The sequence below is a fragment of the Pyrus communis genome, chromosome 12, assembly GCF_041283825.1.
Source record: "Pyrus communis isolate YQ-2024b chromosome 12, ASM4128382v1, whole genome shotgun sequence".
Lineage (NCBI taxonomy): Eukaryota > Viridiplantae > Streptophyta > Magnoliopsida > Rosales > Rosaceae > Pyrus > Pyrus communis.
The window spans coordinates 2,557,996-2,673,736 of NC_142576.1; the positions used below are offsets into that span (position 1 = coordinate 2,557,996).

General features: G+C 37.7%; 15 protein-coding genes, 1 long non-coding RNA gene and 3 pseudogenes across 34 annotated transcripts; 15 read left to right on the forward strand and 4 right to left on the reverse strand.

The window, feature by feature from the left end:
* Positions 1 to 2,351: 2,351 nt before the first annotated feature.
* LOC137746008 (nuclear transcription factor Y subunit C-3) lies at positions 2,352 to 4,762 on the forward strand. Of its 3 annotated transcripts, none has more exons than XM_088682132.1 (3): positions 2,352 to 2,492; positions 2,736 to 2,793; positions 3,213 to 4,762. In XM_088682132.1, the coding sequence occupies exon 3, from the start codon at positions 3,722 to 3,724 to the stop codon at positions 4,523 to 4,525; it is 804 nt and encodes a 267-aa protein (XP_088538258.1). In that variant the 5' UTR covers positions 2,352 to 2,492; positions 2,736 to 2,793; positions 3,213 to 3,721; the 3' UTR covers positions 4,526 to 4,762. The 3 variants fall into 3 exon arrangements, with proteins under 3 accessions (XP_088538258.1, XP_088538259.1, XP_068342152.2); XM_088682133.1 differs by having other exon boundaries at positions 3,680 to 4,762; XM_068486051.2 differs by having other exon boundaries at positions 3,697 to 4,762.
* Positions 4,763 to 6,991: 2,229 nt separating this feature from the next.
* On the forward strand, positions 6,992 to 14,340 carry LOC137746130 (alpha-crystallin domain-containing protein 22.3). Of its 11 annotated transcripts, none has more exons than XM_088681897.1 (6): positions 6,992 to 7,129; positions 9,754 to 10,130; positions 10,929 to 11,481; positions 12,197 to 12,255; positions 12,625 to 12,691; positions 14,085 to 14,340. In XM_088681897.1, the coding sequence occupies exons 1-3, from the start codon at positions 7,107 to 7,109 to the stop codon at positions 11,165 to 11,167; spliced, it is 639 nt and encodes a 212-aa protein (XP_088538023.1). In that variant the 5' UTR covers positions 6,992 to 7,106; the 3' UTR covers positions 11,168 to 11,481; positions 12,197 to 12,255; positions 12,625 to 12,691; positions 14,085 to 14,340. The 11 variants fall into 11 exon arrangements, with proteins under 11 accessions (XP_088538023.1, XP_088538024.1, XP_088538022.1 ...); XM_068486205.2 differs by lacking the exon at positions 6,992 to 7,129 and adding an exon at positions 8,774 to 8,878; XM_088681895.1 differs by lacking the exon at positions 6,992 to 7,129 and adding an exon at positions 8,774 to 8,878 and having other exon boundaries at positions 12,197 to 12,242.
* Positions 14,341 to 15,697: 1,357 nt separating this feature from the next.
* On the reverse strand, positions 15,698 to 17,928 carry MEF19 (mitochondrial editing factor 19). The gene is made up of 2 exons (XM_088680842.1): positions 17,814 to 17,928; positions 15,698 to 17,668 (listed from the first exon to the last, which is right to left on the reverse strand). Exon 2 carries the CDS (start codon positions 17,539 to 17,541, stop codon positions 15,844 to 15,846), a length of 1,698 nt encoding a protein of 565 aa, XP_088536968.1. The 5' UTR covers positions 17,542 to 17,668; positions 17,814 to 17,928; the 3' UTR covers positions 15,698 to 15,843.
* On the reverse strand, positions 17,706 to 18,654 carry LOC137745468 (uncharacterized). Its single transcript, XM_068485427.2, has one exon. The coding sequence runs from the start codon at positions 18,535 to 18,537 to the stop codon at positions 17,833 to 17,835; it is 705 nt and encodes a 234-aa protein (XP_068341528.2). The 5' UTR covers positions 18,538 to 18,654; the 3' UTR covers positions 17,706 to 17,832.
* A 2,356-nt stretch (positions 18,655 to 21,010) lies between these two features.
* LOC137746145 (amidase 1) lies at positions 21,011 to 24,378 on the forward strand. The gene is made up of 9 exons (XM_068486226.2): positions 21,011 to 21,363; positions 21,661 to 21,813; positions 22,007 to 22,131; positions 22,206 to 22,331; positions 22,674 to 22,856; positions 23,093 to 23,240; positions 23,361 to 23,529; positions 23,755 to 23,889; positions 24,003 to 24,378. Exons 1-9 carry the CDS (start codon positions 21,254 to 21,256, stop codon positions 24,138 to 24,140), a joined length of 1,287 nt encoding a protein of 428 aa, XP_068342327.2. The 5' UTR covers positions 21,011 to 21,253; the 3' UTR covers positions 24,141 to 24,378.
* Positions 24,379 to 27,857: 3,479 nt separating this feature from the next.
* On the forward strand, positions 27,858 to 31,108 carry LOC148692157 (amidase 1-like). Its single transcript, XM_088681324.1, has 9 exons — positions 27,858 to 28,056; positions 28,569 to 28,721; positions 28,913 to 29,037; positions 29,112 to 29,237; positions 29,574 to 29,756; positions 29,995 to 30,142; positions 30,261 to 30,429; positions 30,627 to 30,761; positions 30,898 to 31,108. The coding sequence occupies exons 1-9, from the start codon at positions 27,947 to 27,949 to the stop codon at positions 31,033 to 31,035; spliced, it is 1,287 nt and encodes a 428-aa protein (XP_088537450.1). The 5' UTR covers positions 27,858 to 27,946; the 3' UTR covers positions 31,036 to 31,108.
* A 14,347-nt stretch (positions 31,109 to 45,455) lies between these two features.
* LOC137745267 (amidase 1-like) lies at positions 45,456 to 79,143 on the forward strand. 2 transcript variants are annotated; one of them, XM_088681322.1, is made up of 10 exons: positions 45,459 to 45,504; positions 75,663 to 75,913; positions 76,465 to 76,617; positions 76,790 to 76,914; positions 76,989 to 77,114; positions 77,426 to 77,608; positions 77,847 to 77,994; positions 78,114 to 78,282; positions 78,520 to 78,654; positions 78,791 to 79,143. In XM_088681322.1, exons 2-10 carry the CDS (start codon positions 75,804 to 75,806, stop codon positions 78,926 to 78,928), a joined length of 1,287 nt encoding a protein of 428 aa, XP_088537448.1. In that variant the 5' UTR covers positions 45,459 to 45,504; positions 75,663 to 75,803; the 3' UTR covers positions 78,929 to 79,143. The 2 variants fall into 2 exon arrangements, with proteins under 2 accessions (XP_088537449.1, XP_088537448.1); XM_088681323.1 differs by lacking the exon at positions 76,465 to 76,617 and having other exon boundaries at positions 45,456 to 45,504.
* On the forward strand, positions 46,118 to 49,560 carry LOC137746148 (amidase 1). 3 transcript variants are annotated; one of them, XM_088681320.1, is made up of 9 exons: positions 46,118 to 46,396; positions 46,879 to 47,031; positions 47,223 to 47,347; positions 47,422 to 47,547; positions 47,885 to 48,067; positions 48,313 to 48,460; positions 48,581 to 48,749; positions 48,926 to 49,060; positions 49,197 to 49,560. In XM_088681320.1, the coding sequence occupies exons 1-9, from the start codon at positions 46,287 to 46,289 to the stop codon at positions 49,332 to 49,334; spliced, it is 1,287 nt and encodes a 428-aa protein (XP_088537446.1). In that variant the 5' UTR covers positions 46,118 to 46,286; the 3' UTR covers positions 49,335 to 49,560. The 3 variants fall into 3 exon arrangements, with proteins under 3 accessions (XP_088537446.1, XP_088537447.1, XP_068342330.2); XM_088681321.1 differs by lacking the exon at positions 47,422 to 47,547 and having other exon boundaries at positions 46,168 to 46,396; XM_068486229.2 differs by lacking the exon at positions 46,879 to 47,031 and having other exon boundaries at positions 46,173 to 46,396.
* Positions 55,721 to 61,421, reverse strand: LOC148692158 (uncharacterized). Its single transcript, XR_015954151.1, has 2 exons — positions 60,888 to 61,421; positions 55,721 to 55,920 (listed from the first exon to the last, which is right to left on the reverse strand). It is a non-coding gene; the product is annotated as an uncharacterized LOC148692158 (long non-coding RNA).
* Positions 55,782 to 64,120, forward strand: LOC137745378 (amidase 1). Its single transcript, XM_068485326.2, has 10 exons — positions 55,782 to 55,920; positions 60,888 to 60,905; positions 61,415 to 61,567; positions 61,759 to 61,883; positions 61,958 to 62,083; positions 62,421 to 62,603; positions 62,844 to 62,991; positions 63,112 to 63,280; positions 63,511 to 63,645; positions 63,747 to 64,120. The coding sequence occupies exons 1-10, from the start codon at positions 55,829 to 55,831 to the stop codon at positions 63,882 to 63,884; spliced, it is 1,287 nt and encodes a 428-aa protein (XP_068341427.2). The 5' UTR covers positions 55,782 to 55,828; the 3' UTR covers positions 63,885 to 64,120.
* On the forward strand, positions 66,221 to 67,108 carry LOC137745471 (uncharacterized; annotated as a pseudogene).
* Positions 67,478 to 72,915, forward strand: LOC137746146 (amidase 1-like; annotated as a pseudogene). Its single transcript, XR_015954150.1, has 9 exons — positions 67,478 to 67,772; positions 68,280 to 68,417; positions 68,609 to 68,733; positions 68,808 to 68,932; positions 69,264 to 69,446; positions 69,685 to 69,830; positions 69,951 to 70,120; positions 70,289 to 70,423; positions 72,613 to 72,915. The product of XR_015954150.1 is annotated as an amidase 1-like (transcript).
* Positions 79,144 to 80,847: 1,704 nt separating the features above from the next.
* On the forward strand, positions 80,848 to 84,830 carry LOC137745268 (mevalonate kinase). Its single transcript, XM_068485186.2, has 5 exons — positions 80,848 to 81,404; positions 82,218 to 82,461; positions 82,560 to 82,813; positions 83,550 to 83,963; positions 84,461 to 84,830. Exons 1-5 carry the CDS (start codon positions 81,272 to 81,274, stop codon positions 84,577 to 84,579), a joined length of 1,164 nt encoding a protein of 387 aa, XP_068341287.2. The 5' UTR covers positions 80,848 to 81,271; the 3' UTR covers positions 84,580 to 84,830.
* A 379-nt stretch (positions 84,831 to 85,209) lies between these two features.
* LOC137744653 (NADPH-dependent aldehyde reductase 1, chloroplastic-like) lies at positions 85,210 to 86,978 on the reverse strand. The gene is made up of 4 exons (XM_068484424.2): positions 86,698 to 86,978; positions 86,028 to 86,404; positions 85,522 to 85,880; positions 85,210 to 85,418 (listed from the first exon to the last, which is right to left on the reverse strand). The coding sequence occupies exons 1-4, from the start codon at positions 86,821 to 86,823 to the stop codon at positions 85,396 to 85,398; spliced, it is 885 nt and encodes a 294-aa protein (XP_068340525.1). The 5' UTR covers positions 86,824 to 86,978; the 3' UTR covers positions 85,210 to 85,395.
* A 1,336-nt stretch (positions 86,979 to 88,314) lies between these two features.
* On the forward strand, positions 88,315 to 89,846 carry LOC137744682 (putative GPI-anchored protein At5g19250). Its single transcript, XM_068484452.2, has 2 exons — positions 88,315 to 88,588; positions 89,162 to 89,846. Exons 1-2 carry the CDS (start codon positions 88,501 to 88,503, stop codon positions 89,674 to 89,676), a joined length of 603 nt encoding a protein of 200 aa, XP_068340553.2. The 5' UTR covers positions 88,315 to 88,500; the 3' UTR covers positions 89,677 to 89,846.
* Positions 89,847 to 90,505: 659 nt separating this feature from the next.
* LOC137744054 (putative GPI-anchored protein At3g06035) lies at positions 90,506 to 91,358 on the forward strand. Its single transcript, XM_068483915.2, has 2 exons — positions 90,506 to 90,643; positions 90,746 to 91,358. Exons 1-2 carry the CDS (start codon positions 90,562 to 90,564, stop codon positions 91,243 to 91,245), a joined length of 582 nt encoding a protein of 193 aa, XP_068340016.1. The 5' UTR covers positions 90,506 to 90,561; the 3' UTR covers positions 91,246 to 91,358.
* A 1,379-nt stretch (positions 91,359 to 92,737) lies between these two features.
* Positions 92,738 to 98,795, forward strand: LOC137745721 (uncharacterized). Its single transcript, XM_068485724.2, has 11 exons — positions 92,738 to 93,864; positions 94,149 to 94,217; positions 94,479 to 94,700; positions 94,808 to 95,083; positions 95,190 to 95,258; positions 95,618 to 96,103; positions 96,181 to 96,249; positions 96,629 to 96,793; positions 96,883 to 97,099; positions 97,198 to 97,545; positions 98,174 to 98,795. The coding sequence occupies exons 1-11, from the start codon at positions 92,884 to 92,886 to the stop codon at positions 98,284 to 98,286; spliced, it is 3,015 nt and encodes a 1,004-aa protein (XP_068341825.2). The 5' UTR covers positions 92,738 to 92,883; the 3' UTR covers positions 98,287 to 98,795.
* Positions 98,796 to 101,900: 3,105 nt separating this feature from the next.
* On the forward strand, positions 101,901 to 103,225 carry LOC137745472 (serine--tRNA ligase-like; annotated as a pseudogene). The gene is made up of 4 exons (XR_015954360.1): positions 101,901 to 101,982; positions 102,129 to 102,231; positions 102,316 to 102,780; positions 102,889 to 103,225. The product of XR_015954360.1 is annotated as a serine--tRNA ligase-like (transcript).
* A 2,985-nt stretch (positions 103,226 to 106,210) lies between these two features.
* Positions 106,211 to 110,448, forward strand: LOC137744893 (serine--tRNA ligase). 2 transcript variants are annotated; one of them, XM_088681264.1, is made up of 10 exons: positions 106,211 to 106,641; positions 106,772 to 106,842; positions 107,490 to 107,651; positions 107,735 to 107,840; positions 107,997 to 108,190; positions 108,475 to 108,578; positions 108,662 to 108,845; positions 109,182 to 109,361; positions 109,626 to 109,820; positions 110,191 to 110,448. In XM_088681264.1, the coding sequence occupies exons 1-10, from the start codon at positions 106,509 to 106,511 to the stop codon at positions 110,317 to 110,319; spliced, it is 1,458 nt and encodes a 485-aa protein (XP_088537390.1). In that variant the 5' UTR covers positions 106,211 to 106,508; the 3' UTR covers positions 110,320 to 110,448. The 2 variants fall into 2 exon arrangements, with proteins under 2 accessions (XP_088537390.1, XP_068340807.2); XM_068484706.2 differs by lacking the exon at positions 110,191 to 110,448 and having other exon boundaries at positions 109,626 to 109,993.
* Positions 110,449 to 115,741: the final 5,293 nt, after the last annotated feature.

Here is a 115,741-nt window from a genome sequence, read left to right on the forward strand (position 1 = left end):
ACAATCAACATACATTCAAGTTTTAGGGAACATAAACTTATGCTAATTGGGTTTGATTTACCCTTAATAGGTCTTAATAATTAAATTATTAATGTCCAACACTTGCTAATCCCATTATTTGGGATTTTTGGTTTATGAAAACCAATGTCGATATATGTTTACTATTTCATAGAATTTTACTTTATAAAAAAAAAAAAACATAGGAACCTCGTGACTTTTAAAGGAAATATCCCATAAAAGATATGAGAGTAAACTCTAGTATTGGTTCCTGAACTTTCATCTTTGTTTAGATTTAGTTTCTAAACTAAATTTCCGTTAATTTATAGAGTTAGGATGGAGGGACTAATTCTCCACATTGACAAAATTCAATGATGTAAATTAACCGAAATTTAATTCATGGATCAAATCTAAACTAAGGTGTAAGTTCAGGGACCGATTCTATAGTCAAGCCGAAAGATACAAAGTACTTTTTCCCTTTCTTTTTCTTTTTTGTACTACAACAACTTTTTCTTTTTATCCTCCATGTTTTATGAAAAATAAAAGAAAAACTAATGAAAAGAGATTGAAAACTTTGAGTTTTAATGATAATGACAAAATAAAGGGTAAAGTGAATAATATCATGATTGACTTTTTAGTATAAAAATATGGTTTTTCATTAAAGTGAACAGTACCGAGAGCTTTTCGTTAAAGTTCTCAAAAATAAAAGCATATTACAGTTGTTATCTGAGAAAAAATAAAAGAAAACCCATCAAATATAAAAGTTGTAAAGCATGTTTTTGCAAGGCCATGAATAAAAATTGAAATACGTTTTCGAAAAATAGCTAGTTTCAAACCAACATTCCTCACTTGTTTGGGACGTCAAACTCAATTAAATTATGTTAATTTTTGTTAGATAGATGATAAATTGCTAATCAGCAACTTTGAAGTTTGTGTACACTAAAAAAAGGAAAATAAGATTCGGTCACACGAATCGACTCCACAACTTATGCAATGAATAAATCAAAAATTGCAAAGCTAATGAGAGTGAGACGACCAACTGATATTTAAGTTTATAACTCATCCCACGATAACAAACTCCATTTAGTGCCCATAGCCGATTGGAGTCAGCAGGAGTCGAATCTAGTTCACCAAGATTCCATCCCAATTAACCCCATCAGAGTTGTAATTAAATAAAGGGGTATGATATCCACACACCCTTTTTTACTTTTCACATACTCTTATTAATTTCTGTCCGTTGATATTCTTTAATTCATCTAATCCGACAGTCAAAAACTAAAAAAGTGTAGGAGAAGTAAAAAATGGTGTGTGTATATTACACCCTTTAAATAAATTGAATGATCGTAATAAGATTTCACATTAATGGTTAAAAAATTGAATTTTTAAGTGATTCTTCGGTTTGCAAAATGGGTTGACAACGAAATTCTACATGCTCGTCCTCGACACACGAGAATGGAAGACTGTTGTTCCTGTGTTTAGAAATACTGGAGAGTAAGAACTCGGAGAACTCAAACAATTATTCAAGTAGTAAGAGAGAGGAAATTTAAGTTTAACTTATGCAAATTCTTGTACTAAAAAAATCAAAATGACAACTAATATAATACAAGACTAATCCAAATTCTTTCCCTTCTTTCCAAATTGTTAAGATAACATTCCAATTTAATTATTTCCTACCCTAAATTAATATTTCCTAAAAATAAATTAAGAATCCATGGATCTGGTGACAATCACAATTCTAAATAAGTGAGTTGAGATTTTATCCGAATCTTTGTGTCTGACAACCAAGAATTCGAAGATCCAAGCCGTTGAAGAGAGAGAAAGAGAGATTCAGATCCTTGGTTTTGTGAGGTAGGGTAGTGAAATGGGCTAATGAGGATTGCATAATTAAAAAAGAAAACTAAAGAAAAAGGCTTGAAAATTTTGAGTTTTAACCAAAATGACAAAAATATGTTGTAAGTGAATAGTACCAGAAGTGACTTTTTAGAGTAAAAATGTGTTTAACGTTAAAAGTGAACAGTACCATAAGTGTTTTGTTAAGACTCCATAATTAAAATGAGTGGTTTGACTCTCCCGGTCCGTCGACTTTTGACACAGAGATCAGAGAAGAATTCCAAGAAATCAAATCTTCTGCATCCAAAATGAGCATCTGTGTTGCCTCAATTATTAAATAACAGTATTTATAAACTTAATTTTTCTTAATTTTATTACTATAAATTTAATACGCGTGAATTAATAAAAAACGTCACATCCATTTTAAGTGCCAATGATTTGATTTCAGAATTCCAAATAAGTAGAAAGAACATCGCCACGTATCCAACGGGAAGTCGGAAGGCTCGGAACCATAAGGCCATTTACCCCTAAGGGTAAAATGTCAACTTCCACCAAGGGCAAAACCGTCAAACAGAAAACCAAACTCCCATAAAAGTTCAATGTTCTCTGACAAATTTAAGTCAGAATCCAACACTCCCTCGCAGCTTTTGTTCTTCCTTTTTTAGGTTTGTCTTCTAAAACATCATTAATCATAACGAAAAAATTACTAAAAAAAAAAACTATAATCCAATGTGGTTGCAAACCCAAGAACTTCCCAGAAATCCTGGATATTTCTTCGCACGATTAATTTCCCAAAACGGAAAAAAAAAAAAAATATAAAAAATTCAGACTTTCTTCTCATTGCCCAGATGGATGTTTCCGAATCGCTTTTTCTGAAGATTTTTTATTTTATTTTTTGTTTTTTCCAGGTGCTCAATAGTTTCGAATCCTGCGTAGTAGCAGCGCCCACCACCTGTTTGATAAAAGGTACCAGAGAAACGCTCACACGCCCACACACACGGTTTTCTGGGTTTTTTATTTTTTATTTTTATGTTTCTGCGTTTATGAGTGTAAGCGTGTGGGTGGTGGGTTTGATCTTAGATTGCCAAATGGGCGATCTTTGCTCTTTTCCCATGTAACATTTTTGTTTTTCGGATGTGAGTTTTGAATTTTCAGGTGTCTTTGGTATCTGTCAGAGATCGAATTTTGGATTTTGTTGTCGGGTTTGATTCTGTTTTGCATGATTTTTGTTGGTGGAAACTGTTTTTGGCTTAATTGTATGATCGTATCTCAAGCGTTTCGACCTCGAATTATTGTTTTCATGGGATTTTATTCGCATTTTTCTAGTTTTTTTTTATACTCTTTTTTTCTCTAAAACATAATTTTAATTAAGCTGGTGGTGGTAGAATGATTTCTGCAGGGTAGAGAATCAAATCATCAAAAATGGTCCTTTGTGAGGCGGATACTATTTCAGGTGGCAACCAGGTGGCGGGATGCGAATCTCGTTGATTTTCTGTAGATGTTTAGTTGTAAGATAGCATTTAGAGACCCTTCATGCAGTGAATTGATAAGTTTTTCGGCCGGAAGGCTATGCCTGCTTAGTGTAATCGAGTGCAGTGACATTTTAGGATTCATACGGCCAACCACACATTGTGGATAAGGCTTTTTTGTTGTTGTAGTATTCTTAATCTTTTATTTCTAAAGAGGAAAATCCAAAAACGAGAGAACAAACTGTTTAGATTTATCTGCAACGTATCACAAGATGGATCGGTTGGAATTACCCATTCATTGTGTGTGAAAAGGAGATTCTTTGGTGTTTTAGGAGTGCATATAGTGAGTAACTAGTAGGTTTCTAAAGCAGACATCTTTTCAGTTCTTTGTTTCAATCAGGGCCGAGTTGCAAAATTCAACCAGGATGGATCCGCAGGGGCATAACCAACCCCAATCTATGGGGATGGTAGGTAGTGGAGCTCAGTTGACATACGGTTCTAACCCGTATCAGCATAATCAAATGGTTGGGAGCCCAAATCCGGGGTCAGTTTCCGCAACAGTGGGAGCTATGCAATCCGCTAGTCAATCACCTGGAGCTCAGCTTGCGCAGCACCAGCTTGCACAGCACCAGCTTGCTTATCAGCATATACACCAGCAGCAGCAGCAGCAACTTCAGCAGCAGCTGCAAACTTTCTGGGCAAACCAGTATCAAGAAATCGACAAGGTCACCGATTTCAAGAACCATAGCCTTCCCTTGGCAAGGATCAAGAAGATTATGAAGGCTGATGAGGATGTGAGAATGATATCAGCCGAGGCACCTGTGATATTTGCCAGGGCATGTGAAATGTTCATATTGGAATTAACATTGCGGTCTTGGAATCACACGGAAGAGAACAAGCGGAGGACACTCCAGAAGAATGACATTGCAGCTGCAATCACAAGGACTGATATCTTTGATTTCTTGGTAGACATTGTCCCAAGGGAGGATCTGAAAGATGAAGTCCTTGGGTCGATTCCGAGGGGTACAGTTTCTGTTGGGGGGCCTGCCGATGCACTTCCATACTGCTATATGCCGCCTCAGCACGCACCTCAGGTGGGGGCTCCCGGAATGATGATGGGTAAGCCTATGATGGATCCGTCTATGTATGCTCAACAGTCTAACCCCTACATGAGTCAGCCAATGTGGCAGCAGGCTCCAGACCAGCAACAGTCGCCATCAGATCATTAGTGGGCGCAACATGGAAGCGGAAACCAGTCAGTTCCTTTGTTTTTGTTCTCCAGACTTGTGACTGAAAGCTGAGAAAAAAGCAAAGTGGTGATCTTAATGTGTTCAAACTCTGGGAGTTTTTGTAATTATAATGCAATTTCTTACCTTTATGCTTAACATCTGATATCTGTCTCGTAGACTCTTCGCTGTAAAACAATATCGTTGACGATGATGCAGTTGTGAACTGATTTTTCTTTACCCTTTAGAATGACCATGACTAGCATATATGCCATTTTCAACGATTTAGCTAGTATTTGTTGACATCCCCCCTCTCCCGATCCTTGCAAAGCGGGGTGCCTTGAAGTCGTCTTTTATCATTTATCATACATTTCTTGTGATGTGATAAGATCCTGAAGGGTGTAATGGAACTTCTGGTTTCATTTGTTGACTATTTTTGCGTACTTGGGCAGTTGAATTTACCCTTTTGTTCATAAATTTGAATCCCCTTTTGCCAAAAATATGTTTCAATTGATTCAGCTGCAGTTCAGATAGAGGTACTCCACATGGTTTTGATTAAAATGACTCTGGGAAACCTCCTGTGGAGGAGGAAAACTTAGCTATATCAGTTTCCCTCCCTTTCTCCGGGGAGAGAGAGGGAGAGAGAGAGAGAGAGAAACGGAGTAGGTATGAAACCTGCGACATGAAAGTTTTTCTTGTAAAGAAGACAATTTAAATATCCCCGTGCTGTAAATAAATGGTTATTTTTGTTCAGGTAGGGATAGTAGGCAGCAATAGCAATTCAAGAAAAGCAATGAAGGTGTAATTTTTATGTCTACTCGAAACACAGGCGCATGGTGTTATGATTTCACTTATATTGTAACTCTAACTCACATTCGAGTCACGTAATGTTTGATTTTATTCATATTATAACTCGGATAATGATCATCACGTGACGGTGTAAAGGTACACAAAAAATTATGCAAGTGAAACCTTTTCAACTTTAAGGTTGTAATAAGAAGAGTAGATGAGTAAGAAGTATTCAATGACATCCATGGTTTGTGAAAACATATATATGTACCACTAAACCAATAAATTTGTAGAATTATTCAACAACAAAGAAGTAACTAACCTTGTCATCGAAGGTTAGTTGAGCTCATAAGGATCGTTCTCTATGTTGGACCAATGGTTTCAAGTCCTGCAACTGGTAATCTTTTTTTATTTGTCGATTTGTAAAAATAAAAAAATGGGCTAAGACCCCTCTGTAAATCTTAAAAAAAAGGCTTTTATAGATAATTTGCATTGGAGTGTGAATTCAGATAGAATGTTTGGTTTAAACTTTGATTGATAACAACAAAAGATATTAATGAGAGTTTTTCAACGCATGAGTGATACTAACATTGTCACATCCCGGCCCGGGACGGATCACTTCCCAGGCCCGCTCCACCACCGTAGCACGATATTGTCCGCTTTGGGTTTATCATTCCCTTACGGTTTTGTTTTTGGGAACTCACGAGCAACTTCCCAGTGGGTCACCCATCATGGGATTGCTCTAGCCCCCTTCTCGCTTAACTTCAGAGTTCCTACAGAACCCGAAGCCAGTGAGCTCCCAAAAGGCCTCGTGCTAGGTAGGGATGAGAATATACATTTAAGGATCACTCCCCTGGGCGATGTGGGATGTCACAATCCACCCCCCTTAGGGGCCCGACGTCCTCGTCGGCACATTTCCGGTCAGGGATTGGCTCTGATACCAATTGTCACATCCCGGCCCGGGGCAGATCACTTCCCGGGCCCGCTCCACCACCGTGGCACGATATTGTCCGCTTTGGGCTTACCATTCCCTCACGGTTTTGTTTTTGGGAACTCACGAGCAACTTCCTAGTGGGTCACCCATCATGGGATTGCTCTAGCCCCCTTCTCGCTTAACTTTGGAGTTCCTACGGAACCCGAAGCCAGTGAGCTCCCAAAAGGCCTCGTGCTAGGTAGGGATGAGAATATACATTTAAGGATCACTCCCCTGGACGATGTGGGATGTCACAAACATGATACAAACTCGATGAATGATTTGTATGGTATTAAGAAAGATTATTGTTACTAAGCACACTTAAATGCAAGTCAAAATATTATAAATTAATCAAAACATTTGGAAATAGTCTTGTTGCAACGGAAAAGTTGCTCTTTGTAATCAAGGATTCGAGTTGTGGAAATAATATTTTTGTAAAGCAAAGAAAAAATTGCGTAAGATAAACGTTTCTTATAACGATCCTCACAAAGCGAGTAGCCTTGTTGACTTGGTGTCGTTCTATCAATACACTTGGAAATATTTATGGTTGTACCATGCTTGTTATTAAAAAAAAAATATCATTTAATATAATATTAAATGATATTTTAATTATGATGTCTGTAATTTACACGTACCCCCTAAAAAACAACAGGTTTTTGTTTACGGTGCACCTCTTTGCACCCGATTACCCTAGCCTATATAAAGCACCTCATTTTCTTTAGTCCGAAAAGTACCTCACTCTCAGCTAAGCGCAGGAAGCGGCAGAGACCCGAAGAACCTCCCCGTTGCGACGCCGTGTCGCAAATCTCCTACCTATCTCCGATGGCTGCCCCTCCGCCGTCTTGGTATACTAACACACATCTCCTTTCACACATACATAAAGTCTATGTATTTATATCTCTGGACATATCAATTTTACACATTTAAAGTCGAATTTTTGCACAGCAATTTTCAGTTAATTTTGTACCTTTTTTTGGGGCTCAGATCGGTAATTTCATGTATAATTTTTCATGCACACATATACATATGTAAGTGTATCTATATGTCTCTGTGTGTGTGTGTGTGTGTGTGTATCTACAGAAATGCTTGTTATATATTTGCATGTTGGTGATGAATTTCTTGTAGTCTTTGCATAAAAAGCTTTTATGTACTTGAAATCGATAACGGTCTGTGTTTTGAATTGTTCCTGTTTCTGTATGTGCAAAGGATTTTTTTTCTTCAGGAAATTATTTGGTATGAGTGTGACTTTATTGAAAAGGAATAAGAAAAGATAAATACTTTGGTAGTTTGTGGATTAAATTGATGATGAGGAGTAAGGAATGGTTTGGCGGGTAGATTTCTTAAACTGTTCCTTCGATAAGCATGTGTATTAGGCTAGAACAGCATGTTTTTGAGGAATGCTAGGGATCGTCGCAGTGCAAATGTGATTTTAATGGGAGATCATGTTTCCGGTACTGAAAATGAAAATTATGAGATATTGGTTTTAGGTCATGGTCGTCAGTTAGGGAAACGTGTTTCTTCCTAAAAATGTTCAACATGTCATGCAATACGAAGTGGCACCCTGTATGCAATATGCATTTCCCGTGCTATTTCAAAATCTTCCCATTTTCGGAAAGAAAAAAACCGTTTTGCCCAAATGGGATCACGGAAGTTTGATTAGTTCTTTATATTTTTCTGAAGTGTTTGTTGTAGAGTATGATTGATATGGAAACAAAGCTTTCCAATAGATTTGTGTCATTTAGGAAATTAGGAGAATTGAACAAATAGATTAGCCTATTTATTATCATTTGCGTTCCAATAGATTTGTGTCATTTAGGAAATTAGGAACCCTATGATATTTGGAAATTTCCAATTAGGTTATGTCGAGTGAATCATAAAACATTCGGCAAGGTTAGATCCCCGGTAAAGTTTAACATAAAGGAGAAAAAGGGATGAATCATGCTAGTTGTGATACTGAGAAAACAAGTATTTTGGGAAAAAAAAAAATATCCCACAAAGAACTTGTAATAGGAAAAACACAAAAAAGGGATAACAAAATATAACAAGAATTTTAGAAAATGAAGAAAGGAACAAACCACGGGAAGACAATACTAAGTTTAGCAAGGGCATCTGTGTTTGCTTCTTTAGGCAATGGTGGTACTTGATGTATATACATATACACAGATACATATCCTCAGGATTTAATGGTAATGTGTTCTTTATGCATCTTACTTCACTAAAGTATGGTTTCAACTTAAGTGTAAAAGAGTGCTAATTACTTATACATATAATATCTAAGTGTATGTGTTGAATTTCTTTTCCAAGGGTAGGAATAGTCCAAGAAAAATTGCGTTATGTTTGTCGGTTTGAGTCAGCACGAGCCCAGTAAGGCAACTGGACAAAGTCTGTTACTTTAAATAGGGCCCAAAATTAGATCCAAGTTACATATATACTATGGAAGGATTTTTTTTAAGTGTTGTACTAAAAGATCCAGCCCAATCCTCATATGCCCTTGTTTATTTAAGAGAAAACGGCAAACCTAATTGCCTAAGTTTCTTCCTCTCTTCTTCTAGTTTGCTCTGGTTCTCCCTTGTTTTTGCCAAAATGCCATTTAGGTTTGTTCTTTCTTCGATTTACTCTTGATCTTCCCTGTTCTTATTGTGTTTTGATTTCTGCCCATTTCTTTGACTGATGTTTCTCTTCTGTTTGTTTTTTCAGTTGTTTTTTTTTTTTTTAATTTACTTTTACTGATGATAGATTCTATGTCTCAGTCAGCTGTATTTTAAGGGAAATGTTTTTATTTTATGTTAGTTAATTCTTTCAAGAGAATTGCGTGTATAGGATGAGTCTATTGTTTCTTGTTTCTGTTTTTCTTTTTTGGATGATGGGTACTGTAAGTGCCGCCTCTGGAACACAGGAAATGATTGGGGGGGGTTTTGTCATGGATTTTAGGGTATTTCATGTTTATGGTGTTCCTATATTTTGAAGTATGTAGCTTCCAATATCCCGATGATTTTTTTGCACTCCCACCTATTGTGGTTGAATGAAAAAAAAATCAACTCGCCAAATTATGTGTGTTTTTTTTTTATTTTAAATTTTTAAGTCTGAATGCTTGCAACTAAACAATATTGATTGCACCTTATTACTTGGTGATAAAAGGTTTAGTTTTTTTATTTTTTATTTTTTATTCCAATGTAATATGAGGACCACATTTCATTCTTTGCCTCAGGACCCTAAATGCCAGTGGCCTACCCTGGTTTGAGTGCTTTTTGTGATTACACCTGATAATATATAATAGTTAAATATAAAACTCACTTTTTGAAAGCTGCAATTAGAAAATAATCATTTATCACATTCCTTTGGAAAGTGAGTAGAAATATATGTATTTCTGTTTTTATGGAGGTGCTTAATGCCCGAAAATGCAACTCGTCTAATAGACTTTATTGCATCCTATTTGCCTGCTGAGATAAACTTTGAGGTATTCTTGTAGGTTCGCGGGAACAAGTAAGACTAATGAACCAGATCAATCAGATCCTCAACAACCAAAGTTTGATCCTACACAACCCATATTATTACATCCAACACCTCTCAGAAGTGAGCCTTATATTCCGCCTACAATGGATTTATCAGAAACCACAGACTTTGATGCAGAAGAACAGATGCAGCAAGTTAAGATAGTTCTACCAACTCAGTCAACAATAGAAGAGAAGAATAAGATTTTGGAAACCAATGAGTCAACAATTATTTTGACTGGAGCTGCTGCTGCATTGGCACAAGGGGGACCAACAGTAGGATCAGTTGATATTGGTGAGAACGAAGACTCATACTTATTCCGTGTCTCTATACCGGGGGCTTTGAAGGAAGACAGTGAGTATGATCACCTTGCGTCATTTTGTTAAATACTTGATTGTTATTGTTGTACGTTCTTATAACTTATTATTCCTTTTTGTTAATTGGATGCACCATGAACGGATACTCTTGTTCGTTGCTTAGCATTCTTTATCTTATATAATAATGGTTGATTGTTTGAATGCTTGTAGCATATTAGACTAAGTATATACATCTTTGACAAGGGCGTGATTATCAGTCAAAAGTTAATTTGTTCAACATTAGTCATGCATGTGTAACTAAGCAGGGCATATCTCCAAGATTTTTTTTAGTGAAAAAGAGAATAGATTCTCCATTTTTATACTGCATAACCTATTATTTTGAATTTTTATTTTGACACCAAGCATCTACAATTGCATCTTAGTCTTCGACCCATCTTCTAGCTTTATTTTCCGTGTGTCTTCTATGACTATTTTTAGCAACAGTGTGAAAGAAGTTAGTGTTCTTATCACCTTCCTGGATTAAAGTGATTGATCGGTGATAGAGTAGAGGTCAAGTGAGGCATGGTGTTTGAAATCAGTTCACCACCATATGGTGTTGTTAGGTCACCTTAAGAATGCCCTAAGCTATTCAGGTTAGTAGGGCACAACATACACACAACAAAAACATTAGTCATGCATGTTGACTTTTTTGTATGTTTCTATAATGTGTTCCTATTAGACTTTGAATAACTGGGTTATCTGTTTATCATGAAGCTGGGTTATCTATTTGTCTCAACATGTCTTGATACTTATTATCATGCTTAATGAACCACATCTCTTGTCTTTGCCAATGCAGAATTTAGTTGTAATGTTGATCCTGATGGGAAAGTATTAATACAAGGAGTAACTACGACAGGAGGGAAAATTGTATGCAGGGATTTCCATGTCTTTAAGATGAAGACGCAAAATCTGTGCCCACCAGGTCACTTCTCTGTCTCGATCCAGCTTCCTGGTCCAGTTGAAAGCGAGCAAAAAATTGTCTCTCTCGAGAATGAGGGGATTTTGGAGGGCATTGTGAAGAAAAAATTACCATAAATATTCTGCTTTGAGGAGCTTGTATGCGTTCTTATGACGAAGAGGTCTGAATTGAATGGAGAAGACTCCATATGTTAGGACTTAAGATGTAGACAATAAATAATTGCCTCTGTTAAGCGGAGGATGAGGCCTTGGATACGAGCTAGAGGTGATATACAGTACGCTTGCTCGAGCCCAACTAATAGTGAACTGGGGCTTTGCTAAGCTGTTTGTATTCACTCATTTTAAGACTGGAAGCTGTGTTCATGAGTGGACTATGTTTTATTTTCGTTGAAAGTTCTCTCTACTGAGACCAGTTCATGGTGAAACAGCTGGTAGTTATCTTGAAACTTACAAGATACTTAGCTTTGTTTATTTTGTGGAAAATGGTCTCTTATGGATTTATATTTTTATGAAGAGTACTTTTGGAGAAAATTATATATCGTTTGAGTTTACTAAAAGCGCTTTTGATGAAATTGCTTTTGGAATGCAAGAAGCACATAACTGGTGTTTCTTCCAATTGCACTCCAAGTGCTTTTGGAACCCAAAAACACTTTCACCAAAAGCGTTTCCAGTTATTTTAAAAGCACTTCCAAATGTGTGTGTATGTTTTGGGTGGGTGGGTGGGGTTGACCGTAAGGGGCTGACATTAGTAGTGGTGCTTAGGTTGTGATTAACAGCTTGCTGGTTGGAACACCAAACTGCAGTTTTGAACTTTGAAACCCAATTCAGGCCGTTCATAAGTTTGTTTTCTTTTCTTTACCTGTCTCTTGGATATCTGAATGAGTGGGCAAGTGTTTTGGTTGTATTGACCAAAAGATTTTTTGAAACCTCCTCATGCATCTGTGTCCTGTGAAGTTTAAGACCATCCAACCTTAATTAAGCATCTTCACAAATTTTGGGGTTCATTCCCAGTTCATATTTTTTTAGATTCTCTGATGAGAATTTGTGTCATCTCTTACTGAGAGTCCTGCTTTCACTGCTGTACTTCCCCTGACCTGCTACTGTTCTGCATTTCTGCATCCCTAATTCGTGTTTATTATGTTGCAGATTATAGAGATGCCCACAGCTGTTATGGTTAGATGAAGGCTTTCTGGCAAGTTAGGAAGGTTGCTTTAGTTTAGTTGGTGCATCTTCAAGTCCTTAGGTTTTTTAGTTGTTATCAAGTGCCTCACTCCCTAATATTAACTCTTCATGTTGTCTTGGGGCAGCAATGTTGTGTGCAATTTCTTATCTGAATTTTAATGAATGCCAGTATTTGAATTACTTATGGTTTTGTTTTTGGGAGCATACATGTATAGCTTTTTAATTTTGTGAGTTACATGAATTTTAAAACACCATGTTCAGTATTTGGCTCTACAGGTTCCTGCATTCTTAATTTTTTATTTTTAGAGGTTACTCTGCCAAACTTCTGCCAGCAAATTCTTGGTTTGTCTCACACAAGATAAACTGACACGCAAACTTTTCGATATTCTCAGTTAATGGTTGAAGCAATTTTGGCATCATAAAGTTTGCTTGCCTTCTGGAATCGCATAATTTGTAGAGGTATTACTTTCCTGACTCTTGTCTTTTATTGTATGCAGTTATTTTCTTCCCAAGTTAGTAGATTGTGAATTGATTAGAATCTATATAGATATAGTAAGCCAGTTTTCTTCCTCTGTTAAGGTTTTAATTATTGCTTAGTACTTGGAAAATCATCTAATGGTTGTCTTACTATTTCATCCTTTACCATATCTTACAAAATACAATAATGTTATTTGTACTGCATTTATTGACTCCGTTACTGACCACCCTTCTAATAGAGGTGGGCCCACAAACATGTTTGGCCACCCTCTGTTAGAAGGTTGGTCAGCAACGGGGTCAATAAATGTGGTGTAAATAGCAGCACTCTACGAGATATTTAATAGAAGTCTAAAATTTTCCGTCACTGTTATGGTATAGACATAGAAGTTAAAAGGTAATTGGTGAAATATGGGCTTACTGCAACTAGAAAAGGTTTTTTTTTTTTTTTTTTTTTTTTTTTTTAATTTATAATTATATACAGGTATAAATATATGTAGAATGTTTAGCATTTCGTTTTTGGGGTCTTCAATTTTTGCCCAATTTTCATAGTTTCTATAATTGGCAGAGTTGAATGATACGATTCAATGTTTATTTTGGTTGGAGCCAATAGATGATTGCTCCTTTGTCATACCAATTATTCATATAAGCTGACAGTGCATCTTTATGTTCGAACAATAACACATATATCATTGGAAGTCATTTTTTAAGTCTCAAATTGTCTTCTTGCCTAAAAAGAGCATCCTCTTAATATGTAAATATGCCTACCTGTAGAGATGTTTTTCTTTACAAGTAAAAGAGTTTTTTGTTGTAGCTGTGTTAGACGGTGTTGGATTTGGTCACTCCGTCTTTCAACGGGGAATATAGTGAAGCCAAACCTATTTGTATGTTGGTTCTTTTGTACATGAATGCAAAGAACAGGTACAAAGTGCATCTCGTTCATGTTAGGAAGATAGACGAGTCCAGATTTGTGTTGCTTGAGGATTTTTAAAGGCCTTGTTTGGTGGGCCGGATTAGGGCATGAATCCTGTTCGTTGTTGAGTTAAGTGTAGCACGGATCGGATGTGAATCTTGGATTCATATTCAAAATAAGTGGGATTCTGAAACCCAACCTTAGACATGGGTTTCCACGCCGGTACCCAAACCCCAATCCAAGCTAGCCCACCGAACATGCTACTAAATGGGTAGGTAGGGGTAGGTAACGCTCTTCCCATGTGTACACTGCATGTTTTCCGCGTGTGCGCTGCTGCGTGGTCTGATTAAGTCTATAAGCACTGCCAGTAGTTGCATCCCTAAGACATATCTGTTAGTCATTTGTAGGTAGAAATCAAAATTATCCAAGGTCCGTTGTAGCAATCTCTGTTTTTGTGTCTTGCAGTCATGATTTCGGGAGAAGGTGCCAGTGAAGGCGATGTTGAAGATGAGGACGATGGACATGAAGCGAATCCATGATGGATTACTGTAAAATTTTTCGAACATCTCAAAACGCAGATGTTTGAAAGTCGGATCCATGAGCAAAATTACCAGAATGTATTAATTTCCCTTTGTATTGGTGTAAACACCGAATTATGATGTGAAAAATGAAGAAAAGAAGTGTAAACTTTCTTCTTCGATTGGTTTGAGTTTCTTGAGCATTGTGTTGGAAAACTCTTATTTGCTTTTGTGGAAGTGATTTTGTTACATGGAGGTTGGATGTGTTAAATGACTTAAAACATTTCTCAAAATCCCCCAGAATTCATAACTTTTTAAATCCTTGAAAATTAAATCTTTGATTGAATACATTTGGATTTTCATGAACATTATAAACTTCTTTAAAGTCCTGATTGTATATCCTCGCCCTTGGACTTCATAACCGCATTTAAAATCCTGATTAAAATACTCTTGAACACTCTTCCTAGACAAATCACAAATTGACACGTGTGCAAACAAATTACAATTTGATGTGTACGAGGACTAATTACACAGCATTTCTTCTATCAGGCATTCTACTTTGTAGACAAATTATAGTTTGACGTTTTTCCTTTTTACCCATAACATAGCTCTATAAGGTATGGGTCGCCACAAATTGAAGGACGCAAGCAACATGTGCATTGTTTAGTTGGGACGGAATTTATTATAAATAGTCGATTCAAATAGTTGGGACTTTGAACTTCTCCTTTCAATCTCTGTTTACGAAATTCTATTATGCTTCAGGAACTGTTCTAAAAATCTCTGTTTAGCGCCATCTAGGCCCTGCTGAAGCGCTAGGTAGGACACTCTAGACACTTGAAAATTAAGAAAGGGCGCCTAGGCCGGACCCTCTAGGCACCTGCCTAGGCCGCACCCTCATTTTGACAGAAAATATATAATTTTCATTTTACATTTTATTTTTTCAACAAGTTGTAGACTTAAATACTAGAATGAATATTCATTATATGCTTATTGCTCATGTTTTCAATATACTCTAATATTTTATAATCTATACGTTTATTCTATTTTGCAATTTATTTGTATAAGTAAACATTTATTTATATGTTATATAATAAATTTAATTAAGATTAAAAAACCGCATAGGCCCTGGCCTAGACGCTTAGGCGCTAGGCCCTTACCTGCCATCTGACTAGCGCCTTTAGAACCTTGGCTCCAGGTATCCTATACTTTGAGGTTTTTTGTTGTTGGAGTCATTTTTTATCCTCAACCACAAATCTAACAGCTAAAAACTCCGAAGTATAGGATACCTCAAAGAATACAAGAAAATCCTGAGACCTTCAGCTTTTCTTCGACCACTTGCTCTGATGTTTAAGTTGGTTACAATTGTGAACATTCTTCAAGGCTTTTGCTGGCAGTGGTCTCATTCTTCCATTGCAAACTTCAGGTTGCCACAGTTTTGGGAATGGAAGGTCTTCCCATTCGCACAACCGTGGCAACCTGCAGTTTGCACTGCAAGTAACTTCGATCTGATCCTCTTCGGTACAGCTTACTCCCGATAATTTTTCTCAATTATTATCGAGATTTTCCGGAGGATTTGGAAGTATTGGGATTGAAATATCTGTTTCAGTTGAACACTAATGACCAAGGCCTTGGACATACCTGCTCTTTTGAGATTATGACAGGCAGAACATACACAATATATCTCATCTGGGAATGTTTTAGTACACTTATGAACTTAACAACTCCATTTCGACCGAACTATGCCCTAGATTTTTGGCAATATTCCTGTTTTTCATCAGTTCTCTAACCCGATTTACTTCCTGCCATCGACCAGCCCTAGCGTATATATTGGACAGCAGAACATAAACTCCACTGCCATGAGGTTCCATCTCTGTTATATATCTTCTCACTTTGTCAGCTAGATCAACATTTTCATGTATCTCGCAGCCGTTCAAGAGAGCTCCCCAGACAGCAACATTGCGTTGGATCGGCATCTCTTCCAGCAGTCTCATCGCCTCATCAAAGAGGCCTGCTCGACTCAGAAGATCAACCATGCAGCAATAATGATCCACAGTCGGCTTTATGCCGTAAAGATTTACCATTGAGGCAAAATGTCTCTGACCCTCCTCTACAAGACCGATATGGCTACATGCCGATAAAACCCCAATGTAAGTGATCTGGTCTGGAATAACACTAGCATCCTCTTGCATGTTTCTAAATGCATGTAGCGCTTCCATACCGTGTCCATGCGTAGCTAAACAGATAATCATGCTAGTCCATGCCATCACATCTTTCTTCTGCAAGTTCTCAAAAATTCTTCGAGCGCTTCCTGCATCTCCAATTTTAGCATACATGTCAACTAAGGCAGTCCCGATTGTAGTATCTTTGCCCATGCTAGTTTTCGATACATATGAATGAAGACTTCGTCCGAATGCCAAAGCCCCCAACTGCGCACAAGCACCTATTACACCTAGAAAGGTAGTTTGGTCTGGAACAAAACCAGCAATCCGCATATCAGAAAAGAGATTGATTGCCTCCTCAGCCCGGCCATACTGATTATAAGCACTAATCATTGAATTCCAGGTAACCAAGTTTTTTTGAGCCATTTTGTTGAACAGATCCTTTGCAGTTCTCAAGCTGCCACATTTTGCGTACATATCTAGTAAGGCAGTTGCAAGAACTACATTAAAGTTAAAACTTGAACCAAATGGATCAAACCCTAGTTGGCGAATACGACTGTGAACCAACTTTCCTGTATCAATATCCCTACTTCGTGCACAAGCGACTACAACATGCACCATGGTGATCTCATTAGGCTGTACATTGTGAAGTTCCATATCCTTGAACACCTTTATAGCCTCGATAGCCCGACTGTTATTAACAAACCCGAAAATCAAACTAGTCCAAGCAACTACATTCCACTTGGGAATAATATCAAACACCTTGAGTGCAGATTCCATATCTGCACATGAAGCATACATTCTAAGCAAACAAGTAGAGCCATAGACCTCCAACCCATACCCAGTTTTCACAATGCAGTTATGAACACATTTTCCATAACAGTAATCAGCGATCACAGAACACGATTTAAGCACGAACGGGAAAGTAAAATTGTCGGGCAAGTAACCCCTTTGCAGCATTTCCCTGTACATAATCAAAGACTCAACCGGGTTCTCACTATTGGAGTAGCCTCTGATCATTGAGTTCCAGATGTAGACACTAGGCTGACTGATCTGCCGGAAAACTTTCTTCGCGTAGCCAAGGTCTCTGGCCTCGGAATTGGTACAAAAATCAATAAGCCTACTTAACTGGATTACATTGTTAACAACTGAGGTGGTGATCATCAGCCCATGTATTTGTTTCAATTCACTCATGCTTCTGCATTTTTCCAAGAGTGAGAGAATGGTTTTCTGGTGTTTCTTCATGAATCATGAGCTTTTTCATTGACATGGAAGAACTTGATGGACTGATCAAAAGAAGATCTTTGAACTTTGAAGCTCGAGACTAAAAATGAATTAGTAACACCACGTGACTGTGTAACGGTACATGATGCTACAAAGGCGACATAAAAGAAGTAAACATCACTTCATTTGTAAAATTGAAGAATCAAAATTCATTGCAAAATTGGTAACATCTCATATTTCGTAGTGTTTGAGGAAAAAAATTACAAGATTCCATAAAAAAATTTAAAAAAAACCTGCTCTCTCTCTTGTCTCTCAGAATGCTCTTCTTCCACTTCTTCTTCTTCTTGTTCTCCGAGTAACAGTTTCCATTGCGGGACAAAAAGCCCTAATCTTCAAACCCAATTTCTGCAATTCCTCTCTCTGAAACCCTAGACCCACCAAAACACCCCCAAAAAAGATTGCAAAAATACCGATCTTGTCCCACCACTGAACCATAGCAACCCCAGAGAGCCCAAATCCCAATCCGCAGAAAAGCACATTGCTTTCAACATCTCCTCCAAACAACAATCCCAACCCACAAATCACCAGAACCCCATATAACAGAAACAGCAACAAAGACTTCCTCTTTCGTTTTCTTCCGAACCCATCGCCGCCGCCTCCGAAGCCCTTCCAGATCCCCAGACCCCCTCCACTGCCGTCTCCACTGCAGAATTCTTCAACAACCAGATCCAGCGGCTGAGGCAGTATCTTGAAGTTCGATACGATGGCCGGCATCAATTGGAGCAGCAATCTTGTTAATATTTGAGACCCATTGCGGCGTTTGTTCTTCCTCGCACATAGAATTGGATTGTGGGTCTGGATTTGATGATAGAGTGAGAGTGGAATGGTAAAAATTGGAGATTTTGGAGCAAAGAGATTGCTTGGAAGCGGAGTTTTGGTTTTAACAAAAGGGTGGGAGAAGCAAAGAGATTGCTTGGCGAGGACCGGTTGAGATTGGAAGTGAAGGATCAGCTGCATTTCTACTCCCTGCTCTCTGATCTCAAAGATGGAGAGGAAGAAGAAGAAAAGATGACCGTTTGAACTTGAAGAACATTCTCCTGTGGCATTTTCGTCACCAAATATAAAATAAAAATACAAGTGGGATTTATATATTTTATTTTCATCTCTTTGTGAGTCATCTTGTGTCATATGAAATTTCAATTTTATTTTAGGAAAATTAATAAAAAGGGTTTGAAAATTTTAAGTTTTAATCAAAATGACAAAAAAGTGTTGTAAGTGAATAGTATCAAAAGTGATTTTTTTAAAGTAAAAATATTTTTTTTCGTTAAAGTAAATAATACCAAAAGTGTTTCGTTAAAACTTCCTTTTGTGTTTAGGGTTGAGAATACCATATTTCCTAATTATAGGGAAAACAAAAAATGTATTAACTCTCTTAAAAAAAAGTACTGTATTAAGACTTTTGGGTTGCATAATTACGACAATTCTCATACTAAATGAGGCTAGCGTGAGTTTAAGTAAGACTAAAAATACATCAAAATCTTAAGTATAACGCAGTAAGATATACAAAAAAAGCTATACTACAAAAAATCTCATACTTCAGTAAAAAATGTTCGGCTAATGAACGGCACCTCCCTCCACAAGTTTTTTTTTCTCCCTCCAACCAAGTTCAAATTCTTTTGACTTTGCCGTCCAAAGTTTACAAACTACAATAGGGTAGACAATTTGATTTATGAAATTGAGTGAATGCTCCAAAAATTCAGTCTGCTTTGGGTGGAAATTGCACTTAATGATTGATTCAAACTAGTAATGGTGATGGAGAAAAAAGCATTATGTTTCTTATTTTTTAGGGAACTTTAATGAATAGTTTCTGATACTATTTATTTTAACGAAAAACCACATTTTTACACTAAAAAGTCAATGATGGTATTATTCACTTTACCCTTTATTTTGTCTTTATTGTTAAAACTCAAAGTTTTCAAGTCATTTTCATTAATTTTTCTTATTTTTTATTAGCTATAAAGTCGAAAAAATGGGTCTTTGTTAATGTTGTGTACGAGTGAAACTTCGAAACAAACTGCATTCTGTCTATTGAGCCGAAATCCACTGGTTCTGTGTTTCAGATAAGTTCTGTTACAAGTACATTTTGCGTTGGACGGAAGTTGTTGCTCGCAAGCAGTCTTGCCCGCCGGATTATATAAAGTGTCCTCTTTGCAAGGTCAGTTTGTTCATACCGCATTCTATTCGATCAAATTTTGTTTCTTTTTGTCGTAGTGCTGAATTTTAGTGGCTTGACGCAGACGGAAAATGTTTGCATAATATATGATTATGATGGATGGTTTTTTTCTCTGCTTTGTTATCATACCGGTGTTGAAAATATGGTTTACTTCGTGTTCTTTTCGTCAATGGTATCTGCAGCTTTATCTTATCATAGGAGCACAAGTATAGATTGCAGTGTTATTACAGTGAACCAGGTTTTGTGCTTCTTGTCATTTTATTGGTTGTGTTGTTTCTCATTTTATATCCCTGAGAAACGCCGTCGCTGTTTACATGCCTTCCAGTTGGTTAACTTTGTTTCTTAAGTGACATATTTGACGTACCACGGTGTTGGAAGTCCCGCAAGTATCTTCAGCCAAACCGCTGGCCCCAAAGTTGGTTGAGAAGGGAGATCCAAGCTCTGATGCAGGTCTTGACTTCTTCTGCGTAAATTTTTTCTCGTGGTGACACAAGGACATTTCAACATCCTACAGAGTTTCATTTTTTTTTTTTTTTTCTTTGGCTTGGCAATGAACTGGATCGCCTAGTCCAATTAGCTAAATCATAAAATTGTGCGTATGGTCTTTCTTTATCTATGACGACCACAGCAGAACATGCGTGTTATAGTTATTCGGGTGACTCTTTATAGCTAACTTTCTTCTGTTGCTGCTTGTAGGAGGAAGATGTTGACATCGTCATGCACCACATACAGAGCCAGCAGAGGTCGAACTCGCCGTGCACAGACCTGTGATCCTTTATTTGTACATATTTTTTTATTCCGACGGCAGCGAATGAAAGTTTGTCTTTTTTTTATTCCGACGGCAGCGAATGAAAGTTTGTCTTTTTTTTATTCCGACGGCAACGAATGAAATTTTGTCTTTTTTTTATTCCGACGGCAGCGAATGAAAGTTTGTCTGCATATGTATGGAACTGCCACTTGAAATTTTGTTTCCAGTGATAATACATTGTCAACTTACGTTGGATCCATAAGCTAAGAAATTCACAATATGCTCATAGAATTTGTTTTTTTCTTTTAGGATTTTGACTAAAATAGTCCCAAGTTCGGCAAAACTCCTTATTTTGGTCCTGACAATGAAAATCAATAGAAATGGTCTTTGAATTGTCTTTCATTTTAAGGGTATTTTGTCAAATCAACTCCTCTACTTAACGAGGATATTGACAAATTTTTTATGGAATGAGCAAAATAATTTATAGTGGACAAATTCAATAACCACTTGTATCGATTCTTAATATATGAGGACCGTAGTGAGGACTTAAGCAACCTCCAGAATTTCCACTTTGTCCTCACTGACTGAAGTGACCACCTTATCAACAACAGATTTTTTTATGGAATAATTCTGTCCTTGCATTTAAATAGGATCATCGTATGATTGATGAGTGGAGAGCTATTCACTTCTGTCGTCAAATGTGGAGCTGCTGCTGAGGCTGAGATTGTCTGAGACAGCAGTGGCAGAGAGAGATGGCGATAGACTCAGATCATGGAGCTTTCATGGAGAAATTCCTTCTTCGACTGCCGTCCTCGTCACCTGACCTTCCTCTGAGCGGTCTCACCTTTGCAGTCAAAGACATGTGAGAGCTACTCTCTTAAACTTTCCTCAATTATATCATTCTTCTATTTGGTGGATGCTTCAAATTTTGTAGTGTTATACTTAAAATTCATATGCTTTTGTGCTTATTTACGTATTATGGATTTGGGTTCAATATGTTTTCTCCAAGAACCCAATTTTGTGTGTTGTTTCTGTGATTGGGAGTTTCTTCATTTGAGAATGAATAAAAGCACTTCAGGGTGTTGAATTGTGCAATTTTTTTCATGTGTGTAAAAGCCAAAACATTTTTGTGTTCACTGAAATTTGAACTTGGAGGCAGATTTGATGTGGCTGGACGTGTGACTGGGTTTGGGAATCCTGATTGGGCGAGGACTCACCCGGCTGCTGAATCAACAGCTCCGGTTGTATCGGCAATTTTGAGTGGAGGTGCCACAAGTATTGGTATAACTGTCACGGAGGAAATGGCATACAGGTTAGTACAAAGAGGCCTTGTCTTACTTCACACGCTTAAACTTGCATTACTGTTTTGCTTGCAAAAATTTTGACAACTGATTTATCTCTCTAAAAGTTTCTTTTCGTGGTAAAAGTATTTAAATAATGATTTTGTGAATTCGAAAATCACTCGACAGAAAACGCCCTTGAATTTCGCATTGTGTTGTTGGCAGTTTAAATGGAGAGAACAAGCATTATGGCACACCCAAAAATCCGTGCGCACCAGATAGGGTGCCTGGAGGCTCTTCTAGCGGTTCTGCTGTTGCCGTAGCTGCAGGCCTCGCAGATTTTTCCTTAGGTAAGTTATTCCTTGTGTGCTTTTGTTGTTTTCTTGCTTCTTTATGTTGAAGCACAAGACCCTCACTTTTTCAGGAACCGACACTGGAGGAAGTGTAAGAGCTCCTGCTTCGTATTGTGGAATTTTTGGTTTTCGGCCATCTCATGGTGTCATTTCTACTTCCGGAGTAACTCCTCTGGCACAAAGTTTGGATACAGTGGGTGAGAAATCAATGACATTTTATACTGCAGACTGGCTTAGGAAATAGATTTCTGGTTGTGACAAAAAAAAGGTCATGTTTTGGTTTTTTCCCTCGATTTTATGTAACAGGAAATATGTCTCTCTATTTCTAGAAAGTAGCTAACTTCTTCCGCTTCAATGATTCATATGCCATCCATGCATTCTGCATCTTTGTTGATTATTACTCGTGCCACTTATGTGTTTTAGATTTTCTGCAATTGGAAATATAGTACTTCGAAAGCTTGACCTATGCGAATGATCTATCTAGCACTCTAAGCAATTGGAAACCATCCTTTTGACACTAACACTAACTTCTGATATAGGATGGTTTGCAAGGAATCCTGCGATTTTGAATAGAGTTGGGCGAGTGTTACTCCAATTGCCTGATATGGGTCCTGTCGTACCCACTCAGTTAATCATCGCAGAAGACTGTTTCCAGATTTCAAGTGTTCCAAGCAGTCGAGTGAAACAAGTACTTGTTGACTCAGTTGAGAAGTTATTTGGGGGTAAGTGATTTGACCGTATTCATCGTATTCATCTCTCGCTATAAGTATTTTGATTGACATGAATCGAGTCCAATTTATAATTCCCCCGCGTTTTAAGGCACAAATGGGCCATTAAGTTCAACAGACAGATTATTACCTGGAAATCATTCACTTAATTAAATTAGGTCTCCTGCTGAGATGGGGACAAGCTCATAACATGAAAAGAAGAAGCTCACTCGTTATATCTGCAAATGCAGGTCATGTTATAAAACATGCTAACCTCGGGGACGTTGTCAAGGACAAAGTTCCAAGCTTGAACTCTTTCTTGGATGAAGGAAATCCAAGTGAAGAGTACATTATACCGTCATTGGCAGCCCTATCAACCGCCTTTCATCTTCTCGTAAGGTGCTGATTTGGTGAACTTGAATATGAGAGTTATAATTTCTGCATCTTCATCTTGATTAACAAAAATTAAACTTGTCATTCATAATGAATTCCAAATTTATTATTTGGTTGATTGAATAGGTATGAATTCAAGAGCAACCATGGTGAATGGGTTAGTACAGTCAGACCTGACTTAGGTCCCGGGATAGCAGAACGTGTATGGGCAGCTGTTCGGTCAACAGATGAAAATGTCGATGTTTGTCACTCCGTGATGACTGAATCGCGCGCTGCTCTTACTGACCTTCTCGGGGTACTCTCTCCTTCTCTCATCTTTGCACACGCCATAGTTCATTTTCGGAATCCGTCGCTTCATATCAAATGAGTTCATTTTGTTAGAGTAGAGAGACTGACAAACTGTTATTTGTTAGCATCCTCCTTCCTTTTGCTCTTAAAACGAAACTTTTAGCAGAAGAAATGGATGATACATACTGTCTCTAATGAATACGTAACACAATCTCTTTGATTTACTCATCAGGATTTCGGAGTCCTCGCAATGCCTACAATTCCAGGGGATCCACCAAAGCTGCAAACAGATCCTACTACACTGGACGGTGTTCATGCCAGGGCTTTCAGCTTCCTATCCATTGCCGTAGTTTCCGGATTCTGCCAGGTTTTTAAGTCCTTATCTATCTCTACCTCTCCGTCCCCCTCTCCATGTTTGTATACGACATGTTACGATCTTTTTCTTGCAAAAGTTTGTAACTTAATTCTACGTGTTTGCAGGTGAGTATACCACTAGGGATGTGCGATAACCTGCCTGTTTCAGTTTCCTTGCTGGCAAAGCATGGTTCGGATGGGTTCCTGCTCAATCTTGTGGAGACTCTTTACGACACTCTCAAAGAACACGTCGGGAAGTTGTGAATGTTGACTACAAGATTTTGAGTTGCAGATTCTGATAATCTTTTCCTAATATATGTGCTTGTAAGTTTTGCTAGTTTAGTGTTATGTTTTAAAAAAAAAAAAAACGTTTCTGCTGTGTTTTGAGAATAAACAGTTGTAAAATAAAGTTGTTGACCATTTGATAAACCTTTATTGTAAAAGTACTTGTAATAAAAAAAATAAAAATAAAAAAAAAAGTATCTGATTGTTTTATATAAAATTGTCGTGAATATGTTAAATACTAAAAATGATATGACATTTAATGTGATATAATAATTATCAAAAGGAATACTGTGTGCATGCAACACAGAGTAACTACAGAGCCAACAGAGGTGGAATTCGCCGAGCACATATTTTTTGATTCCGACTGCAGGGAATGAACGTTCGTCTGCGTAACTATGGAACTGCCACTTGAAATTTTATTTCCAGTGATAATACATCGTGTACTTGCATTGAATCCATAAGCTAAGAAATTCACAATATTCTCATACAATGTGCTTTTGTTTTTTTTTTTTTTTTTTTAGGATTTTGACTAAAATAGTCCCTGAGTTCAGCAAGATTCCTCATTTTGGTTCTGACAATGAAAATCAATAGAAGTTGTTATTGAATTGTCCTTCTTTTTAAGGGTATTTTGTCAAATCAACCTCTCTACTTAACAAAGATATTGATAGATTTTTTACAAAATGAGCAAAATAATTTACGTTGGACAAATTCAATGACCACTTGTGTGGATCCTCAATGTCTAAGACCACAGTGAGGACTTAAGCAACCTCCAGATTTTCCACTTTGCCCTCACTGACTGAAGTGACCACCTTATCAACAACAGATTTTTTTAAGGAATAATATATGTCCTTGCATTTGAATAGGATCATCGTATGATTGATGAGTGGAGAGCTATTCACTTCTGTCTTCAAATGTGGAGCCGCTGACGCGTCCCAACCCAATTATCCTAATGACACGTGGATGACACATGAGTACCTACATTCAGGAGTGATGAAAATCTTAAGTGTAGGAATAAACCCGAATAGCAAGGAACAAATAGAAATATGTAAGAATCTGCAAATTCAAATTTGAATAACAAACGGAAATAATATGAAAATATGAATGCTAAATGACAAGGTGATGATGCAAAACTCCCATGAATGAAATAGGAAAATCAATGAATACAAGTCCGAAGTAAAGATACAATACGTCCAGAGCATACCACTAAGTAGAGTACAAAGGAAAGGTGAGCGTCAAATTACAAGAGTCAAGAAGAGCCATACATAGATGAAAGCAAATAGAGTCATTGGTATGGAAAAGCCTCGAAGCTCAGGTCGTACTCTTCTTCACTATGTTCTGAGGGGGTGCAAAAACAGAAAAGGTGATTGGACCATAATTTACAATAATACTAATAGTACGAAAACCAGTTTATTTTAGAACATAATAGCCCCTTGTTTTGAAAACATATATATAATACTACATAGTAGGTTTTATGAAAAACCCTAGCATGTAGTGTAAAACATTTGTGAAACATAGTAAATCATATCTGTGTTGTACTCAACTAGGGGTATCATAGTCGCTCGAAGGCAATACCTGTCCATCACCCGAAGGTGAAGTTGTATAACCTATCCATCATCCAAGGTGAAGCTGAATAACTTGTCCATCACCCGTAGGTGAAGCTGTATAAAATAGCATACATCCACACCGACACTAGCCGTGGCTAGTGAAGCTGTCCGACACCGTTTTCGGCGGTGAAGCTGGGGGTATATATAATATATCATATCTCGCTCCTCCATCATCTGTGTCCTATGGCCATAGACAATACCCGTGGTGTGCAGATGTGCCGTATGATAATCCACTAGATAAGTATCGAAAACATATCTCAAAATCTCAAGCCAAATCATCGAAACTCAAGGGTTCGAAATCTCATTTCATAAATCGTATATAAAACATATTCGTAAATTCAAGGGGTTTCATATATGCAATTCCAATAATTCATATCCGCTAGTAAAAACATAATTTCAATAAATCATAATATTTCGTAAAGCAACTTAATAAAATCATGAATTCTATATAAACCAAAATTATAGAAATCCGGAAAACATAATATAAGACGCATTAAATGCATGCTAGGCTAATATTTTATAAAAATATATAGGTTAAGAAGGGGTCCATTCACTGTATTCTACTACCGAAGGGCTGCTCATACTAGGATGGGTTTGATCACCTTTAACCGATGCACCTAAACATAAAGAGATTACATTACATTTAATAAAACTCTACTAAAAAGTTGGAATTTGGGAAAACGGAGCGTGGGGTTGAAATCAGGACGTCGGAAATAGTCTAGGAGTGGTCTCGTCCGAAATCCGAGAAGTCAACCCGAGTCAAAATCAACTGTTAAAGTTGACTCGTCAACGATCAACGGTCCAGGTTGACCAAAAAATCAACGGGTCAGGTCTGATGAGTCGGATCCGGGTTGAGCTTCGGGTTTGGTTCGGTTAGGGTTTTGGGTTAATGAGTTAGTAAGTTGAGTTTTAGTTAAATAGGTTGGGCCAATTTAATGGGTTTTATATGTTTGGGTTTAATTAATTAGTTTTACAGATGGGGTTGGTTCAATAGGGTAGTGGGTTGGGCCTGCCAACCTATTGGATTTAGACCTGGGCCCGGGTTTAGAATGCCTATTAGAATGGGCTCCCAATTGGGTTAGGGCCAAATTGGCCCAACTCTTTCACATGCCGTCCGGAAAACAAGAAAAAGAACACCGGATTTGGGGCTTTCGCCGGGAAACCTTCCCCGGCTCCGATCCGGGCTCAAGCCTTAACCAAAAACCTTCATTAAAAATCCAAAATGAAGATCAAAGAGTAAGGGTTCGAGTCTTACCAACAGGGAGCGACGTTGACGTCGGGATTGGCCGAAAAATGGCCTGAAACTCACGGTCACTCGCTGGAAAAACTGGGAAATGTATTTCCCCAACAGTTCTGCGTCCAAACCACTCCAAAATGTCTCAAAACACCTAATCTACTCTAACATAATTTATAGGGGTCTAGGGGGTGCTTACCTCGTAAAAAATAACTCGTGCACAGCAACTGTGCAGTGCCGAGAAAGGGAGGGTGGGAGCTTGTGAAGGTGAGAGGGATAAAAGGGAGTCCAGGGGGTGATGGTGGTATCCTCGTGATGGTTGTGCGTATGTACGTATGAGTGTGTGTGTGATCTCGCCGGAGAGGTGAGCACCGAGAGAGATAAAAAAGGTTGGTTTCACGTAAAACCAATTGGATATGAGAAGTAATTTAATTCAAATACAAGCTCATGCAAAGTCCTTCTCCCATAAACGTGAAACTCATTCTTAACATGTCATTTCACATCTAACAAATTTTTAAACTTAACATGTGAACAACACAACAGAATAACGTGGAATATATGTAATCATTATACTTCATATTTAAAACAATTTATTTTGATATCATGAAAAAAATTTAAATTTTACTATAAAACCAATTCACAATATAATAAATAACCTAACAACTTATAATCTCATACAAGAACCATCATTCCATTAACGTGGAACTCATTCGCAAGATGTAAGAGGGAGAGATGTTTCTAGAGTGAGAGAGCACGGGAGGACAGAAAGGAAAGAGGCACCAAATAGAGGTGCCACATGTCATCCATGAAGTGGTTCAAAAGTGGTAAAATATCCCCCACCTGTGAAATTACCAGAATGTCCTTTCTTTTAGGAATAAAAAAACGTTACGGGTCGTCACAGCCGGTACTGAGGCTGAGATTGTCTAAGACGGCAGTGGCAGAGAGAGATGGCGATAGACTCAGATCATGGAGCTTTCGTGGAGAAATTCCTTCTTCGACCGCCGTCTTCGTCACATGACCTTCCTCTGAGCGGCCTCACCTTTGCTGTTAAAGACATGTGAGAGCTACTCTCTTAAATTTTCCTCAATTATATCACTCTTCTATTTGGTGGATGCTTCAAAGTTTGTAGTATTATATTTGAAATTCATATGCTTTTGTGGTTATTTGCGAATTTCGGATTTGGGTTCAATCAGTTTTCTCCAAGAACCCAATTTTGTGTGTTGTTTCTGTGATTGGGGCGTTTCTTCATTTGAGAATGACTAAAAGCACTTTCAGAAAAAAAGTTCAAATGTTTTTTTCTTCTTTTCTGAAGTACTTGAATTTTTAATGAAACTTTGTGGTGGATTTGTTTCTACTAAAGTTAAAATACTTCCAACAAAAGCACTTATGATGAGAAGTGCTATTTCAGAGAAGCGTTTTAATAAATCTTCCTGCTTTGTGTGGTTTTTTGCGTGCTTGTGGAACCATGATGATGCAATTCAGGGTGTTAAATTGTGCATTTTTTTTCATGTGTGTGTGTGTAAAAGCCAAAACATTTTTTTGTTCACTGAAATTTGAACTTGGAGGCAGATTTGATGTGGCTGGACGTGTGACTGGGTTTGGGAATCCTGATTGGGCGAGGACTCACCCGGCTGCTGAATCAACAGCTCCGGCTGTTTCGGCAATATTGAATGGAGGTGCCACAAGTATTGGTATAACTGTCATGGATGAAATGGCATACTGGTTAGTGCAAAGAGGCCTTATCTTACTTCACATGCTTAAACTTGCATTATTGTTTTGTTTGCAAAAATTTTGACAACTGATTGATCGCTACAAGTCTCTTTTCGTGGTAAAAGTATTTAAACAATGATTTTGTGCATTCGAAAATCACTCGACAGAAAAGGCCCTTGAATTTCGCATTGTGTTGTTGGCAGTATAAGTGGAGAGAACAAGCATTATGGCACACCCAGAAATCCGTGCACACCAGATAGGGTGCCTGGAGGCTCTTCTAGCGGTTCTGCTGTTGTCGTAGCTGCAGGCCTCGCAGATTTTTCCTTAGGCAAGTTATTCCTAGTGTGCTTTTGTTGTTTTCTTACTTCTTTATGTTGAAGCACAAGACCCTCACTTTTTCAGGAACTGACACTGGAGGAAGTGTAAGAATTCCTGCTTCGTATTGTGGAATTTTTGGGTTTCGGCCATCTCATGGTGTCATTTCTACTTCTGGAGTTACTCCTCTGGCACAAAGTTTCGATACAGTGGGTAAGAAATCAATGACATTTTATATTGCAGACTGGCTTAGGAAATGGATTTCTGGTTGTGACAAAAAAAAGGTCATGTTTCGGTTTTTTTCCCTCGATTTTATGTAACAGGAAATATCTCTCTCTTTATTTCTAGAAAGTAGCTAACTTCTTCCGCTTCAATGATTCATGTGCCATCCATGCATTCTGCATCTTTGTTGATTACTCGTGACACTTATGTGTTTAAGTTTTTCTGCAATTGGAAATATAGTACTTCGAAAGCTTTACCTATTCGAATGATCTATCTAGCACTCTAAGCAATCGGAAACCATCCCTTTGACACTAACTTCTGATATAGGATGGTTTGCAAGGAATCCTACGATTTTGAATAGAGTTGGACGAGTGTTACTCCAATTGCCTGATACGGGTCCTGTCGTACCCACTCAGTTAATCATCGCAGATGACTGTTTCCAGATTTCAAGTGTTCCAAGCAGTCGAGTGAAACAAGTACTTGTTGACTCAGTTGAGAAGTTATTTGGGGGTAAGTGATTTGACCGTATTCATCTGTTTCATCTCTCCCTGTAAGTATTTTGATTGACATGAATCGAGTCTAATTTATAATTCCCCGCTTTTTAAGACACAAATAGGCCATTAAATTCAGTAGAGAGATAATTACCTGAAAATCATCATTCTCTTTATTAAATTAGGTCTCCTGCTGAGATAGGGACAAGCTCATAACATGGAAAGAAGAAGCTCACTTGTTATATCTGCAAATACAGGTCATGTTATAAAACATGCTAACCTCGGGGACGTTGTCAAGGACAAAGTTCCAAGCTTGAACTCTTTCTTGGATAAAGGAAATCCAAGTGAAGAGTACATTATACCATCATTGGCAGCCCTATCAACTGCCAATCGTCTTCTCGTAAGGTGCTGATTTGGTGGACTTGAATATGAGTGATAATTTCTGCATCTTCATCTTGATTAACAAAAATTAAATTTGTTGTTCATAATGAATTCCAAATTTATTATTTGGTTGATAGAACAGGTATGAATTAAAGAGCAACCATGGTGAATGGGTTAGGACAGTCAAACCTGACTTAGGTCCCGGGATAGCAGAACGTATATGGGCAGTTGTTCGGTCAACAGATGAAAATGTCGATGTTATTCACTCCGTGATGACTGAATTGCGTGCTGCTCTTACTGACCTTCTCGGGGTACTCTCTCTCTCTTTCTCTCTCTCTCTCTCTCTCTCTTTGCACATGCCAAAGTTCGTTTTAGGAATCCGTCACTTCATATCAAATGAGTTCAGCATCTTCCTTCCTTTTGCTCTGAAAACTTTTAGCAGAAGAAATGGATGATACATTCTGTCTCTTATGAATACGTAACATAATCTCTTTGATTTACTCATCAGGATTTCGGTGTCCTCGCAATGCCTACAGTTCCAGGGGATCCACCAAAGCTGCAAACAGATCCTACTACACTGGGAGCTTTTCGTGCCAGGGCTTTCAGCTTCCTATCCATTGCCGTAGTTTCTGGATTCTGCCAGGTTTTTAAGCCCTCTATCTATCTCTACCTCTTCCTCCCCCTCTCCATGTTTGTATACAACACATTACGATCTTTTTCTTTGTCATTGACTGCAAGTATCTTGCGAAAGTTTGAAACTTATTTCTACGTATTTGCAGGTGAGTATACCACTAGGGATGTGCGATAACCTACCTGTTTCAGTTTCCTTGCTGGCAAAGCATGGTTCGGATGGGTTCCTGCTCAATCTTGTGGAGACTCTTTACGACACTCTCAAAGAACACGTTGGGAAGTTGTGAATGTTGACTACAAGATTTTGAGCTGCAGATTCTGATAATCTTTTCCTAATACATGTGCAAATAAGTTCTGCTAGTTTGTTATTGTTCTGTTTTAAAAATTAAAAAAAAAAAAAAAAAAAACGAAAGAAAAAAAAAGAAGGTATCTGAGTGTTTTGTAAAATTTTATATAAAATTGATGTGAATATGTTAAATACTAAAAAAAATATGACATTTAATGTGATATAGTAATTGTCAAAGAGAATACTCCACAGGCAACATTCTTATTTTGTAAAATATGCAGGGGTATATTTGTCATTTAAAAATTTAAATGCCCACTGTTCACTATGCTTAGAAATTTTTGAAGGCATGGTAGACCTTGCTTTTGCCTTTCTTTGCTTTTGTGTTGTCATTGACATTAGTTTTCTAAGCAAGCACTTTTTTTCTTTACCAAACACATTTAATGTTCTAGATTTTTTTATAAGATGTTTTTTTATAAAAGCACGAAAACCTTAAATCTGTAACAACCCGACCCGATTTTATAGGAACGAAAGGGGTATATTCGTGAAATTTCCTTTTGGGCTAGATCTTTTTATTTTGAAATTGCTTTTTGGATCTTTATTGGTGAGCCCAAGGAGCCCAGCTCCTGATTTGTCCCCGATTCCCTTCCTCTTTTCTTTCTTTTTCTGATTTTTATAACTCTTTCTTTCTTTCCTTCACTTCCCTCTCTTCTCTCCCCACTCACTCCCAGTTCTCTCTCCTTCTCTTGATGTTCTCCTCTCCAGCGAGATACCACACATACACATTGTTAAGAGTTATCCCGTATCGGTAAGGGACAAAGTTTGCTCTTAAAACAAAACTTTTAGCCGAAGAAATGGATGATACATACTGTCTTTAATGAATACGTAACACAATCTCTTTGATTTACTCATCAAGATTTCGGTGTCCTCGCAATGCCTACAGTTCCAGGGGATCCACCAAAGCTGCAAACAGATCCTACTACATTGGACGGTTTTCGTGCCAGGGCTTTCACCTTCCTATCCATTGTCGTAGTTTCCAGATTCTGCCAGGTTTTTAAGCCCTTATCTATCTCTACCTCTCCGTCCCCCTCTCCATGTTTGTATACGACATGTTACGATCTTTTTCTTGCGAAAGTTTGTAACTTATTTCTACATATTTGCAAGTGAGTATACCATTAGGGATGTGCGATAACCTACCTGTTTCAGTTTCCTTGCTGGCAAAGCATGGCTCAGATGGGTTCCTGCTCAATCTTGTCGAGACTCTTCACGACACTCTCAAAGAACACGTCGGGAAGTTGTGAATGTTGACTACAAGATTTTGAGTTGCAGATTCTGATAATCCTTTCCTAATATATTTGCTTGTAAGCTCTGCTAATTTGGTATTGTTATGTTAAAAAAAAAAACGGTTTCTGCTGTGTTTTGAGAATAAACAGTTGTAAAATAAAGTTTTTGAGCGTTTGATAAACTTTTATTGTAAAAGTGCTTGTAAAAATAAAAAAAAATAAAAAAACAGCATCTGAGTGTTTTGTAAACCTTTATATAAATTTGACGTGAATATGTTAAATACTAAAAATGATATGACATTTAATGTGATATAATAATTATCAAAAGGAATACTGCACGGGTAACGATTGTTATTTTGTAAAATATGCAGGTGTATACTTCGTAATTTGAAAATTTCATTAAATGTCCACTATTCACTATGCTTAGAAATTTTTAGAAGCATAGTAGACCTTGCTTTTCTTTGCTTTTTTGTTGTCATTGACAACAATTTTTTAAATAAACTTTTTTTTTTTTCCTTTACCAAACACATTTGATGTTCCAGATTTTTTTTCATAAGCTGTTTTTTATAAAAGCACCACAACCGCCAAATCACTCATAAGGTTTTAAATAGACAGGAATTTTCCTGCTTTTATCCTTGTGTATGGTCCATGAGCAAGCTATCAAGCTTATATATTAGCTTTCATTGTGGAGGAAATTGCAGAAATGATTTCTCAACTTTAACCTACTTGGATCAATGGTCCCTCAACTAAAAGTTCATTACCATTGGTCTCTAAACTCATCAAAACGTGCAGATATGGTCTTTTTTGTCAACTCCGTTAGAACTTCATTAAAAATGAGTCACATGTCATGCACGTGAGGTTAAATTAAGGGGCAAATATAAAAAATCAAATAAGAAAAATTGTATTAATGGTCCTTCAACTTTAATCCAACTAAGGAAATGGTCCCTTAACTTTAATTCAATTAGAGCAATGGTCCCTCAACTTTAACCCATTGTACAATGCTTCTTCAACTTTAACCCATTGTAGCAATGGTCCTTCCAACATAACTTATTTTGACAGAGTTCTGATAGAAGTTGACGAAAAGGACCATAGCTACACGTTTTGATGAGTTGAGAGACCAATGTGAATGGATTTTTGGTTGAAGGAACATTGCTCTAATTTGGTTAAAGTTGAGAGACCATTGCTATAATTTATTCTTCATTGTCGCATTTTAATAGAAAAGTGGTTTCCATACTCTCCTTTTCACCTCCTGTATTTTCTTTCTTGATTTTGTCCTTAAATTATCAATACAATGGCTGGAAAGTAAAGAGATTGCATATGTCCAAATGAGAGTAGAAACCACTCCACCGCTTTTCGTATACTGTCTATCTTATGAGGAGAAAATACCCACTCCATATACTTGGATAGTATTAAGTTGACTTTGGATGCGGTTCCTATTTATTAACGTTCTTTGATTGAAACCTGTTGATTTTCAGTTTTTTTATTGAAGTCCCTGAAATTAATACAATAATTCATTTCTATGTAGGTTATTACAATTACTTATATTAATGAGATTTTAAATAAAATCCATGATTTGTGGGATTAAAAATTAAAAAAAAAATTATACTTATATAAAAATAATGACATGATTTGTCATTAAGATAAACTATATTTAAATAAAACCCATGATTTGTCATTACTTATATTAATGACATTTTACATACAAAAAATTGGTAGATTTTATATGGTACCTTTTTGACACACCCCGACCTAGAATATCCACGCAGACACCCGAATTGTGATGTGCTGACCAACACTTAGAAGATGACTAAGATATAATGTGTAATGATATGGAAAATGTGAATAAATTAAAACATAAAAGTGATCAATTTAGATTGCGTAGTGAGTGGGATTGAACTCATATCAAGTGATGTCAAAGCATAGATAAATTGCAATAAAAGAAGAGTAATGACATTTATACCAAAAGGAGAAGCCTCCAACATAACAGCTTTTACCAACAATTCTCTGTAAAACTTAAGAAAGCTGAGAGTTCCACTTCAATTGCATACCCATCAAAACTGAGATGCACGTATTTGTAATCATCTCAAGGTTACAGCATGGGTTTGAAACCCCTAGATACAAGGAAGTTTTGAAAGTTTAAAAATACAAACAGAAAGCTATAAGGATTACATGCGCAGCTTAGATTACATCAGATATTTGAAAACAAATCCTATAAACTAGGAATGGCTGAAAGGATAAGAGTTTGAAGTAAATCAAACTCCTGAAGAAGCGGTGATAGCAGCTTAACGTTGACTTTGTCTAACATCATCGTCATCACGAAATCTCTGCCACTGAAATTCCTGGAGGGTGGAAAAACAAGGGTGGATGGGCCTGAAAAATAAAATTTTGTAAATCGTTTTCGAAAATGTGTAACCCCTCCCTGTAAATCGTTTTTCGTTAATGGTATCTGCAGTTTTTCTTATCAAGGGAGCACAAGTATAGATTGCAGTGTTATTACACTGAACCAGGTTTTGTGCTTCTGGTCATTTTATTGGTTGTGTTGTTTCTCATTTTATATCCCTGAGGAACGCCGTCACTGTTTTCATGCCTTCCAGTTGGTTAACTTTGTTTCTTAATTAGGTTTCTTAAGTGACATATTTGACGTACCAAGGTTTTGGAAGTCCCGCAAGTACCTTCAGCCAAACCGTTGGCTCCAAAGTTGGTTGAGAAGGGAAATCCAAGCTCTGATGCAGGTCTTGACTTCTTCTGCATAAATTTTCTCTCGTGGTGACACGAGGACATTTCAACATCCTATAGAGTTTCATTTTTTTTTTCCTTGGCTTGGCAATGAACTTGATCACCTAGTCCAATTAGCTAAATCATAAAATTGTGCATGTGGTCTTTCTTTATCTATGACGACCACAGCAGAACATGCGTGTTATAGTTATTCGGGTGACTCTTTATAGCTAACTTTCTTCTTTTGCTGCTTGTAGAAGGTAGTGTAGACATCGAAATTTCAGTAAAACAAATGTTCACCAATGCATTAAAGTTTTGACGTGTCAAGGCATACATGGCATACGCCACGTGTTGTACAAATTGTACACATGGCGTGTGACTCAACAAAATAGGAAGAAATACCCTTGAAGAATTAAACAAGTTTTTCTTCTCATTTTGGGCAATGACAAGGCAAGTACATTTCAATCCATTGAGGATCAAAACAAGTTTTTCTTCTCATGTTGGGCAATGACAAGGCAAGCACACTTCAATCCATTACGGATCAAAGCAAGTTTTTCTCATTTGGGCAATGACAAAGCATACACATTTCAAGTTTAAAATGGTGTTAAGTGGGAAATTAGGCCATAAGTTAGACCACTTCAAGTTTAAAATGGTATTAAGTGGGAAATTAGGCCATAAGTTACACCACTTCAATTTCAATATTGCATTAAGTGGGAAATTAGGCCATAAGTTAGACCACTTCAAGTTTAAAATGGTATTAAGTGGGAAATTAGGCCATAAGTTACACCACTTCAATTTCAATATTGCATTAAGTGGGAAAATTAGGCAATGGTGCTTGGAAAGGAAAAAAATATTTTGTGGTGGTGATTCATTCTCAAAGCCTATAAATAGGCTTCTCCATCAAGGTATCAAGCATCAAGGAATTCACAAATACATTTATCTACTCCAAAATTAGAAGAAAATTCCCCAAATCCTTGAAGCTTTGAAACTCCAAAGCTTCCAACCATCCAAATTCCCAAGAATTCCGAAGAATCAAGAAAGCTCTCTTCGTTCTTCGTTAAATCAACCTTCAAGATCAAGCCCAAAAGCCCCTTGAAGAAATCCATACACCCATTCTTCAAGATTAAGCCCAAAAGCCCTTGAAGATCCGCTCATCCATCAACCTTCAAGATCAAGCCCAAAAGCCCTTGAAGAAATCCACACAACCATTATTCAAGATCAAGCCCCGACGGCCCTTGAAGAAAGTGTTCATCGTTCATCTTAAGATCAAGCCCCAACGGCCCCTTGGATCAACAACACAAACAAATCCACACATCCAATCGTTCTTCAAGACTAAGCCCAAAAGCCCTTGAAGATCTGCTCATCCATCAACCTTCAAGATCAAGCCCAAAAGCCCCTTGAAGAAATCCGTACACCCATTCTTCAAGATCAAGCCCAACGCCCCTTGAAGATCCATTCATCAACTGTTCATCCTTAGATCAAGCCCCGACGGCCCTTTGGATCAACAACTCATCCACAAACCTACACCCTACGAAGATAGAATCAGAGGACCAAATTTGAGAGAGATCGTAACCCCAAAATCATAAACACAAAAATATTATTTTGTACACGTTATTCTGGTTTCTTGTTTCAAAGGAAACTTTCGTGTTCACAAATTTGGCACGCCCGGTGGGACAATCTCTACCTCTCATCTCTGTCTCCGTTCAAGATATTCAAGCACACTCCATGGCTTCAAACAAAGAACAAGTCATGACCATCGACACTACCTCCATTGAAAAACAGCTGGTTCAGATGAAGGAAACAATTGCAAAGCTGATAAAGACTGCAGATGAGAAAAACTTGCAAACTGCCAGACTCATCAACCGTCTGGAGGCGCAACATGGTGTCATAGTGAAACCAAGCTCTCTTCCAACTAAGAGGACCGAAGAAGGCTTCAACCCAAATGCCTACGAACTCATGTCAAAGGCTAGGCATGACTTTGCTTCCTCTTCAAATCTTGGAAAAAAGGTTTCAAACACCGTCAACGACAAAGATCGTGACCTCACCAAAACTCAAAAGAAGTTGAAGGAGCATGGTTACGGAGTTGACAACAACAAAGCTGGACTTGGCTTCACACCAAATGCACCTGTGATGATTTCAAACAAAGCGAAAAACAATAGCGCTCAATACGTCAGCGTGAGCATTGAACAAGACCAAGAAGAACCTAAACCCGCCCCTCGGACGTCGGTCTTCGATAGGATGAGCCATTCAAGCTCCAGAATTTCAGTGCTTAATCGCATTGGTAGTCAAGGCCGAACCTCTGTCTTCAAGAGGCTTAACGCGCCAACATCCCAAAGCTCTGTTTTTGAAAGGTTGTTAAAGCCTAAGAAACAAAGCAACACAGCTATCTCTCCTCTGCGACGATCAGCTTCGAAAAGATTTGAAGATAATGAGAAGCCTTTTGGAAAGAGGAAGACAACACCAAAGGAAGAAAAGTTCGATGGGTTAGCAGAAAAAGGCGACGTTCGAAGCTTGATTCCTTCAAGGATGAAGCGCCAAGCAATCCTAGAGGTCGACACAAAAGGACCACTGAAAGTAAGGAGGCGCATCATCGTCCACACTGGCAAATCTTCATGCCAACAAACCCAAGAGGACGACACTGAAGATGAAATCCCTAAGAAAGATGTCACTTCTGGCTCTTTCGACTCAAAGTCTTCACCTCAACTGTTGGGGGCATGCTCCAAGTCAAGTGAAATTGAAGGATGGACTCATGTCACTCCGAAGAAACTGCACGAGAAACATATGTCTTCTCCACAAGTGCACCAATCAGAAATGAGGGAAAACAGCTTTCACCAACCTCCAAAGCAATGTGAAAATGTTGAAGATAAGAAAATTTCAACACAAAGATCGTTCATGCGCGATCTCTTCTTCATCGAAGACTTATTCAATTTCTCGATCAAGGCTCCTTGCCATGAAGATTGTAAGGAATGCCTTTCGAAGATCGCTTCGAAGAAATTGGACAAGCAGCAACCATCTTGTCCACAAGCTCCTCATTCGCACGAGCCTAAAAGGTGACAACAAAAGCTCCTTGCCTGCACGAGCTGAAACTGCAAACGGCACCAAAATGCTCCTTGCTTGCACGAGCTGAAACTGTAAACGGCACCAAAACGCTCCTTGCCTGCACGAGCTGAAACTGCAAACGGCACCAAAACGCTCATTGCCTGCACGAGCTGAAACTGCAAACGGCACCAAACGCTCATTGTCTGCACGAGCTGAAACTGCAAACAGCACCAAACGCTCATTGCCTGCCCGAGCCAAGAAACCTGCACGAGCTGAAAAGTCTACAAGGACGGCTAGCCTTCATCAGACGCTTCATCTCCAACCTCGCAGGGCGTTGTTAACCGTTTAGTCGCCTTATGAAGAAAGATGTTCCATTCGTATGGGACAAAGCATGCCATAATGCTTTTGAAAGCATAAAGAAATATTTGTCAAGTCCACCTGTCCTGGGGGCACCTGTGCCCGGGAAACCACTCATATTGTATATTGCTGCTCAGGAAAGTTCAATCGGAGCACTCTTGGCACAAGAGAATGAATCCCAAAAAGAAGGAGCACTTTACTACCTCAGTCGAACTCTCACCGGCGCTGAGTTGAACTATTCCCCAATAGAAAAGATGTGCCTCGCTTTGGTGTTTGCCATTCAGAAACTCAGACATTACATGCATGCTTACACCATCCACTTGGTTGCTAAAGCCGACCCTGTCAAATACGTTATGACTAAGCCAGTCTTGACAGGGCGACTCGCTAAATGGGCTTTGCTTCTTAATCAATATGAGATCATCTACGTCCCAGCTAAAGCCGTCAAGGGACAAGCGCAAGCAGACTTCCTTGCCGATCATCCAATCCCGGCTGATTGGAAAATCTCAGACGACTTGCCTGACGAAGAGGTGTTCTACATCGACATCTTCCCAACATAGACGATGTTCTTCGACGGATCTGCACGAGCAGACGGAGCGGGGGCAGGAATAGTATTCATGTCGCCACAAAGGCAAATACTACCTTACTCCTTCCAACTGAATGAGCTATGCTCCAACAATGTTGCTGAGTACCAAGCATTGATCATCGGGCTCCAAATGGCGATCAACATGGAAATCACAGCTCTTGAGGTATATGGCGATTCCAAGCTCATAATCAATCAACTCTTAACTGAATATGAGGTGAGGAAAGATGATCTCGTCCCATACTTCCGGTTAGCGACCCAACTGCTACAAAAGTTCAAAGTTGTGACACTAGAACATGTGCCGAGAAAGGAAAATCAAATGGCAGATGCTCTCGCCAATCTAGCCTTGAGTATGACACTAGGAAAAGATGAAGTTGCAGACGTGCCAGTTTGCAAAGGTGGGTGATTCTGCTCGTTAATGAAATGTCATTAGATGATACAAATGTCATCTCAGTACTTCCAATCGATGCTGAAGAGTGGAGACAGCCGCTGATCGACTACTTAGAGCACGGAAAGCTTCCAGATGATCTCAGACACCGTTCCGAAATACGTCGACGAGCACCTCGCTTCCTTTACTACAAAGGAACACTCTATCGACGCTCTTTTGAAGGAGTGCTCCTGAGATGCCTAGGTGAGGAAGAAGTTAATCTAGCCATGGAAAAAGCACATTCAGGTGTGTGTGGGGCACATCAGTCTGGACCAAAGCTACATTTCCGGCTTAAAAGAATGGGTTACTACTGGCCGAGCATGGTGAATGACTGCCTGGAACACGCCAAAAGGTGCCAAGCCTGCCAATTCCACGCCAACTTCATACATCAACCGCCTGAACCATTACACCCTACAGTTGCTTCATGGCCGTTCGACGCATGGGGATTGGACGTTGTATGACCAATTACGCCAAAGTCATCTGCACGGGAAGCTTACATCCTAGCTGCAACAGATTACTTCTCCAAATGGGCTGAAGCCATCCCTTTAAGGGAAGTAAAAAAAGAAACTGTTGTTCGTTTCATCAAGGAGCATATCATCCACCGATATGGGGTGCCTCGCTACATTATCACTGACAACGGAAAGCAGTTCTCCAACCGACTCGTGGACGAGCTTTGCGACAAATACAAGTTCAAGCAGCACAAGTCTTCCATGTATCATGCTCCGGCTAACGGCCTCGCGGAAGCATTCAACAAGACGTTGTGCAACCTCTTGAAAAAGGTAATCGGCCGAACAAAGAGAGATTAGCATGAAAGAATAAGTGAAGCACTTTGGGCGTATAGGACTACACATAGGACTCCTACCCAAGCTACACCTTATTCTCTCGTATATGGCGTAGAAGCTGTTCTACCGCTCGAAAGTCAAATTCCCTCACTAAGGATGGCTATACAAGAATGCTTGACTGATGAAGAAAATGCAAAGTTGCGCCTTCAGGAGTTGGAAACGCTGGATGAGAGAAGGCTCGAAGCTCAACAACATTTGGAATGCTACCAAGCACGGTTATCCAAGGCATTCAACAAGAAAGTCCGCCCAAGGTCTTTCCAAGCCGGAGATCTCGTGCTGGCATTGCGTAGGCCTATCATTACAACTCATAAGACAAAAAGCAAGTTCACATCAAAGTGGGATGGACCCTACGTAATACAAGAGATCTACACCAATGGCGCCTACTTAATCATGGCAGAAGACGGGTTGAAGATCGGCCCTATCAACGACAGATTTTTGAAGCGCTACTACCCCTAAAACAAACGCACCACGCTCCTGGCCCGCAAGAGCATAAACTGTGTACGGCAAAATCATCAAAAAAAAAAAAAACCATCACTCATTTGAACTACGTCATGACTTGATCCCTCCTCAACCAAGGGTACGTAGGTAACTTGAAACTTCAAAACTTCAAGTACAGTCACATCATCAAAAAAAAAAAAAAAAAAAAAAAAAAAAGGGAAATAACATATCTTGGTGATGTATATGTTTTATCTGTGTTTAGCACAATACACTAAATAAAATAAAGCATGTTCATTGATCTCCGAGAAATTACAAGTGCGTACAAAAAAAAAAAAAAAAAAAAAAAAAAAAAGAGAGATGGAGCTTTCATAAAGGTTGTTCACGTGAAGCCTCACTACTTGGGAAAACTACAGAAGCGGGAGACATCAAAGAAGAGGCCTCAATACTTGGTGGAACGCTAGATGAGCCAGGAAAAAGGTGCCTCTGGAAGAAAGCAGCAAGCCTTTGACGGTCACTTTGAATTCGACCACTGGATTCTTGCAGCTCATCAAGCTTCCTCTTCATGCCCGTCGAATAGTTATTTGCAAGCACATGCAAACTTCTATTCTCGTGCTTAAGCTGTTTGATCTCTTGCTTAAGAGTTTCCACCTCCACCATCAATGATTCCACTTGGCGGGATCGAGCAAGTAGGCGTTGGCCCATGTTGGACACAGAGCCTGCACACTGAACACTGAGAGTTAGGGACTCTTGAACGGCCAACTCATCGGACCGTTCTGAAAGCAGCCTACTATCTTTTGGAGTGAGGAAGTTCCTAGCTACTATCGTAGCTGTTGTTGCGTCCTTCATCACATAATCTTCACCTGTCAAAGGGCCATTAGAAGATAAGAAAGAAGGGCACCATACATTTACCTGACGCGGCGCACTCGGATCACTGCTGAGACTCAAATCTAAGCAAATGTTAGACGGGTTAGCCATTGTCAAAAGGTTAAAAGAGAAAGGTGGATGGAGTAAAATCAGAAAGGGCCGAAGATGATTTTCACAAACGGGCGATCTTCAAAGTGTGCATGTTGGAGGTGATCGATACCTCTATAAAAAGCCAAGGCGACACGACCACCGATTCAAAAAAACCGGATTTTCCTGCGTGAAGTTCGGCGACGCTTTCGCGGCTTTTCAGATAACGCGTTCAACTTTCTCAAAAGATCTCTGACAAAGTTGAAAACACGTGAAGGTTATCATCCCAACTACGCGCCTTTGCCAACAAGCGTGGTGATAGAGCCGCACCCGTGACTACTTTTTCGAAGAGGCGTTCGCTCAGAAATCGAAGAGACGCTTGTTAAAAAATCGAAGAGACGTTTGTCGACAAGGGTAAAAGAACAGTACCACCACTTGCTATTGGGAAATCCCTATATATGTCGACCTTCATCTTTTATGGCAAGGCAGACCTGCAAAAAAAAAAAAATGCCCAACTCTTCCTCACTTCTGAGGGCGCACTGCCAGCAAAGCCTCTCGAAATACTCAATTTTTTTCTTCTTCCCCAAAGAAGATACCAGATGCCTGGAGTACAGATGAGGCAGGAGGAAACGGTAAATCGAAGCATGTGGAGACAAGCACAACAAATATATGTGCTGATTCATTCGCTGCTTCTTCAAAAGCAAAAGTATCTCATATCATCAAGGGCGAAAGCAAAGGTATCTCATATCATGCTTTTTCCCTGTCTTTTCCTTTGCCCTTGTTCTCACCTGCCAAGACAATGACAGAGAAAGCAATATGTCGGAACCTCCACTCAAACTTGCTCTGCCACCAAGAAGTGAGGGTCCATTCAAATGCAAGGTTTGCATTCAACTCCTGCATCAGAGGACAAATACTACAAGAGAAGATGCTAAACCTGCATAAGGAAATACCACTTCTGCAAAGGGGAGCAAGTAAGGCAAGTGAAAATGATACATTAAAGCATGTGGAGACAAGCAACAACTGCATATGCTGAGCTATCCTCTAACCCTCTTCAATACGAATTGGAGAGATTGAACAAAGAAACAGAAAAAAGGAGTAAAGCTCAGACCTTCGGGGGAGACCAAAAGAATCCTGCTGCCCAGTTCAAGAGTAGCACAAAGGAAAATCAACGATTGGAGGAAACCAGAAAATCTTCCAGTCGAACTCAAGATCAAGCCTCGATGGCCCTTGAAGAAATTTCCAGCCCAGTTCAAGACTAAGCCTGTGGAAAATCAACGATTGGAGGAAACCAGAAAATCTTCCAGTCGAACTCAAGATCAAGCCTCAATGGCCCTTGAAGAAATTTCCAGCCCAATTCAAGATCAAGCCTCGACGGCCCTTGGGTTGACATCTACATTAAGGGACTTCAAAACGCATCTTCTACACGTGACAAGCACATGTCTACGACGCGCCTTGAAGTGGGGGCATTTGTAGACATCGAAATTTCAGTAAAACAAATGTTCACCAATGCATTAAAGTTTTGACGTGTCAAGGCATACATGACATACGCCACGTGTTGTACAAATTGTACACATGGCGTGTGACTCAACAAAATAGGAAGAAATACCCTTGAAGGATTAAACAAGTTTTTCTTCTCATTTTGGGCAATGACAAGGCAAGTACATTTCAATTCATTGAGGATCAAAACAAGTTTTTCTTCTCATGTTGGGCAATGACAAGGCAAGCACACTTCAATCCATTACGGATCAAAGCAAGTTTTTCTCATTTGGGCAATGACAAAGCATACACATTTCAAGTTTAAAATGGTGTTAAGTGGGAAATTAGGCCATAAGTTAGACCACTTCAAGTTTAAAATGGTATTAAGTGGGAAATTAGGCCATAAGTTACACCACTTCAATTTCAATATTGCATTAAGTGGGAAATTAGGCCATAAGTTAGACCACTTCAAGTTTAAAATGGTATTAAGTGGGAAATTAGGCCATAAGTTACACCACTTCAATTTCAATATTGCATTAAGTGGGAAAATTAGGCAATGGTGCTTGGAAAGGAAAAAAATATTTTGTGGTGGTGATTCATTCTCAAAGCCTATAAATAGGCTTCTCCATCAAGGTATCAAGCATCAAGGAATTCACAAATACATTTCTCTACTCCAAAATTAGAAGAGAATTCCCCAAATCCTTGAAGCTTTGAAACTCCAAAGCTTCCAACCATCCAAATTCCCAAGAATTCCGAAGAATCAAGAAAGCTCTCTTCGTTCTTCGTTAAATCAACCTTCAAGATCAAGCCCAAAAGCCCCTTGAAGAAATCCATACACCCATTCTTCAAGATTAAGCACAAAAGCCCTTGAAGATCCGCTCATCCATCAACCTTCAAGATCAAGCCCAAAAGCCCTTGAAGAAATCCACACAACCATTATTCAAGATCAAGCCCCGACGGCCCTTGAAGAAAGTGTTCATCGTTCATCCTAAGATCAAGCCCCAATGGCCCCTTGGATCAACAGCACAAACAAATCCACACATCCAATCGTTCTTCAAGACTAAGCCCAAAAGCCCTTGAAGATCTGCTCATCCATCAACCTTCAAGATCAAGCCCAAAAGCCCCTTGAAGAAATCCATACACCCATTCTTCAAGATCAAGCTCAACGCCCCTTGAAGATCTGTTCATCAACTGTTCATCCTTAGATCAAGCCCCGACGGCCCTTTGGATCAACAACTCATCCACAAACCTACACCCTACGAAGATAGAATCAGAGGACCAAATTTGAGAGAGATCGTAACCCCAAAATCATAAACACAAAAATATTATTTTGTACACGTTATTCTGGTTTCTTGTTTCAAAGGAAACTTTCGTGTTCACAGGTAGATGTTGACATCGTCATGCACCACATACATGGCTTGATTAATTCATCCCTGACGAGGTGATATGTGTTACTCCCTAGATCTTCAATTGAAAAATCGAATAAAGTTCCAAAGTTTAGTTCCCATCTTTTGAGTTCTTTAGGACAAGATATGAGAAAGAACAACATTGAAGTGCTTAACGTGCAAAATTTCAATGAACTCTTTGTCTGAACTTTTACCTGAACCATTCATTTTCAAGGGATGAACAAAAAGGTCGAACGACAGCACCTGAAGAAAAACAAAGAGAATTTCAAGAATCAACCTCTGATGCAGCAGGGCCTTTCCTGGCAGCAAGAACCAATCGGTTTGTAAACGAGGTGGAACAATTTCTTGCTTCAGGTTTGAACATTGAAGCATACGATGCTTTGTGCATGCAACGCTTAGGTTGGAGTGCTCCGGGAGTAACTACAGAGCCAGCAGAGGGGGAACTCGCCGAGCACAGACCTGTGGTCCCTTATTTGTACATATTTTATGATTCCGACTGCACGGAATGAAAGTTCGTCTGCATATGTATGGAACTGCCACTTGAAATTTTGTTTCCAGTGATAATACATTGTGCACTTGCGTTGAATCCATAAGCTAAGAAATTCACAATATTCTCATAGAATTTTTTTTTTTTTTCCAAGGCTTTTAGTCAAAATAGTCCCTGCAGAAATCCTCACTTTGGTCCTGACAATGAAAATTGATGGAAATGGTCCTTGAATTGTATTTTTTTTAAGGGAATTTTGTCAAATCAACCCCTCCACTTAACGAGGATATTGATGGATTTTTTTACAAAATAAGCAAAATAATTTACGTTAGACAAATTCAATGACTACTTGTATCGATCCTCAATGTCTAAGGACCACAGTGAGGACTTAAGCAACCTCCAGAATTTCCACTTTGCCCTCACTGACTGAAGTGACCACCTTATCAACAACAGATATTTTTAAGGAATAATATCTGTCCTTGCATTTGAATAGGATCATTGTATGATTGATGGAACTACTTCTTGCTTCGGGTTTGAACATTGAAGCATACGATGCTGTGTGCATGCAACGCTTAGGTTGGAGTGCTCCGGGAGTAACTACAGAGCCAGCAGAGGTCGAACTCGCCGTGCACAGACCTGTGATCCCTTTTTTGTACATATTTTTTTATTCTGACAGCAGCGAATGAAAGTTCGTCTGCATATGTATGGAACTGCCATTGTTTCCAGTGATAATACATTGTCTACTTGCGTTGGATCCATAAGCTGACAAATTCACAATATTCTCTTAGAATATGTTTTTTTTTCTTTTGTTTTTTAGGATTTTGACTAAAATAGTCTCCAAGTTCGGCAAAACTCCTGACTTTGATCCTGACAATGAAAATCGATAGAAGTGATCTTTGAATTGTTCTTCTTTTTACGGGTATCTTGTCAAATCAACTTCTCTACTTAACGAGGATATTGACAAATTTTTTATGAAATGAGCAAAATAATTTATAGTAGACAAATTCAAGGACTACTTGTATCGATTCTCTACGAGGACCATTGTGAGGACTTAAGCAACCTCAAAATTTCCACTTTGCCCTCACTGACTGAAGTGACCACCTTATCACAAACAGATATTTTTAAGGAATAGTATCTGTCCTTGCATTTGAATAGGATCGTCGTATGACTGATGAGTGGAGAGCTATTCACTTCTGTCGTCAAATGTGGAGCTGCTGCTGAGGCTGAGATTGTCTGTGACAGCAGTGGCAGAGGGAGATGGCGATAGACTCAGATCATGGAGCTTTCGTGGAGAAATTCCTTCTCCGACCGCCGTCTTCATCACATGACCTTCCTCTGAGCGGCCTCACCTTTGCTGTTAAAGACATGTGAGAGCTACTCTCTTAAATTTTCCTCAATTATATCACTCTTCTATTTGGTGGATGCTTTAATTTTTGCAGTGTTATACTTAAAATGCATATGCTTTTGTGCTTATTTACGGATTTCGGATTTGGGTTGAATCAGTTTTCTCCAAGAACCCAATTTTGTGTGTTGTTTCTGTGATTGGGCGTTTCTTCATTTGAGAATATTTTTATTTTATTTTATGAAGCACTTGAATTTTTAATGAAACTTTGTGGTGGATTTACTTCTACTAAAGTAAAAATACTTCCAGCAAGCAAAAGCACTTATGATGAGAAGTGCTTTTTCAGAGAAGCGTTTAAATATATCTTCCTGCTTTGTGTGGTTTTATGTGTGCTTGTGGAACCATGATGATGAACTTCAGGGTGTTGAACTGTGCAATTTTTTTCATATGTGTGTGTGTAAAAGCCAAAACATTTTTGTGTTCACTGAAATTTGAACTTGGAGGCAGATTTGATGTGGCTGGACGTGTGACTGGGTTTGGGAATCCTGATTGGGCGAGGACTCACCCGGCTGCTGAATCAACAGCTCCGGCTGTTTCGGCAATATTGAATGGAGGTGCCACGAGTATTGGTATAACTGTCATGGATGAAATGGCATACTGGTTAGTGCAAAGAGGCCTTATCTTACTTCACATGCTTAAACTTGCATTATTGTTTTGTTTGCAAAAATTTTGACAACTGATTGATCGCTACAAGTCTCTTTTCGTGGTAAAAGTATTTAAACAATGATTTTGTGCATTCGAAAATCACTCGACAGAAAAGGCCCTTGAATTTCGCATTGTGTTGTTGGCAGTATAAATGGAGAGAACAAGCATTATGGCACACCCAGAAATCCGTGCGCACCAGATAGGGTGCCTGGAGGCTCTTCTAGCGGTTCTGCTGTTGCCGTAGCTGTAGGCCAAGCAGATTTTTCCTTAGGTAAGTTATTCCTTGTGTGCTTTTGTTGTTTTATTGCTTCTTTATGTTGGAGCACAAGACCCTCACTTTTTCAGGAACCGACACTGGAGGAAGTGTAAGAGTTCCTGCTTCATATTGTGGAATTTTTGGTTTTCGGCCATCTCATGGTGTCATTTCTACTTCTGGAGTTACTCCTCTGGCACAAAGTTTCGATACAGTGGGTGAGAAATCAATGACATTTAATATTGCAGACCGGCTTAGGAAATTGATTTCTGGTTGTGACAAAAAAAAAAAAGTCATGTTTTGGTTTTCCCTCGATTTTATATAACAGGAACTCTCTATTTCTGTTTCTAGAAGGTAGCTAACTTCTTCTGCTTTAATGATTCATATGCCATCCATGCATTCTGCATTTTTGTTGATTATTACTCATGACACTACTGTGTTTAAGTTTTTCTGCAATTGGAAATATAGTACTTCGAAAGCTTTACCTATGCGAATGATCTATCTAGCACTCTAAGCAATCGGAAACCATCCTTTTGACACTAATTTCGGATATAGGATGGTTTGCAAGGGATCCTGCGATTTTGAATAGAGTTGGACGAGTGCTACTCCAATTGCCTGATACGGGTCCTGTTGTACCCACTCAGTTAATCATCGCAGAAGACTGTTTCCGGTTTTCAAGTGTTCCAAGCAGTCGAGTGAAACAAGTACTTGTTGGCTCAGTTGAGAAGGTATTTGGGGGTAAGTGATTTGACTGTATTCATCTGTTTCATCTCTCGCTGTAAGTATTTTGATTGACATGAATCGAGACCAATTTATAATTCCCCTCGCGTTTTAAGACACAAATAGACCATTAAATTCAGTAGACAGATTATTACCTGAAAATCATCATTCACTTAATTAAATTAGGTCTCCTGCTGAGAAAGGGACAAGCTCATAACATGGAAAGAAGAAGCTCAGCTCACTCGTTATATCTGCAAATGCAGGTCATGTTATAAAACATGCTAACCTCGGGGACGTTGTCAAGGACAAAGTTCCAAGCTTGAACTCTTTCTTGGATAAAGGAAATCCAAGTGAAGAGTACATTATACCGTCATTGGCAGCCCTATCAACCGCCGATCGTCTACTTGAAAGGTGCTGATTTGGTGGACTTGAATATGAGTGTGATAATTTTTGCATCTTCATCTTGATTAACAAAAATTAAATTTGTCGTTCATAATGAATTCCAAATTTATTATTTGGTTGATAGAATAGGTATGAATTCAAGAGAAACCATGGTGAATGGGTTAGTACGGTCAGGCCTGACTTAGGTCCCGGGATAGGAGAACGTATATGGGCAGCTGTTCGGTCAACAGATGAAAATGTCGATGTTTGTCACTCTGTGATGACTGAATTGCGTGCTGCCCTTACTGACCTTCTCGGGGTACTCTTTCTCTCTCACTGTCTCTCTCTCTCTCTCTCTCTCATCTTTGACTAACTGTTATTTGTTAGCATCTTCCTTCCTTTTGCTCTTAAAAACGAAACTTTTAGCAGAAGAAATGGATGATACATACTGTCTCTAATGAATACGTAACACAATCTCTTTGATTTACTCATCAGGATTTCGGTGTCCTCGCAATGCCTACAGTTCCAGGGGATCCACCAAAGCTGCAAACAGATCCTTCTACTCTGCACAATTTTCGTGCCAGGGCTTTCAGCTTCCTATCCATTGCCGTAGTTTCCGGATTCTGCCAGGTTTTTAAGCCCTCTATCTATCTCTACCTCTTCCTCCCCCTCTCCATGTTTGTATACGATACATTGTGATCTTTTTCTTCGTCAATGACTGCAAGTATCTTGCGAAAGTTTGTAACGTATTTCTACGTATTTACAGGTGACTATACCACTAGGGATGTACGATAACCTACCTGTTTCAGTTTCCTTGCTGGCAAAGCATGATTCGGATGGGTTCCTGCTCAATCTTGTCGAGACTCTTTACGACACTCTCAAAGAACACGTAGGGAAGTTGTGAATGTTGACTACAAGATTTTGAGTTGCAGATCTGATAATGTCTTCCTGATATATATGTCCTTGTAAGTTCTGCTAGTTTGGTATTGTTATGTTTTTAAAAAAAACTGCTTCTTCTGTATTTTGAGAATAAGCAACTGTAAAATAAAGTTGTTGAACGTTTGCTAAACTTTTATTGTAAAAGTGCTTGTAAAAAAAAATAGTATATGAGTGTTTTGTAAACTTTTATATAGATGTGAATATGTTAAATGACTAAAAACGATATAACATTTAATGTGATATAATAATTGCCAAAAAGAATATTGCACAGGCAATGATTGTCATTTTGTAAAATATGCGGGGATGTATTGGCCATTTGAAAATTTCATTAAATGGTCACTGTTCATTATGGTTGGAAAAAAAAAACATTTTTTATAGAAGCATAGTAGACCTTGTTTGTACTTTTATATGATTTTCTGCTGTCATTGACAATAGTTTTTTAAATAAGCACTTTTTTTTTAATTTTATTTTACGAAACACATGTGATGTTCCAAATTTTTTTATAAGCTATTTTTTTATAAAAGCACCACAACTCCAAATTAGCCATAATGTCTAAAATAGACAGGAATTTTCCTGCTTTTATCCTTCTGTACGGTTCATGAGCAAGCTATCAAGCTTATATATTAGCTCTCATTGGCTCATTTTATCAGGAAAGTGGTTTCGGTACTCTTCTTTTCACTTCTGCAGTTTCTTTCTTAATTTTGTCCTTAAATTATCGATACAACAGCTAGAAAGTAAGAGACTGCATACATTCAAAGTAGTGTGTAGAAATCAACCCACCGCTTTTTCGTATGCTATCTATCTTGGGAGGAGAAAATATTCACTCAATAGGATTTGGATCCCATCGGGATTGGGATCCAAATTGTAGAGATTCTAGAGATCCTCACATCTTAGTCATTCATCGTACATCATGTGATTAGAAATTATTTGATTTTTTAATTTAAAATTAAACACAAATAGTACATAACAAAAACTGACCGTACAATGTACAATGAATGGTTAAAATGTAAGAATTCCTAGGATCTCTACAAAAAGGCTTCGAAAAGGATCCTCATCCCACTCCATATACTTGGATAGTATAATTAGTAATTTAGTTATGTAATATTGAGACGTGTTGACTAATCCACAATCTAAATTACAATACAAGTAAACCAAAATTTAAGAGTTTTAAAGAAAAACTCACGGTACTGTTTTCTTTAAAGAAAAATCATATTTTAACATTAAAAAGTCGATCATGGTACTATTCACTTTACCCTTTATTTTGTCTTGATCATTAAAACTCAAAGTTTTCAAATTCTTTTCATTAGTTTTCCTCCCAAATTATAAGTGAAAAGGAAGTGGTCTGAGTAGAAATGCGAGTTGTGTGGTGGACTTTTTGGGTGTCTTGCTTCGAAAGTATCGAAGAATGTACATGTGATGTTGAGTGGAGAAGGATTTTCATGCAATAAAGATTAACTATACGGATATTTTATTTCAATCACTCACTCTTTTATAGAAAAGTTAACATCTAAAGCAATGAGTGATTAATTTATAAGTCTGCATTTCCGTTATATGTTAGTAATTTGATTTGTCGGACGAGAAATGTTAAGGAGATTATGATAAAAGTGAATTAGGACCCTAGTTGGACGAGAAATACTCAACAAAATTGAGTGATTCAAAAACAGAAATCATAGTTCTCGAAGAGAAGAAGAGAATGATACCTTGCAGGATGGCTAACTCGCCGTGGTTTGGCTGGAAAACACCTCGAAAGCCGCGGAGGTCGTCGGAAACTGGGTAAGATTCAAATAGATATAACTTCTTCAATACTCAACGAAATTGGGTGAAACAAAAAGGAAAGTTGTAGTAATCAGCGAGACGAAGAGATTGATGCCTTGCACGCCGGCCAACTCGTCGTGGTTTGGCCGGAAATTTCTTCGAAAAGGGCGGTGCTTGCTGGAAAAATTTGGAAAAGCAACTCCGAGCTATTTTCTGTGATTCACATGTATACATAACTTAAAAAAACCTTCGATCTAACCCTAAAACACAACTCAAGGATTTTGAGAAGCTTACCAACGTCGGAAAAACACGAAACACGTCGAAGAAAACGATGAACAGTGACACCATCACTGTTGGGGTTCCATGAAGGTTTGCTTGAGTTTTCCCGAGGTTCCTACGTCCAGTGATGTTGGTTTGGGGTTGCTGTTGCCTGTGTGACAAAATCGAGAAGAGAGGGAGAGATCAAAGAGGGAATACATAGGGAGGGAAAGGTCCAGGGGTGAGGGAAGAGAGTGGGGGAAATGAGAGAGAATAGAGAGATCAGGGGACAAAATCAGGGGATGGGCCCCTTGGGCACACTATTTAAGACCCAAAAATCATTATTTTAAACAAAAGAAACCCAACTAAAGTGAAAATACGAAAATACCATTTTGTTCCGTAAATCCCGGGCGGGTTGTTACACATACTGTCTTTAATGAATACGTAACACAATCTCTTTGATTTACTCATAAGGATTTCGGTGTCGTCACAATGCCTACAGTTCCAGGGGATCCACCAAAGCTGTAAACAGATCCTACTACTCTGCACAATTTTCGTGCCAAGGCTTTCAGCTTCCTATCCATTGCCGTAGTTTCCGGATTCTACCTGGTTTTTAAGCCCTCTATCTATCTCTACCTCTTCCTCCCCATCTCCATGTTTGTATACGACACATTACAATCTTCTTCTTCGTCATTGATTGCAAGTATCTTGCGAAAGTTTGTAACGTATTTCTACGTATTTGCAGGTGACTATACCATTAGGGATGTACGATAACCTACCTGTTTCAGTTTCCTTGCTGGCAAAGCATGGTTCGAATGGGTTCCTGCTCAATTTTTTCGAGACTCTTTACGACACTCTCAAAGAACACGTCGGGAAATTGTGAATGTTGACTACATGATTTTGAGTTGCAGATCTGATAATCTCTTCCTGATATATATGCCCTTGTAAGTTCTGCTAGTTTGGTATCTTGTGCTGTATTTTGAGAATAAACAACTGTAAAATAAAGTTGTTGGGCTTTTAGTAAAATTTTGTAAAAGTGCTTGTAAAAAAAAAAAAAATGGTATCTAAGTGTTTTGTAAAGTTTTAGATAAAATTGATGTGAATATGTTAAATGACTAAAAATGATATAACATTTAATGTGATATAATAATTGCCAAAGAGAATATTGCACGGGCAACTATTGTCATTTTGTAGAATATGCGGGGATATATTTGTCGTTTGAAAAATTCATTAAATAGTCACTATTCACTATGGTTAGAAAAAAAAAAAAAAAAAAAAATTTTAAGAAGCATAGTAGACCTTGTTTCTGCTTTTCTATGATTTTCTGTTGTCATTGACAATAGTTTTTAAAATAAGCACTTTTTTTTTATTTTACGAACCACACTTGATGTTCCAAATTTTTTTATAAGCTATTTTTCTATAAAAGCACCACAACTCCAAACTAGCCATAAGGTCTAAAATAGACAGGAATTTTCCTACTTTTATCCTTCTGTATGGTTCATGAGCAAGCTATCAAGCTTTATATTAGCTCTCATTCTCTCATTTTAACAGGAAAGTGGTTTCGGTACTCTCATTTTCACTTTTGTATTTTCTTTCTTAATTTTGTCCTTAAATTATCAATACAATGGCTAGAAAGTAGAGAGACTACATACATTCAACGAAGTGTGTAGAAATCAGCCCATCGCTTTTTCGTATGCTATCTATCTTGTGAGGAGAAGATATTCACTCCATAGGATTTGGATCCCATCCGGATTCAAATTTAAAGATTCTAGGGATCCTCATATCTTAGTCATTCATCGTACATCGTGAGGTCAGAAATTATTTGATTTTTTTTATTTAAAATTAAACACAAATAGTACATAACAAAAACTGACCACACAATATACGATGAACAGCTAAAATGTGAGAATTTCTAGGATCTCTACAAAAAGCTTCGAAAAGGATCCTTATCCCACTCCATATGCTTAGATAGTATAATTAGTAATTTAGTTACGTAATATTGAGACGTGTTTGTTGAGAGTTGTCCCACATCGGTGAGGGACGAGATTTGCTATGTGCTTATATGGTCTTGGGCTACTTCCCATATTACCAATTGGTTTTATGGTGGAACCTTAATTTAATCATGGTATCAGAGCAGACTCCACGTTACCCAGTTGTTATCCACGTGTAGGCTTGAAAATCCGCCACATGTGCGGGGACGTGTTGAGAGTTGTTCCACATCGGTGAGGGACAAGGTTTGCTATGTGCTTATATGGTCTTGGGTTACTTCCCATATTGCCAATTGGTTGTATGATGAAACCTCAATTTCATTAGTGTTGACTAATCCACAATCTAAATTACAACACAAATAAAACAATAAACCAAAATTTGCGAGTTTTAAAAAAAAACCTACAGTATTGTTTATTTTAACAAAAAACCACATGTTAAAACTAAAAAGTCAATTATGGTACTATTCACTTTACTTTTTATTTTATCATTATCGTTAAAACTCAAAGTTTTCAAGTCATTTTCATTAGTTTTCCTCCAAAATTATAAGTGGAAAGGAAGTGGTCTGAGTAGAAATGCGAGTTATGTGGTGGACCTTGTCGGTGTTTTGCTTCAAAAGTATTGAAAAATGTATATGTGATGTTGAGTGGAGAAGGATTTTTAAGCAATAAGGATTAACTATACGGATATTTTATTTCAATCACACATTATTTTATAGGAAAACTAATGAAAATGGCTTCAAAACTTTGAGTTTAACGATAAGAACAAAATAAAGGGTAACGTGAATAGTTCCATGATTGACTTTTTAGTGTAAAAATATGGTTTTTCGTTAAAGTGAACAATACCGCGGGCTTTTCATTAAAACTCCTTTTTTTTTTTTTGTTATTATAGAAAAGTTAACATGTAAAGCAATGAGTGATTAATTTATAAGTCTGCATTACCGTTATATGTTAGTAATTTGATTTTTCGGATGAGAAATATTAAGGAGACTCTGTTAAAAGTGAATTAGGATCCTAACTAGATCCTCTTTCTAGGGAATCGGATGATCAATTAATTGTGTCCGTTCATCGTATATCGTGCGATCATAAATCATTTTAAATTTTTTATATAAAATTATATGAACAATACCCAATAAAAACTGACTGCACAATATACACTGAACAGACATGATATATTGATCCTCTAGATCCCTACAAAGAGGATCTAGAGAGGATCCTTATCCTTCAAAAGTGGGACTCTCCACCACCTCATTTCTTTGACACAATTTCTATGCCAATATTATAAAATATTATACTAAAAATTGGTTGAGAGTTCACAAACGAAATAGGATCCTCTTCGGATTCTCTTTGTTGGGATCCGGATGATCAATTAATTGCATCCATTTATCGTACATAGTACGGTTAGAAATTATTTAAAATTAAATATAAATAATACTTAATAAAAACTGACCGCACAATATATAATAAACGAACATAATTAATTGATCTCTAGATTCTCACAAGAAGATCCAGATACGATCCTCATCCTTCACGAACTATCTCACTTTTATCTGAAAGCTATAGTCAACGATGAAGGTCGGTGAGGTAAAGAAGAGTGGGCCTGCTTCCCCATAGCGGTCTCTACTGACAACTGTGTTGTCGTGTGGGCGGCGTAGTTTCCAACCAAAACCCAATCGCCCTACTGATACTCGTGCAAAGCACGCGGTCCAGTCTCATAAGCTGGCTCCTGTACTCGTCGATCAATCCATCTACGGCTGGTTTAATATTTATGTTTGGGGCACAAAAATGGATATGGATTGAAATATATAAGTTAACCCTGCTCTAGTCTCATTAGTTACATTGTTGTCATATACTAATCTTGATAGATGGTAAACTAAGAGATTTATTCCGAACTCAGGATCCGAGACTCCTTATTTGGCCTTCAAGATTAAATTGGAATGGATAATATTCAAAGTATGTTGGAGAAAAAGATGAGAAAATTGTTTATTTTAATTTAAGACTCCCCATTCTTTAAAATTTTGCAGTAAAAATTTAACATTGAAGGATTGTCGCAAAAAAATTATTTTTGGGTTAAAAATTTTAGGTTTTAACCTAAGTGTTGGAGCTTAGAAAACATTGCAACTTCATTTTTCAACCTAAAGCGTTTTTGGGCAAATTCAATGAGATTTGCTACAAAATAAGCAAAATAATTTACGTTAGACAAATTCAATGACCATTTGTATCGATCCTCAATGTCTAAGGACCACAGTGAGGACTTAAGCAACCTCCAAAATTTCCACTTTGCCCTCACTGACTGAAGTGACACCTTATCAACAACAGATTTTTTTAAGGAATAATATATGTCCTTGCATTTGAATAGGATCATCGTATGATTGATGAGTGGAGAGCTATTCACTTCTGTCGTCAAGTGTGGAGCTGCTGCTGAGGCTGAGATTGTCTGAGACAGCAGTGGCAGAGAGAGATGGCGATTGACTCAGATCATGGAGCTTTCGTGGAGAAATTTCTTCTTCAACCGCCGTCTTCGTCACATGACCTTCCTCTGAGCAGCCTCACCTTGTTGGAAATTCAAATCAAAACAGGTTGCTATTGTTGAAAATCAATGTCAAAGTTAGGCATGGAAAGTTAGGCAATGTTAGGTATGGTTGAATAAAAATTATTAGGTGCAATTAATGTGTTTTGTGTGGTAATAAATAATCTTAGTTTAATCATTTGGTTTGCTATAAATACCTAAGTTCTCAAGCATTGTAAATCATCCCATCCTAATCCCACTTCCAATTGTGAAGAAGCTTGTAAGCTTTCTTATTCCAACAGTTTGTAAACCTTTTTCATATATCAAAGTCCAAGTGTTTTGCCAAAACTTGTTGCTTCCCTCCTTTCTCTATTTCTTTCTTTGTCCAATTTTATTTGAGAGTGCAAAGTGAAAGAGGTGTGATAGAGTTTGTAAACTTATCACCCACATATTTGGTATTGAGTTAGTAAACTGTCAAATACCAACAATTGGTATCAGAGCCAGAATACCATTCTGGCAGGTGCAGCCGTTATGGCGTCCAACTTAGTGCAACTCCAAGTTCCCACATTGAAGAAAGAAAATTATGAAGGATGGTGCATCCAATTCAAAGCATTGTTTGGATCACAGGAGCTATGGGAAGTTGTCAGTAGTGGGTATGTTGTACCCACTGCCGAGCAAGAAGCCGTATATACTGCGGATCAAAGGAACACTCTCAAGGACTTACGAAAGAAGGACCAAAAGGCGCTGTATCTTCTATACCAGGGTTTGGAAGATTCAACGTTCGAGAAGGTTGCAGAAGCAACAACGAGCAAGCAAGTATGGGATACACTCAGTACAATCTACAAAGGAGTAGATCGAGTCAAGAAAGTGAGGTTACAATCACTTCGAGCAGATTTTGAAACTGCTCATATGAATGAAGGGGAGAGCATCTCCGACTATCACTCAAGGCTCATTGTGATAGTAAATCAGATGAGGAGAAATGGCGAGAGACTCGATGAAGTACGAGTTGTGGAGAAGATACTCCGGTCACTCACATCTAAGTTTGAGCATGTGGTGACTGCCATTGAGGAATCCAAGGATTTGGAGGTGATGAGCGCAGAAGAGCTACTAGGATCCCTCCTAGTTCACGAGCAACGCATTCAGAAGAATGCAAGCCCCACAACGCTAGAGCAAGCTTTGGAGTCAAAGTTGAATATTGACAAACCAAATAAAGGTCGTGGGCAGTGGAACACACGTCGTGGGAGCTCATCCAACCGTAGCCGAGGACGAGCCCGAGGAAGAGGTCGAGGCTATGCATAAAATCAAGGTCAGTCTCAGGAGTGGAGATCTACTCGAGGAAAGGCGCATATCCAGTGTCACAACTGTAAGCAATATGGACATTATGCCAATGAATGTTCACATAAAAATGGTGAGCATGTCAACATGGCAGAATCAAGTGGAAATACTGATGAAGAACTTACAGTCTTACTAGCACACCATGATTCCAGAAGCCAACAAGATGTTTGGTATTTGGACTCTGGTGCAAGCAATCACATGTGTGGAAAGAAGGAGTTTTTTGCCGAACTCAAAGAAGGGGCCTATGGATCTGTAAGTCTTGGTGACTCCTCAAAGTTGCCAGTTGAAGGCAAAGGGAAGATCAAGATCATCCAGAAGGATGGAAGAGAAGAATACATCTCCGATACCTACTACATACCAGGTATGAAGAGCAACATTCTGAGCATTGGTCAACTGCTCCAGAAAGGGTACATTATACATATGGAGAACATGCTTCTCACTCTCAGGAATGCAAGGAGAAAGCTTATTGCACGTGTTCGAATGTCAAAGAACCGGATGTTTCCGTTGAATTTGAACACAAAGATTGGAAGCTGCAACATCGGTGTAATGGAAGATGAGTCATGGAAATGGCATCTTCGATTTGGCCATCTTAATTTCAATGGCCTAAAGTTGCTGTCAAGTGGAGGAATGGTTCGTGGTCTACCCCAGATTGAAGCCACACGCCAAGTATGTGAAGGTTGTGTGCTTGGCAAGCAAGCACGACTATCGTTCCCTGTTGGTGATACATGGAGAGCAAAGGCACCACTGCAGTTGGTGCACACAGATATATGTGGTCCATTGGATCCCATGTCTTATGGAGGTAATAGGTATTTTATTACCTTCATTGATGATTTCAGTAGAAAGACTTGGGTCTATTTTCTCAAGGAGAAGTCAGCTGCCCTAAAAATTTTCAAGGAGTTCAAGGCACTCATAGAGGCAGAAAGTAACCACAAGCTTGTGGCTGTGAGATCAGATAGAGGTGGAGAGTACACCTCCAATGCTTTCCAAGCATACTGCAAGGAGCAAGGAATTAGGCATCAACTTACTGCTGCCTATACCCCACAGCAAAATGGGATAGCCGAAAGAAAGAATCGAACCATCCTTGACATGACAAGGTTCATGCTTAAGGAGAAGAATTTGCCAAAAGAGTTATGGGCAGAAGCTGTAGCTTGTTCGATTTATTTGTTGAATCGATGTCCAACAAAGAGTGTCAAGAGGATGACACCACAAGAGGCTTGGAGTGGATACAAGCCGAATGTTACACACCTAAGAATTTTTGGGTGTGTTGCATATGCTCAAGTTCCAGAAGCCAAGAGGAGGAAACTTGATGATAGAGGTGAGAAGTGCGTGTTTGTGGGCTATAGTGAAGAGTCCAAGGCATACAAGCTCTACAACCCACTAACTGGCAAACTAGTGGTTAGTAGAGATGTCATCTTCAGTGAGGAAGAGACATGGACGTGGAACAACAAAGAAGTCAGTAAAGAGAAGATCGTCTCCACTGATTTTGAAGAACCAAAAGTTGTACCACCGATTGAGCAACAGCCTGCTCAAACAATCACAACAACTCCAGTGCACAGAATTGCAAGGAGTGGTCCTACATCTAGTGAGGAAAGCAGCTCCTCAACTCCAGTGAGGTTAAGGAGTCTCACAGAGATTTATGGACAAGAAGAAGAAGAAGAAACCAACCTTTTCTGCTTGTATGCAGACCACGAGCCTTTCTCATTCAATGAAGCTGTGGAAGAAGATTGTTGGAAGAAAGCCATGGAAGAAGAGATCCATGCCATCGAGCAGAATGACACTTGGGAGCTGACAAAGCTCCCACCAAATCAGAAGGCTATTGGTGTCAAGTGGGTTTACAAGATCAAACGCACTGCAGATGGGAGTGTGGATCGATACAAATCAAGGCTTGTAGCAAAGGGCTACAAACAGAAGTATGGAGTGGACTATGATGAAGTCTATGCTCCAGTTGCGAGACTTGACACGGTAAGATTGCTAATCTCTCTTGCCGCACATCATAAATGGAAAATTTATCAACTAGATGTCAAGTCAGCCTTCCTTAATGGAGTACTTGAGGAAGAAGTGTACGTGGAACAACCGGAAGGCTTCCAAGTACAAGGAGAAGAAGATAAGGTGTATCGTTTGAAGAAGGCTTTGTACGGCCTCAAGCAAGCACCACGAGCTTGGAACTCAAGGATCGACAACTACCTTCACCAAAATGGATTTCAGAAATGTCCATACGAGCATTCAGTTTACATGAAGAATGGTGAAAAAGGGGAGTTCTTAATTATTTGTCTCTATGTAGATGATTTATTGTTTACAGGAAACAATGAGGCAATGTTCCATGAGTTCAAGCAATCCATGTTCAGTGAATTCGAGATGACTGACAATGAATTAATGTCATACTTTCTTGGCATAGAAGTAAAGCAAGAAAGTGATGGTATCTACATCTCTCAACAAAGGTACATGAGAGACATATTGAAGAAGTTCAATATGGACAAGTGCAACACTGTCAATACCCCAGTCGCAACTGGATTGAAGCTGTCCAAAGGAGGAGAGGGTGAGTTTGTAAACTCAACAGTGTACAAAAGCCTCGTTGGAAGCCTAAGGTACCTTACAATCACAAGACCTGATATAGTTTATGGTGTTGGACTCGTGAGTCGATACATGGAAACACCAAGGGAGTCTCATTGGCTGGCCGCCAAGAGAATTTTGAGGTACATAAGAGGTACTCTAAACTATGGTCTATTTTATAATTTTGGTGAAGATGCAAAATTATTTGGTTATTCAGATAGTGATTGGGGAGGTGACCAAGATGAAAGGAAAAGCACAACTGGCTATGTGTTTTTTCTAGGATCAACAGCTTTCTCATGGACTTCAAAGAAGCAATCAATTGTTGCTTTGTCATCATGTGAAGCCGAGTATGTTGTTGTAGCCTCAACCGTGTGTGAGGCAATTTGGTTAAGAAATCTGTTGAAGTCAGTGTGTCATCCACAAGTGGAATCGACTGTGATTCACGTAGATAACGTGTCTGCAATCAAACTTGCAAAGAATCCTGTTCAACATGGAAGGAGCAAGCACATTGATACCAGGTTCCATTTTCTAAGGGACCATGTGAAGCAAAAGACAATTGAACTTGTCTACTGTCACACCAAGGAACAAGTGGCAGACATCTTCACAAAGCCATTGCCAATTGAAACATTTCGGCTACTGCGTGAAATGCTAGGAATGAAGGCGTTTTGATTTGAGGAGGTGTGTTGGAAATTCAAATCAAAACAGGTTGCTATTGTTGAAAATCAATGTCAAAGTTAGGCATGAAAAGTTAGGCAATGTTAGGTATGGTTGAATAAAAATTATTAGGTGCAATTAATGTGTTTTGTGTGGTAATAAATAATCTTAGTTTAATCATTTGGTTTGCTATAAATACCTAAGTTCTCAAGCATTGTAAATCATCCCATCCTAATCCCACTTCCAATTGTGAAGAAGCTTGTAAGCTTTCTTATTCCAACAGTTTGTAAACCTTTTTCATATATCAAAGTCCAAGTGTTTTGCCAAAGCTTGTTGCTTCCCTCCTTTCTCTATTTCTTTCTTTGTCCAATTTTATTTGAGAGTGCAAAGTGAAAGAGGTGTGATAGAGTTTGTAAACTTATCACCCACATATTTTGGTATTGAGTTAGTAAACTGTCAAATACCAACACACCTTTGCTGTTAAAGACATGTGGGAGCTACTCTCTTAAATTTTCCTCAATTATATCACTCTTCTATTTGGTGGATGCTTTAAATTTTGTAGTGTTATACTTAAAGTTCATATACTTCTGTGCTTGTTTACGGATTTCGGATTTGGGTTGAATAAGTTGTCTTCAAGAACCCAATTTTGTGTGTTGTTTCTGTGATTGGGCGTTTCTTCATTTGAGAATGACTAAAAGCACTTTCAGCGAAAAAAAGTTCATTTTTTTTTTTTTTTGGGTTCTGAAGCACTTGAATTTTTAATGAAACTTTGTCGTGGATTTGCTTCTACTAAAATACTTCCTACAAAAGCACTTATGATGAGAAGTGCTTTTCAGAGAAGCGTTTAAATAAATCTTCCTGCCTTATCTGGTTTTATGCGTGCTTGTGGAACCATGATGATCAACTTCAGGGTGTTGAAATGTGCAGTTTTTTTCATGTGTGTGTGTGTGTAAAAGCCAAAACATTTTTGTGCTCACTGAAATTTGAACTTGGAGGCAGATTTGATGTGGCTGGACGTGTGACTGGGTTTGGGAATCCTGATTGGGCGAGGACTCACCCGGCTGCTGAATCAACAGCTCCGGCTGTTTCGGCAATATTGAATGGAGGTGCCACAAGTATTGGTATAACTGTCATGGATGAAATGGCATGCTGGTTAGTGCAAAGAGGCCTTGTCTTACTTCACATGCTTAAACTTGCATTACTGTTTTGTTTGCAAAAATTTTGACAACTGATTGATCGCTACAAGTCTCTTTTCATGGTAAAAGTATTTATATAATGATTTTGTACATTCGAAAATCACTCGACAGAAAACGAACTTGAATTTTGCATTGTGTTGTTGGCAGTATGAATGGAGAGAACAAGCATTACGGCACACCCAGAAATCCGTGCGCACCAGATAGGGTGCCTGGAGGCTCTTCTAGCGGTTCTGCTGTTGTCGTAGCTGCAGGCCTCGCAGATTTTTCCTTAGGTAAGTTATTCCTTGCGTGCTTTTGTTGCTTTGTTGCTTCTTTATGTTGAAGCAGAAGACCCTCACTTTTTCAGGAACCGATACTGGAGGAAGTGTAAGAGTACCTGCTTCGCATTGTGGAATTTTTGGGTTTCGGCCATCTCATGGTGTCATTTCTACTTCTGGAGTTACTCCTCTGGCACAAAGTTTCGATACAGTGGGTGAGAAATCAATGACATTTTATATTGCAGACTGGCTTTGGAAATAGATTTCTGGTTGTGACAAAAAAAAGGTCATGTTTCGGCTTTTTTCCCTTGATTTTATGTAACAGGAAACATCTCTCTTTACTTCTGGAAAGTAGCTAACTTCTTCCGCTTCAATGATTCATATGCCATCCATGCATTCTGCATCTTTGTTGATTATTACTCGTGGCACTTCTGTGTTTAAGTTTTTCTGCATTTGGACATATAGTACTTCGAAAGATTTCCCTATGCGAATGATCTATCTAGCACTCTAAGCAATCGGAAACCATCCTTTTGACACTAACTTCTGATATAGGATGGTTTGCAAGGAATCCTGCGATTTTGAATAGAGTTGGACGAGTGCTACTCCAATTACCTGATACGGGTCCTGTCGTACCCACTCAGTTAATCATCGCAGAAGACTGTTTCCAGATTTCAAGTGTTCCAAGCAGTCGAGTGAAACAAGCACTTGTTGACTCAGTTGAGAAGTTATTTGGGGGTAAGTGATTTGACCGTACTCATCTGTTTCATCTATCGCTGTAAGTATTTTGATTGACATGAATCAAGTCCAATTTATAAGTCCCCCGCGTTTTAAGACACAAATGGGCCATTAAGTTCAATAGACAGATTAATTATTACCTGAAAATCATTCACTTAATTAAATTAGGTCTCCTGCTGAGATGGGGACAAGCTCATAACATGAAAAGAAGAAACTCACTCGTTATATCTGCAAATGCAGGTCATGTTATAAAACATGCTAACCTCGGGGACGTTGTCAAGGACAAAGTTCCAAGCTTGAACTCTTTCTTGGATAAAGGAAATCCAAGTGAAGAGTACATTATACCGTCATTGGCAGCCCTATCAACCGCCTTTCATCTTCTTGCAAGGTGCTGATTTGGTGAACTTGAATATGAGTGTAATAATTTCTGCATCTTCATCTTGATTAACAAAAATTAAATTTGTCGTTCATAATGAATTCCAAATTTATTATTTGGTTGATTGAATAGGTATGAATTCAAGAGCAACCATGGTGAATGGGTTAGTACAGTCAGACCTGACTTAGGTCCCGGGATAGCAGAACGTGTATGGGCAATTGTTCGGTCAACAGATGAAAATGTCGATGTTTGTCACTCTGTGATGACTGAACTGCGTGTTGCTCTTACTAACCTTCTTGGGGTACTCTCTCTCTCTCTCCCTCTCATCTTTGCACACGCCAAAGTACATTTTAGGAATCCGTCACTTCATATGAAATGAGTTCATTTTGTTAGAGTAGAGAGACTGACAAACTGTTATTTGTTAGCATCTTCCTTCCTTTGCTCTTAAAACGAAACTTTTAGCAGAGGAAATGGATGATACATACTGTCTCTAATGAATACGTAACACAATCTCTTTGATTTACTCATCAGGATTTCGGTGTCCTCGCAATGCCTACAGTTCCAGAGGATCCACCAAAGCTGCAAACAGATCCTACTACATTGGACGGTTTTCGTGCCAGGGCTTTCAGCTTCCTATCCATTGCTGTAGTTTCCGGATTCTGCCAGGTTTTTAAGCCCTCATCTATCTCTACCTCTCCATGTTTGTATACGACATGTTACGATCTTTTTCTTGTGAAAGTTTGTAACTTAATTCTACGTATTTGCAGGTGAGTATACCACTAGGGATGTGCGATAACCTACCTGTTTCAGTTTCCTTGCTGGCAAAGCATGGTTCAGATGGGTTCCTGCTCAATCTTGTCGAGACTCTTTACGACACTCTCAAAGAACATGTCGGGAAGCTGTGAATGTTGACTACAAGATTTTGAGTTGCAGATTCTGATAATCTTTTTCCTAATATATGTGCTTGTAAGTTCTGCTAGTTTGGTATTGTTATGTTTTAAAAAAAAAAAAACGGTTTCTGCTTGAGAATAAACAGCTGTAAAATAAAGTTGTTGAACGTTTGATAAGTTTTTATTGTAAAAGTGCTTGTAAAAAAAAAAAAAAAACTGTATATGAGTGTTTTGTAAACTTTTATATAAAATTGATGTGAATATGTTAAATACTAGATAAGACATTTAATGTGATACAATAATTATCAAAAGGAATACTGCACGGGCAACGATTGTTATTTTGTAAAATATGCAGGGGTATACTTCGTAATTTGAAAATTTTATTAAATGTCCACTGTTCACTATGCTTAGAAATTTTTAGAAGCATAGTAGACCTTGCTTTTCTTTGCATTTTTGTTGTCATTGACAACAGTTTTCAAATTTTTTTTTTTTTTCTTTTTTTAACCAAACACATTTGATGTTCCAAATTTTTTTCATAAGCTCATTTTTATAAAGGCACCACAACTGCCAAATCACTCATAAGGTTTAAAATAGACAGGAATTTTCGTGCTTTTATCCTTGTGTATGGTCCATGGGCAAGCTATCAAGCTTATATATTAGCTTTCATTGTGGAGGAAATTGCAGCAATGGTCCCTCAACTAAAAATTCATTACCATTGATCCCTAAACTCATCAAAACGTGCATATATGGTCTTTTTTGTCAACTCCGTTAGAACTTTAGTCAAAATGAGTCATGTGTCATGCACGTGAGGCTAAATTAAGGAGTAAATATAAAAATCAAATAAGAAAAGTTGTATCAATGGTCCCTCAACTTTAATCCAACTACGGAAACGGTCCCTTAGCTTTAATTCAATTAGAGCAATGATTCCTCAATTTTAACGCAATGGTTCTAACATAACTCATTTTGACAGAGTTCTGATAGAAGTTGATGAAAATGACCATAGCTACACGTTTTGATGAGTTGAGAGACCAATGTGAATAGATTTTTGGTTGAAGGAATATTGCTCTAATTTGGTTAAGGTTGAAAGACCATTGCTACAATTTATTCTTCATTGTCGCATTCTAACAAAAATGTGGTTTCCGTACTCTCCTTTTCACCTCCTATATTTTCTTAAATTATCGATACAACGGCTAGAAAGTAAAGAGATTGCATATGTCCAAATGAGAGTAGAAATCACTCCACCGCTTTTCGTATACTATCTATCTTATGAGGAGAAAATACCCACTCCATATACTTGGATAGTATAAGGGTGACTTTGAATGTGGTCCCTATTTATTAACGTTCTTTAATTGAAACCTGTTGGTTTTTAGTTTTTGATTGAAGTCCCTGAAATTAATACAATAATTCATTTCTATGTAGGTTATTATAATTACTTATATTAATGAGATTTTAAATAAAATCCATGATTTGTGGGATTGAAAATTTAAAAAAAAAAATTATACTTAAATAAAAAAGTATAATTTATCTTAATGACATGATTTTTCATTAAGATAAACTATATTTAAATAAAACCCACGATTTGTCATTACTTATATTAATGACATTTTACATACAAAAATTTGGTAGCCTTTATATGGTACCTTTTTGACACATTCCGACTCAGAATATCCACGTAGACACCCGAATCGCGATGTGCTAGCCAACACTCAGAAGGTGACAAAGATATAATGTGTAATAATATGGAAAATATGAATAAATTAAAACCTAAAAGTGATCAATTTAGACTGCGCAGTGAGCGGGATTGAACTCATATCAAGTGATGTTAAAGCATAGATAAATTGCAGTAAAAGAAGAGTAATGATGACATTTATACCAAAAGAAGAAGTCTCCTTCATAACAACTTTTACCAACAATCCTCTGTAAAACTTAAGAAGGCTGAGAGTTTCACTTCAATTGCATACCCATCAAAACTGGGATGCATGTATTTATAATCATCTAAAGGTTACAGCATGGGTTTGAAAACCCTAGATACAAGGAAGTTTTGAAAGTTTAAAAATACAAAAAGAAAGCTATAAGGATTACATGCGCAGGTTAGATTACATCAGATATTTGAAAACAAATCCTATAAACTAGGAATGGCTGAAAGGATAAGAGTTTGAATCAAATTCTTGAAGATGCGGTGCTAATAGCTTAACGTTGACTTCGTCTAACATCCTCGTCATCAGGAAATTTCTGCCACTAAAATTCCTGAAGGGAGGAAAAACAAGAGTAAGTGGGCCTGAAAAATAAAGTTTTGTAAATCATTTTCGAAAATGTGTAACCCCTCGCTATAAATCGTTTTTCGTTAATGGTATCTGCGGCTTTTCTTATCAAAGGAGCACAAATATAGATTGCAGTGTTATTACACTGAACCAGGTTTTGGTGCTTCTGGTCATTTTATTGGTTGTGTTGTTTCTCAGTTTATATCCCTCAGAAACGCCGTCACTGTTTTCATGCCTTCCAGTTGGTTAACTTTGTTTCTTAATTAGGTTTCTTAAGTGACATATTTGACGTGCCAAGGTTTTGGAAGTCCCACAAGTATCTTCAGCCAAACCGTTGGCTCCAAAGTTGGTTGACAAGGGAAATCCAAGCTCTGATGCAGGTCCAATTAGCTAAATCATAAAATTGTGCATGTGGTCTTTCTTTATAGTTAACCGGGTGAATCTTTATAGCTAACTTTCTTCTTTTGCCGCTTGTAGGAGGTAGATGTTGACATCGTCATGCACATACATGGCATGATTAATTCATCCCTGACGAGGTGATATGTGTTACTCCCTAGATCTTCAATTGAAAAATCGAATAACGTTCCAAAGTTTAGTTCCCATCTTTTGAGTTCTTTAGGACAATAAATGAGAAAGAACAACATTGAAGTGCTTGCAAACGTGCCAAATTTCAATGAACTCTTTGTCTGAACTTTTACCTGAACCATGCATTTTGAAGGGATGAACACAAAGGTTGAACGACAGCACCTGAAGAAAAACAAAGAGAATTTCAAGAATCAACCCCTGATGCAGCAGGGCCTTTCCTGGCAGCAAGAACCAATCGGTTTGAACATTGAAGCATACGATGCTGTGTGCATGCAACGCTTAGGTTGGAGTGCTCCGCGAGTGACTGCAGAGCCAGCAGAGGGGGAACTCGCCGAGCACAGACCTGTGATCCCTTATATGTACATATTTTATGATTCCGACTGCAGCGAATGAAAGTTCGTCTACATGTGTATGGAACTGCCACTTGAAATTTTGTTCCCAGTGATAATACATCGTGTACTTGCGTTGAATCCATAAGCTAAGAAATTCACAATATTCTCATAGAATATGTTTTTTTTTTTAGGATTTTGACTAAAATAGTCTCTGAGTTCGGCAAAACTCCTCACTTTGATTCTGACAATGAAAATCGATAAAAATGGTCCTTGAATTGTCCTTCTTTTTAAGAGTATTTTGTCAAATCAATCCTTCTACTTAACGAAGATATTGACATATTTTTTAAGGAATAAGTAAAATAATTAATAGTGAACGTGTATAGATTCTCAAAGTCTCCATGGTGAGGACTTAAGTAACCTCCAGAATTTCCACTTTGCCCTCACTGACTGAAGTGACCACCTTATCAACAACAGATTTTTTTATGGAATAATTCTGTCCTTGCATTTTAATAGGATCATCGTATGATTGATGAGTGGAGAGCTATTCACTTCTGTCGTCAAAAGTGGAGCTGCTGCTGAGGCTTATATTGTCTGAGACAGCAGTGGCAGAGAGAGATGGCGACAGACTCAGATCATGGAGCTTTCGTGGAGAAATTCCTTCTCCGACCGCCGTCTTCATCACATGACCTTCCTCTGAGCGGCCTCACCTTTGCTGTTAAAGACATGTGAGAGCTACTCTCTTAAATTTTCCTCAATTATATCACTCTTCTATTTGGTGGATGCTTTAAATTTTTTAGTGTTATACTTAAAATTCATATGCTTTTGTGCTTATTTGCGGATTTCGGATTTGGGTTCAATCAGTTCTCTCCAAGAACCCAATTTTGTGTGATGTTTCTGTGATTGGGCGTTTCTTCATTTGAGAATGACAAAAGGCACTTTCAGCAAAAAAAGTTCAAATGTTTTTTTTTTCTGAAGCACTTGAATTTTTAATAAAACTTTGTGGTAGATTTACTTCTACTAAAGTAAAAATACTCCCAGCAAAAGCACTTATGATGAGAAGTGCTTTTTCAGAGAAGCGTTTTAATAAATATTCCTGCTTTGTGTGGTTTTATGTGTGCTTGTGGAACCATTATGATGAACTTCAGGGTGTTGAATTGTGCAATTTTTTTCATGTGTGCGTGTGTAAAAGCCAAAACATTTTTGAGTTCACTGAAATTTGAACTTGGAGGCAGATTTGATGTGGCTGGACGTGTGACTGGGTTTGGGAATCCTGATTGGGCGAGGACTCACCCGGCTGCTGAATCAACAGCTCCGGCTGTTTCGGCAATATTGAGTGGAGGTGCGACTAGTATTGGTAAAATGGCATACTGGTTAGTGCAAAGAGGCCTTGTCTTACTTCACATGCTTAAACTTGCATTACTGTTTTGTTTGCAAAAATTTTGACAACTGATTGATCACTACAAGTTTCTTTTCACGGTAAAAGTATTTAAACAATGATTTTGTGCATTCGAAAATAACTAGACAGAAAAAGCCCTTGAATTCCGCATTGTGTTGTTGGCAGTATAAATGGAGAGAACAAGCATTATGGCACACCCAGAAATCCGTGCGCACCAGATAGGGTGCCTGGAGGCTCTTCTAGCGGTTCTGCTGTTGCGGTAGCTGTAGGCCTCGCAGATTTTTCCTTAGGTAAGTTATTCCTTGTGTGCTTTTGTTGTTTTCTTGCTTCTTTATGTTGAAGAACAAGACCCTCACTTTTTCAGGAACCGATACTGGAGGAAGTGTAAGAGTTCCTGCTTCGTATTGTGGAATTTTTGGGTTTCGGCCATCTCATGTGTCATTTCTACTTCTGGAGTTACTCCTCTGGCACAAAGTTTCGATACAGTGGGTGAGAAATCAATGACATTTTATATTGCAGACTGGCTTAGGAATTTGATTTCTGGTTGTGCCAAAAAAGTCATGTTTCGGTTTTCCCTCAATTTTATATAACAGGAAATCTCTATTTCTGTTTCTAGAAAGTAGCTAACTTCTTCCGCTTTAATGATTCATATGCCATCCATGCATTCTGCATTTTTATTGATTATTACTTGTGATACTTCTGTGTTTAAGTTTTTCTGCAATTGGAAATATAGTACTTCGAAAGCTTTACCTATGTGAATGATCTATCTAGCGCTCTAAGCAATCGGAAACTATCCTTTTGACACTAACTTCTGATATAGGATGGCTTGCAAGGGATCCTGCGATTTTGAATAGAGTTGGACGAGTGTTACTCCAATTGCCTGATACGGGTCCTGTCGTACCCACTCGGTTAATCATCGCAGAAGACTGTTTCCATCTTTCAAGCGTTCCACGCAGTCGAGTGAAACAAGTACTTGTTGACTCAGTTGAGAAGTTATTTGGGGGTACGTGATTGACTGTATTCATCTGTTTCATCTCTCGCTGTAAATATTTTGATTGACATGAATCGAGTCCAATTTATAATTCCCTCTCATTTTAAGACACAAATAAGCCATTAAATTCAGTAGACAAATTATTACCTGAAAATCATCATTCACTTAATTAAACTAGGTCTCCTGCTGAGATGGGGACAAGCTCATAACATGGAAAGATGAAGCTCACTCGTTATATCTGCAAATGCAGGTCATGTTATAAAACATGCTAACCTCGGGGACGTTGTCAAGGACAAAGTTCCAAGCTTGAACTCTTTCTTGGATAAAGAAAATCCAAGTGGAGCACATTATACCGTCATTGGCAGCCCTATCAACCGCCGATCGTCTACCTGAAAGGTGCTGATTTGGTGGACTTGAATATGAGTGTGATAAATTCTGCATCTTCATCGTGATTAACAAAAATTAAATTTGTCTTTCATAATGAATTCCAAATTTATTATTTGGTCGATAGAATAGGTATGAATTCAAGAGCAACCATGGGTGAATGGGTTAGGACAGTCAGACCTGAGTTAGGTCCCGGGATAGGAGAACGTATATGGGCAGTTGTTCGGTCAACAGATGAAAATGTCGATGTTTGTCACTCTGTGATGACTGAATTGCGTGCTGCTCTTACTGACATTCTCGGGGTACTCTCTCTCTCTCTCTCTCTCTCTCATTCTCATCTTTGACTAACTGTTATTTGTTAGCATCTTCCTTCCTTTTTCTCTTAATAACGAAACTTCTAGCAGAAGAAATGGATGATAAATACTGTCTCTAATGAATACGTAACACAATCTCTTTGATTTACTCATCAGGATTTCGGTGTCCTCGCAATGCCTACAGTTCCAGAGGATCCACCAAAGCTACAAACAGATCCTACTACTCTGCACAATTTTCGTGCCAGGGTTTTCAGCTTCCTATCCATTGCCGTAGTTTCCGGATTCTGCCAGGTTTTTAAGCCCTCTATCTATCTCTACCTCTCCCTCCCCCTCTCTATGTTTGTATACGACACATTACGATCTTTTTCTTCGTCAATTGTAATAACCCGTCCCGGGATTTACGTAAGAAAATGGGTATTTTTGTATTTTCACTAAGTTTGGGGGATACTTTCCTTTTTAAAATTGTTTTTGAGCCTTAATTGGTGAGCCCAAGGGCACCCCCTGTTTTTGTTCCCCGTTCCCTTTCCCTTTCCCTCTCTTTTCTTCTTTTTCTGAAAAGTCTTCTCTTCTCTCTTCTCTCTTTCTTCCTCCGTGTTCTCTCTTTTTCCCCCTCTGAGTGCTCTTTCCTCCGACAAGAACACACACACACACACCCATGCCCACACCTATAACTCTTTTCTAACCCCGTGGTTGTGTTTTGGACGTCAAACAACGAAGAAACCACCTCGGAGACATTTCTCTAGTTTTCCGGCGAGCACCGCACCTTTCGAGGAAATTTCCGGCCAAACCACTGCGAGTTGGCCGGCGTGCGAGGTATCAATCTCTTCGCCTCGCTGAGTACTACAACTTTCCTTTTTGTTTCACCTAATTTTATTGAGTATTGAAGAAGTTATACTCATTTGAATCTTACCCAGTTTCCGGCGGACACCCGTGGCTTCCAGGCTGTTTTCCGGCCAACTCCGACCACGATGACGAGAACCAAGGGTATATTTCGATTCCTTACCTTCGGGGCTTCAATTTGGTATATTGAATGACATGTTTTGGTTGAGTTTTGAGCTCCAACGGAGCTTGGGAATTCTCCGGCCGAAGTCCGGCCTTCCCTCTCCTTGGAATCCGGCGACCACCAAACCCAAAGGCCTTAGGGCCTTGGTTGCAGCCCAAACCCATTTACCCTTTTAATTGGGCCATTGGGCCGTGAGGTTTAAGCCTAAATCCAACCCACCTAAAACCTAAACCCATTTTCTGTTTTTACCCAAACCCAACCCATTTAAAACCCTAGCCCAAAACCCTAACCCAAAACCCATTTTCCGTTTTCCCAAATTCAATCGTTTGAGTAGAGTTTGACTAAATGTACCCTTTATGTGCTTAGGGGCGTTTAATTGTGGCGTTTCCGTCTTCGCTAGTGGCGTGGCTTTTCGATAGCGAAGTACTGTGAGTGGACCCCTTCTGAAAATGCATATTTTAATGGTAGAATTGCATACACAGAAAAGCATGACTTTACGATTATGTTTTATGAAACGTTTTGAGATAACATGCTTACTGAGGCTAGTTTGAATTATTACTATTTTTCCTATAACCCATGTTCTTATAGCATATCTGATGGATGACGATATGATATTTAGAACATGTTTAGAACACCTCTTTATAGTATAGATGATGGATGACTTTATACTATGAAGTTGATTTTCAATATATGTATGTTCACTGGTTTTGTACATTACCTAGTGGTCCTTTCCGCTACGGGACGTAGGGATAGATCCGGTCCGTCCCGGGCGACGGTTTGGTGTTGGCATAGGGCCTGAAGTGTGTTTTCCTCTGACTGTCTGCTCAGAGACGGGGAGCCGGCAAGGGGCCTGAAGTGCATTTTCCTCTGACTGTGTGCTCAGAGACGGAGAGCCGGCATGGGGCCTGAAGTGTTATATTGGACATTCACTAGTGATTACTATTTTATGCAAATGATGATTTGAGATCTTGCACGACATGCTAGGTTTCGGAAAACCTATGTTTATCATTATATATATGTGTTTTCATAAAACCTGGGGGTTAGTACGTTGATAACTGTTTCATTATATATATATCAACTTGGTCCACTCATGTTTGTTTTGCGCCCCCTTCAAGACTTAGAATCGAGGCATACAACCCCGACGTCCAGGCATTTCCGCATCGGCATCTTCTAGTCCTCTCGGTGTAGGACCCACTCCTTTGTTTCATTCAATTTTATATTATTTTCTTTTAGTATTCTAGATTAGAGGTGTGCTCTGAACACGGTCCTTATTTACATATTTATTATTCTTTTATATTTATAAACCTTATTTATCCCTTGTTTTCAGCATTTGCACTCAATAAATGGCTTTCGTCACCTTCGGGTGTCGACCAGCACGTGCCTATCCTGGTATTCGGGGAATATCGGGGTCGGGGCGTGTCATCAATGACTGCAAGTATCTCGCGAAAGTTTGTAACGTATTTCTATGTATTTGCAGGTGACTATACCACTAGGGATGTATGGTAACCTACCTGTTTCAGTTTCCTTGCTGGCAAAGCATGGTTCGGATGGGTTCCTGCTCAATCTTGTCGAGACTCTTTACGACACTCTCAAAGAATACGTCGGGAAGTTGTGAATGTTGACTACAAGATTTTCAGTTGCGGATCTGATAATCTCTTCCTAATATATATGTCCTTGTAAGTTCTGCTAGTTTGGTATTGTTATGCTTTTAAAAAAAATTGCTTCTGCTGTATTTTGAGAATAAACAGTTGTAAAATAAAGTTGTTGAGCGTTTGTTGAACTTTTATTGTAAAAGTGCTTGTAAAAAAAAAAAAAAAAGGTATATGAGTGGTTTGTAAACTTTTATATAAAATTGATGTGAATCTGTTAAATCACTAAAAAAAGATATAACATTTAATGTGATATAATAATTACCAAAGAGAATATTGCACGGGCAACGATTGTCATTTTGTAAAATATGCGGGGATATATTGGCCATTTGAAAATTTCATTAAATGGTCACTGTTCACTATGGTTAGAAATTTTTTTTTTAAAGAAGCATAGTAGACCTTGTTTCTGCTTTTCTATGATTTTCTGCTGTCATTGACAATAGTTTTTTAAATAAGCACTTTTTTTTATTTTTTTTATTTTTTTTTTTATTTTACGAAACACATTTGATGTTCCAAATTTTTTTATAAAAGCATCACAACTCCAAACTAGCCATAAGGTCTAAAATAGATAGGAATTTTCCTGCTTTTATCCTTCTATATGGTTCATGAGCAAGCTATCAAGCTTATATATTAGCTCTCATTGTCTCGTTTTATCAGGAAAGTGGTTTGGTACTCTCCTTTTCACTTCTGCATTTTCTTTCTTAATTTTGTCTTTAAATTATCAATACAACGGCTAAAAAGTAAGAGACTGTATACGTTCAAAGGAGTGTGTAGAAATCACCCCACCGCTTTTTCGTATGCTATCTATCTTGTGAAGAGAAAATATTCACTCCATAGGATTTGGATCCCATCCGGATTCAAATTGTAGAGATTCTAAGGATCCTTACATCTTAGTCATTCATCGTACATTGCGTCATAAAAAATTATTTGATTTTTTAATTTAAAATTAAACACAAATAGTACATAACAAAAACTGACCGTACAATGTACAATGAATGGTTAAAATGTAACAATTCCTAGAATTTCTACAAAAGGGCTTCGAAGAGGATCCTCATCTCACTCCATATACTTGGATAGTATAATTAGTAATTTAGTTATGTAATATTGAGACGTGTTGACTAATCCACAATCTAAATTACAATACAAATAAAAAAAAAAACCAAAATTTGAGAGTTTTAATGAAAAGATTACGGTACTGTTTATCGTTAAAACTCAAAGTTTTCAAACTCTTGTCATTAGTTTTCCTCCAAAATTATAAGTGAAAAGGAAGTGGTCTGAGTAGAAATGTGAGTTGTGTGGTGGACCTTTTGGGTGTTTTGCTTCGAAAGTATGGAAGAATGTACATGTGGTGTTGAGTGGAGAAGGATTTTCATGCAATAAAGATTAACTATACGGATATTTTATTTCAATCATTCACTATTTTATAGAAAAGTTAACATCTAAAGCAATGAGTGATTAATTTATAAGTCTGCATTCCCGTTATATGTTAGTAATTTGATTTGTCAGACGAGAAATATTAAGGAGATTTTGTTAAAAGTAAATTAGGATCCTAGTCAGATCCTCTTTGTGAGGATTCGAAGGATTAATCAATTGTGTCTGTTCATCGTACATCGTACGGTTATAAATTATGTAAAATTTTTATATCTAAAATTATATGAACAATAATCAATAAAAATTGACCGCACAATGTACACTGAGATTGATCGTGTAGATCCCCACAAAGAGGATCTGGAGAGGATCCTCATCCTTCAAAAGTGCGACTCTCCATCACCTCATTTCTTTGGCACAATTTCTATGCCAATATTATAAAATATTATACTAAAAATTGGCTGAGAGTTCACGAAGGAAATAGGATCCTTATAGTATATCGTACGGTTAGAAATTTTTTTAAAATTTTTATTTAAAATTAAATATAAATAGTATTTAATAAAAATTAACCGCATAATATACAATGAACGAATACGATTGATTGATCACTAGATTCCCACAAAAAAGATCCAGGGATGATCCTCGTCCCTCACGAACTATCTCACTTTTGTCTGAAAGCCATAGTCAACGATGAAGGTCGGTAAGGTAAAGAAGAGCGGGCGCTGCTTCCCCATAGCGGTCACTACTGACAAGTGACAACTGTGTTGTCGTCTGAGCGGCGTAGTTTCCAAACAAAACCCAAGCGCCCTACTTATACTCGTGCAAAGCACGCGGTCCAGTCTCATAAGCTGGCTCCTGTGCTCGTCGATCAATCAAAATCCATACGGCTGATTCAATATTTATGTTTGGTGCACAAAAATGGATATGGATTGAAATATATAAGTTAACCCTGCTCTAGTCTCATTATTTACGGTGTTGTGATATACTAATCTTGATAGATGGAAAAATGGAAATGAAAGTAAGAGCTCCTCCATTCACAACGGCGGTGGCTTCCTCCATTGACCTCTACACCTACGTCTCTCTTCGCTTTCCCACTCCCTCTGGTACTCTCCCTCAGTGAAAGCAAGAGCTCCTGGAAGTGATAATACGCTGTGCACTTGCGTTGAATCCATAAGCTAAGAAATTCACAATATTGTCGTCGAATTTTTTCTTTTTTTAGGCTTTTAGTCAAAATAGTTTTTGAGTTTGCAGAAATCCTTACTTTGGTCCTGATAGTGAAAATCAATGGAAGTTGTTCTTGAATTATCCTTCTTTTTAAGGGTATTTTGTCAAATCAACCCCTTAACAAGAATATTGAAAGACTTGTTACAAAATGAGCAAAATAATTTACGACAAATTCAATGACCGCTGTATGGATCTCAATGTCTAAGGACCACAGTCAGGACTTAAGCAACCTCCAGAATTTCCACTTTGCCCTCACTGACTGAAGTGACCACCTTATCAACAACAGATATTTTTAAGGAATAATTCTGTCCTTGCATTTAAATAGGATCATCGTATGATTGATGAGTGGAGAGCTATTCACTTCTGTCGTCAAATGTGGAGCTGCTGCTGAGGCTGATATTGTTTGAGACAGCAGTGGCAGAGAGAGATGGCGATAGACTCAGATCATGGAGCTTTCGTGGAGAAATTCCTTCTCCGACCGCCGTCTTCGTCACATGACCTTCCTCTGAGCGGCCTCACCTTTGCTGTTAAAGACATGTGAGAGCTACTCTCTTAAATTTTCCTCAATTATATCACTCTTCTATTTGGTGGATGCTTCAAATTTTGTAGTGTTATATTTAAAATTCATATGCTTTTGTGCTTATTTGCGAATTTCGGATTTGGGTTGAATCAGTTTTCTCCAAGAACCCAATTTCGTGTGTTGTTTCTGTGATTGGGCGTTTCTTCATTTGAGAATGACTAAAAGCACTTTCAGAAAGAAAGAAGAGTTCAAATGTTTTTTTATTTTTTATTTGTGCCTGAAGCACTTGAATTTTTAATGAAACTTTGTGGTGGATTTGCTTCTACTAAAGTTAAAATACTTCCAACAAAAGCACTTATGATGAGAAGTGTTTTTTCAGAGAAGCGTTTTAATAAATCTTCCTGCTTTGTGTGGTTTTATGCGTGCTTGTGGAACCATGATGATGAACTTCAGGGTGTTGAATTGTGCAATTTTTTTTTTTTTTTTTTCGTGTTGAATTGTGCAATTTTTTTTTTCGTGTAAAAGCCAAAACATTTTTGTATTCACTGAAATTTGAACTTGGAGGCAGATTTGATGTGGCTGGACGTGTGACTGGGTTTGGGAATCCTGATTGGGCGAGGACTCATCCGGCTGCTGAATCAACAGCTCCGGCTGTTTCGGCAATATTGAGTGGAGGTGCCACAAGTATTGGTATAACTGTCATGGATGAAATGGCATACTGGTTAGTGCAAAGAGGCTTAAACTTGCATTACTGTTTTGTTTGCAAAAATTTTGACAAATGATTGATCGCTACAAGTCTCTTTTCGTGGTAAAAGTATTCATATAATGATTTTGGACATCCGAAAATCACTCGACAGAAAACGCCCTTGAATTTTGCTTTGTGTTGTTGGCAGTATGAATGGAGAGAACAAGCATTATGGCACACCTAGAAATCCGTGCGCAGCAGATAGGGTGCCTGGAGGCTCTTCTAGCGGTTCTGCTGTTGCCGTAGCTGCAGGCCTCGCAGATTTTTCCTTAGGTAAGCTATTCCTTGTGTGCTTTTGTTGTTTTCTTGCTTCTTTATGTTGAAGCACAAGACCCTCACTTTTTCAGGAACCGATACTGGAGCAAGTGTAAGAGTTCCTGCTTCGTATTGTGGAATTTTTGGGTTTCGGCCATCTCATGGTGTCATTTCTACTTCTGGAGTTACTCCTCTGGCACAGAGTTTCGATACAGTGGGTGAGAAATCAATGACATTTTATATTGCAGACTGGCTTAGGAAATTGATTTCTGGTTGTGACAAAAAAAAGTCATGTTTCGGTTTTCCCTCGATTTTATATAACAGGAAAGTAGCTAACTTCTTCCGCTTTAATGATTCATATGCCATCCATGCATTCTGCATTTTTGTTGATTATTACTTGTGACACTTCTGTGTTTAAGTTTTTCTGCAATTCGAAATATAATACTTCGAAAGCTTTACCTATGCAAATGATCTATCTAGCGCTCTAAACAATCGGAAACTATCCTTTTGACACTAACTTCTGATATAGGATGGTTTGCAAGGAATCCTGCGATTTTGAATAGAGTTGGACGAGTGTTACTCCAATTGCCTGACACGGGTCCTGTCATACCCACTCAGTTAATCATCGCAGAAGACTGTTTCCAGCTTTCAACCGTTCCAAGCAGTCGAGTGAAACAAGTACTTGTTGACTCAGTTGAGAAGTTATTTGGGGGTAAGTGATTTGACCGTCTTGTTCTGTTTCATCTCTCGCTGTAAGTATTTTGATTGGCATGAATCGAGTCCAATTTATAATTCCCCGCGTTTTAAGACACAAATAGACCATTAAATTCAGTAGACAGATTATTAAGTGAAAATCATCATTCATTTAATTAAATTGGGTCTCCTGCTGAGATAGGGACAAGCTCATAACATGGAAAGAAGAAGCTCACTCGTTATATCTGCAAATGCAGGTCATGTTATAAAACATGCTAACATCGGGGACGTTGTCAAGGACAAAGTTCCAAGCTTGAACTCTTTCTTGGATAAAGGAAATCCAAGTGAAGAGTACATTATACCGTCATTGGCAGCCCTATCAACCGCCAATCGTCTTCTCGTAAGGTGCTGATTTGGTGGACTTGAATATGAGTGTGATAATTTCTGCATCTTCATCTTGATTAACAAAAATTAAATTTGTCCTTCATATGAATTCCAAATTTATTGTTTGGTTGATAGAATAGGTATGAATTCAAGAGCAACCATGGTGAATGGGTTAGTACAGTCAGACCTGACTTAGGTCCCGGGATAGCAGAACGTGTATGGGCAGCTGTTCGGTCAACAGATGAAAATGTCGATGTTTGTCACTCCGTGATGACTGAATTGCGCGCTGCTCTTACTGACCTTCTCGGGGTACTCTCTCTCTCTCTCTCTCTCTCATCTTTGCACATGCCAGAGTTCATTTTCGGAATCCGTCGCTTCATATCAAATGAGTTCATTTTGTTAGAGTAGAGAGACTGACAAACTGTTATTTGTTAGCATCTTCCTTCCTTTTGCTCTTAAAACGAAACTTTTAGCAGAAGAAATGGATGATACATGCTGTCTCTAATGAATACGTAACACAATCTCTTTGATTTAATTACTCATCAGGATTTCGGTGTCCTCGCAATGCCTACAGTTCCAAGGGATCCACCAAAGCTGCGAATAGATCCTACTACACTCGACGCTTTTCATGCCAGGGCTTTCAGCTTCCTATCCATAGCCGTAGTTTCCGGATTCTGCCAGGTTTTTAAGCCCTTTATCTATCTCTACCTCTCCCTCCCCCTCTCCATGTTTGTATACGACTCATTACGATCTTCTTCTTCGTCATTGACTGCAAGTTTCTTGCGAAAGTTTGTAACTTATTTCTACGTATTTGCAGGTGAGTATACCTCTAGGGATGCACGATAACCTACCTGTTTCAGTTTCCTTGCTGGCAAAGCATGGCTCGGATGGGTTCCTGCTCAATCTTGTCGAGACTCTTTACGACACTCTCAAAGAACACGTCGGGAAGTTGTGAATGTTGACTACAAGATTTTGCTAGTTTGGTATTGTTATGTTAAAAAAAAAAAAAAAAAAAAAAAAAAAAAAAAAAAAAAAAAAAAAAAAAAAACTACTTCTGCTAGGTTTTGAGAATAAATAGCTGTAAAATAAAATTGTTAAGCATTTGATAAATTTTTATTGTAAAAATGCTTATAAAAAAATATATATAATAACATCCAAATGTTTTGTAAACTTTTATATAAAATTAATGTGAATATATTAAATACTAAAAATGATATGACATTTAATATAATATAATAATTGTCAAAGAGAATATTGCACGGGCAAACATTGTTATTCTGTAAAATATGTATGGTTATACTTGCCATTTGAAAATTTCATTAAATGCCCATTGTTCACTATGCTTAGAAATTTTTAGAAGCATAATAGACAATGCTTGTTCTTTTCTATGCTTTTATGTTGCCATTGACAACAGTTTTTTAAATGGTTAGGAGGAGAGAGATTAAGTTGACATCTAAAGCTATGAGTGATTGATTTATAAGTCCGCTTGTCGTAGGTAAGTAATTCGATTTGACGGATGAGAAATATTAAGAAGACTCTGTTCAAAGTGAATTAGGATCCTAGACAAATCATTTTTGTAGGAATTTGGATGATTAATCAATTATGTCCGTTTACATCGTGAGGTTATAAATCATTTTAAATTATTTTATTTAAAATTATATAAACAATACCCAATAAAAACTTACTGCACTATGTGTAATAAACGAACATAATAAATTAATCCTCTAGATCTCTGTACAGAGAATAAAGAAGATCTTTATCCTTCAAAAATAAGATTCTTTATCATCTTCTTTTTTTTTAATCAAATTTTCATACTAATATTATAAAATATTTTACTAAAAATTAGTAGAGAGCCCACTAACAAGCAATAGTCAACGATGAAGGTAGGTAAGGTAAAGAAGAGTGGGCGCTGCTTCGCCATTGGAAGCGGTCTCTACTGACAACTGTGTTGTAGTGCGAGCAGCGTAGTTTCCAACCAAAACCCAAGCGCCCTGCTTATGCTAGTGTAAAGCACGCGGTGCAGTCTCAAAAGCTGGCTCTTGTACTCGTCCATCCGTCAAAATCCATTTACGGTTGGTTTAATATTAGGAAAATTAATGAAAAATGTTCGAAATTTTTTAGTTTTAACAATAAAAAAATAAAAGTTAAAATGAATAATATCAGATTTTACTTTTAAATGTAAAAATATGATTTTTCGTTAAAACTCTCTTTAATATTTATGTTTGGTGCACAAAAATTGATATGGATTGAAGTATATAAGTTAACCCTGCTCCAGTGTCATTATTTACATTGTTGTGATATACTAATCTTGATAGATGGTAGACTAAGAAGACTTATTCCGACCTCAAAATCAGAGATTCGTAATTTGGTTTTCTTGATTGGATGGGAATAGATAATATTCATGATATGTTAGAAAAAGAGATGAGAAAATTATTCATTTCAATCCGAGACTTGTGATTTTTTTATGATAGTGGGTATTAAATTTAACCATAAAAGTTGAAGCAGAAAACTTTTTCTAAGTTAAAAATTTTAAGTTTTTAACTTAAAGATTAGAGACTGTCTTAGAAAGCATTGCAACTATATTTTTCAACCTCAAAACCACTTTTAAATTTTTTTTGCCCAATACTATCAAAAGTGTTTTTGATAATGTGAAAGCGATGTTAATTATTAAAAAAAAAAAGAAACTAATGAAAATAATATGAAAATTTTAAATTCGAACGATACAAGGACAAAATAAAAAATAAAGTAAATAGAGTCAGAATTGATTTTTAGTGTAAAAATTTAATTTTTCATTAAAATGAACGGTATAAGAAATTTTTCATTAAAGTTACCAGAAGTTTTTGGTTAAAGTTATCAGAGAAAAACTTCCAAACAGACTCCCGATTCAATCTGTTCAACAACCCTTTCCAACACTGGGCACCAACCACCCACTAATTGGCTTCGAGCGGAAATGATCCCTACACCATGATCCCCGCAGATGATCCACGCGCCGCCACTGTCATGGAGTCAAAGAAACATGAAAAACAAGAAGCCAAATAAACGAATCAGAAGGCCAACTGTGGTTGGCTGCAACCCAATTACGACTTTCCCACATTAATAAATCAAATGGACTGTATAAATTATCCCCACATTGAACAGATTTAAGTCACCAAGTTCCAAGTTGCAAACTTCCAACCACCGCACTCTGAGACTCTCTGGGGTTCTCAATATTGGCACCAAAATATTTGGTCGCCCCGATTGGAATCATTCAGCTAATTCCAGCAATTACAAAAAAAAGAAAAAAAAAAAAGGAAAGAAAATGGAAGTGAAAGCAAGAGCTCCTGGAAAAATCATACTCTCAGGTGAACATGCTGTCGTTCATGGATCAACGGCGGTGGCTTCCTCCATTGACCTCTACACCTACGTCTCTCTTCGCTTTCCCACTCCCTCTGGTACTCACCCTCTCTCTCTAATCTCTAATCTCTACTGGGTTTCTTTTCATCTGTCAATTTATATGATTTATTCTTCGATGTGACATTTGGTGCGCTTGATTTGGGATGTTATTTGGAAGATATTATATTTGAGTTGGGTTCGTGGGTTTTGCTTAGGATATCATTTTTGGGTTGTGAATGGTTTGCCAATGCAAAAGTTTGCATCTTGGATTCATGGTTTTGATTAAGCTTTCAAAGTGATAGCATTTCCAATCCAAAAGCAAAAGTTTGCGTCTTTTTGTAAGATAAGAATTCAGCTTTTGGGTTGCCTGAAATCAGGGTTTATAGAAACCCTTTTCAGATTCTGGGAATTTCCATTGGGTGAGATGATAGTGTTTCTGAAACTTCTGTTCTGTTTAGGTTTCATGGGGTTTGATTTAACTTTGTGACCGTGTTACCAAAGCGAAAAGTTTGTATCTTTTTTCTGAGCTAAGCTTAACTTTGGTTGTTTTTGTGGATGAATCTGAATGGTTAAACCTGTAGGTTTTAAGTTATGTTTAGAAATCTATTCAGCAACTGGATTACTTGATATCAGGATTTTAAAGAAACCCTTTTTAGATCCTGGAATCTGTTTTCGGACGACCCTGACTGTTGGCCTAGTTGAATTTATAGGGGTTAAGTTATATTAGAAATCTGACTGTTTTCAGGGTCTTAATTTCGAGAATGAGAACATGTAAACGTTTCTGATATGAACATGGTATAAAGTTCATATGTTCAAGTCCAGGTGAATTCTATATGAATCTCTCACTGACCGTCTTTCGCTATTATTCATAGATAATGATGATGCACTAAGACTCCAGTACACGGATATTGGATTAGAGTTTTCATGGCCTATTGGTAGGATAAAAGAAGTCCTATCAGAATTAGATATTCCCAACTCATCAGTTCCAACCTCATGTTCAACGGAGTTGATTAAATCACTTGCTGCTTTGGTTGATGAACTGAAAATTCCAGAGGCAAAAATTGGACTTGGTGCTGGAGTGGTGGCTTTTCTTTGGCTATATGCATCTATCCAAGGGTACTCAACTGTTATTTGTTTGAATAATCGACTACTTTCTGTTCTTGTCGATTTATTCTTATTTTCTCATTCTCTGATTTCTTCTCTTTATGGCTCAGATTTAAGCCTGCTACTGTTGTTATCACTTCAGAACTTCCGTTGGGCTCAGGCCTGGGATCATCTGCTGCATTATGCGTTGCACTCTCGGGTGCTCTTCTTTCTTTCTCAGATTGTGTAAGTCTGGATTTGGGCAACAAAGAGTGGACTACTTTTGGGGAAAGTGAACTTGAATTGCTGAACAAATGGGCTTTTGAAGGTGAGAAGATCATCCACGGAAAGCCGTCTGGAATCGACAATACAGTTAGCACATACGGTATGTTATTTTGTGTCCTGTGCCCAACTCATTATCTTCCTTCATCAATATCTCATTTCTTCTTCTTTTGCTTATGTTCTTGCCTTGAATCTTCGAGTTATAAAGTTCTTGGAATCAGTTAGATAGATAGTTTGTATGGATTAGTACGAAAAGTGTTATGATGTCAAACAGCTACTGGTGAAAAGGAAAATTTTCAATTTACTCCAAGCTACATTTTTTCTTTCATGAAGAGATTCATTTATCTCTATGCATCTACTTCATTGGTGCTCACTAGTACCCCGAAAAATAGTCGTACCAGATCCACATTGTATCTTGAAGTTCAGTTTAGGACTTTTCTTCGGTAAGATAGGAACTCTCTTTAGGTTGATTTGCTTAATCCATTCTTCTCTTCTGCCACCTCTTTTAGTCTTTTGTAAACCAAGCCTACTGTTGGTTCCATCATCCTGTTGTGATTCAGTGAGGAACTGTTCATACTGGCTCATTGTGATTAATCTAGAAACTACTGTTTTTTAATCACCTAAAATTAGTCATTTGGATCTGATATCGCAGTAATTACGAGGTATTCAAATATGCATAATGGTATCTGGTTTCAGACATAGCTCTCCACATAATCTTTTGGCATATTTGTTGGAGTTCAGACGTTAGAGCTATGCAGTATTTTGGTTTCTTTATCTTGTTTGATGCAATGGATCTACTGCTTTTGACGATATCTTAATACGAATCTCTGGTGCAACAGGCAATATGATCAAGTTCAGATCAGGTAGTCTGACTCGCATCAAATCGAACATGACACTCAAAATGCTTATTACCAACACAAAAGTTGGTAGGAATACGAAGGCCTTAGTTGCTGGTGTTTCTGAGAGAACTTTAAGGCATCCGGAGGCCATGGCTTCTGTGTTTAATGCAGTGGATTCTATCAGCACGGAAGTGGCTAACATCATCCAATCGCCCGCCCCCGATGAGCTCTCCATTACTGAGAAGGAAGCGAAAATAGAAGAGTTAATGGAAATGAATCAAGGTTTGCTCCAATGTATGGGGGTCAGCCATGCTTCAATTGAAACCGTTCTTCGAACAACGCTGAAATACAAGTTAGCTTCCAAGTTGACCGGAGCTGGGGGTGGAGGTTGTGTTCTCACACTACTGCCAACCTGTATCCTTTTCATGATTCCCTTTATGTTCTTCAGTACATTATCTCATGTCTTCTCATTTTCCTTCTCTAATAGTGGAGAACAATGAACTGATAGTTAGCTGCACATAAACACGGTTTAGGGTCTGTTTAGAATTTGCTTATAGAAGGGATAAAATTGCTTTTTGACAACTAAAAGCACTTCTAATTACATTTAGCAGAAAAACTTAAGATTGCTTCTGAGTTGTAAAAGTGCTTTATGGAGAAGCACTTGCTATGTGCTTCTTCAAGAACCTCTTCCAAGTGCATTTCCAGGAAATACTTGAATTTTCAATAAAGTTTTCTACATGTTTATAATAAAAGCATTTCTACCAAAAGTATTTATGAGCGTAAGTGCTTCCCACATAAGCAGTCTCAACCAAGTTCGTAGTGTCCCTTTATTCTCTGTTTAGCGTTCACCTAGTTCTGTTGGTGCTTATTTCCAATACCTCGTAAAATGTTTCCTTAACCACATGAATCAGTGCTGTCAGGAACTGTTGTTGATAAAGTAACTGCTGAACTGGAGTCTTGTGGATTCCATTGTTTGACGGCCGCCATTGGTGGAAACGGAGTCGAAATTCGCTTCGGCGGTTCGTTGTAACCTTCCCTCCGAAGCGCTGAGTGTAAGATCTTAAACCTCCATTGCTGACTGGCAGGACTCGAGCTCTATCTGCTGTCTGTAAATTATTTTCTTGTATTCTGAATTTTTATCCGATAAATTTTCGTCTTCCGATTTCTTGGCGAAAATAATTGAAAAAATGGCAATCTGTGCTAGGTCTTGTAACTTCTTGTCACTCGCAGATTTCTTGTGGCGTAAACAAGATTGTTGCTATGGAATTATTTTTATCTTAATCCTCTTAAATCACAGCTTAGCACTGTTTTAACATTGCAAACACACAGCATGTTAGCAGGATAATGTAGGATAATAATCTATCTTGTAAACGATTGTATATCCTCGTGTCCATCTCTTCTTTCGCCATCTCTTCTTTCGCGTCACCTCTTTCTGTTATATAACCAGTTGTATATTGGGCTGGATTCTGTTATATAACCGGTTGTATATTGGAGCCATGCTCCGGAGAGTTTGGAACGATTAAACGCGGATTCTGAGAATCCAACCCATTCTAATGGGATTCTACCTTGTAACGGGTTGTATATAGCTGATGTGGGATTGTTTAGGATCGCTCCAACTCAACCCAACTCATCATAAAACGGTACAGAATTTGTTCCATGCTTTTATTAGCAAAAAGACATGCTCATTTATTTATGAACTTCACACAGTATTGGACATCTGAAACTCTTAGAAGTGCTCTTCCTCAGCTGTTGCATACAGCAGACGTACACAAACCATTTCATGACCCAAAACACACCCAAAAAAAAAAAAAAAACACCAGCCAAAAGAATCCTCCACAAAACCCAATCAAGCATTTACAACAGTTCCACCTGCAAAATTCCACAGATCGTTAAAAAAAAAAAAGTGTTCTCGTACATAAAAACGTAGCGTAAACACAGCCCAAAATACATTTGATTAGTAAGAAATCGTTACCATTAGGATGGAGGACTTGGCCGGTGTAGTAAGAAGAGAAGGCATTGGAAGCGAGGAAGACGTAGCTTGGTCCGACCTCACATGGCTGCCCGGCTCGCTGCATTGGCACTTGGTTGCCGAATTGTGAAACCTCCACCTCATCAAAAGATGCCGGAATCAATGGGGTCCATATTGGTCCCGGAGCTACACCGTTGACTCGAATGCCTCGGTTTACCAGCTGCAATGCCAGTCCTCTTATGAATGCCACAATGGCCCCCTTGGTGGAAGTATAATCAAGCAGCTCGGCGTTTCCTTTGTATGCATTGACTGATGTCGTGCAGATTATGGAGCTTCCTTCTTTCATGTGCTTCAACGCATGCCTTAAGTTCACAATTTCACATCATCATCAAAACTAAAAGGTTTTTAGAGAAGAAACTTCGAGTACACGTGTTATAATATGCTTATGATTGCACGAAGATGGATTAGAGATCGTTTGGTAACAATTTCGGTTATTTTCTTTAAATTACCTGGTCGTGAAGAAGTAAGAAAATATGTTGGTTCTAAAGACCCTCTCCAAACGGGGCTCATCAATCTCTTCCACGGAGCTTGCTTTGTACTGCTCAGCCGCATTGTTAACCAGAATATCAATGCGGCCGTATGCAGCTGCGACTTTCTCAACAACATTCTTGCAATTTTCATCGTATCCGAGATCGGCTGCAAGGGCCATGGGTTCCTTGGCATCAGAAGTCTTGGCCTGTTTGATCATTTGGATTGTGTCTTGTGCGTCCTTGTCCTCTTGTTCCTTCACATATGTGAAGGCCACGGTTGCACCCTCTTGAGAAAAGAGATGGCACACAGATCTCCCTATCCCAGAGTCCCCACCCGTCACCAGCGCTACTTTCCCCTGCAACACTTGAAACATAACTATACATACATACATACATACATACATATATATATATATATATTTATCACTTATGCAAGAAAAACTTATATCCTACACAAGATATCACTGTGACGGTAGCCAACTGCCAAGTGTAAATCAATCACACACTTAACTTTATAACTTTCTCACTTAAAAATTTTCCTACTTCACTTGTAATACCGCCACAGTGTCATCATGGATCAAATGAAAACTAATGAACTTTTATTGGATCACATGGAAACTTAGTGAAATTTTATTGTAAGATGTAATACTTGGAGCTTGTTGGAGGGTTTGTAATCAGGGTTGGTGAACTGAGGGGTGGGGTCCATGGCATGTTCTTTGCCAGGCTGAGCTCCTTGTTTCTGAGGAGGGAACTGCTGCTTTCCACCAGAAGCCATTGTTCTTCTCAAAACTCTCAGAGGACTCTTCAAAGAAGTTGCTGGACAGTAACTTTGGATTTAGGGTTTGGGAAGACACAAATAAAATGCTGGTGAAGATCTGCTTTAGGGTTCTTGATGAGGAGGAAGCTAAACGGGAAAGCACATATGCAATGGTTGTATAAGAGTTTGATAAGGAGGTTAAATAGGAGATTTGAGTTGACACGTGGGGGAGCACGTGGCAGGGAAGGTATCTGTACGTGTCCTGACAGTCGCATGCAGCGTGAACATCTGTTGAAGCGGACAGTAGTGTTGACATGGCCCTGCCTGAAATTAAGGAGAGATTTTTTAATGTGATCGGTATGTTATTATACAATTGGAAGTAGAGGCAGATTCACCTTAGAACAAGGTGGATCAGCCATCTCCTAAAACTCAGAAATTCTCTATGAAAGAACAGGATGCTGCCTTTTTAAAATCTGAGATGCCTAAGAAGTTGCCCATAATGAATAGGCTCTGTAGGTATTGGGTAGGGTAGCTGCTAGCCTTATAACTTTGTACGCTTTGCTATGAGCATGTTTAGATAGACGCACTTGACATATGTTGGCATCTGGTTTCATGCCCACTCAATATCTATTGACATCAATCGACATGCTCTTTCGAAAATTGCTGGCATCTATTGACAGGCTGCAATATGACTTCGCAAATAACTTCAGCATACCAAAACTAGACGAAATGCCTATTTTCATGCCATACCGTCCTAAAAAATTTTGTGGCTCCTTATATTTTTTGAATCCGCCACTTTTTGAAGGGGACATTTTTTTCAACTGTCTATCCGATTGTACCGTAACGTAATCCCTTTTATTTCGAGCGTAAAATCTCTCGAAATCAAGAGTTGTTTACGTACTTCAAGTTTTCATCTGTCATATTAGGGTTCTATGAGCTCGAATATCCCAAAGTTTACTAGAAAAGAACTCTAGTACGTCCAAAGTAATATATATATGCTTTGATATGTTTAGATGTTTTCTCGTATGCTCCGGAGTGCTACTATATGAAATTGTAGTCGTTAAGTTCTTGGTCAAGATATAATGATCTAGTTGTTAATCGAAATGTATAAAATACATCAAAACATAGCATAATTTTTGTATGTTTCATTGTTTTAATCGGTTTGTTGACATGGCCATGCCTGAAGATATTCGAGAGGATTTTCTGAAAGTGATAGGTAGAGAAGCACTATTTGGCTCATCGTATGTGGGGATTATCTCTATGCACTCATGTTTAACTGCCATAATTAACCCCTCCGAGAGTAAGAAGCTAAGTACTTATAAAAAGTAATAGCTAAGATGATGTCAGATAAAAACAAAAGATGATGTGCATCCCGAACAGAAGTTGAAATTGTCGGCATATTTGATCCGTAAGAGAGCCGTTGAAAAAGGGTCTCGAGCCATGCCTTGCATGTAGTACACGTGCCAGGCCGACAGGCCAAGCAACCGATACATGTCAATTAGGCACCAAGTTTGGCATTGTGTAATCGATCAATACTCGAACACCTGGAAAATTGCCTTCAAGAACAAATATGTGAGGCTTTGGCAACTCATATAACAATCTCTCAACTCTCTCTCTCTCTCCCTGGTGTGTTCCAATCTACAAACCTTATTTAACTTCCAGAAAAGGCATTCAGCCGTAGCATTAATTAAAACTATGGCCTCCCTGATCAAACTTAGCATCTTCTTCTTCTTTGTGATTGCACATGCCTTTGTCTTGCTTTCTCCATTGGTGCAGAGTTCTGGTATGCTCTCTCTCTCATCTGTGTTCTTTTGCATGCAGACATGTTAGGCAGTGCATTACTATAAACAGGGTCTCTAGTTTATCTAATTTAAGATATATATGAATGCAATTTTTGTTCTTGGTATGAATGCAATTTTTCAGTTTTAAGGTGTGTTTTTCTTTTTCTCCTTGCATTTGATTACTTGCTATTTTCTAGTACAACTGATGAACTTAATCTGTCAAGATTGTTATAAAAAAGTATTAATGTTGTTGCGTCGCGGACTATGTGAGTGTATCGAGTCCAAATTACATATGCACCGATATTATCCCAGCTTAATCACTCAGACCTATGTGTATTAGAAAATAGCAACAAATTAATATAAATTATTAACAATTAATAACCTAATTCTGATAAAAATCCAAGACTGGGCGTTAGATTGTGAATCTATGATTCACATATATCCTTGGAGATGGCATGCATGCATGTTTAGCAATTAAGTTAGTGATAGGACCATGGTTGTAGCATTTGGTATGATTTTGGAATTTCAGTGGCTAATTAACCATTTTCAAACTTACCATACCTATTTGCCTGCAGATAAGGATGAGGATAGCCTTCTCCAAGGCATAAACAGTTACAGAACCTCACTAAACCTGCCGGCCCTCATCAAGAACGGTAACGCAGGTTGCCTAGCAGATAAAATTGCTGATGACATGGAAGACCAGCCTTGCAGCAGCCCCACCAATGGAGCCAACATTCTGGCAACCTCGCAGACTCCGCTCGCCAATCTTCCCAAGCACTTGGGAAAATGCAAAATCGACGCCAACAGCGCATCAGATGGGGTTATTCTCCCTGTTTGTGTGCCTAAGCTGGTCCCAACTCTGGTACTTACCAATTACACTCACCAACCGCAATTCGCAAAGTATCTGAACGATACGAAGTTCACGGGAGTTGGACTTGGATCTGAGGATGATTGGATGGTGGTGGTTTTGGCCTCAAATACCCCAACTGGAAGCTTTGCTAATGCAGCAAGCTCTTTAGTTTCAACCGTTGGTTTTGGTCATTTCTTGGTCTCCATTTTGGTAGCGTTGTGTGTTATTTTGGTCAGCTGAAGCGGTAGTTGAAAGTTTTGACTGCCCCCTCTCTCTGTTGTTATGTTGTACCAAAATATGTGACTTTTGTAGTTGTTAACTAGGGATTTCGATTGTATGTAATGCCTGAACTAATGAACTTTTATGTTTTCATTTCATGCAATGTTATTTGCATTACATATGTTATGCAATTGAGCCTTCTTTGTAGTTGATGGCTGATCTCAGGGTCTCGGTTCTTTTGACCTGCCTTGTGGGTTAAGAGAGTAAAGGCTACTATTGTAGTTCGACGATGAAGCGGCCTTTTATGTGTAGTTCGATTCACTTAATTTATTACCGTCCTTTCATTTAAAACAATAATTTACCAAATGGAGAGTATCCTTGTAGCTTTGTACTTTGTGGTTTTAAGAAACTTTGCAAGGTTTGTAAGGATTTCGGCACCCCATTGAATAATATGTGTTAGCCTTGCTCCACGTTACCAGTATATAATTACTACCTCACATTAGAAAGTTAATTTAGGAACATTGAAAAAGAATCGGGTCACTCTGTTCGAATGGATCCCTCCAACCTTTTTCATCTCAGGTAAAAACCATTTTCATCTCATCTCGGGTAAAAAGGAAATAGAAGTTAACCAGAACGTTCATTGTACTGTATAAGATTTGTCAACCAGAATTCTCTAGCAAAGAAATTGATGAACCAAAAGGAAAAGAGAACTGGAGAAACATCTCTATCCACTTCTCCAATTTGAGAATAAGAATACCTTGGCAGCCAAGGAACCTTTCAAAAAAGCAAATACGGAAACCCTAAAAGAATATTTGAACCCACAAGCCATCTTTTTATTCCTTCCCCCGGTGTATATTTTTGTGCACCCTCTTCTTGTCACACAGCCATCGTCCTAGCACTAAAACAATGGCCTCCTCCAAACTAAGCTTCTTTCTCTTTGTTCTTGTTCTTGGCTTACTCTTTCTTTCTCATCCAGTATTTTCGAACGGTACACGTCTATCATCTTTCTCGCGTCTCAAAACTTCCGCTATATTTCCGTCTTAGTTCGTTCGAGTGTAATCATTTCTCTAACATCTTATTTTCTTTGCAGATGAAGAAGACGATCTTTTCCAAGGCCTCAACAGCTTCAGGAAATCCGCAAACCTGCCGGAATTTAAGAAGAACGACGATGCAGCTTGTCTAGCTGATGAACTCGCCGACGAGCTAGAAGACCAACCGTGTTCTAGCGCACACTACATCATCGAGCCAGGCAACTTACCCAGGTTCCCGAGCTTCGAGAAGCTCGTTAAAAAGTGCCATATCGACATCAACACGACAACAGCCGCCATCATTTGGCCTGTTTGCGTGCCGGATTTGGACGAGGATCTTGTGCTCAACAACTACACTCACTCACATTCCTCAAAATATCTGAATGATTCCAAGTATTCAGGAGTTGGGATTGGTTCTGAGGATGATTGGATAGTTGCTGTGTTGACCACCGACGCAGAAAGTGGAAGCTTTTCTGGAGGCGCTGCTTCTTTGGGTGCAATCGGCATGTTTCAATACATGACGGCTGTTTTGTTGGGGTTGTTCTTGGTTTTAATGTGCTGAATTGGTATTCTATTTTCTATTTTATTGTGTTGGAAAAAGTAATGTGATTATTTTTTCCCTTTGATCTTTACACATAATATCTTAATAATAATGTGCTACACCTCCTTTCTGTTTTTTTTCTTCTTTAAATGATTAAGTAATGGCTTCGTCGACACGTTCCATCTTTTTTGTAGTCGAAAAAATTTATAGAGGCATTTCAACCACCTTTTATTCATCATCGTATAATTCACGAGCTTCAAGAATTTAATTCACAACATGTCATGTGCAACAACTCCTATTTATTTCGTTTAAATTATTTGTTAATGCCATTTATTTCTCAATTTTCAAACTTTTAATGGGTGAAAATGACTCTGAAAGGAACAAAACGCAAAGCTTGATCTTATACTTGTTAATCTATTGAGACAGAGTTTTTTTTTTTATTTGCCTTTAAAGTTTCTATAATTTTACAAGACTGGTGTTCAATTCTCAACTACTGTAATTTACCATTCTATGCTTTCCTTGTGATAGTTTCAATTTCTCAATCAAATTTGATTTTTGTCATCCTTAAATAAAGTCTGATATTCAAGTGGGTTACATGAAGTAAGATTCTATTCCTCCCTAATTTCTATTTCTTTTTCTCTTTCTTATTTGAACAGTTAAGATTACGTCATATTAATATTTTGTGTTGACTTTTACAAATAGAAAAAGACAATGAGAAAAGTGTAAGAGGAGGGAAGAAAAGTGGAGGAGATTAAGAGGGAAATAATCATACTCTAGCTTCAGGAAGGTGGGTCAGCTGGGACTAGAGAAGGGTGATCATTGTGGGATGGGTGGGTTCAGTCTTTAAATTTTTTATCTGATATATTTTCGTGAATTCAAAAAATCAAGAAAGATATGAAAAAGAGGTGAAGTTTAAACTTTACTTCATATTGTCGATATTTCTAACACGCGTTTGACAAATTCTAAAGTTTCATTTTAAAATTTCATCATTTTCATTGAAAGCAACCGATATCATTAACTACGATATTCGATATATTCGTCAATATTTTCACAAATTTACATATCAATATATTCATTGATAACGATATTTTAACACTGGGTGTGAGTTGTGGGTTGACTGGGTTATGGGTTGGGTGGTATTTATTTACTTATTTTTAATTTGAATTTTTATTTTTTATAATCTTATTTTATTTATTTTTTATTTTAAGTGCCCCTAAGTTAATGGAGTTTTGGATGAAATGTAGATAAATTTAGCAGCAAGAGAGAATTTAGCTGTAAATCAAAATTCAATGAGGTAATTCACCGGTAAAACAAATTCTGAATCTCTTTTATTAAGATCATCGGATTAAATAATTCGAATTCTTAAAATTTGATTTAACGGTTAAAATTATTATAATTTTTAAATAATTCTTATTTTTAGCTGTTGGATCAAATTTTAAAACTTCTGATGACTTGATCTGGTGATCTTGGTGAAATAAATCCAGAAATGATATTTTTCCAAACAAATCGAGCTGAGCTTAGCTGGATTGGGTCCTTATCCACGTCATACTCCCACATGCAACAACGAGATCTGAACCAGCGCAAAACGGAACATCCCTCCATAGACGCACAGAAGCACAGAGAGAGGCCCACACACAGAGCTTCAAAGCCCTCAGAGCCATGGCGGAGGTCGACGACGCCGGGGGCTTCGGAGACTTCAAGTTCTTCACCGCCGTCGATCCCAAGCCCAAGATCAACGGACGAGATTCGACCGTCTCGGACGACGATTGGGGCGACTTCGTAACGGACAGCACGAGTCAGATCAAAGCTCAGGCCGTGCCTTCCAATGGAATCACGTACTCCCAGTCACCTCCCTCCCAAATACCCGTCGACCCTTTGGGGTTTTGCGTTCCTAATGGGTCGGCGCCGACCCGAACGGAATCAGAGCCAATCCGAGTTGAGACTGAGCCCGCGAAGGTTGATAAGACTCGGTGGGTAAAGCCGCAGGGAGCTTTGCCGCTATCGTTATTTGGGGAAGAGCAGGAAGAGGACTCCGGTGCGGGCGAGTCCAAGGTTGGGGACGTTGCAAACGAAGGATTTGCGAAAAAGGAGTCGATTTTGAATGTGAGAAGTGTTGGGATCGATGATTTGATTTCAAACTTGTACGGTCATAATCCAAAAGTCGTGGTTCGAAATGGGTCGGATTCGAATTTCGGTCCCGGAGGTCTCAATTCAACAAAAAAGGGGTTGGATTTCAGTGCAAATGGGATGGATTTGAAGTTTAATGCTCCCATTCCGAACGGAAATGGGAAATTTGGTGGTTTGAATTTTGGTTCGAATAGTTTTGATTTGAAGTTTGATGATGTGGATTCGAATTCAAATGCAAGTGTGTCAAATTCGGGTTCTGGTGGTCCTCATACGGTAAAAAACGGATTGAATTTCAGTGCAGATGCATTGGATTTGAAGCTTGATGCTCTGGTTCCGAAAGAAAATGGGACATTGGGTGGCTTGAATTTGGATTCGAATGGTTTTGATTTGAAATTTGATGGGGTAGATTCGAATTCAAATACACATGGGTTGAAGTTGGATTTGGTGGAAGGAAATGGGGACTTTGATGAGGAGGATGATGATGGTTGGGAATTCAAAGCTGCGGATTTGAAGGTAAAAGTTGTTTTCTTTGGTGATTTGATGATCTTGTTTATTAAGTCTGGACTCTGTTTGGTTGCTGAGAAAACTGAAGTGAGAAAAAAATTAGAACTTCCCTCTCTCTGGTTTGAAATGCGTACTGAATTCTAGGCGGATTAGTGAGGAACAATTCGACTGGATTTTTAGTTTTCTTATAAGCTTTGATGAAGATTACATGGAGCATTGGAAAAACTATGATCTTTGCATTTGGTACTGTTTGTTTATTTTACTCATTGCTTTAATTTTATTCTTCATATCAGGAACAAGGGGTTGTGGAAGTAGCAGGATCGAAAGCAGAATCAAATGCACACGCACGACCAGGAATCCAGGCGGGTATTGTTTATTGTTGCATGTCTTCATTGTCTTGTTTAGGTGTAGTTTTTGTGTCCCACCATGGAACTTCTCTTTGAAAAGCAGAACTTACTATTTCAATCACCCTCTGTTTCTCTGTTGTGATTTTTCATTTGCACACTCAAATGGGGGACTTAGATTTTCTATCTAAATCGAATACTATAGCATGCCATTGGACTTTTCAAAAAAAAAAAGCCTGTTCATTTGGTCCACCGAGTCTGACATTTCTCATTTTGAAGGTTGATGAGAAGTGGCAAGCAAATACTGGAGGAAGTGGATTTAGTGAGGGATTTTCATTTGATTTCAACCCAAAGCGTGTTACTCAGCATAATTTTTTCTTCGACCCACTTTCGAAAAGCAAGCAGAACAGTGCTGCAGATATACCCAATTCTACTCCAGTTAATGGAAATCTGTGGGAGTTCAAGGGTGCATTTTCAGAAACTGGAGCAAAACATAAGTTGGTGAGTCAGTTTTTTCTTTCTTTTTTTTTTTTTTTTTTTTTTGGTATTTCTGATCTGGTTGACTGAGATGTTGACTATCAAAGAGTGACTTAAAATTTTGGTTGTAGGAAGAGGCAAAGGCTGCCAATCCTGCTGGTTTTGGCGCCCGTGCTCATAATGATTTTTTTGCTGCATTTCAAGGGGATTCCCACAAGTCTGGAGAAAACTTTGCATTTCCTTTTATCCCGACTTCTAGCATGAAACATGGTGTAATCTCAGATTCACATTCCAGTGGCAAGAAAGAGGACATTGAAAAAGAGTTGAGTAGTTCTCCTGATGTTAGGTCTGATGACAATTTTTGGGAATTGAACAATGCATTTTCCGAATCTGGATCAAAGATTGAGGTAGATGATTCAGTCTGACATTGATTTGTATTTATATGCATGTTTTTTCTTTTACATTAGAAACTTTTGAGGAACTGGAATTGACTTATATTAATTTTGGGTGTAGGGGGAGTTAGTGGTTGGCGGTAATCCTCCCGCCAATATAAAACCATCTGTCATGGGTTTTGAAATCCAGGTACTCACGTCACTCCTGATCTTTCTTTTATTGACACAATCCTATATGTTTTTGAGATATTTATTTTGTTTTGCTTATCATCTGTCGTTGTTCACTTTAAATAATTTGGAGACAGAAAAATTCAACTGTCGCATGTTCTTGAATCATCTAAGTTAGCAACTTTACCATCTTGGTGTTAATGTCGTTGAATTAGTATACTCTATAATTCCTCGGTCTAGCTCGATTTTGCCTCATCAATGCTTAAGCTCTCATTAACAAATTGACAATTGTGCTTGTGGTGTTGAAGTTTTTTGTTCATTTATGCTCTGTGAGCAAATGCTTCATACTAATTTTCAATTGTTTTCCCTTCTATTTTACAGCATGATGAGGTAACATTGGAAAATCATCGACGAGCCTTGCCCTTGTCCATTTTTGGAGATGATGAACTAGAGACTGATGATTCCTCAATTCAACAAAATATTTCTTCTCTTACCACTGCATCCCACCAAGTAAATACCAACAAAAGCCCTGCGTCCAATCTATCCATCACAGATCTAATATCAAGCTTATACAGTCAAGTGGACCAGAACACTAACACAATCCATGCGCCGAAACCAACTGAAAATATTATGGATCCTGCCCCAACCTTTTTGGAATCCAATTTTGGTGGTGATGATTTTGATGAAGATTCTTGGGAATTTAAGGATGCTGTTTCAAGTGATCAAAACCAAACCTCTATTGCTACTCTTGAAGATTCACCTCACGATTCTTCTACTAAAGTCCATCTAGATAATTATGTGGATTTATATTGCAAATTGAAGGATGAAACATACGGTCTTGCACTCTACCATCTTGAAAATAAAAAGGTTAGTAATTTACTCAGACAAACTTTCTGTTACGAAATTTTAACAGTATTAAGTATATGAAATGTGCATTTTTTTAGAAAGCTCAAAGTGGTGCTACTCTTTCTGGTGAAGATACAACAATAAAGACTATGGAAGAGGAAATCCAGGTTTGTTATGTTTGTAATTTTGTAATAACTTCTTGTTGTAGCTTTTGTATAATAAGTTTCATTAGAGGATTACGTGGACTTTTTAACTTCTTGTATGGCTTTATAATACTTCTTTCGTGTTTGGACTATCTTGAGAATCATCATGTGTGAATAGCATTAAGTGTGAAAATCAGGAACTAACGTTGGTGGATTTCATATTTCTGTTAAATAATTGAATATTCGGCTTAATAATTACTCAATTATTTTTTGTTTGAGATTTGAAACATTCTTACAGAGACCAAATGATATGAGTATAAGATGGTGCTTAAGTCAGTAGTTTTGTGGGGCTTAACACTTTGTAAGTTAGTTTTTCCTAACTTCTTATGGTCTCTTGTTATAGAAATTGTACAATGAAATGCATCAACACAATATGATCTCCGATCAATTCCAGTCAGGGAATCTTTCATCAAGAAATACACACATTCAAGAAGTTCGTAAACTTCTACAGGATCCAAAGTTCCAAGTTCTTGAATCCGAATACCAGTTGTCACAAAGGTTGTCATTGGTATGTATCTTTGCATTGATATGACGTAATGAAAACTTTTGTTATAACGTGGACTTTGCTTGACACTGCTTATACTTTGGCTTTGATAGGCAGAGAATGATTTGAGATCTGCCGTTGAACTTTCAAGACTTGCAGCATCCACGTTAAGGATTCTTAGATTGGGATCAACTGAGCAACAATCTAACTACATTTCCACCTGGTCTCGAATAGTCTCCTTTTGCGCTGAAGAGTTGAAACATGGTTCTCTAATTTGGAGGCAATCATTAGAAGCGAATGTTCAGAATCAAATACTATCTGAACCTCAAGGTACCCCATAAAAAATTGTTGTTGATGGATTTCATAGTTTATGTTACTTCTTAAATTTTCTGATTAATTTTTTGTTTTTATCTTTTGTGGAAACACAGGCAAGCAGTATATCGTTGCCCTTGGAGAAATTTACAGAGTAGTTTTAGTTCTTGAAGCATCTGCCAAACTTTACGAGTCATGGATTCTATTACATTCTTCAAACTGTTTTACCTTTTTTTCTCTTCTAAACGAGTGCTCTACTTTATGGTCAAGTTCGGGACTTGATGAAGCTCTCAAGAGCATTTCGGATGCGATTGATTTTAAATATGATGAGACCGTTGCTGCACTACTAGATTCCATGACATACATTCATCATCTGGATGCATTTGCTCTCCAAAACCAAGTTGTTGTTAATGGCCAAGAACCTATTTGCTCGCTGTCACTATTAACTGCAGGAACCGTGCCAGGTATGCTGAAGTTGATTTTAATCACCAATGTCATTTCATTACACCTGGCCATGTGATGAATCTCTCTCAACTCTTTTGGTGCTTGCATCGTACATGTCCGGGAAACTTTTATCCAGTTTAACGATCCTTACCAGACATCACACAACACTAAATTCTTTGTTGCTCTCATTAAGATTTGATTATTTGAGTCAAACTAGTAACATTGTGGAAAATTTCTAAATATTTAGAGATACTTTAGTGAGTTTGAAGTAGTCCCTTTTCAGCTTACCTTTTGTGCAGCGTTAGTATGTTGAAACTGTTGGTAGTTTGGTCTTTACTCTTTTGGGTGATAAACTAGGATACCTGAGATGCATACTTGATTTACGTCACCTAGTAAACTCGGTCCTTCTTCTCTCAAGAAAAGTGTCATAACACTATTAGCAGTATAGGCGCATCCGCTCACAAGTAAATGTGCAAGCAACATATTACATCTTCACATCTGAAATCCTCCCTATATTTTCATATTCATCTCGAACCTATGTTTTGTGTTTCTACTCTTTTAATGTATATGTTTTGTGTTTCTGCCCTTTTAACATATATGTTTTGTGTTTCTGCTCTTTTAATGTATTAGTTGGTTTGTATGTTTCAGGTATTAAAATGGTGATGTGGAATGGGGAAAACTACTTATTGACGCTTGCGAACTTGTGGGCAAATTTAATTAGTCCTAATCCTCCAGAATTGCCCCACTTGAGTTTTAGCTGATCGCAAAATCATGCTGGAGGAATATGAGGACTTTTGACATGCTCTGTGGCTGAAAATAGCCGCTACATCACTCTGTTCTCTCTAGAATGTGGCCTTGCCGGACTGAAAAAGCATGATGATCATTCGGAAAGAACGGTAGTGGCTTCCCAACAACACGATTAGGAAGAAATCTGAACCGAAAGACAGTAGGCTGCTCAGTTTGATCCAACCAAACCGTTATCTGATTCTTGTGTTTCAAGCTTGCCATTCATTTTTGTGTAGCTATTGTACGATAGTGATTCGATGTAGAAATTGTTTTGTATCTGTGTACTTATGTTTCCGAAGTTAAAACCGGGTGAATGAGGAAAGCATCCTAAAGCCCAGTTTTAGAATTTTGAAACGAGGAAGAAAAATAGGATGTTACACATGTTGGTGCATAATGGAAATAGAACTTTTTTGTGGTGTAGTACTTAATAATATACTTTGTATTGGGTTTATGGAAAAGGATCCTCCTGTGATCGTTTATCGTACATCGTGCGATCAGTTTTCGTTGAGTACTATTTATATTTAATTTAAAATTTAAAATTTAAAATGAATTTTGACCGCACGATGTAAGATGAACGGTTATGATCATAGGATTCTCCGGATCCCAAGGAAAAGGATTCAGCGATGATCCTTTTCCTGTGTTTATAACATGGATGAGCTACAAGGTTATATACTTTGTACTGTGTTTATAACATGGATGAGCTACAAGGTTGATACATCCTCAACTTATAATATATATATATATAATTAATATATAAACACGTATGCATGAGTGAAACTGTAACACCACATAACAATTTTTTTAAGGGTCGAAGAGAGGCCTTATGCACACACAAATTGATCCCCAATATAAAGTGAGGCTTGTTTATTGATTTGTCCTACGAAATTACCATTTAGTCTCACTTTGTTATCTGAATCTGTTAAAATTGTGTCATTTCACTACATTAATGTTCACGTTAGCTCATCTTTGCCAGCATGGTACAAAATGTCCAAACTGTATTTTCATTTAATTTTAATGAGGTACAATTGACAAAAATAGGGTAAGGTGACTCAATTTTGACAATTTCAGTGGAATAAGCGAGATAAATCATGTTTAAAGAGATAGAATGAGACTAAAAATCAATTCCAAAAGATAACTAAATAAACCTGTAAAGTAATAACTACTACATCACGGTCCTGTGAAAAAACAAAACGTCAAATGCAACCAGTCGTACATAAGAACTCGCCGTATTTTAAACTAAAAACTTAAAAATAACCATGTAGACATCGAAATATCAAGCCTCGACGGTCCTTGGATCAACAAATCTAGATCTTACGAAGATAGAATCAGAGGACCAAATTTGAGAGAGATCGTAACCCCAAAAATCATAAACACAAAAAATATTATTTTGTACACGTTATTCTGGTTTCTTGTTTCAAAGGAATCTTTCGTGTTCACAAACCAAACAATGTTACGCAGAAAATTTATAAACCAACCAGGGTAATGCAAAAAACCTAAAACACGTGACGTAAGATTGTTATTCCAAAATGAAATGGTTGGAGAATTTGACCATCTGGTTGGAAATGCTTTAACTAATACCAAAGTATTTTGTGGTAAAACTCCACATCGGACGGATTGGGCATGTGGTTAAGTTGGGGACGGAATGTGGTTAAGTTTGAGACAGTATCGATGTTGTTAGAGTGGGGCAGAAGTTTATGTGCAAGCCAATGAGTTTGTCACCCATAAAGAAATAAGTCTGAATTCTTAATATAGAAACGACCGGCGAGTTCCATTAAAAACAAGTGAGCCCAACGTGAGCCGAAACATGAGTCGACCTCTGAATTTCAATTATCGATATGTAAATCTCCAGGTGTGAACCATTAAATCCCAGCTCAAAGTAGCGTGTGAGCAGAAAACAAAGTTGTTGTGTCTACTGAATTGAACGAGGATGGAACCGAAGACCCGGTTGAGGTCTTTTCGTTGAGAGCTTGCTCTTGGAAAAGGATTGAAGCCCCTCCCACATTACCCATGGTGTCGAGGGGAGCTCTTCGGGTGCAGGGATGCAGACAATCTTGACGAGGATGTGGTTTTTAGCGGGCAATATACGCTCTTTGGGATTAACTCGAGTGTGAATGTGACTGAATATGTTGAGAGTCTGCGTCTGCTCTTGTCCAACATTTCAGATGAACCACCGCCTCAGGTTCCTGTGAAAGCCGCTCGCACTAAATTCACTCTATGGAAATCACTATTTCGTTCGGTCCTCAAGAAATTAAAGAGTACAAGGGTTGATAGACAGAACTGCGATCTTTCCACCTGTTTTCCTGTTTATTAACAACGACCTATATCTCACACTTTGGATGATCATGGAGAAAGGTTTTGTCTATGTTTCTCGTTTTCAGTTCGATTGAGCACAAACTGATCCTGCCTCTGTGGATGAAAGGCACGGCCACTTAACCGGATGTCTTTCTCGAATTCTTAACAATGAAGAAGTATCACATGAGAATTCATACGAGGAAGTGCATCCAGCATACCAACGGCTGGGAGTAGGGTACGTAGTGTAGGATCAATGACATGGCAGGTTGATAGTTTTGTAATTTAGTTTTACAGCTGTCTGTTGTGCAGTAAGGATTTAATTTATACGTCTACGATTTAGTACAATTTAATGTTGTTGATAATGTGCGGTTACTGCAGTATTTACCGAATTCTCTTTGTTATGCAACAAATGTACTTCGGTTAAATTGACCCAAAACAGTACGTTTTTATACGATTTATTTAAAGCTTTTGATAATGTGGGTTTTTGAAGACTAGGAGTTGGTTACCTAAGGAATCGATGAACAATGAGGACGGTATGAATCCATTTTGATTACAATGCAAAATTATTTAGCCTCTTCAGACATAGAAAGCGATAACTATCTTGTTTGGTACGTAGGATTAAGTTTGCGCTTCGGTGATTCTTAAGGGTTTGGGCATCTTCTGTTATGGTGCAGTAGCTATCGGAATTGTTGCAGTTGACACGAATGTCTAATCTGAGCGCCCGTTTGATAATTTATATCAACAAACCATTAGCTCTGGTTTTAGTTTGTGACTTGAAGGCCAGTGAAGGCAAGTTGACTGTAAGTGTTTCTCAGTTCTTCATGACAAATAGAAAAAAAATCGTGTCCGTGTATTAGATCACCAAATTTTCTTTAACTAATTGGTGCACCTGTTTAATTGTTGAAAACTTTGAAAAGAGTGACAAGAAGTCTTAGGGGGACCATGGACACTTGAGGCCTGTACATAAGTACATTGCTCCGCCCCTGCAATCAGAGCGAAATCTGTAAAATCTTGTTCAGCTTCTCGGGGTTGCAGAGTTCGAGAAAGGTATTGAGTCCGCATTGATTTCAAGCTTATGAGGTTCAAACAAGCCTGGAAATTTTATGGTACGGCGTGTATCTTTTCTTAATCTGGCTCGTATCACGTTAACCTGTTTCCAACTCAGTCTGTTTAAGATATGTAGGTGGTAAGGTGGCAGCAGGTAGAGGTCGGTACCTGACAGAGGATGGTGCATTCCTTCAAAAAGGTCCGACCAATTCGATATTCATTTTCTTAAGGAAATGCGAAATATAAGGTAATGCAGACGCCATTTCTTATGAGAAAAAAATCTGATGCAAAGGTGTGCTCAATTAGCACAATTTGACGAGGAAGTTTACAAGGTAATGTTGGTAGCTATTGCTGATTTTTCGCTATGCAGCCACTAGTTTGTGTTCATTTACTGGACGGGATTTGTTTTCGTGTCAGTTTTTTTGCGTTTTGTCTCCTAATGTCAGCAACTGACATAAGTTCAATAGGTATCGAACAGGTAAGCACTGAAGGAGACACAAGTATCTCGTTGCTACAGCTGAACAGCCTCTTTCTGCATATCACGAAGTGGATTGGATCCATCCGTCCCAGCTACCGATAAGGTTGTAAATTCCCGTTGGAAATTCTAGCTACAAAATAATGGTTTTCGATTTTTACTCATGAATTTATGGGATCATTTTTCTCAGATATGATGGAGACTCGTTCTGTTTCCTCAAGGAAGCTGGCGCACATGGGCGAGACACTTGGGTATTTTTCGTGTCCATCAGTTTGTGCAAGTTGAACAATTCTGTATCACCAGCCCGAATGACAACGACTCTTGGAACATGCACGAGGAAATGATCAAAAGCTCCGAGGACTTCTGTATTGGTATCGTAACCGTTGCATTTCTTGAAAGATCGTTGTGATCGGAAATATATGATTAGTGACCAAGTGACTTTTTCTAAGCTTGTTTAATCCGAATTTTGTGATGTTCAGCTAAGGATCCCCTACCAAGCCATGTCCATAGTTTCGGATGCTCTGAATGATGCCGCGGAGAAGAAGTTTGATCGAGAAGGATGGTTTCCGACATCTCAGACATACGGAGAGCTGGTGTCATGTTCAACCTGCAGAGACTACCTGAAGATCAGAAATTCGATACGGGCGCCAAAAAGGTACTAATTAAGTAATGTGACATGCACTTACATTTCTCTAATTTCGCAGGCAATCAAAGATTCAATCGGGTTAGAAAACAGTGATGAGAAAACTTTGTTGTGTTGCAGAACAACGAAGAAACAAAGCAACACGTTCACTTGTTGAACTCAACTCTTACAGCAGCTGAGAGAACTGTTTGCTGCATTCTCCAGAACTACCAGAGGGAAGATGGTGTGGGGATACCAGAAGTTTTTACAGCCGTACATGCATGGAAACACATTCCTCCCTTTCAAGAACAAACTTCCCATCAATCTCAAGCCAAAGGGAAGGGAATCGAGAAATCGAAAAGGGCCGAAAGTCGCCGGTTTGTGTAGAGTTTCCTTGGTGTTCTTGCATACAGAGTGATAATAATTTCTAGTGAAACTTTTAAGAAATTTCGAAATTCAAATTCCTCCATCTTTTATACCAGCGTTATTTTGCCTTAAACCAGTCTAAATTGCGAAGCAGGAGATTTGAATTGGCTTTTATCATGCATGACTTACTCCATAAACTCTAGACAAAAACCCATATATATTATAACTTCTAAATAAAACCCAAATTTTAAAGATGATGTCATGTTAGATAAAAGATGTCCATGAATTTGTGTTTATTTACAAAATCATGCCACCAAATCTCTTATATGTTTCTTTTTGCTAGACATTTAATTTGTTTAGTATATTTTTTATATTGTGTGAACTCCTCCAATCCAAAATCTAATTAGATCAAATATATACGGACATATATTCTACATTTTACAGTAGGTAAATTATTTTCATAAAATCAACTGAAAATTTAACTTTCCCCCTCCAAACTCATTTTTTCTAGCCTCTAGCCCATCATAAAATATTCATTCGAATAAAACCCAATGATTAGGATCCAATTAAGCAACTTACCAAATTAAGTTTGTATGTCCGTTTTTATATTTTTTTGGATCCCTAATATACCCCTTCTAAGCTAGTATGGAAAGTTCTTGTAATTTTGTTTTAATTGATCACGTGCATTGAATTTGGCAAGGCCTTGTAGCCATGAAATATGGGTCTAGATAGAGGAATTAATTTGGATTTTTTTTTTAATTTCTACAATAAATTTCAATTTGAATATACCTAATTTAGTGTTTATTTTCAACAATATCTATTGTTTAATTTTATGAAAATAATTTACCTACTATGAAAATTAATTTTATGAAAACAATATCAATTGTTTAATTTTATACCTACAGTATAATTACATGAAAATAGTTTACTTACTATGAAAATTAATTTTTTGAAAACAATATCTATTGTTTAATTTTATGAAATAATTTACCTACTGTATAAGTACATGAAAAAATTTACCTACTATGAAAATTAATTTTTTGAAAACAATATCTATTATTGTTTGATTTTATGAAAATAATTTACCTACTGTATTATTGTTTTAATTTGTGTTTATTTACAAAATCATGCCACCAAATCTCTTATACGTTTCTTTTTGCTAGAAATTTAATTTGTTTAGTATATTTTTTATATTGTGTGAACTCCACCAATCCAAAATCTAATTAGATCAAATATATACGGACATATATTATGCATTTATGTATACTAATACCATAAAAAGAAGTAGGTAAATTAATTTTGTTACAAATTTAAAAAGTAGGCACATTAATTTTCATGTAATTATACAGTAGGTAAATTATTTTCATAAAATCAAACAATAATAGATATTGTTTTCAAAAAATTAATTTTCATAGTAGGTAAATTTTTTCATGTACTTATACAGTAGGTAAATTATTTCATAAAATTAAACAATAGATATTGTTTTCAAAAAATTAATTTTCATAGTAAGTAAACTATTTTCATGTAATTATATTGTAGGTATAAAATTAAACAATTGATATTGTTTTCATAAAATTAATTTTCATAGTAGGTAAATTATTTTCATAAAATTAAACAATAGATATTGTTGAAAATAAACACTAAATTAGGTATATTCAAATTGAAATTTATTGTAGAAATTAAAAAAAAAATCCAAATTAATTCCTCTATCTAGACCCATATTTCATGGCTACAAGGTCTTGCCAAATTCAATGCACGTGATCAATTAAAACAAAATTACAAGAACTTTCCATACTAGCTTAGAAGGGGTATATTAGGGATCCAAAAAATATAAAAACGGACATACAAACTTAATTTGGTAAGTTGCTTAGTTGGATCCTAATCATTGGGTTTTATTCGAATAAATATTTTATGATGGGCTAGAGGCTAGAAAAAATGAGTTTGGAGGGGGAAAGTTAAATTTTCAGTAATTTCTAGTGAAACTTTTAAGAAATTTCGAAATTCAAATTCCTCCATCTTTTATACCAGCGTTATTTTGCCTTAAACCAGTCTAAATTGCGAAGCAGGAGATTTGAATTGGCTTTTATCATGCATGACTTGCTCCATAATGTGAAAATTATTTCGTGTTAACATCATACCATATACGTGATGTTGTGTTACTTTTGTATGAGAAAAATGAACACGAAACATACATTTAGAAAAGAGATAAAAGAAGTTGAGAGCTAAGTTTTAGCGGCCATGATTACATGAGCAACAATCAAATTCGCAATCACCGTAGTGATAGCTTCCATTTGAATTGAGCTATCTTTCTTCCAACCACAGTAAGATATTGAGGGAAACTAAAAAATTTGCGTTCATTTTACAAATGAAATGAACCACTTACATCTTCAAATGCATGTCGTTAAACTTGGCCACCATACCTCTTATACGGTTCAAGTCCAACTTATTATAGTCTCCATTTACGAGCTCATCAAGCGGTGGACCGAATTCTTGAAAGTAGGAGAAGGTGGGTTTGTACGAGCATTGAGGCTTGACCTACTTTACTTTTATCGTGACATCTTATTTTTCGGAACATTTCACAAATGACCCAGGCAACATGAGAATCTTCTACAAATTATTTTCAAAATATCTCTCTCAAAGTTGTTATGAACAATGGAGCCAACAAATGATGTCTTCATGATAAAATTCATTAGTGTTGTAAAGATAATGTTTTTCAACAACATATGTACAAGATAACCAAGAATATGTGATATATTACTTTTTATTTTATAGTTTTGAAAAAAAAAAAAACAATTTAAAATCCATTTTGGCCTTTTGAATTTTACTTGGTGTATGGAGGTGAGTGTAGAATGTATGGATAGATCTCGATTCCACAAGTCTGTTGGTGCAAATAACGTTCAATTCAGAATTAGAACGAAAAAGTTAGAAATTTTTAAATTCAAAGAGCATTGTGATCATTCTGACTAAAAGTTAGTATAAATATAAGTTTAATTGTGCTCCAAAAAAATTAAAAAAAAAATTCCGCACTAAAGTTAAAGGTTTATTTTCGAACCAGATCCCATGTATTAAAGAAAAACACTTTCAGCCGTTAGTGAATAAAATCTCCAAACAGACCCCAACAGGAAAAATGGAAAAAAAAAAGAGGTGAGGGCGCGAGGGAGGCCGATAAAAATCGGGTCGAAGATATGGCCATGGGAAAATCGGGGCGGAAATCCAAATCATCGACCCGAAATAGGGAAAATCAAATAAAATATAAGCAGGTTTTGGGGATCACTTCCACTCAGTAAGGATTAGCGTTTCTTGTGCGTTGTTCTTCAGCAAGCATCCAACTTTTTCCGATTCCAAACTTCAATCCGCAGTCGCACGCGCACTCTCGCAGTCGGAAGAAGAGAAAGATGCTGGACATCAATCTGTTCAGAGAGGAGAAGGGCCACAACCCCGAAATAATCCGGGAATCTCAACGGCGACGTTTCAAAGGCGTCGAGATCGTCGACGAGGTCATCCAGCTCGACAAAGAATGGCGCCAGCGTAATCCCCATCTCTTTCAATCCATTTCTCTACGTAAAAGCTTGAGTTTTTCATGAGCTTTGAGATTTATTTTGAATGAATTAATTAGGATTAAAGTATTGATTTTCGTGGTGAAATGATGAATTTTTAGGTCAATTCGAGCTTGAGAGCCTTCGGAAAGAGTTCAACAAGATCAACAAGCGAGTTGCTCAGCTGAGGATTGTGAGTATTTGTTGTTTTTTTTTTTTTTTTCCTATTTGAATGTTATCTTGATGAACGGTTGTTTTCCGAAAATACATCCTTAAGGTTATTAAATCCTGAATTTTTGGATTGTACATGTGTTTAGAAACTCAGAACAACTTGTGAAACTCATATTTGCGAAACAATTATCGAAAGATAATAATTATCTTGGCACCATAAGTTAGGTTAGAATTTGTTCTCAGATCACTGACTTTGAAAAATATGTTCAATTGGTTTTGTAATGGATGAGGAAGTTGGTTAACGAGGGTCGGTGTGGTTGCATGGAATTGCGGTGGTGATTTTGATGCTTACTTGAGTGTTTATATTATTGTGTCTACTACTGAACTTGTAAGCATATGGTTGTAAAGCAGGCCCCTTTGCATATACAGATATTAGAATATGTGTGGAAATTTGATTGAGAATGTTTTCCTGATCCTAGAAACCTAGGTCATTAAAACATTGAATAAGATTTTTTATTCCCTCTCTCTCTTAAAAATAAGAACAGATTCTTATAAGGCCATCAAGTGCATTTTGACTGAATTTGTTTTCTTTAAGTATGTATGTTTCTATTTTGAAATATTGGTTGTGTTATTTATGGACTGAATGTTAAAGAATTTCTGGATTAAAAGGCAGGAGAGGATGCAACTGAGGTGATTAAGGACACAGAGGAAAATAAAAGGTTGGCAGCAGAGAAAGAAGTTGAAGTGCGAGAAGCTTTAACACAGTTGAATTCAAAACTGGAAATCATTGGAAACCTTGTGCATGATTTGGTTCCCTTTAGCAATGATGAGGTAATGTTGGGTACATTGATTTTTCTTTTGCTATGGGTCTATGTAATTGTTATTTTTATATGTTGTGTTTTTATGTATTTTAGGAAAATAATGCTGTGATTAGATCGTGGGGTGACAAACGAGTGGAGCCAAAACTCAAAAATCATGTTGAACTTGTTGAGCTTCTTGGGATTGCAGACTTGAAGAAAGGTATTGAGTTCTCTCTGTTTCTGGGTCTATGGGTTTTGAAAGAATTGGAAAGTTATGGATGATTTTACATTTTTACTTAATATGACATGTATATTCTGTAGATTTGCCTAGTTCCAAACTAGCCTGTTTTTAACTCAATCTGCTTAAAATGTATAGGCGCTGAAGTGGCAGGAGGTAGAGGTTTTTACCTGAAGGGTGCTGGTGTACGCCTTAATCAAGCTCTGATAAACTTTGGTCTTGATTTTCTTGAGGAAAGGGGATATACAGAACTGCATACCCCATTTTTCATGAGAAAAGATATCATGGGAAAGTGTGCTCAATTAGCACAATTTGATGAGGAACTTTACAAGGTAACGTTTGGTAATATTTGCCAATAGTTTTTGTTTTATAGGACCATATAGAGTTGGCACCCAAGCTTTTTGTTGTATTTGTGAAATTTTAACTTACAAATATATGGGCTTTGTTTTGTGTTAACTTGTCAAGATACTAGAATTGGTTCGTGTTGTGGATGTTTTTCATTCTAAATTTTTAATGATCCATTGAAATCATATATTTGAGGTGATGGCAAATATATTTCATTCTACATTTGGTTTGCCTAACGTGAGGATGACTTTAATTTATTTTTGTGGAACAGGTTACCGGTGAAGGTGATGACAAATATCTGATTGCTACATCTGAACAGCCACTTTGTGCATATCATATAGACGATTGGATCCATCCATCCCAGTTACCCTTAAGGTAGTAACATTTTGTTGGAAAATTTATGTATAAAAGATGATATTTGTATTCCGTTCATTAATTTTTTGGTTTTTTTTTCTCAGATATGCGGGATATTCATCTTGTTTTCGTAAAGAAGCTGGTTCACACGGTCGAGATACCTTGGGAATTTTTAGGGTCCATCAGTTTGAGAAAGTTGAACAGTTCTGTATTACAACCCCAAATGGCAATGACTCTTGGGAAATGCACGAGGAAATGATAAAAAACTCTGAGGAATTTTATCAAGCGGTATAACCTTTTCCCCTTAGAACTTATTTCCTTTTCATACTTTTGCTTTTTTGATCAAGTTTGGGAATGATGATTTAGTGACCGGGTGACTTTGGAATGCCAAATGGCATCTGTAGCACATACCCCATGTTTAAGTTTACGTTTATTCTACTTTTGGGAGGAAAATATTTGAATTGCATGGTTGCCACTGTATTGGTTGAGAGATTGATGCAGATGCGCCTGCTTCTTGTACACCAAAGTTGGATGCCTTTTTATGGATCTGATTAATGTAGATGAACATCTTCTGTTTAGTAGTGTCATTTCTAGGTATGATGTTTTGAATTTTGTCACTTTCAGTTAGGGCTCCCCTATCGTATTGTGTCCATCGTTTCTGGTGCCTTGAATGATGCCGCAGCAAAGAAGTATGATCTGGAAGGATGGTTTCCTGCGTCTCAGACATATAGAGAGCTGGTTTCTTGTTCAAACTGTACGGACTACCAGTCAAGAAGGTTAGAAATTCGATATGGGCAGAAAAAGGTAGGTTAAATCTTACATTTATCACATATTTCTGATTACTGCAGACTGTACTTCTAATTAACGTAAAGATTGGTTATGTGTGCCTCGGAAGTTTAATTAGAAAGAAGAATACCACTTACTTTTACCGTAGGTCATATACCATTGAACTGTATGCTCTGATCAAATTTAGGAAATATTCTGTTCATATGGTGTTAATTGAACGTAGAATGTATTGTTGTTACCTATTGAAATATTATTTTCACTCGAGCCTTTGTGCTTTTACAGGGCAACGAGCAGACAAAGCAATATGTTCACTTATTGAACTCAACTCTTACAGCGACAGAGAGAACCATGTGCTGCATTCTCGAGAACTACCAGACCGAAGAGGGTGTAAATGTACCAAAAGTTCTTCAACCTTTCATGGGTGGAAAGGAGTTCCTACCGTTCAAGGAGAAACCGGTCCCTGAAGTCAAAGGGAAGAAATCGAAGGCCTAAAACTCATAATTTGTATAGTCTTTAATGAAGAATAGATTAACAAGAGTAGTTCTGGATATATCGCGTGCGTAAACTCTTCTACTGATTGTTCTGAGAAACTCTGAAACCCAAAGTCCATGTCTTGATGTAATGAATTAAATGTACTTAGAGCTTGTTTACCTTCTGATTTCTTATATGCTTAGTTCTATCTGATAAGGCGTATGCTTGACCCGCAAGAAACCTTAATTACATAATTATTTTACGAGTTAATTTACGGAGAGTTTTACTTCGAACATTGGGAGGGTAAATTGTTGATACATTCTGCAGTCACATTGTCCCCTTTCTGAAAGAAATCTATTTGTTCTTCTGCAGGGTTCGCCACCCCGTTCGTTTGATGGGTTGTCAAGAATTCGCGTCATCGTCGATCCTCAAAGTGTTTGAAAACCCGTTCTTCAACTTTGTCCGGGGATTTGGGTTAAAAAAACTGACCATGATGTTGAAATGACATGAAATCAACTTTCTTTTCCAGTCACTTTTTACCCTAAGCTTTGATTTGAGCTCACAAATTGGAAATTTTGCGTTGTATGGGATAAATCTTGGAAACTTAGTGAAGCTTCAATCTTTTTAGATGAAACGATGGCACTTTATTGAAACATTAAGTAGCGGTACATTCTGGAGCAACATAGAGAGATTAAGTTTTGTAAACTAAATAACTTAAAAGTTGATGATTGAATTATTACTTAAACGGTGATAAACGTATTCATTTCTCATTGATGACACATAATTTAATTTGTAATTTTAATTTATAAATTAAGTCTTGATAACATTATTCTACATTCTAATACAACATATTGAAGAAAATCCGGAGCTTCTTCGAACCAAAAGTACTCAGTGATCAGAATGTTGGATTCCCGTCGAACCTTGGCTACTGCACAAATCCTAGCATATAAGCCAGTTGCAGGCTTAAGTCACCACCAATGTAAAACTGACACATGGGTCAATCACCAATGTAAAACTGACACATGTACCAGTCAATCATCACAGCTCCTCCACGAATTGAAGGTGAGGCTGAATCCGGATCCTCTCCGGATCGTCTTTGTGTAGATCTTAGAAATTCGTGAATCGTGTTCGTTCATCGTACATTGCGCAGTCAGAAATTACTTTAAATTTTTTTTTATTTAAAATTGAACACAAACAATACTTGATTAAAATTAACCGTATAACGTACAATAAATGGACACGATTCACAGATCTAGGGAGGATCCTGTTGGGTTGAGGCCTACTCGGCTTTTTTCTTTTCAGTTTACTGGGGCTGACTCAGCCTTCATGAAAGAGGAAACTTGTCCTGTGTGAAACACATGTACTATCCAAAGGACTTGGTCCGTCGATTTGGGTTACGGAACATAATTATTAAAATGATACATTTTATTCGATATGTTGTCGATATCAAATACAGTTATATCGTTGATAATTAATTTTAGAGAACTTTAACGAAAAATTTTCGGTATTGTTTACTTTAAAGAAAAATCATATTTTTACACTAAAAAGTCAATCATAGTATTATTCACTTTACCCTTTATTTTGTTTTTATCTTTAAAACTCAAAATTTTCAAACTATTTTCATTAGTTTTCTTTTAATTTTAAACAGTTAAATAATTAAATTTTAATTTATGATTGTTTTAGTCAATTTTATTATCTTTTTCGAATAACTTTTCATATGCAACAAAATAATCCAGAGCCCACAAATTGAAATATTTTTGCATGATTAGGATTAAAATCGTGATAGTCGACACTCTAATTTTTACGTCGAATCTTGTAATTAGGATTAAAATTGTGGAAATTACTGTATTTGGAATCTTGCTTTGCTCTCGAAGTCAAAAGAGCGATGACTTTGAAGCATCAACTTTTAGATTTATCTTTCTCGTCCACAATGACAGGGAGATTCCCATGTCCCAGATCTTGTCTATTTGCTGTGTTTGTAGGGTTGCTTCTATATTTTTCTGCATTCAACATCAAATCCACCGATAGCTTTGTTAAGTGGAATTAAGGATGTATATTAAGATTTAACCACTTTCATCCCTCATGTTACACGTGATTACATGATTGAAAAAGTCACGTGATGAGTGAAATAAAAAAAATGAGTTTATATCCTAGCTACACGAGAAATTTTTTTAGGTACCGGGTACGCAAGATAGCTGGTGTTCCCCATGAATGGGCACATGACACCAAGATTTCTTCTTTTTATATGTCACATGTTAGCACTTGAGTTACCATCTTCCTATTTGGTCCCTAATACTTAACTTTTCAAAAAATAATTATTAAAAAAAAAAAAAAAAGAGAAAAAGTTAAGGGCATGTTTGGTATCATATTTGAAAATTTTAATTATTTCTCAAAGCATTTTTTGAAAACAATTTTCTTTAAGATTCAAAAATTTGATTGGTTTACAATTTCAAAATTTTTAAATTTTACGACTTAAACTAGACAAAGAAATCTAAAAGGATGGGGTCACAAGAGAGAGAGAGAAAGAGGAGAGAGGAGGAACGAAAGTAATAGATGATTGAAAGAAAGAGAAAGAAGAAAGGGGATCGAATGAGATAGAGAGGAAGATGAATGAGATAATGAATTGAGAGAATGAAGATAACGGATTAGAGGAGAGATGAAAAAGGTAAAAAAAAAAAAGGAAAACTAATAAAAAGAGCTTGAAAACTTTGAGTTTTAACGATAAGGACAAAATAAAGAGTAAAATGAATAGTAACATGATTGACTTTTTAGTGTAAAAATATGGTTTTTCGTTAATATGAACAGTACTGCGGGTTTTTATTTAAAACTCCAAAAAAAAAAAAGAGGAGAGAGATAGATTTGGAGTGAGAGGGGAAAAGTGAGAGAAAAGAAAGAAGTAAGTTTAAGTTTAAAAAAAATCTAAAAACTCACATTTTATGTTTTTAGAAAATAGACTATATTTTTGAGTTAGTCTTGAGTTCAGTTTTTAAAAATCGTCCTACCAAATAAGTTTTTAAGACCTAAAACTTGAAAATTGTTTTTGAGTTTAAAAAGTTAGATTCAAGTAGAGTACCAAACAGGCCAAATAAAACATAGAACTTTAGGCCGGAGAAGGATCTTAGAAATTGCCTTCCTCTTTACCTATCTCTTTTTCCCTTCCTCCACCCCACCCCACCCCACCCATCTCCCCTCACCTATCTCTCTTTTTTCCTTCCTCTTCCTATTTTTAATTCTACTCCTCCCTTACGCCGGAGAAGGATCTCAGAAATTGCACTCCTAGGCTTCGATCAAAGATCGGTGACTGCAGATCTGAAGGTTGGAGTTGTCGTCAATCATTCTTGGGTACCATGTAAAGCTAAGAATGGAAGAGGAGAAGGGAAAAAGTAGGAAGCAAGAGAATTTGATGGGGTTTCTCCAATGAAAATATCAGATTCGATGAATGTGGCACGGTGGTAGGGTCTGCTCTTGGCGGTGCAAAGTGGGTTGCGCTGTGAGAGGGTGGGTGATTATTTTTAATTTTTATTTCACTTAAGGGTAAATTAGGAATTCTGATTGACAAAAAAGTACACTAGTTGACATTTTCTTAATTAAAAAAACTAGGTAATTAGGTGTTTGGCTTTTATTGGTTAGGAACACCAACTCAATTGGTGTACCAGTACCAGAAAATTTACTCCAACTACACGTAAAAATTGTCACCGTGATTTGAAAAACTACAAAAGACGAGTGGTTGAAATTCGAACCTTGTACGCAATCATTGCAATGGCCGAAAACTGATCAAAGCTATATGCTCGAGATGGTACTTATACTTTTCTAATTTGCAGTAATAAAACTCACATTTACCAGAGGCCAAAAACATATAATTTCTTATAAACCTATAAATATAGGGTTCCAAAAATACATTGTATAAAAAAAAAAAAGTTCTAAAAGTACAAAAAAAATGTCTGCACTTTCTGGATTTTGTAACAGACATTAGTTATACATTAAAGTTCCAAAACAAAAAATAGAGCGACCCCAAGCCAACAAACTTCCTGCTTTGCGAAAGTTAGGGGAACGTTTATCATACGCAATCTTATTCTTATTTTGCAAGAAGGTTGTTTCCACGACTCGAACTCATGACCTCTCGGTTACAAAGAAGCAACCAATTCTTTCTATAATCCAACCTTCCATGCCATATAGGTAGGTTATGTACAGCTAGCTAGCTTCTAGTGCTAACTGCTAAGCGACATATTTGTGCTTTTTTTTTCAACCACCTACCTATTGTGCAATGGGTCAGGAGAAGAAGGCACTTGTCTGTTGATTGTGGCAAAAAAACCTTCATCATCTGCCGGGGAGTTGAAAACTTGAGGCTTCTCCAGATTTTCCACCTTCTCGTTTAAGCATCTAGCTCCGGAAACGCCGCTGCTGTCGTGTAAGCCGCAGATGCCCAAGAAGATCAAAAGAAGGCCAATGACTTGATTCCTTGTGATGAACATGGCTTCTGTAGATCCAAAAAATGATGTCTTTGTCTCCCTTCAGCTTCTCTTTAAGCGAACATGTGGAGAGTATAAAATCCAACTTTTGGGGTTCTTTTGGTTGAGAGAGAGAGGAGAGAGAGAGAAGGGGGAGAGAGGATAGAGAGGAGAGAGATGGGGCGTGTAGAGAAAGTTGGCAAGTTTTTAAAGGGAGGAGTTGTGAACGGGAATACATAACGAAAGATTATATTCACACACGTCAATTTACTTCTCTAATTCTTTTAATTTTTTTAATATTTTCTACACACCACTAACACTTGTAATAGACATTACTTATTCCCAAGTCATAAACTATGATAGGAGTGAGACTTTAATTAATGGCTTTGTGACGGTTGTTTGTTTGACTGGTTGTGTGTGACTTGTGTCCTACACCATCCCATGCCATGAACCCCATTGTTTTAATATTGCTTAACATTTCACAATTACCACACCTTAAAACAGAAGATATTTTATATACACGAGAAATATAAGGGGAAAGAAAATTCAAACACAAGCTGTCTGAGTGCATGTATAGTAAATACTTCAGTTATAACTTATAAGTTGAATAAACGATAGCTAGAAAACTGTAAAATTAAACGTTATTAACCACTTGAGTTACAAGGTTATGCAACTTAAATTAGATGTGATTCACTGTTAGTGTTTTGTGTTTAAGTTGTATCCACCGGCATAGCGAATGAAGGCTCGAGAGGATCACTTGACCTTTCTCACTTTCAAGTTTGTGTTATATGATTGTGTATTTGGTTTTTTATATCAAAATTATTAAGGTTTTGACCATTGAAAAGTATGATATTTTAATTCTTGGACCCATATCCTCTGAGCTATAACTCATCAGTGAAATTTACAAATTTGCATTTTTCTTTCTTTATGTTGTGTCAACGATCACGGATTAGCTAATCACCTAAGCTAAATATACAATTTATGTCTAATTATGTCATACTAGGAATGTAGAAGTTAATGTACATAATACATTTAAAATCATCGTCAATGAGTTTTCAAACTATGACTTTGTGTTATTATATAAGCTTTCGTAATTTTTTTTCTTTTTCACTTTAAGCTTATAGACATTTAAGATTAACCCCCTATGGTAAAATTTCGCCGCTAGTCGTATCAAACTAACCAGTCCAATAATATAAAATGTTATATAAACTACTAGTAATCAAGCCTTAATTCAACTTATGCATTGTCTTCAAAAAGGTCCTCAAATTCAGGATCTTGGCTTTGGCTCTTCATTTGGGTTTGTCTCCAGTTTCTTCATTCGGATTTTCAAGCGTCTCTAGACTAGTAAAGTGCTAGTATCCATGTGAATATATGCAATTTTCAAGGCTAACGTACAGTAATTTTCTATTTCTAAATCCTTTCTTAATACTTGTTTAATTTGTTAATTACGTTTTATGTTTCAGAAAACTAGGAACTTTG

Coding starts and splice junctions, on each gene's coding strand:
- LOC137745378 (XM_068485326.2), top strand. CDS start 55,829: ATGGCGATTGACTCAGATCATGGAGCTTTCGTGGAGAAATTTCTTCTT. Junction 61,568..61,758: donor ATGGATGAAATGGCATGCTG/GTTAGTGCAAAG, acceptor TGTTGTTGGCAG/TATGAATGGAGAGAACAAGC. Junction 63,281..63,510: donor CTCTTACTAACCTTCTTGGG/GTACTCTCTCTC, acceptor TTTACTCATCAG/GATTTCGGTGTCCTCGCAAT.
- LOC137745268 (XM_068485186.2), top strand. CDS start 81,272: ATGGAAGTGAAAGCAAGAGCTCCTGGAAAAATCATACTCTCAGGTGAA. Junction 81,405..82,217: donor TCGCTTTCCCACTCCCTCTG/GTACTCACCCTC, acceptor TATTATTCATAG/ATAATGATGATGCACTAAGA. Junction 82,462..82,559: donor CTATATGCATCTATCCAAGG/GTACTCAACTGT, acceptor TTTATGGCTCAG/ATTTAAGCCTGCTACTGTTG.
- LOC137745721 (XM_068485724.2), top strand. CDS start 92,884: ATGGCGGAGGTCGACGACGCCGGGGGCTTCGGAGACTTCAAGTTCTTC. Junction 94,218..94,478: donor ACGCACGACCAGGAATCCAG/GCGGGTATTGTT, acceptor CTCATTTTGAAG/GTTGATGAGAAGTGGCAAGC. Junction 95,084..95,189: donor AATCTGGATCAAAGATTGAG/GTAGATGATTCA, acceptor TTTTGGGTGTAG/GGGGAGTTAGTGGTTGGCGG.
- LOC137746145 (XM_068486226.2), top strand. CDS start 21,254: ATGGCGATAGACTCAGATCATGGAGCTTTCATGGAGAAATTCCTTCTT. Junction 21,814..22,006: donor ACGGAGGAAATGGCATACAG/GTTAGTACAAAG, acceptor TGTTGTTGGCAG/TTTAAATGGAGAGAACAAGC. Junction 22,857..23,092: donor AGTTGAGAAGTTATTTGGGG/GTAAGTGATTTG, acceptor CTGCAAATGCAG/GTCATGTTATAAAACATGCT.
- LOC137746130 (XM_088681896.1), top strand. CDS start 7,107: ATGGCTGCCCCTCCGCCGTCTTG. Junction 7,130..9,753: donor GCTGCCCCTCCGCCGTCTTG/GTATACTAACAC, acceptor GTATTCTTGTAG/GTTCGCGGGAACAAGTAAGA. Junction 10,131..10,928: donor GGGGGCTTTGAAGGAAGACA/GTGAGTATGATC, acceptor TTGCCAATGCAG/AATTTAGTTGTAATGTTGAT.
- LOC137744054 (XM_068483915.2), top strand. CDS start 90,562: ATGGCCTCCTCCAAACTAAGCTTCTTTCTCTTTGTTCTTGTTCTTGGC. Junction 90,644..90,745: donor TCATCCAGTATTTTCGAACG/GTACACGTCTAT, acceptor TTTTCTTTGCAG/ATGAAGAAGACGATCTTTTC.
- LOC137744893 (XM_088681264.1), top strand. CDS start 106,509: ATGCTGGACATCAATCTGTTCAGAGAGGAGAAGGGCCACAACCCCGAA. Junction 106,642..106,771: donor CGACAAAGAATGGCGCCAGC/GTAATCCCCATC, acceptor ATGAATTTTTAG/GTCAATTCGAGCTTGAGAGC. Junction 108,846..109,181: donor CTGAGGAATTTTATCAAGCG/GTATAACCTTTT, acceptor TGTCACTTTCAG/TTAGGGCTCCCCTATCGTAT.
- MEF19 (XM_088680842.1), bottom strand. CDS start 17,541: ATGAAGAAACACCAGAAAACCATTCTCTCACTCTTGGAAAAATGCAGA.
- LOC148692157 (XM_088681324.1), top strand. CDS start 27,947: ATGGCGATAGACTCAGATCATGGAGCTTTCGTGGAGAAATTCCTTCTT. Junction 28,057..28,568: donor ACCTTTGCTGTTAAAGACAT/GTGAGAGCTACT, acceptor ACTTGGAGGCAG/ATTTGATGTGGCTGGACGTG. Junction 29,238..29,573: donor ACAAAGTTTCGATACAGTGG/GTAAGAAATCAA, acceptor CTTCTGATATAG/GATGGTTTGCAAGGAATCCT.
- LOC137744653 (XM_068484424.2), bottom strand. CDS start 86,823: ATGGCTTCTGGTGGAAAGCAGCAGTTCCCTCCTCAGAAACAAGGAGCT. Junction 85,881..86,027: donor TCTTACTTCTTCACGACCAG/GTAATTTAAAGA, acceptor TGTGAACTTAAG/GCATGCGTTGAAGCACATGA. Junction 85,419..85,521: donor CCAAGTCCTCCATCCTAATG/GTAACGATTTCT, acceptor GGAATTTTGCAG/GTGGAACTGTTGTAAATGCT.
- LOC137744682 (XM_068484452.2), top strand. CDS start 88,501: ATGGCCTCCCTGATCAAACTTAGCATCTTCTTCTTCTTTGTGATTGCA. Junction 88,589..89,161: donor TCCATTGGTGCAGAGTTCTG/GTATGCTCTCTC, acceptor ATTTGCCTGCAG/ATAAGGATGAGGATAGCCTT.
- LOC137745267 (XM_088681322.1), top strand. CDS start 75,804: ATGGCGATAGACTCAGATCATGGAGCTTTCGTGGAGAAATTCCTTCTC. Junction 75,914..76,464: donor ACCTTTGCTGTTAAAGACAT/GTGAGAGCTACT, acceptor ACTTGGAGGCAG/ATTTGATGTGGCTGGACGTG. Junction 78,655..78,790: donor TAGTTTCCGGATTCTGCCAG/GTTTTTAAGCCC, acceptor ACGTATTTGCAG/GTGAGTATACCTCTAGGGAT.
- LOC137745468 (XM_068485427.2), bottom strand. CDS start 18,537: ATGCAGCTGATCCTTCACTTCCAATCTCAACCGGTCCTCGCCAAGCAA.
- LOC137746148 (XM_088681320.1), top strand. CDS start 46,287: ATGGCGATAGACTCAGATCATGGAGCTTTCGTGGAGAAATTCCTTCTC. Junction 47,032..47,222: donor ATGGATGAAATGGCATACTG/GTTAGTGCAAAG, acceptor TGTTGTTGGCAG/TATAAATGGAGAGAACAAGC. Junction 47,348..47,421: donor CCAAGCAGATTTTTCCTTAG/GTAAGTTATTCC, acceptor TCACTTTTTCAG/GAACCGACACTGGAGGAAGT.
- LOC137746008 (XM_088682132.1), top strand. CDS start 3,722: ATGGATCCGCAGGGGCATAACCAACCCCAATCTATGGGGATGGTAGGT.